This window comes from Panthera onca, chromosome D2 (assembly GCF_046562875.1).
Source record: "Panthera onca isolate mPanOnc1 chromosome D2, mPanOnc1 haplotype 2, whole genome shotgun sequence".
NCBI classification, from domain to species: Eukaryota; Metazoa; Chordata; class Mammalia; order Carnivora; family Felidae; genus Panthera; species Panthera onca.
In genome coordinates this window covers 82,311,732-82,455,910 of record NC_138349.1, presented here as the reverse complement: position 1 = coordinate 82,455,910, position 144,179 = coordinate 82,311,732, and the positions used below count along the sequence as shown (strand labels likewise).

Here is a 144,179-nt window from a genome sequence, read left to right as displayed (position 1 = left end):
ATTTTTTAATGTTTATTTTTGAGAGAGAGACAGACAGAGACAGAGCATGAGCAGGGGAGGGGCAGAGAGAGGGAGACACAGAATCCCAAGCAGGCTCCAGGCTCCGAGCTGTCAGCACAGAGCCCGATGCGGGGCTTGAACTTGCAAACTGTGAGATCATGACCTGAGCCGAAGCTGGATGCTTAACCGACTGAGACACCCAAGTACCCTACCATGTGCATTTCCTAAAAGCCAGGGTTTACCTATGTATGGAGATAATCAGTCATTTTCATGTTCTTCTTTATACCTGCCTGTATTTAAACAGGAAAACACCGTTGCTGAAACTATTCTTTTAGAAAATAAAAAATAAAGAAAAAACACCTACTAACAATTTTCTAGAACTTTTGCACAGTAGAGGAAACCATCAACAAAACAAAAAGCCAACCTACTGAATGAGGGAAGTTATTTGCAAATGATAAATTTGATACAAGGTTAATATCCAAAATATATAAAGAACCTCTACAACTCAACATCAAAAAAAAAAAAAAAACACAAATGCTCTGATTAAAAATGGGCTGAGGATCTGAATAAATATTTCTCCAAAGGAGACATCCAGATGGCTAACAGACACATGAAAAGATGCTCAACATCACTTATCATCAGGAAAACACAAATCAAAACCATGAGATACCACCTCACACCTGTCAGAATGGCCAGAATCAAAAAGATAAGAAGTAACAAGTGTTGGTGAGGATGTGGAGAAAAGCTTCATGCACTGTTGTTGGGAATGGAAACTGGTGCAGCCACTGTGGAAAACTGTGGAGGTTCCTCAGAAAATTAAAAGGAGAACCACAATGTGATCCAATAATTTCGCTATTGAGTATTTACCTCCCCAAAAACAAAAACACTAGTTCAAAAAGATAATGGGCACCCTTATGTTTATTGCAGAATTACTTACAACAGCCAAGATATGGGAGCAACCCAGGTGCCCATTGACAGATGAATGGATAAAGAAGATGTGGGATATGTGTATGCGCACACACACACACACACACACACTAGAGTATTACTTAGCCATAAAAAAAAAAAATGAGATCTTGCTATTTGTGATAACATGAATGGACCCAGAGAGTATTAAGTGAAATAAGTCAGGCAGAGAGGGGCAAATACCATAGGATTTCACTTATACGTGGAATCTAAAACACAAAATAAATGAATAAACTAACAAAAAGCAGCATCAAACCTATATATAAATACAGAGAACAAACCAGTGGTTGTCAGAGAGGAGGAGAATGGGGGGGGGGGGGATGGGCAAATTGGGTGAAGGGGAGTGAAGGCTTCCAGTTATGGAATGAATCAGTCACAGGAATAAACGATGCAGTCAATGATTGTAATGTCATCATTACATTGTGCACCTGAAACTAACGTAACATCGTGTGCCAAGTATATTCAAATAAAAAAATTTAAAGACAATTACTGTTTTTAAGGAATAAGCCATGACTCCTGTAAGTATCCATTTACGGAACATTACTGCATAGATGCTATGTGTCAGACCCATAGCAGGTGTTGCTGGAGATTCTTCCACGCTCCTGTGCCTCACCTTGGCTTTCTCCGCAGATGTGTTTGTTGGACACTTTCCTGCCCCCAAGTGCCTGACTCTGCTTCCCCGGGGCCTTCTCTGGCACCGCAGGAGCACATACTTCAGCAAAGGGGGTAGAGTGAAGCAAGGTGAACATCTCTGGGATAAACTCTCAACCAAAGCCCTTGGACAGAGGCCCCAGCCTCCCCATCCTGCAGGGAGGAAGTGCTGAGGCAGATAGAGCAGGCACGTTCTCAGAGAGTGCCCAGCGGGGCCGAGCTCCTGGTGCCCACAGCAAGGATCCAAGAATTCATGCCCGCCATTGGCTCTTCTTTTTCTGACTCGCTTACCCCACTTTGTCACTTGTGCTTCCTGGGATCGTCTCTCAAATAAACTCCGTGCCCGCAAGTCCTTGTCTCAGTATCTCGTGCGCAGAGACCCCAGAATGATAAGGCCACAGGATGGTGTTTTGCAGAGAGTGGATATCCCATAAGCATAATGAAATTGACTTTCTAAGCCCTGCTATGCACCGCCCCCACCAGCTAAGAAGGAAGTCGAACGTCAACTTGTATGACTCTAGGATTACTTATCCTGTCAAGTGCCTAATACCTTCCAGAAGCCAAGATGAGGAAACAATGCTGTCTTTGAGAGTCAAGGAAAACTACTCAAGGAGGGTGACATTTGAGATTTGTATGGAAAAACGAGGAGTTTCCCAAGGAAAATGAACATGAAAGGCATTCCCCACAGTGAGGGTAACAAAAGCAAAGGCATGGAAATAGGGCAAGCACATGATGATATTTTGGAAATGACAGTAAGCTCCCCAACGAAGACGGGACCCAAGATTTTAAAACCTCACAAATGAGATAAATCAAATTAAATGTGGTAATAGGTGGGAAACTGCCCAACACTGCGGCCTAAAATACATGCTCAACAAATGCTGGTTTATTTTACTTTATCTTGGAGACCAGGAGTGGGCACATTTTTCCTGCAAAGGGCCAGATAAAAATTGTAGGTTTTGCAGGCCACAAAGTTCCTCTTGCCCCTTGTCAACACTGCTGTTGTAGCATTAAAGCAGCCATACACAATAAGCAGCTGAATGGCGCTGTGTTCCAACAAAATTTTGCATGGGTGGTTCAGTGGTACAATTCTCACCTGCCAACAAAATTGTATTTACAGGCTATGTAGGGGCTGGGTCTGGCTGGCACACTGCTCTTGGCCGAGTCTTGCTGTCGGCCAGCGTTCCCCAATCTTTGCATCACAAAACCAACCACACAAGAAATCTTGACGTACATCACAATGATGCCCAAAAAGGAGCCATCCTTTAGTACTTATTGATGGAGAAAATACATAATACATAACTCACACGTTGACTCTGTCTGATAAACTTCTACATACATTTGAAAAATAGTAGGACTTGACATATATGTCTGAGATATATCATGTATTCAGCCCAGAGATCACTGGAGTGTGAGCTGTAGCGTTTGGCAACGATGTGCAGCCTGTCGTGGCTGTGATCAAACGGAAGAAGACACAGAACGCTCGATTTGTGCATTTAGAAGGGCAGTGCAGGAGAGACTGAAGGAAGAGCATGATCAATATAAAGTTTTGCTTTCAGAGCATTTCCTGAAGTTGTACAAGTGAATGCAGGAAACAGGCAAGAGACCTAATCCCTCAGCCGTCCTTATAGCTGTGGGGTCACGTAAAAGTAAATGATCTCTAGGTCTGTAGGCTGGAAAAGCTCACAGAAATTGAACTGACAACACTAAGAATAAAGGAGGAGGAGCCTTAAGATACTAAGCACAGGCTTCTGTGGCTTGAAGAAACGATGCATCTAGGGAATCGGAGACCAAGAGGCATCCATTTCTACATCCAGAGAAAGGAACAATCTTATCTTCCCCATTTGATAATAAAGTACCTGAAGCTGCCAGCACTTAGGTGAACCGGTCTAAGGTCATGAAGGTGGGAAAAGGATGAGGAATCTCTCAACACAGTACAGGGTTTATTCTTCGTGACATCTGAATAGAAAGAAACTGAGGCAAAATCAAATAGTTCTGGGGGTAAATATGCTGTTGCTAAAATGGAAAAAAAAGCCATAACTGTTTAATTGCCTTGGTCTAAAATAAACACTCTTCTCTTTTTCTTGTTTTTTGTTTTTTTTTTTTGACACCATTAGCTTTGGATTTAATGAGGACACTGATAGACCCAGAGAAGAAGCCACTTACAAGGTCGTGTGGTCAAGGTATGGTGGCAATGTCTGCCTCTGGGGCTTGTGGTATTATTACCCTAACAATCTCAGGAAGTGTCTGGGTTCCAAATAACTTTTGCAACTTTTTTTTTTTTTTTTTTGGTATTAGTCCTCACAGGTATCAGATTTTCAACCATGCTACTTGTGTTCTTTAAACATGCACCTGCTTTCGTAAATCGATTTCTAAATGAACAAGAGAAGAGAGCCATCTGAAACTCAGCAAGCACCATTCTGGCAAATCCAAAGACTGGAGAACCTGTAGAAGTATACACAGTTAGAAATAGTCTCAACCCCCAAAGGTCCCACTTCAACCAGGATCCACTTCATGTCCAGACTCTGCTTGGAAATGAACTGTCTCTCGTTTGGGGGAGGGGGAGCACTACAATGTTACAGTGGGGAGAACACAATAATGGTGAAAATACATCCAAGATGTCGGTCAGCTCTACATGTTTCTAACATAACTGGCCAAATTATCTCTGAAAATCTAGGCGCTGGTTGAATTCAAACTAGAGAAGATGGGGAGACTAATTGGGAAGTTTCTATTTAGACTCAAAATGGGTCTCTTTCCTGGTCCCGATTCCTTTGATCTTGAACCTGAACTCTCAACATCCACTCCGTGCTGTTCCCACGTGCATATGGCCCCACAGGGGACGACCAACCTTCCTAGTTACCTGGATATAGGACTTTGAATATTCAAACCAGGATGATCCCAGGCAAACCTGGACTGTTCGTCACACTGCCTATTGCTTATTGAAGGAAAGTCTGGTGGCAACATGGTCACAAAGGTCTCCTCCCCAGGGAGCCTCATCTACTGAGTTTGGTCCCATTGCTGAGAAGTGGGCCAACTTTCAGTGACAATCTGGGCTGAGAAAAGGAAAGTGCCTGGATTCCTGATGGTAATTGCAACTCTATCCTTTGGTTACACAAAATATGCTTGTAGAGCAAATTGCCAGGGGCTTATTTATTTATTATCTTGGTTTAAATTAGTGGAGGTAGTTTTCTGTTACTCAGAACCAAAATAACTTTGATTGTTATAATATCCATCACCGGCACTGTCCAAACAATTAAAAACTTTTTTTTAAAGCTCACGCTCCACAGATGCTGGGTCAGTAGGACCGTGTTTGGGAACCAAAGGGAGGATTATTAATAGCTTCTGGAGCAGGAGCAAGGCTTCAGAAAGAAAAGCACTAATGGAAAAGTGCCACCTCGTTTCCAATTTTCTCTGTTAATGAGCACATTCCATTCTCGGGCCAGCAATGACTGGTTCAGAGCCCCGGGGTGCCGGGAAAGCTCTAATCTAAGGGCTCTCTAGGTCTGTCTTGAAATCACAGTGCAGATAAAGGCTTAGATGTGCAGGCCTGCCAACAGATCTGGAAGTTACAACTATGCAAAATGTTTCAACAAGTGTCATCTCCCAAAATCTCGAGTCAAGTGCAGTGATATCTGATGCGGGATGAGAGGACGATGATTTATGAAAATATCAGGGTCTTCCTGGGCCCCGAGTTGCCTCAGGTCCACAAAGGGTGAGGCCAGTTCTCCTCCTGGCCCCGGTCCCTGCCTCCACCTGTCCCCCATGAAGACAGAGGAGTGTGAGTCCCCAAGAGACAAAGAGGAGGCCCAGAGTGGCCGAGCGAGATCTCCCCCTTCCTAGGAAACAATGCTGCGGAAAGCAGCACATGGGGAAGTGAGAATCCGTCAGGAATCTCACCACTTTCCATTTTCCTGATACCCGCCCAGTTCACACCATGATCACCCCCCAGGTTTGCGGCAATGACCTCCTGACTAGTTTCCCTGCTCCCATTTCCCTGGAGCCAATCCTCGGAGGACAGGCAGACTACGATCCTTCGAAACCAGACATCAGACTGTGCCTCTCAGCCTCAAACACTCCTGATTCCCCATCGCACTCAGAATAAGATTTGAACTCCTTACAATGGTTTATAAAAACCCTACGTACCATACCCCCGCCTGTCTTTCCCCGGCTGTGACTCCCACACTTTCCTCCTCGCTCACACTTCTTGGCCGCTCTAGCTTTGGCCGTGCTTTTGCACACACTGAGCTTGTTATTCTCGTAGGGGAATAATGGCACACTGGGCGCATCCTGCCTGGCATGGCCTTACCTCCAGTCTTTGCAGACAGCTTCAAGTGAGGTCTCAACTCAGCTGTGTCTTCCTCAGAGACAACTTTCCCGCCACCCCGTCTACACTATCACGTCCGCCTCAACCCAGCTCCTCTCTGTCCCCTTAGCGTGCATGTATTTTGCAGGTAGCACGTATTTCCTGCCAACTTAGACATACAGGTGTGTGTGCCATCGACGACCACACGTGTTCTCTGGGTGTGACAAAACAAGCGACGATTCTAGGTGGCATGGAAAAAGCAGTGTGAGGATTTCAGCTGGAGGTTGAGTTGCTGCTAATGTTGTCTGTCCCCCTCCCCTGAATAGAAAGGCCATGAGGGCAAAACCTTGTCCCCGCAAACACACACTGCTGTGTCTCCAGTTCCCGGCACAGAGTAGGTCTATGACCGAGGGAGGGAATGAATGAGGGGGTGAATGAACAAAGAAACAAAACAAACCTTGGTTCCATTTCCAGCTCTTTTGTGCTGAGGCTCTGTTACCTTTAGCAAGTTACCTAACTACCCTGGACCCTAATTTCCTTCACCTCAAAAATGAGCATAATTGCCGCCTCCTTCCAGAATTGTCACGAGGAGTAATGGAGATAATTCACATAAATCCTCTAGATAGCGGGCTAGAACTTAGTAGGTGCTCAACAAATTCCCCTTCCGCCCAGTCGTCACCCCACCTTTTCAGGGATACCGAGTCAACGTAGACCGATGCTTCATAGTCAGCAGAGGACCTACTGGGTTATGCATCACAAATTCATGAACCCACCCAAGTGTTGAAATTCGACCATTCATTCAATTAGATTTCCCTGTCCATGTACATAGAAATAGAAGTCAGAAGCAAGGATGTCAAAGAGCATCTTCCTAGGTGTCTAGAGAGTTTATTCAACCTACCATTGCAGCCAGAAATCAGAGTCACAGCTAAGTCATCAGAGATGGAATAACTGGTTCTTGAATAGGAACGACAACAGAGCTTTGTCTTAAAGACAGACACGCCTCAACGTTGGCAGGTTCGTTGCTACCTGACCAATGGGTACTCATGGTAGAAAATTCCCGAGTGGCCGAACCAGAAACAAACTTAATTCTCTTATTGGCTAGAGAAGTGATCGTGTTAAATTAAGCTAGTGATGCTGTCATTCCAAAAGACCTTAAGATTTCTCTATAATTTAGCTAAGATAGCCGCCGTCCTGCTATGGTTCAGCTTTATACTGATGCTTTCTGTTCCACTTTTACTCCTAGAGGAAGAAGGGGGAGGAACCGGCCACAGTCAGCTACTGTTTCTTTTCTTCCACTATCCCTTCCACCAGAATGCACTGAAACAAACTCATTTAGGCCACTCACACCACCACCAGAGCCACTAAAGTAGTCTGAACCTCTGATGTTTGTGGCCTCTCTCATCACCTCTTGTCATTGGCCCTGAAGTATCTCACCAACTCTGCGTCTTCTGGCCTTACAGAGTCAGTATCCTAAAAACACCTGGGCCCCTTGCATTACAGAGAATTTAGAATCCAGAAAATGTCCCCAGAAGCCTATTACCATGTGGGTAGGGTCTATCACATTGCGAGATTTTCAAAGACTTTCCTTTGACTCATTGAATCTTCTTCAATGACGTGCTTCCCTTGCCCGCCTCTATCTGCCACCCCCGACCCCATAAGCTTTTGAAGTTGAAAGCCCTTTGGAAAGCAAATAAAATTCTATCATTTTATAAAATGTATTCTGTTTGGGTTGCCAAGTTACATTTTTCAGTCTATCATATCCAAGTATGTGCGGTCATGGGTAGATTGTTACTCATCAACCTGGGTTGGCTGAGATGTCGTATTTTCTTTTGTTTCCTTATGCCATCCCCTGGTGCTGTTTTGAGCCCACATTCCTAAAATCAGTGGCTCTTGATTCAATCAACAGACATAAATAAGACTGGTCTTTGGATAAACATAAACTTTATTTTTGTAGAGAGTGGTGTTCACTTTTTACACACCGTACCTAAAGTCCAGCCCAAACTGTCTCCCCTCTTCCAGAAATCTGTGCTGCTGCTATCTCTTAGAGAAAGAAGTCTAAATCAGGGAGGGAGGAATGACCTAAAATCTCATCAGTGTCCTAAATTCCATGCTAGTAATTTTGGAGCCATAATTTTAGAACATGAGACTGCACTGAGGAGCTAATAATACTACAAAAACTTGTTGCTACCTTTCCCCAGCCTAGATCAAAAGTTTTATAAGCGGAGAACATTAAAGCTCTAAAAAAATTAATCGTTACTATGCCATTTGCAGGACATCCCAGATTACTCTTCTGTTTTGAAGGACCACCTTGTCCTCTCTCTGTACTAAAGGTAGGAAAAGCAGAGATGAACAGCAAAGCCTTGTTTAATATCAGCTTGCTTCAATGCTTAAAGAAAGTTTTCTCAAGTAGAAAGTTTCTGACCTGTGGCTTAATATTTCATTATGAAATCTTCCTTGCTTTACCTAAACTTTGCCAATGATGAAAAGGAGAAGAAAACATGAGACAGCCCCTGGGGTCATCGTTTATTTAAAGGTCGTCCAGCGAACTCTTATGATGTATCAATGACAACTATCCCTCTTCGGTCGTTTTCTCTATTTTCAATTAATCTTTTAAGCTGCTGTGCGTTTGCCAGAGGCCAAGCACTTTGCCAGGATCTGAGGGAAAAGCTGACATTATTCCTATTCTCCAGACAAGAGCTCAGTCTTAGAGCTTGTTTGTTGTGATCAGCACCCCCTTATTGAGAATGACGAAACCATCAATCCCTCTTCCCCGATAGACTGAAAGTTTCGCATTATGGAAGAAATACAGTAATATGTGAGGCTTACGTTTCCAGGGCAACACTTTTTAAAGAAGACCCCGAGAGAGGATAAAGTTTAGCTCAAGATGTGAAGCTTCCGGCAATGAAATTTCCAGCTATGGGGAATCTAGCTACTGTCTTTCATCTCTTCTGATTACAAGAAATAGAAATATACTAACATCAGTACAAAGTGGAATTAACGAGTGTAGGTAGTTCATGGACCAAAGGCAGAAAGTGAAAATTCAATGGCCGTTCGGTGGCGTTTTAGCCAAAAACTAGAGTGATCAAGGGCAGCTATGGTTCTCCATCCCTCTCTTTCTCTCTCAGGGGTGACAGCATTTCTAACTGCTGTTCACCTGAGTCTGGTCCACCTTCCGTTCTCAGCCAGCTTCTTCAATCCACCTTGCACATGGCTCCGTGGGGTCAGCAGGCCAAGTTCTATAAAGTTTCAGCCCTTCCGCCCATCACCAGCTATTATCAGTCTTAGTTCCTCAATCCAAATACGAAAGAGGAAAATAGGAAGAAAATAAATGAGTCAGAGTGTGACTGGTCCAACTCACCTCTCAAGCCACGCTATGAAGTTTGCTGACTAACCAGTTCATGGGCAGATATTGGATAAGGGGTTCACTTCTGACCCAATTATCTGGACCCAGAAAGTACCAAGATATCAAAGTATGTAGGGGTGTCTACATGGGATCCAGACCAGGTGAAATGTTCAAAATGTCTAGATGGGGGCAGGAAATGAAACATCTTCAGTGGACCTCGCATCTGTATTCCTACCACAAAGTATCTGTAGGTCATCATTATACAATATGATCGGCCCTTCCTCTCTTCCTCCTTTCCAATTATTACAGAGCTTTTGTTGTTGTTGAAATCCAGTTCACGTTCGTTTGCTTGCCTCCCACACCTCTTTTGTTCTCCTTTACTTTAGGCCCTCAACCTTCAGAACCTACTTAATATTGAAACAAAGCACTATCCACATGGATCGCCCAGCGACCATGATTATCCACTTCTGTAGCAATCATGATAGAGGACGCTCGGACAATCTACATGGGCTGTAGCACACTGTGGCCACAACATTGAGTACCATCAAGACAAGTGCACCAAGAGAACTGTATGTCCCTGACTGCCCTTCACAATGGACCCAGAGAGGAGGAAAGGGGCCTCTTGATTGCCCTCTTTTCAGCTCACAAGATTGGACTGACCCTGCCACAAAACAATATAATTCGTTTTCTTTTTTACACCTACATAATCTCTTTAAATCCCCCCCCCTTCTCCCTTTGTTTTTCTCTCCCTCCTCCCAGTATATCAGCTCTAATCTCAGCTGCTGGGGGAAAATGAAAAATTTTATTGCTGATGGAAAATTCTCCACTCACACACAATATGGTGGCCAGGAAAACTATGCCATGGAAGATAGACAATAAAATCTTCCCTGATATAAAACTCCATTATAAAATGTTCCACTATTCTACAAATTCAACTACCCTATGGTGACATCCAAACCTCATGTAATAGTGATGGATTTGATGACATGGAAAGCTCGCAAAGTAAACATTATTTTTCTTCCCTTCAGATAGGACATTTTGATGAATAGGAATCCCTGGAATATTGGAGGAATGCTAAACAGAGTAACGGGTACTCAACCAAGTTCCCTGGCTCTGTTATTGGGTCTGTTATTGACGAATCTTGTGACTTTGGAAAGACTGTTTGACTCATGCTGTGGCTCAGTTTCCTTGAAAGTCAAGTGCTGAATTGGGTGCTATATCAAACGGTGCTGGTTGCCAGGACTCTGGCCGGGGGAGCTCATCTCCCACAATAGAGGCTAAAAATCACCACCTGACTTCTCTAGCCTCCTATTAGCTAGGACATGAGCATCTGACCATTCTTGGCCAATGGAAACTGATCGCTCTGCCTGGGGTCTTCTGGGAAAGGTGTTCCTCACTACTGAAAATAAACTCCCCTTCTATATGCATTTGGAAGCTTTCATGCCCGGAGCTGTGGTAGCTGTCTTGCCACAATGATGAGGATGATAAGAGGTTTGTATAGAATCTGAGCCAGAGCTCTGTCACTTTTGAGCCACTGAATTACTGACCATAGAAGTTATTAAGCAACATATTTTCATGCTATTCTCAGAAAATGGAAATACCCATTTTCATTTGGGTATTCCATTACTGGCAGCCAAAATACATCTTTATTGAATAGATGCCTTTGTCTCTAAGACCCCTTCCAGCTTTAAGAACAAATGATCCGATAAGAGACAAGGAAAGTCCTCTTGATAGAGAAACTGCAAATGGGTTTTAAGGATCAATAGTGAAGAGACTTCAGAAAGCGATACCAGGCTTACAAACATTGAGAGCAGAGAGCTGATGATATGCTGTGGCTTGAAAAGCATAGGCTTGAACCATCTCAAACATCACCCACTGCCTTTACATCCTGTTTGCGGGACGGAGCCTCTGTGAGTGCACATCTGTAATATTTTAGCTGCCCATCATTTGAGCACCCTTCCTATTTTAGGAATCTGCCTCTGACTATGCAAGTCCAAGGGAGATTTATCCTCTTCCTATCCCTGGCTGCCAGAATAAGAGAAGATGGCTAAAGCCTAGCCAGTTGAATGCTCCTACTCAGAATTTTGAATCTTGGGAAGTGGGGGTGAGGGGTACGAAGGTACCACCAAAGTTACTGATATCAGAGTCCTTGTCCTTGACAGGACAGTGAACCTATTACCAGTGGTGACTCCCCAACCTGACTGTGTCTGTGGTGTGAACTTGACTAAGAACTCCCAATGCCCAGTCTCCCTTGGTCCTGCCTATGTTTTGAACCTGGACCTTCCAGAAGTTTCTGGGAGCTACCCCCCAAAATATGTCAAAAATACTGTTTTCTGGTTTTGGTTACCCAGAGCCTGCTTTTGTTTATCATACCCAAGAAATCCAACCGACACAGAGTCAAAGTCTTGAATGTGAAGAAAGGTGTCTTGAAAAGTCTAGACTTCATACAAACTTGTGAAAACAGAATTTGGAGCAACAGCTGGAGAGTTTGAAGGACATCTGGAAATTTATAATAATTCTGGCCCAACAGAGCAACTGAGGGAAGAAAGCCAGTCTTCCCTGAAGCAACTTTGAGCATCCCTGCTGCTACCTTCCCTAAGAACAGCCTCCCCAAAGACTTCAGAATGCATGCGTGGTCATTAACGACATCTGCAAACAAAGCCATTAATGATGTCAGCAAACAATCTCATTTCTCACTGTCTTCTTTCTGGGAGAATCATGACTATCCTTTAAAAGTGTTTCTGACATATGTTTAGTGAGATGTGTGTGTTTGGGAACCAATATTGAGTGGAATATGACTTTTTAAAAAAATTTTTTAAGTTCATTTATTTTGAGAAAGAGAAAGGACATGAGAAGGGCAGAGAGAGAGAGAGAGAGCAGTGGAGGAGGGAGGGAGGGAGGGAGGGAGGGAGAGAGAGAGAGAGAGAGATAATACCAAGCAGGCTATGCACTGTGCAGAGTCTGATGCGGGGCTTGAACTCATGAACCGAGAGATCATGACCTGAGCCGAAACCAAGAGTCAGATGCCTAACCCACTGAGCTACCCAGAAGCCCCGAATATGACTTTTATTAAAAGTGACACCTGAAGAATTTGCTGGAGACAAAAACCTACACATTCTCCATTCATGGTGGAGTGGAGTCCCTATCTCCCAAAGAGCAGACTTCCTGCTGCAATTATAAAAACAAGTTACACAATTAAATAAATATAAAGGAACATGTAAACAGGGGCTATATCAAAACAAAGATAGTAAGTTCATTGCAGCCTAACATTGTTGGTAAAAAATACAGTGAACAAAATAAGAGGAAAGTATTATTATTAAAAGGAAAACAGAAATCAGTACAGCTGAATTAGATTGAAAGAAAAATAAAAGATTTGAATTGATAAAAGATAAAGAGAAATCAAAAGATCAGATCAAAATGAACAATGAAGAGGAAAATAAAGTCACAAACAGAGGTCAAAAAGCTAACATGAACCCAAAAGGAAGCACTCTTTTTAAAAACTCTAATTCAAAAATAAGAAAGTACGCCAATGCATGCAAATCTCTAAGCTACGTGTGTGTGTTTTAAATAAAAGCAACTCTATTCTCAGTGAAGATAAGGAAACGGAACAACTCAAGTCACTGCCTTTATAAGGAAGGTTTGGTCTCTTGAGTGGCCCTTCACGTACAAAGACCAAGGGGACAGGCGGCAAAGTGAGGTCCATCTATAACCACCCGGGACAGAGATCTTTTCTGTTCTTACCAATTAAGCCAACGTTCTTTCTTAAACAGTGAAAAACAGCCCTGGAAGTCTTAACGTTTGCTTCGGCTGTCATCTTTCAGTGAGCCCCCACTGTAGATACGGGAATACAAAGCTAGTCACTCCACATAAGTCATGTTATTGAATTCCGTCAACAACCCTGGTGAGGTTCAGCGATTCTCAAGCCCTATCTACACACTCTGCATTCATTTCCTATTGCTGCTCTAAGAAATTACCACAAGCTCGGTGGCATTAAATAGTACCATTGTTTTTCTTACTGTTCTGGAGCCCAGACATCCAAAATGAGTCTTACAGCGCCAAACTCCAGGTGCTGGGGTAGCCTGGTTCTTTCTTCTTGCCTTTCCCAGCTTCAGAAGACGGTCCTCATTCCTGGTTTCATGACCCTACCTCAAAATGCCTGTTCTCCCTCTGTTCCCACGCATGCATTGTCTTCTTCTCTGATGTTGAATTTGAGTCTTTTGTCCTTTATGATTCTAAGGACCTTGTGATTGTATCAGGTCCGTCCAGGCAATCGAGGACAATCTCTTCATGCCTCAATCCCTGATTAGTACCTGTAGGTGTTCCACAATTCCACGTAAGGTGGCATCCACAGGTTCTGGGGCTTAGCACGTGGGCATCTTTGGGGCCATTATTCAAAGCCTACCACAAAGTGGTCGTGCGTGACTTCTTCGAGGGGTGGGTAGTTTAGTTAATAGTATTGTAGCAGCATCTATTTCCCCATTTTGATGATTATATTAAGACTATGTAGGGGTGCCTGGGTGGCTCAGTGGGTTAAGCATCCAACACTCGGTTTCAGCTCAGGTCATGATCTCATGGTTCGTGGGATGGAGCCCCGTGTCGGGCTCTGCACTGACAGCATGGAGCCTGCTTGGGATTCTGTCTCTCTCCCTCTCTCTCTCTCTCTCAAAATAAATAAACTTAAAAAAAAGATTATGTAAACTGTTAGCATCAGGAGAAGCTGGATGAGGGGTACACGGGAACTCTGGTTCGGGTAACATCTCTGTAAATCTAAAATTAGTGGGAAAACCGAAAAGTATCATGCAGGATATAAACAACAACGGCAACAACAAAGATTTTCCTATGAACAACAAAGATCCTCAGGTCCCTCCCATGGGGACGGAATCCCATCTCCAAAGGCAGAGCCTAAGAATCTGTGACTGAGACCATCATCTGATCCTGCTTCACAGCCAAGTCTGAGAAGTGCTTGTTTGAGACGCAGCCAGTAGGACTCCAAAGGCGGTTCACTGTCAGCTACATCACCTGCCATCTTTCAGGAGTGTAAATTCTCAGGCCAGCCCCAGACCGACCAGTCAGAACCTCTCCTGGGCACGGGGTCTGGGAATCTTGTGTTTCAACACAGGCCCCAGGTGATTCTTTCCCATGGTAGGCATGCTTTGATAGGCACCTGATTGCACACTCTTTTTTTAAATGTTTTAATGTTTATTTTTTGAGAGACAGAGAGACAGAGCAGGACCGGGGGAGGAGCAGAGAGAGAGACCCAGAATCCGAAACAGGCTCCAGGCTCTGAACTGTCAGCGCAGAGCCTGACGCGGGGCTCGAACCCACGATCCGTGAGAGATCATGAGCTGAGCCGAAGTCGGCCGCTCAACGGACTGAGCCATCCAGGCGGGGGCCCCCTGACTGCACACTTTGAAACGGCGGAACGAAACTGTTATTATTATTGCCAGTCACTTCTAGCCTGAGATAACTGAGGATCGGTTCAACAAAATACCGAATGTAAGAGAGCAAACTATGCCAAAACCGGAACAAAAGTTCCAGGCTCAACTGAAACCCTCATCAAATTGTCTTTTAAATCTGATAGTTCACCTTTAAGTTTAGAGCATTAAAGCCTTTCCCAAAATGAAAATATATTACTCTGCATGAATAAGTCATTAAGATGAGCCAGTTACGTTCATTAATTAAACATGAATGAGGTCACCTGTTGGAACCAGACTTGAAGAAATGAGACTCCGAATAGTAGGTCTGACAGCCAGAGGGAAATCGGATACCACAGGCAGGGGATATACTGACCCAACCAGGTATTTCTAAACTATCAATCCGAACACACCTTCCTTCAAGTATTTATTCTACTGTCTGTATAAGCATACGCACACTTCTCAGATATAACTTCCCAAGAATGAGATCCAGACAACACGATAATCCTACTTAGGGAGGAAGAGACAAGGAGCAGTTCATACGTGCACCGGAAGGAAGAGCCTATTCCCACTCCAAATCCTCTGCCGACTTCTGGGGCCCAACGCAACCAAAGAGCAAGAGACTAAAAGGGCATTGGTGGGGGCGCCTGGACGACTCGATGGGTTAAGCGTCCCACTCTTGATTTCCACTGGGGTCATGGTGGCACGGCTTGTGAGATCGAGCCCTGTGTCGGGCTCTGCACAGACAGCATGGAACCTGCTTGGGACTCTCTCTCCCGCTCTCTCTCTGCCCCTCCCCTGCTCACGGCCCTCTTTCTCCCTCAAAATAAATAAATCAATTAAAAAAATTTTTCTTTACAGGGCATTTGGTAATGCAACTGGAAGCAAAGAACACGCCACAAAAAAAGCGCTCCGAGAGGTTGACTCTGGCGGCAGGAGGCCGGGTCCAGTGGCCACGCCAGCGGGGCACCTGCGGGCTCTGAGCACCTCCCTCAGGACCGCCACCCACCTTGGTCCTCCCTGGGAGATATAGATGGATCAGCAAGATAGGCGGCCAACCCCAGAAGGAGGCAGGGCCCCAGGAAAGCAGACGCAGACACTTAAAAGCACCCCCAGGAAGACAGACTTTTCCGCCAGGTCCTGGGTCAGAGTCGTTACTGCGGAGTGGGGGGGATCGAGAGGCCCACGCCCGCCGGGAGTTGGAGGGCCAGCGCATGAGCCACTCACACCCGCCACCTGCCTGCAGACTCCACACGAGGTAAAATGTACCCGTGGAGCCTCAGTCATGTTTTCCCAGACCCGGCAGCGCGGGTCCAGCTGCCCAGGCTGTGCACTGATGAGCCGAACCCCCCTCCTCCCCCCACAGGCCAAGACAGAACTCCCAGCAATAAGGCAGGTGCAGGCGCTGGCGGGGAGCCCTGAGCCAGACTGGGTGGGGGAAGAAAATCACCTGTTCCGGAGCCTCCGGAGGCTCTGTGGGAGAGCCCAGAGCCTCCGTGCCAAGCCATCCTCTTTCTCCGGACCCCAGAACTTGGCTCTGTGTGTGCTGGCCGGCCGGCCGGCTCTCCACCCGGAGCACTTGCGAATACTAGGGATCTTTCAAAAGCTTGCTGACTTCAGATCCTCCTTTTTCCAGCGCCTAAAACCCCAGGCTCTAGAGAAAATCTATTGATTTTTGAAGGAACAAAGGTGAGGGAAATACATTCTAGAAATCGTTCTGGGGCCTGTCTGATGCCAGTTCAACAACTTCCATTACAACCAGCGACGGCCTGATCTGAATTAATTTGAAAGTGCTTTGTAAACCACGCAAGTGCTTAGCAACCCCGGCTGAGGCGTTGGGGCTAAAAGCCTACAGGCAGCAGGCTAGGAGAGAGGAACACGCTCTCTCTGCTATCTGAGCTGTCCTGCGTCCTGGCTGGCTGCCAGACTACCTGATGAAATCAGGACCTAAATTTGTCACTGACCTGTTTTCCCATCTCTGGGAAAGAGATGAGTGTGAGCCCAGGGCTCTGGAGTTATTTTGGGGTGAAACTCAGGTTTAACCTCTTCTGCTTTTCCTATCTGAATTTTGCACACAGTAGCCGGTACGGCTACGTATCGTGAGAAGTGGGGAGGGACCCCCAAAGGTGGGGGGGACACGAAAAGCCCAGGAGAGATCCAAGCAAAGAAGACAAGCTGTCCCTCCATGAATGAGCTCATCCACGTGCTATTTCCAGATCCCTGCTGAGGACACAAAAGGCTAAGGAGAAATCAGGAAATCGCTGAGCTGACCCGATTCCATTCAACGTTTTTGGAAGCCATAGCTCTTCACTGATGAAGAGCAGATCTCACCGCAGCACCGTCCCAGCCCCTGTGATCGAGAGCTCTTTGGTGAGGTGTTCAATGCCGAGAATTCTAGAACAGGGCATGGAAAAACAAAATACACAGCTCCTGCCCCCCAAGAATGCACCAGCCAGCAGAGGAAAGACAAGTACACATTTAAGAGGGAGCGCGGGAAGTCCCATGACAGAGGGGGCAGAGAAGAAGGGCAGACAACCCAGAACGACGGCCACTGGCTCAAGAGCTGACAGGAAGCTCAGGGACAGGACCCTCAGAGGGAGTGAAGAGAGAAAAGAGGAGGAATCCTGAAGCCATAAGTGATGGTTGCCAGGCTCTAGTGAGCAAAAGAATCACCAGAGAGTGCTTGTCAAAATGCAGATCCCCAGGCCTGACCTCCTTCTGGAGTATGTTGTTCACTGGTGCCTCAGTGGATCCCAGGAATCTGATTCCTCAGCGAATTCCTGGGTGATTCTCTCTCCCGTGGTCCTAGTCCCCGTTCTGAGTAACACTTTACCGAAGCCAACCCTGTAGAAGGATTCTCACACAGCGAGACGGGACACCAAGGCTTTTCTGTCCAGGAGGCAACTTTATTCATCATGCCGGCCCCGGATCAGTGGGTTCATACCCCAAAAACTAAGCCCCAAGTGCAGCGGGGGGATAGCCTTTGATGCAATTTCTACTTCTCTGTCTCCCCTCTGTGGTGACACACGGTCTCGTGGGACACAGTCCCAGTTACAGAAGCATGGAGACACGTTCCCCAGAAAGGACACCCTCGGCCTCCCAACGTGAGCGAGAGTCTTGAGTTACCACAACCGGGATGAATTCGCTTTTCATCCCGACCTCCAAAGAACAAAAACCCTGGTCTTTAACTAAAAGATTTGGGGCACCTGGGTGGGCATTGTTGGTTGAGCCTCTGACTCTTGATGTCGGCTCAGATCATGATCTCTGGGCTGTGGGATCACTCGACCCCCACGTTGGGCTCCGGGCTGAGCGTGGAGCCAAGTTGCTCTCTCTCCCTCTAAAAAGTTAAAAGAATTTGAAACCTCCTCAGGAAGGCAGGATCACTTGCTGAGGGGTGAGGGAAGTGTTCCTAGGGAGAAGATCCCGCCTTACAGGTGCCATTTATTCAACTTCTGGGAGGAGCTCCCCCAGAGCCCTGAGAGCGGCCTGCTCCCCACACCCCGTTCCCACCTCCATTCCTACCTCCCTGGGGTGCACAACGAACTTCACCTCCGTGTGGCCCAATGAGCCCTATGTTTCCCTTCCTATTTCCAGGAGCTAAGGTGTGAGAACCTCTGATGAGGCCCCAGGTTTCTCACCAGAGCCAGAGCTCCCGAGAAGACTTTTCCTTCCCCAGGGCATCGGGAGAAGAGGGAAGAAGTTGTGACGGGCTGATGGTGACAGGAGCCTCCCCACATGGGTAAAGCTTTAGTAAGAGAACTCACGCATACCGCCAACCCTCTGATGAAAACCTCTCAGAACGCACCCCTGGGCACTTCTCTTCCTTTCTATGCCGGCCTTATTTCCTCAGTCCCTTGGGGTCCTTTTCTGCATCATGCTTCCCTCCAGAGCTAATGCGCCCCCTGACTCACAGGAGTCCCTCTTTCCGTCTCTTCCACTCTGCCCTTTCTGCCTGTCCTCTTGCTCGCAAATCACTGCCAAGACGCTCGCCGTAGGCCTCCTGGGAGTCCACAGTGACCGCGGGCTCAGAACTGGCCTCCTGACTCCAATCCATCCCACCAGCACTGCCAGAGGAGTATCTGCAAAACACAGTTACTTTCGGGGGGTGGGGGGCGGTGTCCTCAGTGATGTGGCCCCCAGCGCCCCCGTGAAAGAGCTTCTTCAACAGCGGGACCCACCTTCACCCCCTACAAGGGCCAAACAGATCTTCATGCTGGTTCCTTTCAAGGCCTGACTAAAATGATGAGGTTTTTGGGGGGTGACAGTGGGGTCTGTGGGGTCCAGAGCCAAAGGCCAAGAAGAAATTCTCAAAGACGTCTTTGGTGCAAAAAGGTGATTTTACTGAAGCACGGGGACAGGACCCGTGGCCAGGAAGATCTACCCAGGGACCGTGAGGAGAGACTGGGGGAGGTAAAGTCCAGGGGAAGTTTCCAGTGAGATTTTCATATGCTAAAGAAGATTCCCAGGACAGTGGAGGCCACAAGCTAGGGTGGTTTTCTTTCCAGCAAAGCATTAGCATTGAGACAGCAGGGGTTTCCCGGAGAAATGTTTGCTCTACCGGCCTCAAGCGTTAGTCAGTGGGCTGCAGGGTATAAGGAAACTTAGTTCTATCTGCCATTTTCTCCTGCCCCTGTCCCCACATCACTACGGAGGGGTGATGGAGACTCAGGTCCTGCAGGACTGTGATCTCTATCAGTTAACCATCTGTTTTCCCCCTTTCCTTTGTTCTTGGGCAGCCAGGAGTGCCCGAGGAGTATCACACATGTCCCCACCCACTTGCGGGAGGGGGGCAGCGTGTTTGTGGCCTGTCGGCTTGCCTGATGCTCCCTCATCACAAATACTCTTTTTTCTCTTTAATGTTTATTTATCTTTGAGAGAGACAGAGCGTAAGTGGGGGAGGGGCAGAGAGAGGGGGACACAGAATCCGAAGCAGGTTCCAGGCTCCACGCTGTAGGTACAGAGCCTGAGGTGGGGCTCCAACTCCTGAACCATGAGATCACAACCGGAGCCAAAGTCGGACGCGTGACCGACTGAGCCACCAGGTGCCCCAGACTCAAATGCTCTTGTTTTAGTTGTTATAGCTGCTTTTAACTTTCATTTTCAAACATGTTACAAGTACCTGTGGTAAATGATGTGGAAAATGTTGGGGTTTGGAGCCACCAGCCAAGAGAGAATTTTTGAGATGTCTTCGGGGCAAAAAGGTGGTTTTATTAAAGCCCAGGGACAGGACCCATCCACAGAAAGAGCTGTCCAGGGGTTGTGAGGAGAGGTTGGTTATACACATGGGAGTTAGGGGAGGTGAAGAAAAAGGGAGGTTTCTTTCCAAGAGGACTTTCGTGTGCTAGAGAGGACTCCCCGGATCCTGGAGGCCTGACCATTGTCCCACTAAGGTTGTTTCTCCTTCTAGCCAAGTGTTAACATTAAAACAGTGGGAAGTTCCTAGAGGAATGTTCTGCTCTGCCTGCATAGAGTATCGGTCAATGGGCTGCAGGTTGTAAGGAAATTCAATTTTATCTGCCATTTCCTTCTGCCTTTGTTTCCCACATGAGTAAACCTTCAAACGATGCAAAAGGATGTGAGGGAAAAGTACCTCTCCTTGTGCCATCAACTCCCCTCCATGCAACCCTTCCCAGAGGCAACAACACTGCCAGTTCTGGAGCTATTCACTGTGTGTAGATCTATGTGTGTACATGTCCTCCCTTTTTAAAATAAATAACAGCAGATAGGGAGAGGAAAGATGGCGGCGTAGGAGGGCGAACTCACCTCGTTCTGCCGATCACTTAGATTCCACCCACAGCTGCCTAAATCACCCAGAAAATCGCCAGAAGACTAGCAGAATGGATTCTCCAGAGCCAAGCATAGAGGCCACGGAAGAGGGTAGGAAGGGCAGAGAGATGGTGGGTGCTCCACGGACTGGCGGGAGGGAGCCAGGGTGGAGGGGCAGCCCGCCCGGCAAAGCAGAGCCCCTGAGTCTGGCTTGCAAAAGTGGAGGGGCTGGACGGAGTTCTGAAAGCCAGTGGGACTTAACATCTGGAATGTTAAAAGTCAGCAGCTCTGCTTGGAGAGCGGGAGGGCGAGAGGATGCTGGGAGGGAAAGGTGTTGAGCCCCGGAAGACAGAGCTCAGCTTAGCAGGGAACAAAGGCGCTGGCCAGCACTGCCTCCCTCGCCCATCCCCCAGCCGGAACCCCAAAGGGAACCAGTCCCCATCACAGAACTTGCTTGCACCAGGCACACACCCAACGCTGCGCTTCTGTGGATCCATCCCTCTGATGGGTCTACCTCCCTCCCGGTGCCGCAGGGCCCCTCCCACAGGGGACCACCAAGGGCAAAGCAAGCCTAGCCTGCCCCTCCCGCCCCTGTGCACCTTGCGGATCCACCCCGTCTAATACGCCAGATCCCACAGAAGCAGCACCACAAGCCTGGCAGTGTGCAAGCAGCCCAGACAGGGGCCACACCACTCCACAGTGAGTCCTGCCCCTGGGAGAGGGGAAGATAAGGTACACACCAGCCTGACTGTGGCCCCAGCGGTGGGCTGAGGACAGACATTGGGTCTGAATATGGCCCCGCCCACCAATACAAGTTACTCCGGACAGCACAGGAAAAGTGCCCCACAGTTCTGCGCCACTCCAGGGACTAACCAAAATGACGAAACAGAAGAACTCTCCTCAAAAGAAACTCCAGGAAGTAGCGACAGCTAACGAATTGATCAAAAACGATTTAAACAATATACAGAACAAGAATTTAGAATAATAGTCATAAAATTAATCACTGGGCATAGAGGACAGCAGAGAATCTATTGCTACAGAGATCAATGGACTAAGAAATAGTCATAAGGAGCTAAAAAATGCTATAAATGAGCTGCAACGTAAAATGGAGGCGACCACAGCTGGGATTGAAGAGGCAGAGGAGAGAATGGGTGAATTAGAAGATAAAATTATGGAAAAAGAGGAAGCTGAGGAAAAGAGAGATAAAAAAAAAAATCCAGGAGTATGAGGGGAGAATTAGAGAACTAAGTGATGCAAACAGAACAATATCTGTATCATAGGAATTCCAGAAAAGGAAGAGAGAGAGAAAGGGGCTGAAGGTGCATTTGAACAAATCATAGCTGAGAACTTCCCTGATCTGGGGAAGGAAAAAGGCATTGAAATCCAAGAGGCACAGAGAACTCCCTTCAGATGTAACTTGAATCGATCTTCTGCACAACATATCATAGTGAAACTGGCAAAATACAGGGATAAAGAAAAAATTCCGAAAGCAGCTAGGGATAAACAGGCTCTAACTTACAAAGGGAGACCCATATGACTAGTGGCAGACCTATCTACTGAAACTTGGCAGGCCGGAAAGGAATGGCAGGAAATCTTCAATGTGATGAACAGAAAAAATATGCAGCCGAGAATCCTTTATCCAGCAAGTCTGCCATTCGGAATAGAAGGAGAAATAAAGGTCTTCCCAAACAAACAAAAACTGAAGGAATTCATCATCACTAAACCAGCCCTACAAGAGATCCTAAGGGGGACTCTGTGAGTGAAGTGTTGCAAGGACCACAAAGGACCAGAGACATCACTACAAGCATGAAACCTACAGACATCATAATGACTCTAAACCCATTTCTTTCAGTAATAACACTGAATGTAAATGGACTAAGTGCTCCAACCAAAAGACACAGGGTATCAGAATGGATTAAAAAAAAAAACAAGACCCATCTATTTGCTGTCTACAAGAGACTCATTTTAGACCTGAGGACACCTTCAGATTGAAAGTGAGGGGATGGAGATCTATCATGCTACTAGAAGTCAAAAGAAAGCTGGAGTAGCCATACTTATATCAGACAAACTAGACTTTAAATGAAAGACTGTAACAAGAGATGAAGAAGGGCATTATGTAATAATTATAGGGTCTATCCATCAGGGAGAGCTATCGATTATAAATGTCTATGCACCTAATACAGGAGCCCCCAAATATATACAACAATTACTCACAAACATAAGCAACCTTATTGACAAGAATGTGGTAATTGCAGGGAATTTTAATACACCACTTACAACAATGGATAGATCATCTAGACACAGGATCAATAAAAAAACAAGGGCCCCAAATGATACATTGGATCAGATGGACTTGACAGATATATTTAGAACTCTGCATCCCAAAGCAACAGAATATACTTTCTTCTTGAGTGCCCATGGAACATTCTCCAAGGTAGATCACATACTGGGTCACAAAACAGCTCTTCATAAGTATACAAGAATTGAGATCATACCATGCATACTTTCAGACCACAATGCTATGAAGCTTGAAAGCAACCACAGGAAAAAGTCTGGAAAATCTCCAAAAGTATGGAGGTTAAAGAACACCCTACTAAATAATGAATGGGTCAACCAAGCAATTAGAGAAGAAATTTAAAAATATATGAAAACAAATTAAAATGAAAATACAACAATCCAAACGCCTTGGGATGTATTTCCTGAGAGGAAAATACATTGCAATCCAGGCCTATCTCAAGGAACCAGAAAAATCCCAAATACAAAATCTAACAGCACACCTAAAGGAAATAGAGGCAGAACATAAAAGAAACCTCAAACCCAGCAGAAGAAGAGATATAATAAAGATCAGAGCAGAAATAAACAGTATAGAATCTCAAAAAATCTGTAGAGCAGATCAATGAAACCAAGAGTTGGTTTTTTGAAAAAATAAACAAAATTGATAAACCTCTAGCCAGGCTTCTCAAAAAGAAAAGGGAGATGACCCAAAAAGATAAAACCATGAATGAAAATGGAATTATTACAACCAATCCCTCAGAAATACAAACAATTATCAGGGAATACTATGAAAAATTATATGCCAAAAAACTAGACAACCTGGAAGAAATGGACAAATTCCTAAGCACCCACACACTCCCAAAACTCAAACAGGAAGAAAAAGAAACCTTGAACAGACCCATAATCAGCAGAGAAGTTGAATCATTTATCAAAAATCTCCCAACAAATAAGAGTCCAGGACCAGATGGCTTCTCTGGGGAATTCTACCAGACATTTAAAGCAGAGATAATACCTATCCTTCTCAAGCTGTTCCAAAAAATAGAAAGGGAAGGAAAACTTCCAGACTCATTCTATGAAGCCAGCATTACTTTGATTCCTAAACCAGACAGAGACCCAGCAAAGAAAGAGAACTACAGGCCAATATCCCTGATGAATATGGATGCAAAAATTCTCAATAAGATACTAGCAAATTGAATTCAACAGCTTATAAAAAGAATTATTCACCATGATCAAGTGGGATTCATTCCTGGGATGCAGGGCTGGTTCAACATTCGCAAATCAATCAACATGATACATCACATTAATAAAAGAAAAGAACCATATGATCCTGTCAATCGATGCAGAAAAAGCATTTGACAAAATTCAGCATCCTTTCTTAATAAAAATCCTCAAGAAAGTCGGGATAGAAGGAACATACTTAAAACATCATAAAAGCCATTTATGAAAAGCCCACAGCTAATATCATCCTCAATGGGGAAAAACTGAGAGCCTTCCCCCTGAGATCAAGAACATGACAGGGATGTCCATGCTCACCGCTGTTGTTTAACAGTGTTAGAAGTTCTAGCATCAGCTGGGGCGCCTGGGTGGCGCAGTCGGTTAAGCGTCCGACTTCAGCCAGGTCACGATCTCGCGGTCCGTGAGTTCGAGCCCCGCGTCAGGCTCTGGGCTGATGGCCCGGAGCCTGGAGCCTGTTTCCGATTCTGTGTCTCCCTCTCTCTCTGCCCCTCCCCCGTTCATGCTCTGTCTCTCTCTGTCCCAAAAAATAAATAAAAAACGTTGAAAAAAAAAATTAAAAAAAAAAAAAAAAAAGTTCTAGCATCAGCAATCAGACAACAAAAAGAAGTCAAAGGCATCAAAATTGGCAATGATGAAGTCAAGCTTTCACTTTTTGCAGATGACATGGTATTACACATGGAAAACCCGACAGACTCCACCAAAAGTCTGCTAGAACTGATCCATGAATTCAGCAAAGTCGCAGGATACAAAATTAATGTACAGAAATGAATTGCATTCTTATACACCAATAATGAAGCAACAGAGAGAGAAATAAAGAAACTGATCCCATTCACAATTGCACCAAAAAGCATAAAATACCTAGGAATAAACCTAACCAAAGATGCAAGAGATCTGTATGCTGAAAACTATAGAAAGCTTATGAAGGAAATTGAAGAAGATATAAAGAAATGGAAAACATTCCATGCTCATGGATTGGAAGAATAAATATTGTTAAAATGTCAATACTACCCAAAGCTATCTGTACATTCAGTGCAATCCCAATCAAAATTGCACCAGCATTCTTCTCAAAGCTAGAACAAGCAATCCTAAAATTCATATGGAACCACAAAAGGCCCCGAATTGCCAAAGTAATATTGAAGAAGAAGACCAAAGTGGGAGGCATCACAATCCCAGACTTTAGCCTCTACTACAAAGCTGTAATCATCAAGACAGCATGGTATTGGCACAAAAATAAACACATAGACCAATGGAATAGAATAGAGACTCCAGAATTGGACCCACAAATGTATGGCCAACTAATCTTTGACAAAGCAGGAAAGAATACCCAGTGGAAAAAAGACAGTCTCTTTAACAAATGGTGCTGGGAGAACTGGACTGCAACATGCAGAAGGATGAAACTAGACCACTTTCTTACACCATTCACAAAAATAAACTCAAAATGGATACAGGACCTGAATGTGAGACAGGAACCCATCAAAACCCTAGAGGGGAAAGCAGGAAAAGACCTCTCTGACCTCAGCTGCAACAATTTCTTACTTGACACATCCCCAAAGGCAAGGGAATTCAAAGCAAAAAGGAACTATTAGGACCTCATGAAGATAAAAAGCTTCTGCACTGCAAAGGAAACAATCAACAAAACTAAAAGGCAACCAACGGAATGGGAAAAGATATTTGCAAATGACATATTGGACAAGGGGCTATTATCCAAAATCTATAAAGAACTCACCAAACTCCACACCCGAAAAACAAATAATCCGGTGAAGTAATGGGCAGAAAACATGAATAGACACTTCTCTAAAGAAGACATCCTGGGGCACCTGGGTGGCTCAGTCGGTTAAGCGGCCCACTTCAGCTGAGGTCATGATCTCGCGGTCTGTAAGTTCGAGCCCCACGTCGGGCTCTGGGCTGACGGCTCGAAGCCTGGAGCCTGTTTCAGATTCTGTGTGTGTGTCTCTCTCTCTGCCCCTCCCCTGCTCACACTCTGTCTCTCTCTGTCTCTCAAAAGTAAATAAACATTAAACATTTAAAAAAAAAAAAAAAAGAAGACATCCAGATGGCCAACAGGCACATGAAAAGATGTCCAACGTCCCTCCTCATCAGGGAAATACAAATCAAAACCACACTGAGATACCACCTCATGCCAGTCAGAGTGGCCAAAATGAACAAATCAGGAGAGTATAGATGCTGGAGAGGATGTGGAGAAACGGGAACCCTCTTGCACTGTTGGTGGGAATGCATACTGGCGTAGCTGCTCTGGAAAACAGTGTGGAGGTTCCTCAAAAAAATTAAAAATACATCCGCCCTATGACCCAGCAGTAGCACTGCTAGGAATTTACCAAAGGGATAAAGGAATGCTGAAGCATAGGGGCACTTGCACCCCAATGTCTATAGCAGTGCTTTCAACAGTAGCTAAATTATGGAAAGAGCCTAAATGTCCATCAACTGATGAATGGATAAAGAAATTGTGGTTTATATACACAATGGACTACTACATGGCAATGAGAAAGAATGAAATATGGCCTTTTGTAGCAACGTGGATGGAACTGGAGAGTGTTACGCTAAGTGAAGTAGGTCAGTCAGAGAAAGACAGATACCATATGTTTTCACTCTTAATGTGGATCCTGAGAAACTTAACAGAAGACCAGGGGGGAGGGAAAGAGGGGGGGAAAAGTTACAGAGAGGGAAGGAGGCAAACCATAAGAGACTCTTAAATAGTGAGAACAAACTGAGGGTGGATGGGGGGTGGGGGAGAAGGGAAAGTGGGTGATGGGCATTGAGGAGGGCACCTCTTGGGATGAGCACTAGGTGTTGTATGGAAAACAATTTGACAATAAATTTCATATTAAAAAATAAATAAATAACAGCACACTATACACACCATTCTGCCCTTGGCTTTTCTCACCTAATAGTGTCTTAGAGATTGTGCTCTATCAATACATATAGACAGATCACCTTTGTCCTTCTCAGCAGCTGGAGAATATTACATTATAAAATTTATCGTCATTTCTTTAGCCAGCACTCCAATAAACAATTTGATTAGTGCAGTCTTTTGCTATGAACAGTTGTGCTAATGAACACACCCAGCTCTAAGCCGAGGCATGTTTACAATGAAGCTAATGAAACTCCAGTGTCCGTGTCCCTCCCCTGCCTGGGTCCTTCTGGTGTCGTTTTCTCCCCCCCCCATAAAGAGGGAACCACAAAATTACACATGCTTCAAGACCCACAAGGCCCGGAGCAGCACCCGGGTAGTACACACCGTCTAGGAGACGTGAGTCTAAGGGCATGTTTTACATTTTGCAGAGTGTTGCTGAATTCCACAATCAAGCCTGTAATTCATGTGCTCTCACCACCTCCCTACAAAGCCCCGGCTTCTGCTGACACTTTGGGTCGGATACAACCCTTTGTACCTTTCATCAGGTGCCTGGCTTTTCTTCTTCCTGGGACTACAAGCACTTGAAGTCAACCCTTAAGTCTTATGTCTCCTCTGCCCAGTGCCCAGCACCCACCAGAGTATCTTTACATGGCACTCAGGTATTTGTTCAATCTGCCAGAGCCCTTTCAGATGTGATGGATATACAATCAGTTGATAAAGTTCTTATTAGGTGAATAATATTATTCCACAGAACCTTAAGTGCAATGTGATTTTAGATTCTGTCCATGAGATACCAGCTCTGCTGACTTTAGAGATTTAATGACTGTGCTCTCCTTCTCATTATTAAAGTCGTGTAAAAATAGTATGTAGCCATGGCCCACGGCCAAAGACCTACAAAATATTAATTACATGTTCCTTTCTCCTCTTCAATATTAATAGTAAGCCATCGATATTGCAGTCTAAATAGAACCTTGCAAAGAAATTTAATTTGCAAATATGAAAAAGAAAAGCTCATTGAAGCTAAAGCACAAGCTGGTTATCTTGTTCTCATCATCTTCAATAAGGGCCCTATGACTTCGCCACGGATGCAAATTCCATTTGTTAAACAGAGTCTGTCCTTCACAAAACAGTGCCAGGTGTTAGAACACTCTCCCACTTGTTTGCAGAATTTGCCAATAAGTTCAGAGGCGTTCGGGTTAAGGTGACCGGAAATATGCAAGCATTAAATTGGATGGGATATACAGTTCCTCATTTTAAGCAATCCAAAGTTTAGCCAGGTTGGAATCTGCTGAAGACATCATTTTGTTCTCAGTCTAATAAGAACTTATATGAGAGGATCCCAGAATTCCAGTTAAGCATTATTGTATATTAATCTTGGCCTCTTTGACTTGAGTCCAACCCAGCTGGTCCCTCTGGACTTCCTAAAATCTCTATCTTTCCTCTTTCATTAATCCCAGCATATTCTATAACTTTGATATGCCTCATAAGCATCTGGGAGGCTTACTAAAAATACAGCCCCCTGATTCCATCCCTATAGTGTCTGACTGAATAATTTCTCTAGAGCTTGACACGCAGAGTCTAGTCCCTACAGCATAGCCTTGACATCACCAGGAAGTTTGTCAGAAATTCAGACTCTGAGGCCCCACCTCAGCCCCACTGAGTTAGCATCTGCCCTGTTGACAAGATTCCTACAACCCACACTTGTACGCACACTAAATTCACAAAAACACTGAGATACACCCCTCTTCCTTCCAGTCTTTTCCGTTTGTCTCCTTGAGTCCATCCCCTCTCGCCTATTCAGAACATTATACCTGGGCCACCTGCGGGCTCAGTCAGTTAAGTGTCCAGCTTCTGGTGAAGTCATGATCTCACAGTTCACAAGTTCGAGCCCCGCTTCGGGCTCTGTGCTGACAGCTCAGAGCCTGGAGCCTGCTTTGGATTCTGTGACTCCCTCTCCCTCTCTGCCCCTCCCCCACTAAAGCTCGCTCTCTCTCTCTCTCTCTCCAAAATAAATAAAACATCTAAAGGAAAATTTTAAAGAAGAAGTGAATTGAAACCCAAGTCTAACACCAGAGTCTACTGTCTTGAGGACTCTGTCAATATGTCTTCCTGGAAAACCAGGTGGGATTCATTCACATCCCCTTTTGGGTCACCAGTGAGATTTTGCTCTTATTTTCCTGGCATTTCTGATACCTCTTCTCCCAACTCTACAGTGGGGAACAAAAACGTCTAACCCATCACCCAGACCCCAGAAGGTCCAACTGTCCCTCCCAGGGATGAATAAGGAATGTCCACTAATTTAAGATTCTATCGTCTCGGGGGGGGGGGGGGGGGGGGAGGCAGGAAACCCTGCTTCTCTCTACCTACAAATCACCAACAGTGTCTCCTTGAATCATTTCCCAGAAGTAAAACAGATAATAAGTGAAAACACACACCTCAGGTATAGAAGAGATCCCATCTCTTTTCTCCAATCCAGAAAATGGCAACTCTTCTCTCTCCCAGGTTAGAAAAACACTTGTCTGAGACCAGTCAACTTTAAGCAAACACCTTCCTAAAGAAGTGTTTCATTTTCCCAGGTACTAAGCTAAAATATCCTCACCCAACTCTGATTCTCTGAAATGCTGGTATCATTCGTGACACTATGGGAACATTCACATACTGGAATATTTTAAGAAACAAATCACAAATACCCTACGTGTTTGCTCCAAGAAAGCATTTTACAACTTTGCCACTATTTAAACATGGTGACTACAAATAGACTTCATTGTGTACAGATACTTACCAGAACATTTGATGCTTGTTGAATCAGGTAATGGGAAGAGATTTTGGTTTCCACAATAATATTTAACTTTAAAAGTGCACCTTGACAAAAAAGTGTGTCAGTGCTGTTGGTTTAACACAACTTGCAAGAAAAGCCTTGCAGTGGACGCCATAGCTGGCTTTCTACATTTTTCCACCTTTCCCCCATTGTGAGTGGTCCCATGTGATTTTCAGATGGGACCCTGATTGCTCTTAATTGTGAGAATGTAATTCTCCTTTGCCAATAATTGGCTTATGAAGCCAGACTTAAGCCAAGCATGGCTTTTCCCTACAGACAACGGTTGACTGAAGAATAGAGCTATGAAGATCTTTCTCTTCCTCTGGATTTTGCTCTGTAGGGATGTGAGGCCTGAGTCAACCTTACAATAATGAGGCTGACGTAATATACCGGGAGTGTGGGCTGAAAATGGAGCCAGAAGTTCTAAAACAAACCAAAAGCCTATGCTACCTGAGGACATCCAGCTGCCATATTTTATCAAACCTAATACACCAGCCATTGTAAGATATGCCACTATTTTATGCACTGTTAAGAAAAACCTCTATCCCCATGATATAATGCTTTCTTACATTTGGATTTAAGTTTCTTTACTTGAGAGAGAGAGAGAGAGAGAGAGAGAGCGCATAGGCAGGGGAGTGGCAGAGAAAGAGAGGGAGAGAATGAGAATCTCAAACAGGCTCCACACTGTCAGTGCAGAGCCCAATGCGGGGCTCAATCTGATAACCCCAATGGTGAGATCATGACCTGAACTGAGATCAAGAGTCGGATGCTTAACCGACTGAGCAACTCAGGGGCCTCACGTTTAGATTTTTTTGAAACTCTGTTATTGAAATAGGTCTTTTAGACTTATTTGGGCATAGATTTTTATTAGATATCTTTTTTATACATAATAAAAGGGTGCAGGGAAGACAATTCAAGGTCATCTCAAAACTTCACCCTTAGTCTGGCTTTCCTTGGATCTAGTTTTTTCCATATATTATCTTCTACTGTACCATTAAGGCCACTGGTGATGGTGTTTTGTTTTGTTTTGTTTTAAAGGAATGGTCCACGACTACCTTCAGGACTTTCCTCCAGCCCCGTGACACCATTCTTCAAATACTGATACGCATGTACAGGCAATGACCACATCACCCTTACTGCCTGGCCAATAGTGATTGTTTAAGGCATGTTGAAGTATTAAAATGTAGAAAATAGGCGTCTTAGAATCGCTGCAATACAGTGTATGGGCCGACACATGTCCCTATTGTTACAGTGTACCGCCCCAGCCTCAACGTGTGAACATGACCGTGGGGAGGCCACCCTCCCTCCTGCTGTCACAGAATCATGTCAAACAACTGGAGCGGTAGGGCCAAGAACAGGATTCTGTAAGGCAACCGTGATTTACTGCTTGGATGATGGATCATTGGCGACACTTTACACGGTACCAGAAAGCAATTCTTGAAGGACACAGAAACTGGTGGCAACAGGCATTATAGTCACATTATAATTCCCTCTCCAACACACCCAACCTGACTGAAGAGCGTTTTCATTGTCTGCCACCATACAAAGAGGAGTTTGATATCACTGGTTTAAAATACCATGTTCTTCTTCCCCCCCCAAAAAACACTTATTTTCTTATATTTTTTTCCTTTCAAATTTTTATTTAAACTCTAGTTAGTTAACATACAGTGCCATATTGGTTTCAGGAGTTCAGTGGTTCACCACTAACACACAACGCCCAGTGCTCATCCCGACAGGTGTCCTCCTTAATACCGATCACCCATCTAGTCCATCCCCCATCACATCCTTCCATCAACCCTCCGTTTGTTCTCTGTCCCTTAGAAGGATTTTTATGGTTTTCTTCCCTCTTTTTCCCCCCTCCCTTGTGTTCATTCTGTTTTTTTTTTTCCTTGAATTCCTGGCTGGTTCAGTTGGTAGAGCATAAGACTCTTGATCTCAGGGTTGTGAGTTCAAGCCCCCCCCCCCACCTTGAGTATAGAATACAATGTTCTTAAGTAAGTGCAGTAAAGGATGGTCTATGTTCAGGGTCACTTAAAAAGGCATGGGATGTGTTTATCACATAGTGTGAGGGGTGCCAGTTGAACAGAGCCTAGAAGCAATCTTTATAATTCAGATTACAATTTGAGAATAAATATATTCAAGCTAACAATATATTTTCAAGAAAAATAGAGGCTTATCTTGAAATTACACATCCTCCAAAATCAGTTGTGTGCAGTTAATGAGTCCTCAGCTTGTCTCTCTATATTCCCTACCAGTCCTCCATTAAAATAAAACACTTAAAAAAAACCACCCAAATATACTCTGATCTCCTGAGAAGAAAGAGAACAATAATAATGACAAAAAAAAAAAAACAAAAAAACAAAAAAATAGTGATCATGTGCTGAGTTCCCTGTGACAGGCACTGTATTATGCCCTTAATACCCAATGCCCCACTTAATCTTCACTTATGAGGTGACTACTTTAAATATCATTGGTTTATGAAAGGGAAAACTAAGGCTTGCAAGTGTTAGGGAACTTACATGAGGTCTCTGGCGGGACGATGGCAGAGCCATGTGTCAAACCTGGTCTTTCCATCCCCTAAGCCTATTTACTTTCCGTGATACCTCACTGCCCACTGTCACTAACTTACAAAGTGATAAAATAAAGCCCAGGGTCCCAACTGAGCCTTTCCGTGAAGGTCAGAAGGGTGCTTTATTCAACTCTCACCAGTATATCAGAGTCACTGGCATTGATTTACATATGTCACTTAGTCAAAATTTGGAATTTCTCATGCAGACTGGGATATGTGAGAAATGGTTGGAGGATGCATCGTTTACACACTGAAGCAAGGATTGAAAAAATTTAAATACTTTCTTGAGATTTATACCAATTCTTTGGGTTCCATTGACAACAACAGACAGTACCTGGTTGTATATAAATATAAAGGAAGAGAAAGAGACAAGGAAAGAAATAATGATAATGATAACAGACACATGAATATAACCTTGTAATTTGACTTTTTGGAGAGCCTTGACATTTTTCTCAGCAGCAATATTCAGGGCTGCCTATGTAAATAAGATGAGGCAATCTTGGGTTCAAGCTCTTGCTTATGCGACCTTGGGCGTACTTATAAAATAGGGAGTAATGCCTTCTCTTCAGAATTACTTTGAAGTTTAGGAATGGTGCATGTGATGTGCCTTGCACAGTGTCTGACACATTCTTTGACCCATTCATCGTTGTATCTCTCCACTCCATATCCATTGAGCACACACTATATTTCAGAAACATAGTATTCCTCTAAGTCCTAGGTATATAGCGATAAACAATCAAAATTAGACACATACCCTGCCCTCATCAAGTTTCTAGTTTTGTGCGGAAAACTACATTAGATTAAAGAATTAACTGTGAAAACTATACTTCGAAAGAGCAACTGACTCTTTGGAAAGGGTTTCCAACAGCCAAACCTGGAACAATTATGAGCAAGAAAATAATATCAGATGATAACCCAAAGTTTAAATAAATATTCACGAGTCCATACGGATATAAATGAATGAATGAGTAAGTGAAAAGGGGAACAGAGACAAATCTCCTATGCAGGATTCCAAACAAAGTAACCCTGAAGTAGAGGGAACATAATTCCTGATCCTTGAGTGTGGACTGTGTGTGGAGACCCTTCCGGAGGGTGCAATTTACAAAGGAGAAAATAAAGAGTAATTTACAGGGACCCCTGGGGGGCTCAGTCAGTAAGCGTCTGAACTCTTGATTTCCACTCAGTCATGATCTCCTGGTTCATGAGTTTGAGCCCCTCATTAGGTTCTGAGCTGACCTCAGGAGCCTGCTTGGGATTCTCTCTCTCTCTGCCCCTCGCCCTGCTCATGCTATCTGTCTGTCTGTCTCTCTTAAAATAAATTAAAACAAAAAGAGTAACTTTACAGTACAGAAAACCTGTTGAACACACTTCAGCCAGGGAACCAACGTTAACACCTACAGTCGGAAATCATGCCAACAACATGTATTCCTGAAACAATGCAATTCAAACAGCACGGTACCTCTGAGATCTTCCCCAAATCCATCACCCCGGTCTAATCATGAGAAAAACTTGAGATAAATTTTAACGAAAAGACATTCTACAAAATTCTTGATCCATACGCCTCAAGACTACCAAGGTCATCAAAAAACAAGGGAAGTCTGAGAAAACGTCCTAGCCAAGCACTGTAGGAGACATAATGAGTAAACGCAATATAGTATCCCCTGATGGGCCCCTGGGACGGACAGAACATTGGGTAAAATTTAAGGTCCGAATGAAGTACTGATTTTCGTTAGAAACAACCTATCAATACTGGTTCATTAATTGTAATACATGTGCTAGATGAATAGATGTTAATAATAAGAAAACTGGGTGCCGGATATCTAGGAACATACTGTCTTCACAACCTTTCTGTACCTTTAAAACTGTTCTAAAAATAAAGTTTAAGGACACGTTTGTAAAAAAAAAAAATCTGGAATGCACCCATTCTAAACTTTAATAAGTGTTCTTTTAAAAGCGTTTTGATTTTCTTTTTTAAATTTTTTTTTAACGTTTATTTACTTTTGAGACAGAGAGAGCGTGAACAGGGGAGGGTCAGAGAGAGGGAAACACAGAATCTGAAACAGGCTCCAGGCTCTGAGCTGTCAGCACAGAGCCCGACGCAGGGCTCGAACTCACGGACCATGAGATCATGACCTGAGCTGAAGTTGGCCGCTTAACCGACTGAGCCACCCAGGTGCCCCTCTTTTTTTTTTTTTTTTTAAAGGATCTCCTTCCTTAGCGAAAAATCTGTACCACTCATTACTGGAGCCACTCATCTGAGTCAGGCTTGCCAAGGGCCATTGCCTGGGGGAGGGAATCATGTCCCACCCTGAGCATGACTGCTTCCTCCAAAATGCCACCCTTAGCCCATCAGCCTATGAAAGAAACTCACATGCATTAAATGCTAGTGTGTGCAGTGTGGCGGTAAGGTCCTCAGACAAAATCCTTACCCCTTATAGCACTTCTGAAGGTAAGTACGCAAACTCCCACTTTACATATGAAGAAACTAAGGTTCAAAGATTCTGTAGCACACCTGCCAGAGCTGGCTCCCTGCTTTTTCTATCTAACCTAGAATCATTGTTTATTTTCTATGACACAGGATATTTCCTAACGGGTTGGAATCATTTTTAAAGGCCTCTACCAACACCTGCCTAAATAACCCAGAAAACCACCAGAAGACTAGCAGAACAGAGTCTCCAGAGCCAAGCGCAGACGAGAGGCCCACGGAAGAGGGGAGGAAGGGCAGCGAGGTGGTGCGCGCTCCACCGACTGGCGGGAGGGAGCCGGGACAGAGGGGCAGTCCACCAGCCAAGCAGAGCCCCCGAGTCTGGCTGGCAAAAGTGGAGGGGCCGGACGGAGTGTGTTCCAACAGCAAGCGCAACTTAGCATCTGGGAGGTCGTAAGTGAACAGCTCTGCTAGGCAAGCGGGAAGGCTGGAGGACAAAAAGGGAGGGAGAGTCGTTGAGCCTGGACGACAGAGCTCAGCTTGGCGGGGAACAAAGGCGCTCGCCAGTGCCATCTCCCTCGCCCATCCCCCAGCCAAAATCCCAAAGGGAACCGGTTCCTGCCAGGGAACTTGCTTGCACTGTGCAAACACCCAACGCTGTGCTTCTGCGGAGCCATCTCTCCAGAGGGTCTGACTCCCTCCTGGTGCCACCGGGCCCCTCCCGAAGTGGATCTCCGAAGGAGAAGCGAGCTAAGCCTGCCCCTCCTGCCCCCATGCACCTTGCCTACCCACCCCAGCTAATACGCCAGATCCCCAGCACCACAAGCCTGGCAGTGTGCAGGTAGCCCAGACGGGCCACGCCACCCCCCAGTGAATCCCGCCCCTAGGAGAGGGGAAGAGAAGGCACACACCAGTCTGACTGTGGCCCCAGCGGTGGGCTGGGGGCAGACGTCAGGTCTGACTGCGGCCCCACCCACCAACTCCAGTTATACACCACAGCACAGGGGAAGTGCCCTGCAGTCCCGCACCACTCCAGGGACTATCCAAAATGATGAAATGGAAGAATTCCCCTCAAAAGAACCTCCAGGAAATAACAACAGCTAATGAACTGATCAAAAAGGATTTAAACAATATAACAGAAAGTGAATTTAGAATAATAGTCATAAAATTAATCGCTGGGCTTGAAAACAGTATAAAGGACAGCAGAGAATCTATTGCTACAGAGATCAAGGGACTAAGGAACAGCCAGGAGGAGCTTAAAAAAATGCTATTAATGAGCTGCAAAATAAAATGGAGACGACGACGGCTCGGATTGAAGAGGCAGAGGAGAGAATACGTGAACCAGAAGATAAAATTATGGAAAAAGAAGAAGCTGAGAAAAAGAGAGATAAAAAAATCCAGGAGTATGAGGGGGAAATTAGAGAACTAAGTGATGCACTAAAGAGAAATAATCTACGCATAATTGGTATTCCAGAGGAGGAAGAGAGAGGGAAAGGTGCTGAAGGTGTACTTGAAGAAATAATAGCTAAGAACTTCCCTGATCTGGGGAAGGAAACAGGCATTGAAATCCAAGAGGCACAGAGAACTCCCTTCAGACATAACTTGAATCAATCTTCTGCATGACATATCATAGTGAAACTGGCAAAATACAAGGATAAAGAGAAAATTCTGAAAGCAGTCAGAGATAAACGTGCTCTAACATATAAAGGGAGACCGATAAGACTCGTGATGGATCTCTCTACTGAAACTTGACAGGCCAGAAAGGAATGGCAGGAAATCTTCAATGTGATGAATAGAAAAAATATGCAGCCGAGAATCCTCTATCCAGCAAATCTGTCATTTAGAATAGAAGGAGAGATAAAAGTCTTCCCACACAAAAACTGAAAGAATTCACCACCACTAAACCAGCCCTACAAGAGATCCTAAGGGGGATCCTGTGAGACAAAGTACCAGAGACATCGCTACAAGCATGAAACCTACAGACATCACAATGACTCTAAACCCATATCTTTCTATAATAACACTGAATGGAAATGGACTAAATGCACCAACCAAAAGACATAGGGTATCAGAATGGATAAAAAAACAAGACCCATCTATTTGCTATCTACAAGAGACTCATTTTAGACCTGAGGACACTTTCAGACTGAAAGTGAGGGGATGGAGAAGTACCTATCATGCTACTGGAAGTCAAAAGAAATCTGGAATAGCCATACTTATATCAGACACACTAGACTTTAAATTAAAGGCTGTAACAAGAGATAAAGAAGGGCATTATATAATAATTACAGGGTCTATCCATCAAGAAGAACTAACAATTATAAATGTCTAGGCGCCGAATACAGGAGCCCCCAAATATATAAATCAATTCATCACAAACATAAGCAACCTTATTGACAAGAATGTGGTAATTGCAGGGGACTTGAATACCCCACTTACAACAATGGATAGGTCATCTAGACACACGGTCAATAAAGAAACAAGGTCCCTGAATGATACATTGGATCAGATGGATTTGACAGATATATTTAGAACTCTGCATCCCAAAGCAACAGAATATACTTTTTTCTCGAGTGCACATGGAACATTCTCCAAGATAGATAGCATACTGGGTCACAAAACAGCCCTTCATAAGTATACAAGAATTGAGATCATACCATGCATACTTTCAGACCACAACGCTATGAAGCTTGAAATCAACCACAGGAAAAAGTCTGGAAAACCTCCAAAAGCACAGAGGGAATACCCTACTGAAGAATGAATGGGTCAACCAGGCAATCAGAGAAGAAATTAAAAAATATATGGAAACAAATGAAAATGAAAATACAATAATCCAAATGCTTTGGGATGCGTGAAGGCATTCCTGAGAGGAAAATACATTGCAATCCAGGCCTATCTCAAGAAACCAGAAAAATCCCAAATACAAAATCTAACAGCACACCTAAAGGAAATAGAGGCAGAACAGAAAAGAGACCCTAAACCCAGGAGAAGAAGAGAAATAATAAAGATCAGAGTGGAAAGAAACAATATAGAATCTAAAAAAACTGTAGAGCAGATCAATGAAACCAAGAGTTGGTTTTTGAAAAATAAACAAAATTGATAAACCTGTCGCCAGGCTTCTCAAATAGAAAAGGGAGATGACCCAAAAAGATAAAACCATGAATGAAAATGGAATTATTACAACCAATCCCTCAGAAATACAAACAATTATCAGGGAATACTATAAAAATTATATGCCAAAAAACTGGACAACCTGGAAGAAATGGACAAATTCCTAAGCATCCACACACTTCCAAAACTCAAACAGGAGGAAATAGAAAGCTTGAACAGACCCATAACCAGCGAAGAAATTGAATCAGTTATCAAAAAATCTCCCAACAAATAAGAGTCCAGGACCAGATGGCTTCCCAGGGGAATTCTACCAGATATTTAAAGCAGAGATAATACCTATCCTTCTCAAGCTATTCCAAAAAATAGAAAGGGAAGGAAAACTTCCAGACTCATTCTATGAAGCCAGCATTACTTTGATTCCTAAACCAGACAGAGACCCAGCAAAGAAAGAGAACTACAGGCCAATATCCCTGATGAATGTGGATGCAAAAATTCTCAATAAGATACTAGCAAATTGAATTCAACAGCTTATAAAAAGAATTATTCACCATGATCAAGTGGGATTCATTCCTGGGATGCAGGGCTGGTTCAACATTCGCAGATCAATCAACGTGATACATCACATTAATACAAGAAAAGATAAGAACCATATGATCCTGTCAATCGATGCAGAAAAAGCATTTGACAAAATTCAGCATCCTTTCTTAATAAAAACCCTCGAGAAAGTCGGGATAGAAGGAAGATACTTAAACATCATAAAAGCCATTTATGAAAAGCCCACAGCTAATATCATCCTCAATGGGGAAAAACTGAGATCTTTCTCCCTGAGATCAGGAACACGACAGAGATGTCCACTCTCACCACTGTTGTTTAACATAGTGTGGGAAGTGCTAGCATCAGCAATCAGACAACAAAAGGAAATCAAAGGCATCAAAATTGGCAATGATGAAGTCAAGCTTTCACTTTTTGCAGATGACATGATATTATACATGGAAAACCCGACAGACTCCACCAAAAGTCTGCTAGAACTGATCCATGAATTCAGCAAAGTCGCAGGATACAAAATCAGTGTACAGAAATCAGTTGCATTTTTATACACTAATAATGAAGCAACAGAAAGAAAAATAAAGAAACTGATCCCATTCACAATTGCACCAAGAATCATAAAATACCTAGGAATAAACCTAACCAAAGATGTAAGAGATCTGTATGCTGAAAACTATAGAAAGCTTATGAAGGAAATTGAAGAAGATACAAAGAAATGGAAAAACATTCCATGCTCATGGGTTGGAAGAATAAATATTGTTAAAATGTCAATACTACCCAAAGCTATCTGCACATTCAATGCAATCCCAATCAAAAGTGCACCAGCATTCTTCTCGAAGCTAGAATAAGCAATCCTAAAATTCATATGGAACCACAAAAGGCCCCGAATAGCCAAAGTAATATTGAAGAAGACCAAAGTGGGAGGCATCACAATCCCAGACTTTAGCCTCTACTACAAAGCCGTAATCATCAAGACAGCATGGTATTGGCACAAAAACAGACACATAGACCAATGGAATAGAATAGAAACCCCAGAACTAGACCCACAAACGTATGGCCAACTCATCTTTGACAAAGCAGGAAAGAACATCCAATGGAAAAAAGACAGTCTCTTTAACAAATGGTGCTGGGAGAACTGGACAGCAACATGCAGAAGGTTGAAACTAGACCACTTTCTCACACCATTCACAAAAATAAACTCAAAATGGATAAAGGACCTGAATGTGAGACAGGAAACCATCAAAACCTTAGAGGAGAAAGCAGGAAAAGACCTCTCTGACCTCAGCCGTAGCAATCTCTTACTCGGCACATCCCCAAAGGCAAGGGAATTAAAAGCAAAAGTGAATTACTGGGACCTTATGAAGATAAAAAGCTTCTGCACAGCAAAGGAAACAACCAACAAAACTAAAAGGCAACCAACGGAATGGGAAAAGATATTTGCAAATGACACATCGGAAAAAGGGCTAGTATCCAAAATCTATAAAGAGCTCATCAAACTCCACACCCGAAAAACAAATAACCCAGTGAAGAAATGGGCAGAAAACATGAATAGACACTTCTCTAAAGAAGACATCCGGATGGCCAACAGGCACATGAAAAGATGTTCAACGTCGCTCCTTATCAGGGAAATACAAATCAAAACCACACTCAGATACCACCTCACGCCAGTCAGAGTGGCCAAAATGAAGAAATCAGGAGACTATAGATGCTGGAGAGGATGTGGAGAAACAGGAACCCTCTTGCACTGTTGGTGGGAATGCAAATTGGTGCAGCCGCTCTGGAAAGCAGTGTGGAGGTTCCTCAGAAAATTAAAAATAGACCTACCCTATGACCCAGCAATAGCACTGCTAGGAATTTATCCAAGGGATACAGGAGTACTGATGCATAGGGGCACCTGTACCCCAATGTTTATAGCGGCACTCTCAACAATAGCCAAATTATGGAAAGAGCCTAAATGTCCATCAACTGATGAATGGATAAAGAAATTGTGGTTTATATACACAATGGAATACTACGTGGCAATGAGAAAAAATGAAATATGGCCTTTTGTAGCAACATGGATGGAACTGGAGAGTGTGATGCTAAGTGAAATAAGCCATACAGAGAAAGACAGATACCATATGGTTTCACTCTTATGTGGATCCTGAGAAACATAACAGAAACCCATGGGGGAGGGGAAGGAAAAAAAAAAAAAAAAAAAGAGGTTAGAGTGGGAGAGAGCCAAAGCATAAGAGACTGTTAAAAACTGAGAACAAACTGAGGGTTGATGGGGGGTGGGAGGGAGGGCAGGGTGGGTGATGGGTATTGAGGAGGGCACCTTTTGGGATGAGCACTGGGTGTTGTATGGAAACCAATTTGACAGTAAATTTCATATATTAAAAAATAAAATAAAATAAAAAAAAAAAAAAAAAAACCTCAAAGACAGGGAAAAAAAAAATCAAAATAAATAAATAAACTAATTAATTAATTAATTAAATTTAAAACAAAACAAGGAGTTTGGCCATAAATCTTGAAAAATAAATAACTATTTGTAATTCCTGTAAGATGATACTATTCAATAAAACCAAAGAAAGCGAAAAAAAAAAAAAAAAAAAAAAAGAAATTATGGTTTATATACACAATGGAGTACTACATGGCCATGAGAAAGAATGAAATATGGCCCTTTGTAGCAACGTGGATGGAACTGGAGAGTGTGATGCTAAGTGAAATAAGCCATACAGAGAAAGACAGATGCCATATGTTTTCACTCTTATGTGGATCCTGAGAAACTTAACAGAAATCCCTGGGGGAGGGGAAGGAAAAAATAAAAGAGGTTAGAGTGGGAGAGAGAGCCAAAGCATAAGAGACTCTTAAAAACTGAGAACAAACTGAGGGTTGACAGGGGGTGGGAGGGAGGGGAGGGTAGGCGATGGGCATTGAAGAGGGCATCTTTTGGGATGAGCACTGGGTGTTGTATGGAAACTAATTTCACAATAAATTTCATATATTAAAAAAAAGTCTTAATAAAGGCCTGTACTAGCCAGTTATAGGAGAATGTAAAAAGTTCACAGGATGGTAAAAATGTCAATCTACTTTCCTTCTAAAAATTAAGAAAGAAAGAAAAAAAGAAAGAAGGAAGGAAGGAGAAAGGAAGGAGAAAGAAAAGAAAGGAAAAGAAAGGAAAGGATGAGGAAAGAAAGAAAGAAAGAAAGAAAGAAAGAAAGAAAGAAAGGAGGGAAGTAGGGTGGGAAAGAAGGAAGGAAGGAAAGGAAAGGAAAGGAAAGGAAAGGAAGAAAAAATTAAAACAACTCTCAGGCGCAGTTAGCAGTCAGATGTTTGAACTCAAAGGAACTCAGCAAAGTAGGTCTTGCCAAATTAAATGTGCCTTTAACTGGTGTTTTGGTTGAATGTCTCTTTTGCAGCAAACAAATCCAAAGTAACTGCCATTAACATGGAGCTCGTTTTCCAACTGAGTGAACAGTATTGGGGGAGGTTGTAAAATTTGGTCGTTCTATTTTCAGTGGTGCTCCGATGTGTGAAGTTAATGGGTTAGAAGTAATTTGTGTGGACAGGCCAAAATTTTTCCAGCAACAAAATCCCAAAATATTCTCGCTGGCCAAAGCAAACACAACCTGTTCTGCATTTTATACCACAAGGCGCCTTCTCTCACGCCAGGGCTCAGGCATAATAGCACCTTCCTGAACACCAGGCACACTCTGTGTTTTGACACAAACTGTATACACCATGAGCCCTGACAGTGTCTCTTTTATATTTCTGTCAAACAACAGTATAAAGGAACCCTTCCCTTCCCGCTTCACTAGTAAACCTTTCTGGAGGGTGAATTAAATCAATGGAGCTCACGTTTTACTTCAATGATCTAAAGCTAACATCCACTGAATACTTCAGAGTATGCCCGACGACGGTTAAACACTTTATATAATTTTTCTCAAAATGCCCCATTTCAGAGAGAAGGAAATTAAGCATCAAGAACTTATGTAATTTCACCAAGATTTCACAGCTAGTGAGTGAGAGAGCTAGATTTTATGGAGGCAGGACGTCTGGCTCAGGAACTAGACCACCCTACCAGACATCAACAGTCTGCCATGTCATTCCCATAAGTCCCACCCAGACCCCCCAGCTGAAACCCAGAACCCGCTAGGTTCCGAAATAGGAATTCAAGTGTGGGAGTCGTTTTTCCTTCTACCAGCCTCCCCAGTCGCCTCTTTCTCAATTTCCTCAGTTGTAAAAGGAGAGGTTCAGATTAAAGACTCTCCAGATTTCATGGCCTCTTTCATCTTCCCGTGGATGGGGGCTTCTGACTCTGAGCTCCACCTGGAAGCCTACTCAGAGCTCCCCACTTGCCATGGCTTCAGCCCCACCTGCACGCTTGGCCTTCAGGAACTCAGATTATGGAAGAATCACAGAGTTCTGCTGCTGGAAGGGAAGTTACCACTTTAATGGTATGATGACCACCCAGGTGGTAAAGGGGAATACCCTTCTTCCAGGCTCAGTAGAGACACTGCCATTCCTGGGACCGGAACAAAATTTAAAGTAAGCACGACTGGGTGGTTCAGTAGGTCAAGTGTCTGACTCTTGATTTGGGCCCAGATCATGATCCCAGAGTCATGGGATGGAGCCTTCCTCAGGCTCTGTACAGAGCGTGGAGTCTCCTTAGGATTCCCTCTCTCCCTCTCCCTCTGCCCCTCCCCTACTCATATTCTCTCTCTCTCACCCTCTCTCTCTCTCTCTTCCCTCCCCCCGCTCTCTTTCTCTCTCTCTCTCAAAAATAAATACATAAAGTAAGCACTCCTGTCCTTCTCTTTTCTTGACCCAATTCCATTCCAACACAACAAGTTCACTTTTAGTATTTCTTCAGCAATCTATTTAGTGAACACTTTACCCAGAGCAGTATGTAGATTTTGCTTTAAAACTAATTACTATTATAAGTAATGCCTAAATACATTCTTATTATCAGAATGCAAGCAGTACTGAAATATTTCTAGCTGCCCATCATTTCTTTTTTTCATGGGAACCTATTTTCTCTGGTGAGTGCTAATTTCTATCAAGTACGTCTGAGGGTAATAATTCTTGGAAATTCTATATTCAAAATGTGGCTGCTTCAGCACGGAGTTGTCGCTTTTCAGATGCTTTTGGACCTCAGTTGTTTAATTTTTAACTTTATCGTCTCTGTTTTATTATGATCAAATTTCTAAGGTAAGTTTTATATTAGCCTGCCTCTGGTGTGTGTGTGTATGTGCATGAGTGTGGACATGTGAGCGTGTGGGTGTGCATGCACACAAGTGGGGGCGTTGTGTGAGGACAGGCTGGTGGTGCTTACCTAGCTTGTCCCCTGGATGCTGGGTTTCCTCACTCTCCAGTAATAAGGTGCCTGGCCCAGTTCCCTACTTTTCCAGTGCCTGCTCACACTTGGTGAGGCTTCAGAGACCAGTGTGCATAGCTTTATCACTTCACCTTCTCTACCTCCGTACAACAGGATCTAGACCTCCTCTCACCTTGTGTATTCCATGATCTATAAAACTGTATCAGTCATGGTTCTGTTTCAGAGCCAATAAGATTGTGTGTGTGTGTGTGTGTGTGTGTGTGTGTGTGTGTGTGTGTAAACATAATTAGAATTACATGTATATAATATACGTGTATACATGTATGTGTGTGTGCCCAAATATACATATACACAGAGAGAGAGATTTTAAGGAATTGGCTCATGTGATCTTGGAGCCATGGCAAGTCCATAGTCTGCAGGGGAAACCAGCAGACAGGAGCCCCAGGGAGGAGCCTGAGGGAGGAGCCCCAGTGGGAGCCCACAAGCAGGCTGCATTATGGAGAGTGATCTGCTTTCCTCAAAGTCTACTGATTCAAATGCTCCTCTCACCTAAAAATATCCTCACAGTGACATCTAGAATAACGTTTGACCAAATACCTGGGGACCATAGCCTAGCCAAGTTGACATACGAAATTAACCATCACAACAGTCCCTAGGTGGATGCAGAGAAGAAAACGGAGACTCAGAGACATGAAACGTCTCCCTAGAGATGAAGTTATTATGTGTATGACAATATATCCCTTGGGATTAAAGTCCCACGAGAGCGGAGACCACGCCCGCCAGCTCCAATGACCCCAGTATCAAGTGTGATATAAGTATTCAATGAAAATCGTTCCTAGAGCCACAATCCTGTAGGCTAGACATCTTGAGAAACTTCTCATTATGGAAAAGACTGGTTGTCCACCTCGACTCGGTCCTCGTCGTAAAAGAACCTTGTCTTACTTGGGGCAGCCTCGGAAGAAGAGTCCCCCCACATACAATCTGGGAGACCAGAAGACCAAATTTTGACCAGTGGGACGTGGCCAGAATTGTCGAGTGGGACTTTGAGGAGAGTCTCCCTTAAGAGAGGGACACGACCTCTAACCCCTCTCTTGACCCTACCCTCTGGATTTCATCTGTCCTGATGAGCTCAAGCAGGACCCCAGTGTATGAAAATGAGGGTCACATTGCAGCTGAGGACAGGAAGGAGTCCCTGATAAAATCCCATAGGCCCCCTGCTACCTCTCATTGCCTCCTTTCACTTATTTTACATAATGGGGCACCTGGGTGTCTCAGTTTGTTAAGCTTCTGACTCCTGATTTTGGCCCAGATCATGATCTCATGAGTTCGAGTCCAGCACTGGGCTCTGTGCTGATGGTATAGAGCCTGCTTGAGATTCTCTGTCTCCCTCTCTCTCTGCCTCTCCCCCATTCTCTCTCTCTCTCTCTCAAAATAAACATTTTTTTAAAATATATGTATATAGGGGCACCTAGGTGGCTCAGTCAGTTAAGTGTCTGACTTTGGCTCAGGTCATGATCTCACAGCTCAGGAGATCGAGCCCCATGTCAGCTCTGTGCTGACAGCTCGGAGCCTGGAACCTGCTTCAGATTCTGTGTCTCCCTCTCTCTCTGCTCCTCCCCTACCTGCACTCTGTCTCTCCATCTCAAAAATAAACAAACATTTTTAAAAAGAAATAAAAATTTATCCTGTTTATATCATTGCTATTTGGGGCTTCCTATTATAAGAATCAAAACTTAATTCAAATTAATTAATATATTCAAATTAATATAATTTCCACTAAAAGATGTGGAGATGCGGATAGAAAATAGAATGTTCATGTAAATGCCTAGCTGAACTCACAGGAAGGAATGTAAATTTAAGGAGCGTTAAAAAAAAAAAAAAAAAAAAAAGTAAGGGAGCCAGGACTCTTAAATGAGCTGTACCACCCAAAATGAAATGTAAACTGGAAAATGTTTGCCCCCTGGCGAAGGGAAATGAAAATGGAATTTGTCTGTCTCAATCTTCCCTCTGAATGAGATCAAATTTCTCCTGTTTTTCACCACTGCCCTTTCCTTATGCCCATCTTAAGATAGCTATAAGGTGTATCTACATCTCTTTATAAAATATATATACTTACACACGAACACACACACACATCCACATGTCTCATCTATACCCTGCAGTCTCAGAAATCCCGAGGTAAGAAAGTCAAGACAGCAATGTGTCCCAGAGAAAGCCCACGTAGAGCCTCTCTGGAGTGACGCTCCCTCACCACCCAGCTGGCAAACTCAGATCCAGGATTCCCACATATAAAAAGCTTCTATTGCACATAACCCCACGACCTAAAGTGGCAAACTATGTGGACATGTGGCATCTTCAGAGAGGGTCCACAGAAACAACAAAGAGAAGAATTCGACTGCTAATCGCTTCCTAGACTGTAATGATCACATACGGGCTATAAAAGAAATATGATCATCATGTTTATGAAATAAAAAATGGAACTTAAGACGAAGAAAAGTAACAAAACGGAAACAAAACGGAACTTCTATGGAGCGTCTGGGTGGCTCAGTCAGTTGAGCATTCGACTTCGGCTCAGGTCATGATCTCACAGCTCGTGGGTTCAAGCCCCGCGTTGGGCTCTGTGCTGACAGCTCAGAGCCTGGAACCTGCTTCAGATTCTGTGTCTCCCTCTCTCTCTGCCTCTCCCCTGCTCACTCGTGTGTGAGCCAATCACCAATGATTGGTGTTTTCTGATATTAATAAAGAAAATCACCAGATTGGTGATCAAATTGTTTCTAAAATTGTTCTTTTACAAAAATTAATATTTGCTTTTGCTTTGGGGATGAACTCAACATTGCTTTAAAAAAAACCACAATGAGACATTTGGAAACTCTAATTTCAAGATCGTTCATGAAACCTAAGACTGACTATGAGAAGAAACAGGGACTGACATGAGGAGGATACTCATGTTTATTTATTTTTTTAATGTTTATTTATTTATTTGGGGGGGGAGGGGCTGAGAGAGAGAAAGAGAGAGAGAGATGGAGAGAGAAAAACCCAAGCAGTCTCTGCACTGTCAGCACAGAGCGCAACACAGGGCTCAAACCCACGAACCGTGAGATCATGACCTAAACTGAAATCAAGAGCCATCGCTTACCTGACTGGGCTGCCCAGGCGCCCCTCCACTCACGTGGAAAAGACAAAGTATGGAGTATCCCACTTGCTTCCATGATTTTTAGAGGGAACCTAGACTTCAGATACTTTCTCGAGTCATTTCATCCTACAACTAGGGCACAGTGAAAATACCGTTCAAAGGTGTCAGGAGAACCAAAAGCCATTTCCTAGAGCCCAAAACAAAGGAGTGTGAGTGTGTGTGTGTGTGTGTGTGTGTGTGTGTGTGTGCGCACGCGCACCTCCATTCATGTGTGTGTATGTCCGCGAGCATGTGCATGTTTTAATCAATCAACACTAGATGGCTGTAGTTACAAAACCAATACGTTTCACAAGGTCTAAAATCCTGAGATGGGACGCTAGAGAACAGACGGATTCTAACCTTGTGAATTCAGTGCCGCCCTCTTCCCGTCTTGCAGGCAGTAAGAATAAGCACCGAGCTTTTAGGTTCAAAGTGCCGTGCATCTCTGAAGGAGCAGGCTTACATTCTAGAAGTCCTTATTTCACAGATGAAGACGTTCCCCTGACACAGCCTTGAGGATGCAGGTTTAATTTGCTCCATAATGATTCCACTCTGCTCTGACGGCACCCTGTTATTTTCAAATCAGTTTCACGCATGCCAACTCATCTGACCCTCTCCATAATCCTGAGGCAGATGCTGTCCTCATCAAAGGCGAGGACACGGAGACCCACACAAGGGGCAGAAGCTTGCTCAAGGTGACAGAGCTCCCGAGGGATGACGTTAGCACTGGTTTCCCCAAGTACCAGCTCCTTGCTCAGAGCTCTTACCACACATTGGACCAGGAAAGAGAATAAGACGCTTGCCCTGTGTAGTGTGTCTGGCATGGCCCTTTCATTTTCTAGAACACTCCATTCCAGTTCATTAAATACCCCCTTCCAAAATGTACTTGGAGTTCCTAGAAAGTTGACAACAGTAAAGAAATCTTTCACTGAGGTAGGAGAGGGAGGGGTTGTGGCCAGAAGGGAAACTTCTAGGTCTTGGTAATCTTTGGCTTTGAAGTTTTTGACAATTTTATGTTTTACCTACACCATCAATAAACAATCAGTGATTTTTACCTAAATATGCCAGCTCTGCTGGGTGGCCAAGACAGTTGGATATTACAGGCAAGATCAGTTAGAATCCACAAGCCAAGAAATTCACATGCAAATGATAACTACCGTTTAATGAGCACCTACTACGGACCGATCACAGACAGCTATGCACGTCTCTTCCTTCCTCTGTCCATTCTTGCTCTATTGCCCGCACCCTGATCAACCCCCATCACCTGCCACCTTCTCTCCAAATGGTCTGTCAAATGCTTCTCCTGCCTCGAATCCAAATCTCTCTTATTTGTATATATGAGTATTTATATTTATAATGTATATAATTTATACAAATATATATATGTATGAATAATTCTAAGACAAACATATTTTGACTTAAAAAAAGGAGAGAGGCAGGCACTGTTGTCCCCCAACAATTTGCTCTCAACTCTACACCCCAAATACACAAATCGATCACATGGTTCACTTTCTTAAAACCCTTCTAGGGACTCCCCCTTGCCCGGGGGTAGCACTGAAGGTCCCCGGTGCCACTTACTGGGCTCCAGCCTCTTTCTCCCCCTCACACCTGGCCTCTATCAGTTATTTGTGCCAAAGTTATTCAAACTCATGGCATCCACTGTGTTGCTTCCACCTGCTCTAATGCCCACCTTCGTGCCCTCCCCCTTCTGGTCTCAGACATTCTGGAAGACTTTCCTCAGTCCCCCCTCCCCAGTTCCACCTGTGTCTAATGCTGCGTTTAGCATCCTGTACTCCTCCTTTGTAATACTTGTTCCAAGTATCCTTTAGTGGAATGTTGTGGGGAGTATTTGCTTAATGAGTATACTCTAGGGGCGCCTGGGTGGCTCAGTCGGTTGAGCGGCCGACTTCGGCTCAGGTCATGATCTCTCGGTCCGTGAGTTCGAGCCCCGCGTCGGGCTCTGTGCTGACAGCTCAGAGCCTGGAGCCTGTTTCAGATTCTGTGTCTCCCTCTCTCTCTGACCCTCCCCCATTCATGCTCTGTCTCTCCCTGTCTCAAAAATAAATAAAACGTTAAAAAAAACATTTTAATGAGTATACTCTACATCTGGTTGGTCAACCACTGAACCCCTGAAAACTAACATATTATTTTGAAGCTCTGAAAATTGTGCCTTAGTGTAAATTTTTCATCACAAGCAATACACACATGCCCATAAACACACGCACCTGAAACCAAAGTTTCATGAACGTACCCCTTCCGCGCACAATTCACCTGACAGTTTCTCTTCTGCTTTAATGTTGGCCACAGCCCAGGTTGATGATTTGACAGCCTGCTAAGGGACTCAACCTGCATTTTAAATAACCACCCATGTAACACGATGCTTAGTAGGTCCTGGGTGACTGTAGAAGAGACAGATGACCAACTATTCACCAGCCACTACTGAAACCTATTTGCTTTTTGCTAACACCGTGTAACGGTTTATTTGCTTATGGCTTTGTCCCTCCTAGGAGAACGAGGGCCTAGAAGGGCTAACCCCCGCCATTCCGGGTACAGTTATTTCCCTTGGTTGTGCTGATGGGATCAGGGTCACAAGTGTGGCTTCCCTTGGTCCCAGGGCCACAGACTGTCCCCTTAAGTACCCTCCAGAAAGAGATTTTCTATGATTTCCCTCTTTGCTACAGACCGCGATATCCCTATCACAGCAAGGAGATAGGATTTAGGAAATACAAAAGGAAAAACTTTCCAGCAACATCCTAATGCCACCCAATTCATTACTGCCTTTGGTCTTCTGGCTAATATGTCAATTGGCCAATCTAATTATCAGATTTTAGGGCTCTTTTAACTGATTTTTCAAACCCTTTGGTCTCACATGAGCACAGCCCTGTCCTGTTGAATGCCAGGACCCCTCACATGAGAAGCCAATTTTTTTTTATAACTAGTTAATCAATGCCATCTTTTACCTGCTGTGTTTTTCTGTTTCCACGAGATACCTGAAACCCCAGGGCTCTTCCCTCCACGTCTCCATTTTTCACCTACCTCAGGCACCTGCCACACAAAACAGTGAAGGAAACTGTCCCTGGACTGACATCTCCCCCACAGTTCTCCGCAAACACATGGTAAGGATCCCCCACTCGCTCAGGAACCGTGCAAACCCGGACTGAGCTTTCCCCGGGAAACCCCAGGGACACGGCTCGGAGGGGGTCCACCCCTAGGGTTGTCCAGGGATGTGTCCCTCGTGCAGCTGTGTGGCTTCCTGGAGCATGAGTGCTTCCCCCAGAGCCCAGTCCCAGGGCACAACTCCAGGGCAAAACTTGTGCTGTCACCCCAGAAAATTAGACTCCTCTTACTTGAACTGAAGCCAAGCGAGGGTAGCCTCTAAATCTGGTTTGGAGGTCTGTGGCTTATAAGCCAAATTTTACTCAAAATTCAGAGGGCTTTGGTTTTGTGGTGTTTTTGATTTTAATTGTTTTTTAAGTTTATTTATTTTGAGAGAGAGAAAAAGAGGGGGAGGGGCAGAGAGAGGGAGAGAGGGAGAGAGAGAGAGAGAGAGAGAGAGAGAATCCCAAGCAGGCTCTGCTCTGTCAGCGCAGAGTCTGATATGGGGCTCGAACTCCTGAACCGTGAGACCATGACCTGAGCCAAAATCAAGAGTTAGATGCTTGGGGCACCCGGGTGGCTCAGTTGATTAAGCATCTGACTTCGGCTCAGGTCACGATGCCACGGTTCATCGGTTCGAGCCCCACATCCGCCTTCACGCTGGCAGCTGGGAGCCTGGAGCCTGCTTTGGATTCTGTGTCTCCCTCTCTCTCTCTCTGCCCCTCCCCGCTCATGCTTTGACCTTCTCTCAAAGAGAAAGAAACATTAAACAACTTTTTTTAATAAAAAAATTTCTTCAGAAAAGAAATGCAGTTACCACTGAGATTTCAAGCCATGAATAACAGCTTCAGATCCCATAGGACCCAGTACACGGCTCATCGCTGTGCGTCCGCAGTACCGTGCCCTCCTAAGGTGGAGATGAGCAGCTATTGTAAAAAGAAGCGTGTTTCCCCAACCCATCAGACCCTACTTGCTTGGTTATACAAACGCTTTGTGTAGATTCTCCTTGTAAGCCAACATGTATCTACATGCTTGACCCGAAACACCATACTTTACTCCGTGTACCACAGTGGTATAAAAAGTGTAAAAAAAAAAAAAAAAGTTTCTCCCAAATGTACCTTAGACTTAATGTCATTTTGATGCAACAGAAAGCAAGGGAGCTCATGTAAATAAAAGCCCCGTTACACACACTGCAGAGATTTCCACTCTTTTCAATACGCAACTCACGAAAACGGCCTCAAAATCATATTCACGCCACTGGTGTTTCGCGCAAAACGTATCTTGATGCTGTGAACAAATGCTCACGGTCATGTTGTCGACTCTGCTGGGCTGCGGTGACCCAATTATCTGGTCAAAGGGCTGCATGGATGCGAGGGACAGGGCGGGTTAAAGTTTAACTCCCAGCAATTGTAAACCAAACCTAAAGCCACTGAACCTTTGGAGTTTGATACGATGATTAGGGCATAACCAGAGTGACACGTTGAACTCGCCATAATCAAGGAAACCTTTTCCGGGTGGGGATCTCTGAAATCGCTCAGGTACGGTGCATGTGTTTTGCTTTTTCTGCTTCGGCTCTGGGAAACTGTGCAGGGTGGCTCCGTGGGAATGCAGTGAGGACAGCTTCTGCCCTCTTCGACCCTAGAGCCTAATTCAGGGTGCTTTCTGGCTGTTTTCATATGAATGGAGCAACCCGAAAACCAAAGAACAGATTGGGACCATCATATGATCTCAGAATGAAATGGCAGCCATCTTCCACTACTTGGTTTAATCAAATTCTGAAGCTGCAAAGTAGATTTACCACTTTAGGTTCAAGTGCAGGGCTGATGTGTCGGAGAAGTATATTTAGCAGTAGCCAGACAGCTGGGAGAACTGTGGTTGGCTGTCCTGATCCTAGGACCCCCGGAAACATTAAAAAAAAAATGTAATTACAGGAGAAATGGCATTAATATCACCAGCAGATTCTGAGTTCTCTGTGTAGGTCACAATCCCTACTATACTTGAGATTTTGTATGTTCAAGTCTCTCCTTCCCTCTCTCTTATCCTTCACAACCACCGAAAACCAAAATCTAAAACGCGAAACTCCACAGAAAAGAAACCCACACAAAATCACCTTGGTCAATTCTCGCCGTGTCCTTTGCCAGGATCCTACCTCTCACCAAAGGAACAGCCTAAGCTATTTGCTTTTCATTCTAGCAAAACAGAAAAAACAAAAAACAAAACAAAAACAGTCATGGAAAATGATTGGCTTTGAGTGTGTTAAACCTCAGCCTTGGGGATAGCCGATTATTAGAGCTTTTCCTTTGAGGAAGGTTTAGGCAAGTGCCACAGCAGATATATTTTCACATGATCATTCTGTTCACCCCAAAAAGATGATTCACAACCAAAATATGATGCAATTTTCTCTAAAGAAAGATGGCAGTCAGAGCACTTACCAGGAATATCCATTCCTACCAGAAATCTCTTAAACTCTGATGGAATTACTCTTGTGCCATGATGGTTAAAATAAATGCGAAGGAGAAATGGGGCTCCAAGTTAAACAGATGTATTTGCAGTAGGACTTGTCAGATGTGCATTGGGTATCTCCCAGGAGGTGAGGAACAGAACATTTTTCTGCATGGTGCCCGATGAGTGTTTCGCAAAACACACATTGACGGACTCAGCTTTCGTTATGATTTCGAAGCTCCAAAGATGTGTTGGTCTGGTCTGAAGCATCCTTGGTAATATGTGCTGAGGTATAAACAGTAGGAATGTAGATCTGGAGATAACGAGAGGGCTTACTTGTTGGGGAGCTGAGGCCTTCCCCTGCCAAATACAGGCTAATAGACATGAGTGACTAGATGATTTTCAGGGCCATCTTTTCCAGAATCATGTTAATACTGCCCATTGGAGACCATTCTCATGTTTTACTGTTCCAACTTACTATTTATCAGGTGTAAGGGAAGGGGGAAGAGAATTGTCAAAAAGAAAGGAAAAGAAAGAAAAACAGTGGGCAAATATGAACTGACATGATGGATAGGGAAACACTGAATAGTTGTTGTTGTTGTTTGTTGTTATTATTGAATATTTAGTTACTATTTTTCAGTGGGCAAATCCCAAGTTGACTCTGTGTTGTCTCAAATACAACATGTCCTACGCTGTATTCAGTGGATGTTAATAAATGTGCCCTCCCCCAGAAGTAGCCCCAATGTCAAGTTGAGGAAAGGTGGTTAGGTTAAAGCAGGTGAATGTTATCACATGAATGTTTGCAGTAATAATAATCGCAGACGTTTCTTAAGCACCGTATCACCCAGTCCACTGTTTATCTACATTATTTTCAGAACAGCCATGGAAGGTAAGACACTATTATAACATTTTACTAATGAGAAAATTGAGCACAGATTAGTTACCTACCAGGCTTGACATCACCCAGTTAGTAAACCATTGTAATTGTACTTGCCGGGGGGCTAGGCATTTACTGCGCGTGCCAACGTATCCGTTTCTGGTGAGCATCTAGGGGTGGGTGGTATTTTGCTTCCTGAGCTTCATCTATAACAGAACATCACTCGGGAACATCTACTCACATATCTCAGCAATGGTATTCTTGAGAACACAGATTGAGAAAGAACAAACATTTTTGCAGCCCCTAAACCCAGAACCAGCTGAAACCATCCGAGGGACCTGAGAGCCTAGCAATATCCCAACAAACAAGACCATGCCTCTCTTCGAGATTTTCCAAATTCATTACAGAAAGAACACCAGACTCTTCCTCTGACAGAGCTCGCTCGGAAGGCCTGTTCCCAAGCTCCCCTCGCTGTGTGGCCTCGGGCCCACTACTTAACTTCCCTGGGCTCAGATTCCTCAAGTGTGCAAGGAGAGTAGGACCCACCCCAGAGAATTTAGCGAGGGTTTAACAAGATGACATAGCAAAACGGTTCAGGCGCCATCCGGGGCACCCGGTAGGAATTCAGCAAAACGCGGTCCTCTTCCCGTGTCTCTGTTTGTAACAACCTCCAGCAAAATTTCCTGAAACTCGCCCCACTTACTGCTCTTTGTTTAGACTGTACTGATACGCTTTCGATCGAAAACTGTGCACAAACAATAAAGTTCTGATCAGCCACCAATGGTAACCATATTCTATCTATTCAGACAAAAAGACAAAAACAAAAAAACAAACAAACAAAAAAAAACTTCTGGCTTTCTTTTATTCTACACAGACAGCAGCAACGGCAACAGAGCAGAGTATCCTTTTGTTTTAGAGAAGGTTGCTCAAGGAAACGCTCAGCTAAAAGCCCAGGGCCCTTGGCAGAGCAACCCACAGGGCATCCAGTCCCAAGCGGGTGTTCGTTTCACCACACAGCCAGTCGATGTGACACGTCGGTTTCGGGAACCGGCTCTTAAAATACTGTCATCCCTCGGCAAGCGGGGTAGGACGCTGGGTACCATTGCGCAATCGTTTTCATTACCTTATGTATCTCTAAGTGACTCAATCCGTTCAAACAAGACGGTATTGATCGACGGAGGGTAAACACCATTTGATCTTACTCATGGAAACAGTAACCAGGCTCCTCTAAAGTGCAGTTCTAACAGTCCCCACCCCCCCTGGAAAGCATCCGGAGAAGGAGAAGCGTCACTGTAGGGTCCAGGCAGCTGTAAAATGTCCTGCTGATGGGATCAGGAGAGCTCATTTAATCAGTTTAGCCCATCCACCCCAGTCCAACGAGGACCTCAGCTTTAAGAACTATGTAGAAGTCTTAATTTAACAAATTAAGGTTTTATGTGGAGTATTTTTGATTCACCCAAACCGAAAATTTAGAGATCTCCTTTTATAAAAATGGCTGCCTTGACAAAAACATGCTGGTATCTTGAGTTTGTTAATTTGATGTTTTTTTTAAGTTTATCTATCTATTTTGGGGGAAGGGGGCAGGCCAGAGAGGGATTGAGAGAGAGAGAGAGAGAGAGAGAGAGAGAGAAAATCTCAACAAGCCTCCCCACCACCAGTGCAGAGCCCGACATGGGGCTTGAACTCACGAACCATGAGATCATGACCTGCGTGAAAATCAAGAGTCGTATGCTCAACCGACTGAGCCACCCTGGCACCCCTTCAATTTGATTTTTTTTAAGATATATAAACTTACCTTTTTTTTTTTCCTTACACAGATAGGTACCTGGAATTTTATATGTGTAGGTATTAACAATCATATGGAAAGTATTTTCCAGGTTTGTTTATTCCAGTAGGGTTCCATCCCTGGTAATATTAAGAGGAAGGCAAGAATAAGGACTAACTTAACCCCCTCCAGTTTGCAAGGTTAGGTATAGGGCTGCACCCCCGGCAATAACATGGCTAAGAGAATTAGCACACGACAATTTGGCTGCATGGAACAACAGAGTGGCCAAACTGGTTTGCCATTCAGTAAAAGCCCCGCCTTCAGTGATACAGTGATTCCTCCTCTTCCAGCAGTTAAAAAATGATCATTGTTTTGGGGTACCCAAATGATTCAAAGAACACTTACATGGCAGAATTACCTAGTGTAATACCTTATTTCTATAGAATATTCTAGTTTACAAAACACTTTATAGAGAAGCATTTGGACTTTTTCTAGTGCCACATCTCTTCACCGTCAATTCAGCATGCCTGCTTTCTTCCAGGTCACCGAGTCATTGCTCATTTTTCCAGTTGTACAGAGCGAGGAGGCTGCAACATGGCCACTAGAGTTTAGCAGCCGAGCTGGGCTCCCGCAGCAGAGGGCAGATTACGTATGGAGGCTTCACCTCCGTACTGGACGTAACTGACCCGGTGCTGAGTTAACTAAGAGCCTAGATGAAACTAGGCAGAAAAGATAAGAATCCCCATGGAAAGGTGGCACCTGGGTGGCTCAGTCAGTTAGGCATCCGACTTCAACTCAGGTCCTATCTCATGGTTGTGGGTTCGAGCCCCATGTCGGGCTCTGTGCTGACAGCTCAGTTCTGGAGCCTGCTTCGGATTCTGTGTCTCCCTCTCTCTCTCTCTGCCCCTCCTCTGCTTGTGCTCTTCCTCTCTCTCAAAAACAAATAAATAGGGTGCCTGGGTGGCTCAGTCAGTTACGCATCTGACTTCGGCTTAGGTCACAATCTCGCAGTTCGTGGGTTTGAACCCCGCGTCGGGTTCAGTGCCAACAGCTCCGTTCTGGAGACTGCTGCGGATTCTGTGTCTCCCTCTCTCTCTGCCCCTCCCCCATTCGTGCTCTGGTTCTGTCTCAAAGATAAATAAACATAAAAAAAAGTAAAGAGAATCCCCGTGGAAGGTGAGAGGAATAACGGACATTGGCAGGACACTGGCAGGACATCATGCGTCAAGGTGACCGGTTCTCATTCCCCTCAACTCATCTTCAGCACTCTTCCATCCAGCTTTGATGCTGGGACTGAGCTGACTGCTCATCTTTCTAGCTGGGACCTTCTGCATGAAGCAGATTGGCTTCTTGGATTTATTTAAACCTAATAGTTTTGATTACTTGCCGTGGAAGTCAGAGAACAGACCCTGATACCATGGAGGGGGGACGTCGGCCCATCGAAGTGACTGTGTCGGGAACCCTCTTTCCTGAAGATCCCCAGCAGTGCCTCCCAAGGCGGGCATTTATGGCCAACCAGTCAGGACCGGCACCCTATCATGATGGTAACAATGATATGAATAATAGCTCTTAGCTCCTGCCATGTGGGCTCCTGCCATGTGCCGGGCACATACACTAACTCATTCGACCCTGTGGAATTCTGTGCAATAGGTGCTATTGCTATGCGGTTCGTCCAATAAAGAAGCCAAGGCTTAGGAACGTGGAGAAACATACCCAAGGCTGCACAAGGCTAAAAAGCGGTGGAGGGGCACCTGGGGGGCTCAGTCGGTTGAGTGTCTGACTTCGGTTCAGGTCATGATCTCACGGTTCGTGGGTTCCAGCCCCAGGTCGGGCTCCACGCTGACAGCTCAGAGCCTGGAGCCTGCTTCAGATTCTGTGTCTCCTTCTCTCTCTGTCCCAACCCTGCTTGCTCGCTCTCTCTCTCTCTCTCTAAAACAAAATAAAAACATTAAAAAAATAAGTAAAATAAAATAAAATAAAACAAAAAGCGGTGGAAACAGGCGTAAGCTCCAACCGGCCGGCACGGAGCGCTCTGAAAACAGAGCATGAAGGGAGCACTGAGAAGCGCTGAATCTTGGAACTACAACTAAATTTTGGAGGTCCATTATTGGACAGAGAAAAGCTAAAGGAGTTTCCCAAGGGTAAAAGACATTTTTCTGTTAGGGTAAGAACACAAGTGCAGACCCCCAACCCTCAGGCAGGCCCTGCGCCTTATAGGAGCCCTCGCTGCACCGCCCCTGTATTCAGCCTGAGTCTCTCCACGAATCCTGGGAGGCAGACTAACAGGCCCCCGTGGTTGGAAAGAAAATGGTCTTCTCTCTGAGTCCCACCCTCCTCTCGAGGCCCAGACTCCCAGACGGACGCAGCCAGAGACTCAGTTGAAGGAGACCCCTTTTGTGACCTAGTGAGAGGGCCAGGCCCAGACCGCAGAAGAAATGCGCAGGCACAGGCACCAGGAGCGCAGCGAGGGGTTTGCGTTACTGCAGGGTAATTGTCCTAATGACATGCCTGCCCGAGGCCCACATTCTGCTTGTGTCTCAAGGCGGGCGCCTCCCAGCTGGGGGACACACTCTTCTCCCCAGGGACAGAATAACTGGGCTGCTAGGTCTGTAAATGCTAAGGGAGTCCCATATTTAAACTGACCTAGTTTGGAGCTTTAAATTGAGACCAAATGTTCCCAAATAGCAGGCCCACCAGCCTCAATAGAATTATTCATTTAGGATAATAAGAGTATGTTTCCATAGTAGAATACAAATTACTCGGGATACAGGGTATGAATGATAGGGACACTTGGAGGTGTTCACATTCAGGAACACGTTAGCCTAAAATCACTTAGCAAATTAGCCCGGTAAAGCCTTGCAGGAACGGCATTTAGGACAAGTAGGTTGTGACGGTAGGAAAGGAGACATGTAGGTGAGAAATGGCCAAGAATGGAAGTCTCCTAGGGAACCAGAGGAGAACGTAAGTATTTGTAGGGCAGCTATTTGATCTTTGAGGAAGCATTTGTTTATTAATGTTGAATTATTATTACAGACATTTGAGCATCACGCTTACCAGATAGGAATTTCCCCCACGTCTCTCCCTCACTACAGAACAGATACGTAATACAGGGGCATTGACTAGAATTGGAATCTTCCAAGAATTGCTATTATGTGGCCCTTTAGGGTATTTTAAGGTAGGAGAAAAACCTATCCTGTCTAGAAACTCTTATTTTCACTTGCCTTTCAAAACAAGCTGCAAAGCCAACTACTTCCTGTAATGATAATTTAGAACGTCAGTATTTCAAAGGATTCCACGAAGCACGGTGGTCTAATGGACAGATTCGTGCACAGCATAGAGCAAAGAGAAGACAGTGGCACTGCTAAAGCCAGAGGCTGGAGACCCAGAGTGGCTAGGCTTGAATACTGGCCCCACCATTTCCCAGCAACGTGACCTGCAGCAAATGATTTAACTTCCCTGTGCCTGTTTCCTCTTCCTGTAAAATCACGGTTACCTTCGGGATGAGATCAGAAATTACACACACAAGTGCTTAGTACGATAGCAAACAGGTGCGCACAAACCTGGGCTGTGTCATCTATAATAATCATCTCATTCCTGGGTTGATGACGCAGCGCTTTCCTAGAACAAAATGACTAGAGAGAGAGAGAGAGAGAGAGATGGGCCCTGGGGTCAACCTGTAGAGAGTTATTTAGACCAGAGGTCAGGCGGCTCAGAAATAACTCTCCTCGCCACTGGCCTATGGAGCAAATTAGGGACAATTTCTCCCTGACACTGTTGCTGCTTCTCCAAGGCAGAGATGTTCTCCATCACGGGCAGGGGCTCCTAATTAAGTCAGTATAAAATGATTTGAAGGAACCTGGCTAATTATCAAGGAAGCAGAATAGAAATGTGGACTTCACACCAGAGTGCGAGCCTCTCAGCCTGTTTTATTTGCATCCTTACAACCAAGAACCCATCAGTGCTCAAAGCCACTCATGACGATGCAGATTGAAGAATAGCGTGGTTATTAATGTGACAAAAATGAAGGCCTGAAAGAAGACAACCTGTTCCCAAATCAGTCACCCCACCCACTGGCATAGGCAGGGCAACAGAGAAAATTATGGGGGCAGGGGCCAAATGGAGCATCGGGACTGGTAAGGAGGGGGTTAGGGATTAGCATCTACCTTAAGAGGAATGGTGGGTTGGGGTGCGTGGGTGGTTCAGTCAGTTGAGCGTCCGACTTCAGCTCAGGTCATGATCTCACAGTTCACGAGTTCGATCCCCGCGTCAGGCTCTGTGCTGACAGCACAGAGCCTAGAGCCCGCTTCGAGTTCTGTGTCTCTCCCTCCTCTCTGCCCCTCCCCTGCCCCTGCTCACACACACACACTCTTTCTCTCTCTCTCCCAAAAATAAATAAACATTAAAAAAATTAAAAATAAGTAAAAAATAAAGAGGAATGGTAGGTAGAGGGTCAGGAAGAGGTAATCCCTTGGGATTACTGTGTTACTCTGTCCACTGGGGCTGACTGGTTGACCCCTTGCTTGAGCTCAGCATTCTTCTAGATGCTGTGCTGGACACAAAGAAGTACTATTGTCCCTATCACTTCAAGGGACCCATGAAGGGTTTCCCTAGAGCTCCCATCCCAGTCCCCAGATTATTAATCTCTCCCTTCCCCACAGTCTCTCACTTTGCTGGAAAAATGAATACTATTTACTAGGGGGTCCTGAAAGGCAAGAAAGGTATCCTATTTATTTTTCAATTTGCAGACCAAACACATTGCTATGCACATAACAGATTCATAATATTGCCTGTGGAATAAAAGAGGCACCTGACTGGGGAGAGCAAGACAGTAGAAGAGGTAAAGAAAAACATCATGGACCGCCATGTACCAAAGTCTGTGCCGTGTACTTGTCCTAGCTTTTTGCCTCACTATAGCTACACGATGAGGTAGGCATCATGATCCCCAATTTCAAAATGAAGAAACTGGGACCTGGTTAAACAACTTGACCAAAGTTTACAAAGCTCTTAAGGGTAGAGCTCCCAACATTGGAAACTGAGTTGGTCCAAACCCATGATCCCTTGGTTTGCCGACTATGCCACCCTCCAACCTGGGAATCGATAATAAACAACAAAGGGCAAAATACTGTGTATTTTGTCATCATGTGGTGAAACTAGAAAGTTAGGACAGAGAGAACAAAGTCTGGAGTAGTCGGAGAGGCTATAGGAAGTTTCCGTTCAGCTCAGCAGATACGTGTGATGAAGTGTCTACTAAGTGTCAGGCTCGGTGCTCGGGCCTGGAGCTGAAAGATGCGTGTCCGTCCCTGGGAAGGCTCTGGTTCTCCATCTCTTCATCCTCACTGCCGGCCATAGCTGGACACTTCTTTTTTCCCCCCAGGTCCCCAGACTACTCTTTCTGCCTCTAATACATTGTCCGCAACACTGGCTGAATCATCTTCCTAAAGTACACAGGGACCTGTTGGAATTCTTCCATGCAGAATTCATGAGAAGCCCAGAAAACTCCATCATGCCAGTATTGGTTTCATTCTTGCCTGCCTCACTGGCCATACCTGTTGTCACTACCAAACCTGATCCCCTCCACACCACTTGCATTCAACGTTCCAACTACACTCAACTTTCAACATTCCAGCTACACTCAACTTTCAACATTCCAGCTACACTCAACTTTCAACATTCCAACTACACTCAACTTTCAACATTCCAGCTACACTCAACTTTCAACATTCCAGCTACACTCAACTTCTCCACCATCCGTGCTGTTTTCATGTATACCTCTGTCCCCTAGAGTCCCTGCCTCCATTCTTCTCCTGACTCCTAAGCTTCTGGGCTGGTCTGAGTAGAGAGAAGCTATACACTGGAAATATGAATTTGGGTGCATTTGACAGGTGATGACATAGGTTGATAGAGTTGTAGAATAGGGACCATGGAAAGTGTTTTAGTAGGAAAATGTCATAACAAAATGGTTGAGAACATTAACGAGTGCTATGCAGAGGATGTTAGAGTTAGAAAAAAGGCCAGAGGTCATGGTAAGACAAAATCCAGGTATGAAATGGTGGTTGCATACATGCTAATTAATAGCCATGGGAATTAATCAATTAATTAATTAAGAGACAGAAAAATGTCAGACCTCAGTGGTTGAATAGAAATAAGGACAAAGAACTTAGTACAGACAATTTATACCATGGCATGTAAGTTGCATAAAATCACAACTTCCATAATCTAATTTTTTGAAAGGAAACATAAGGCTATCTTTCATTACAAGCATCAGATTGCCTCAGGGTTACTGCCATATAGAGCTTTAGATAGTTGGATTTTTGTAAGCTTCACTCAAGGACCAAACATATTTTATTAATCAGTGCTTGGCAGTCATGGTGAGAATTAAGTGTTCGACCTAATTGTTCCAAATTGGTCCGAGGAAACCAGATGCAGCAATTAAGTTCAAAAGGACAATCTCAACTGGAAAGAAGAGACATCATAACACGAGTCCAAGAATGAATGAAATATAGTGTTCACAGCTTGTCAGGCCCATATAATCTGCCGCACAAATAACTGGTCCCAGAGCTATTGAATAAACATCCGCTTTTAGGCTGAAAAACATCTACATCGCATGCTGTGATTACCACTTTCCCAATGTGGACATCAACTTAGAAATTAAACATATGGGCAAAGAAATTCTATTCTTCTAAGGCCACTCTAGAATTTCTAAAGTCTGCCTGTTGTCTTTCCTGGGGATCTTTAAGAGGGTCAGGCATGGTGGGAAGAGTTGGGTATCATTACTGAGTGAAGAGGACACAACAGCCATCTGCAGCCTAATCTTACGGTTACTAGAAACGTGACAGCACTGAAACCATACGTGTATGTGCGTTAGCCAGTGTTCTCTGGAGAAACAGAGCTGTCATTCCGATTGGAATCTCAGTGCATATACAAAAATGGTTTTGTTCTTGTCATTATTCTGGTACCTTAAGATCGTAGTACTAGTTACTAGCACCTCTAAGATATATCTATCTTCCACTTACTTGTAAGTGGTTGACTCGCATGATTATGGAGGCGAAGAAGCCCCAAGCCCTGAAGTTGGCAAGCTGGAGACCCAGGACAGATGATGTGTACTTCCAGTCTGAAAGCTGGCAGGCATGAGACACAAGAGCCAGGGTTTCAGCTCAAGTCTGAAGTCCAGAAAAGACTGATGTGCCGGGAAGGTGGGGTTCCCTCCCACTTAAGCTTTCTGTTCAATTCTGGTCTTCAACTGATTGGATGAGACCCACCACCAAATGGGGAGGGGCTTTACTCAGTCTACCATTTAAACTTAATCTCAACCAGAAAGACCTTTACAGACACACCCGGAATAATATTTGGCCAAATGTCAGGGCGCCCTATGGCCCCGTCCTGTTGGCGCGTAAAATCAGCCAATACAGTAGAAACTTAATGGCGTCAAGAGTTCCTATGTTGTCTGATTGCAAAGCTCTCCATTTCTTCCCCCATCACCCCCTCCCTCCTCTTGCACATGCAATTCCCACCTACTATTCAAGTTTTCTCAGATCATTTTTGGATTGAAAGACTTGTTCATCTCTCAGTCTTCAGCATTACCAACCAGAGGTCATGTTGGAAGCTCTCTCTCAGAGTTTCTGATATTCTCATCCAAGCTGAGCCAAGACTGAAGGATCTCTAAAGAAGTGGTGGGCCCATGGGGTACCTGGGGGGGCTCAGTCAGTTACGCATCCATCTTCGGCTCAGGTCATGATCTCGTGGTCCGTGGGTTCGAGCCCGGCATCAGGCTCTGTGCTGACAGCTCAGAGCCTGGAACTGCTTCGGATTCTGTGTCTCCCTCTCTCTCTCTGCCCCTCCCCCACTTGTTCTCTCTCTCCCTCTCTGTCTCTCTGTCTCTCTCTCTAAAATAAATAAAAAACAATAAAACAAAATGATGGGGTCAGAGTCAGTTACAAAAGGAAAGGGGCGTACGGAGAAGTCTCCTGTGCAATGCCACACTACCAACACTGGCAGCCAGGAGTTGAGTCACACTTGTGTGTATGTACACACCCATGTCTACACACACACATTTGTGCATTCATACACATATACCCATATAACGGCACGCACTCAGAGGGAGCTTGGGTTTGTCTCGGCCAGGAAGACTGTGAAAGGAAGTGGGGAACTAGGCGCAAGGCAAATGGCAAAGAGGAACAAAGAACCTAAGAAGCAACTGGCGTGTGTGGGAGAAGCACAGAATAGATACTCTGGACTTGCCCTGGAACACAACCAGGAAAGTAGACTTAGGGCCAAGTTATAGCAGGCACAGAAGTCAGGCTGGGGGAATGGATTCTCCCTCTGTAGTCCGCGATGAGGCCAATGAGGGCTTTTGAGCAGGAGAATATTGCAAGGGATCTTTCAAGAAGACTGAGGCAGCCAGAAAGAGGCGGGGCCTCGTGCATTGTACATCGTGAGCTCAGGTTGAGTCCAGTAACAGAACAAGGGGTGGGAGATGAGGGGAGGAGTACAAGATGAGCAACAGGTGAGAATATACATGTACTCAAGGCAGGAAAAAAGCCAAGATCAGATTTCCTGTTCCAGAGAAAGAGGCTTTCAGGGTATCAGCAGGAGTGATTCTGGACCCGCGGAGGGGATTCTGCTGTTACCCTGGCTCAGCGCCTCCCTCCTCTGGTCTCCTCCCAGCCTCTTTCCTCATTGCCTACTCTCCATCCGTTTGGTCTCACTTCTGCTTCCTCTCCACATGTGAGCCACAGTGGGAATATAAGTACCTCATTGGCCAGTCCTCATGGAAACAGTTGAAAGCAAACCACTTGAGCCAGAATCTAGTAAGAACATAGTTTGGGGGAGGGGGGCATTTCAAAGGTTTTATTTCTAAATACTAGCTTAGGAAAAGATTTATTCATCAGAAAGGATGCAAATGTCAATAATTATTAGAGAAAATTTGGAACCATCCCCCTTTTTTCTCCTATGATCTACTCTCTACCTTTCTTTTATAGGCTTTTTCTTCTCTTTAATACAATTGTCTTGATGTGACGTCTATCCCGTCTATTTGCCAGGTGGGATAAATTCCATTGCTGCCCATGTTTTTGTTTTGACATTTAACATGGATGGACTAGAGCTTAATGCAACAGTTTCAAACTCAGAGGCCAATCAGTGTCACTTTGGAGGCTTACATCATCCCATTTCCGGGGCCCCGCTCCAGACCGGGTGAATCTGGTCCCTCCAGGGTGAGGAGGATGCATCCCAGGTACACGTGATTATAACGTCAAGCCAGAGGCAGGGAGTCCGTCTGTCCCTCCCCCAGCATGCCTTCTCTGTTGTCAGCTCAACCTGGCTAGAGCAATTCTCAAATGACTTTCTCTGGGCCAGTTTGGAGTATGTTGTATCACGGTACAATATTTTAAGTCTGGGGCCCTCCTTCTCCAGTCACGATGAAGGAATTCATTCAAACCAGACACTTCCTCTGAGAAGATTACAGAGAAGCTGTTTCTCAGAGCATGATAAAAAATTGAGGAGGGCAAGATTTAAGGGAGCAAATAGGACTCGCTAAAATTCAGGAAAGTTGCAGTTCAATCTCAAAGTCCTATTTTGACAAAACATGCATAGGTTAATGCTTCCTCACCTGCATTTCCTTGTGTAATTTACAGTTTCAGGCTAAAGCCCGGGGATTTGATGGCTTCTTGTTGGTACTTGAAGGGCATCGTAAGCAAAGAAATGGGTAATGTGTTTTCAAGCAGATCAAATGTACCTCTATTATATCTCCTTAAGAATATGCTTTAAAAAAAAAAAACAAAACAAAACAGGAGGTGTTTCCATTGGAGCACAAATTATGCAATTTCAAATGTACTTTTTAAGTGAAAATATATTGTCTATGTGCAATTACTTTTCCCTCAAACAAAACAAAAAAGAATATCTAGATGTCAGGACCGGTTTGGCAAGAATGATCAGCTGTGGACCAGATGGACGCGCTTAACTTTCCCAAGAGTTTAGGGAACTTGTTCTTCTCAACTGAGATTGTGTCTGATTCCTGGTTTCGAATTAGTGCTTAAAAAAATAAAAAGAAGTGAGGCACCTGGGTGGCCCAGTCGGTTACGCATCTGACTCTTGGTTTTGGCTCCGCTCGTGGTCTCGTGGTTACTGAGTTTGAGACCCTCATCAGGTTCCATACTGACGGTGTGGAGCCTGCTTAGGATTCTCTCTCTTGCTCTCTCTCTCTGCCCCTCCCCTGTTCTCTCTCTCTCTCAAAAATAAAAAACTTTTTAAAAAAATTGAAAAAAAAACATACCTTCTCACCCCATGCATATTTATAATGCTGAAATTCAGTCCAGGTGTGTATGTGTATAGATACATATCTATATACATATCTGTATAGACAAGGAACACACATAAATCACAATATAATCATTTGACTATTGTACATCTCCTTATTGATTTTCTCTGATAATTTTAAATCACTCGTTCCAATTGAACTTTTTCTAGTATCGTTTCATTTTCCCCATAAATATTTTTATGACAGTACAATTTCCCCCCGTATCTTAGGTTTTGCTGCTTTAAGTTACTCTATCTAGTATTTCAAATGACTCCAAATAAGATGATGGATAGATTTAAACATCAACAAACAATCATCAAAGTATCAGTTGGCCCGAAGCATCTTTGCAAAAATAACCGTCTCTTGACAAAGTAGCCTCCACCAGCACTGCCTCTCTACAGCTGTTAACACCTTGTCTTAAAAGCAGGATGTACCTGGGGTGCCTGGGGGGCTCAGTCAGTTGAGCATCTGACTCTTGATTTCGGCTCAGGTCTTTATCTCACAGTTTGTGGGATCACAAACCCATGCCGGGTCTGTGCTGACAGTGTGAGCCTGCTTGGGATCCTCTGTCTCTGCCCTTCCCCTGCTTACTTTCCATCCCTCTCTCTCTCAAAATAAATAAATAAAAACATTTTTTTTAAAAAGTAGGATGTACCTTCCAGGTGGAATCAGCAGTTTCTTTGGCCAGGGTTGTCACCAAAGAAGGAGAGAGAACAAAATAAAGGGATTAAAGAGAGAGTAAGGGATAGGAAAAGGAAAAGAGGACCCAGGTGGACATTTGAAGATGGAGACAGAGGGACAGAGAGGAGACCCTGCTCCCAAAATAGTTGTACTTGTGTCTGTTATCTATCGCCGGGCTACGTCAGACATGTGGCTTATAGCCGACTGCCTCTGGCGGTCTACAACCCAGAAGAGTAAAGGTCAATGGGAAGAAGGAACCCACACTTTAAGAAGGGAAATTAACATGGAATTCACGTCACATCCTGCCAAGTGATACATCACCTGGTCATCTATGAAGGCTCCACGTTCTGCCCAGAAGCGTGAGGGATGAGGTTTCGGGGCAGGTATGTGTGACCAAGTGCATAGCAGAGAGCTGGCAATGACCATGTATCCATTTTGGACCATGTCCAAAGGAGATCGGATCCTGCATGTATCTAAGTGAATCATCACACAGTCTACCCACAGCACTACTTAGATGATAAAAGCTCCTTTTCTTTTCAGCAAACAGGCCAAGTTACCCTGGTGCTTTAGGTGACCAAAACCATCTGTCCCTGTGGAAGCGGAAGAAGACATAACCCCACAGTATCTGCCTCATCAGGTGCATTGTGGTGTCACCAGGTTTCTTACAAAGACTCTTAAGGAGAAGCTGGAGAGGTTTTATAATCTCCCTCCTCCTTCTGCACCATTCCCCTATTTTTTTTAAGGTGAATATAGTGATAAAGAGCCCAGACTCTGGCCCCAGAATATTCAAATGATGGGTCTGTCCCTTGTCACCTGGGTGACCCCGGATACATTAACTGATCTCTCTAACTTGGTTTATTACCCGTCATAGGAATGATACTACCTACCCCACTGAGTTTTTATGAGGAGTAAATGAATTAAGTTTAAAGTTTTTGAAACTTAGAAGTGCTCGATACATGTTAGCTCTATTCATTATTTAAAATCTTTTCAAATTTTGCTACATAATAGGCAAAAAAAGGTATCTTGTGTTTTTGTTTTATTTTATCGGCTCTGATGAGTATTTAAATAAGTTTACAAACGATTTTTCTTTTTTCTGTGAATTAACTGCTCCTGCCCTTTGCTCATTTGCCCACTGATGCGGGACTCTCTTTATTATTGAACTAAAAGTACTCTTTGTGTATTAAAGATACTGATTCTCGGTCTATTGTATAAAAATAGCAATCATTTTCTTCCTGTCTATGGCTTTTTAGCTTTCTCGTACTGTTACAGATATTTGTAATTTTTACATAGCCAAATCTGTTAGTCTTTTCATTTATGGCTGTTGATATGCCTGATTCAGAAGCCCTTCTGCATCACAAGAGTATAAAAATGTTCCATCTTGTCGTCTAGTAGTTATACAGTGCTTTTAAAAGTTTTTTCATTAATCCACTTAAAATTTGGCTATATGCTGTTAGATGGTAAGCCAACTAACTTCACTTTTTTCTCCAAGTGTCTACGATCTCTAGCCTTTGAAATAACATCTAGTGGCAAATTCAAATATAAAAAAAACCAAAGGTCTAGACTTTTTCTGCCACTCCATTCATCCATTTGTCTATTCCTGTGTCCGCTTTAATTTTAACTGTTAATTAAGGCTGGTTCCCAGGAATACTACACATTTAGTACATGTTGTGGTACTTCCTGAATGGTTTTCCTGCCCGATCAATGTTAGACTCAATGTGGCATATTTAAAAATAATTTTATTGGGTCTTAAATTGGTATCGCACTACACTAATAATTTGGGGAGAATGGATATCTTTCGAGAATAACACTTTCGTGTGTCCAGGCGTTAGATCCTTCAATGTAATTTTGTCATTTTCTTCATAACGATTGTGGATAGTCCACATTATATTTTTACAAATTTTGTTTATATGGTTCAGATTCTCTCATTTCACTTGCCATCTCTGCTTCATTGAGGAACTCGTTTTTGTAACTGTTCTTGTAGTATGCCTTTGTTCTAACCGCCCTGCATAGTCAATTCACTTACTTTTGATGAGGGTGAATGATTGCGGGGTTTCTCATGCTCTCATGCTCTCCATCAATTTAAGTATGTTTTATTTTACAGCTAACTTGAAGAGTTGGGTCATTTTTCTAAACCAATAGTGGGTGTTGAATTTAAGGGAGTGCTAGTTTTACATTTACTGGGATGATCATGTTTTTTTCTTCATCACTGATGTGGATCAAACTAATAGAATCCGTGAAGTTGAACAGTCTTTGTGTTTTTGTAAGAAATCCATTGTGTCTATGGTATATTAGTATTTTGATGCTCTGCTGTTTGTAGTCCGTGTTTAGATTTATACGTGATGTTGGGGTCTAGAGCTTTCTATTTTGTGATATTTCTGTCTGGCTTTGTATCAGAGATATGAAATTATTGATGGATTTAGTATCAGTTTTGCATTATTTTCTGTTTTATAAGGCTTTATATAGTCAAAGAATTACTTGTTTCTTAAATGAGTTCTAAAACTTGCCCAAGAAAACCATCTGGATCTTGTGTTATTTAGGAGGAAGACAGTGAATTTTTTCATTACAGCGTGTGGTTATCAGCCTATTCAAATTTTTATTTTACCCTTGAGTTTACTAGGTAATCGGCTACTTTACCATATTTGTCAGTGTATTGATAAAAACATTTTCTTCTTTAAAAGTCTCTCTGCCTGTGATTCTATCCATTTTTCCCTGCTGTTTTTAAAATATGGTTCTCCCTTTCACTTCATCAAGGTTGGCCAGAGGTGCTAATTTACTAACCTTTTTGATCAGCTCTTACATTTATCAAGTCTACAGATTTTTCTGTCTCACTGATTTCCTTTTACTTGGATTCCTTCTGATTTCATAAAGTCTACTTCGTTCTTTCTCTGGTCTGTTTAGTTGGACGCTTGTAGTAATTTCCAGTATTTTTTTTTTCTAAATAATGATCACCAGTTTCCTCAGAATAGAATCTTGACTGCATCTTTATTTTTGATGATTTGTTTCCATTGACCTTCATTTATTAGTGTCATTTATTTTTTAATTATTAGAGTAAGAGCTATATATTGTAGAAAGTTAAAAATAGTCAAATGAGAACGCTAAACCAATCTGTTAACCTACCACCCAAGCATAACCAGTTAGCCTTTTATAATTCCTTATGAATATGAAAGTTAGCACAAATGAAATCAGACTACACCTGCTGTTTTGTAGACTACTCAATTCTATTTCACAAATATCTGTCTAAAGTAAATATTGTACTAGAACATCAGTTTTATTAGCTGCACTGCACTATTTATTCAAATATTTCTTAATCACTGATATTTAAGTTGTGTCAAATTTTCATTATAACACTAACAAGCTGTATGACCACACACACACACACACACACACTGAATACCTTAAGGATTTTTCCTACTGAGAAGTGACAATAAACACATGAAATAAGTAGATCAATTATTGGGACACCTGGGTGGCTCATCAGTTAAGCATCCGACTTCAGCTCAGGTCATGATCTTGTGGTCCATGAGTTCAAGCCCCACGTCGGGCTCCGTGCTGACAGCTCAGAGCCTGGAGCTTGTTTCGGATTCTGTGTCTCCCTCTCTCTGTGCCCCTCCACAACTTGTGCGCTCGCTCTCTCTCTCTCTCTCTCTCTCTGTCTCAAGTAAACATTAAAAAAAAAAGATCAACTACGAAAGCAACATGAAAGAGGTCAAGATAACACATTCAATACTGCATTCTCTTTACCTTGGACAATTTCTAGAGGGAGACTAGCCATGCAGAGGACCACAGATGATGCTGAGATAAGTCACCCAGAGCAGCAGAGAAGGAACGAGAAGGAAATATTCAGTGAGCATTTCCTGTATCCCCAGCACTCTACTAGGTGCCCCATATCCGATCTCTGAGATGTTTAAGCCTTTGCTAAAAGACAACTTTTAACTTCAAGTTAGGTATCCGTGCTCCTGCTCTTAGAACAGGAACCAGGGCCTTAGAAAAGTTAAAATCATTGGTGGCAGGACAGCAATTGCCATGCAAGCTTGTCTTTCTCTGAAGACGTGTAACCTAATACATGAGGAGGACTTTTTCGATAATTCTAAGCTAATGTATCTATTATGAACAACTTTTATTTTTCTCTACTTTAAGCCTTGCCTCGGCCCAAATTGGCCAGGCCCAAATTAATGCATGATTCATTACTAATGCCTTAATAACCTAGAAGGGGTTCTGGTTTAATTTTTTAGCTGGTTTTTATTTTTATTGATTATTAAAAATAAGACGCCACATCTTGGGACTTGGCGGGATGTTTTTGTGGCTACATTTTGGAATTTGACATTTGCGCATTCTCTATTAATTTTGCTCTGGTTTGGGATGCGTGGCCGACTAACGAGCTCTCACCTGAATCCACTTCCCAGTAAACCTAAGACCGATTGTAAATATTTCCAAGGAGAATATGAGAACTAGTTTCTGTTTCGTTATCAAGTAATGCACGGTAACCTTAATGTAGCGTCATTAAGCAAATACATCAACTTTGGTCATCCCTCCGGCACAAACCATTTCGATACAGTCTGGGACTCCTTCTGTGTAAAATTCCCAGGAGATACTGAATGGCTGAAACTCACGATAAAACCACGTGTCCAACTTGCATGCTGCGTAAGGGTCACGTCCAGCCTATGTCATGCGACCCGGGTGCGCAACCAAACGCTGGGGAGGCCTGGCGTGGGTCTGGAGAGGTCCCAGGGGAACCCACTGGCAGGAAATGCACACGGGGCACGTTGCTCGCACAGGTCCCAAGGAACACCTCTGACTCTGCTTACCAGGTCAGAAAGCGTCTGTCCTTCCACACAGTGTCCTTCTTCCTCCTCTTTGGAAAAAGTCCATGACATGCGTCCAGAAACTAGACCATTACCCAAACTACTCCATTTCCTGAGTAAACCGTCTAGCGTAGTGCCTGGCGTGAAGCGGATATGACGTTCATACCTGTTGCCCTTTTGGTTGAAATGGAGGATAATGACTTCGTTTAGTTTGCAAACCAAGAAACCCCCTCACTTTAACCCCTGTCTTTATCCTTCCTCTCCATTTTGTTCTTCTCGGCCTCTAACTACTCTACCATGGCTGCTTTTGCCTTTCCAAGCTACTCTTCCTGCACGCTCAGTGCTCTCCACCATGCACTTCTTACCTTTGTCTTGCCTAACTTACTATTTCAAAAAACAAACTTGTTTTCCCCCTTTCTCTGTTGCCATAGCTGCCAACTCATGTTCCAAGAGGGTGCTTACCTCCAACACTGCGGGACCTTTGGGCGAATCGGACAACTGTCACCTCAAATCCCTTCGTGCTTTTTCCTTCCACAATTTGGTTCTCCATGTGAGCCGGATTGACATGTTCAATCTTTACAGAGGCTTTTCTTCTTGAGAGGTGAGGGTTATATAGAAAGGGCAGCCTGCTGCGTATGCCCCTCACAGCTGTAGATGCAGAAAAGTCAGATTTTGCTTCCCAACCTGCTTCTCTCATGCCTCTTTCTCATCTTTGTCTCCTTGCCACCTTCCCTGAGCCAGGACCCACTGGCACCTGAGGCCACCAGGGTCAAGAGCCAGGGACAGCAAGCTCTGACCTTGCCCAACGGTGCACTCTGGAAATTTCTATTGAAAAATCTCAACCAAGTGAAGAGGGGAGGTGTTCATTCCAATCAACCTGTGACTTTCGGGAAGGCAGAAATCTTGAACCCTCAATAACTTCTAGGCCCTTCTTGTCTGGATCAAATCGTCACCAATGTTGCAATTATAAAACCAGAAAGGCATTGAAAAGAAGAAAAGTGAATTGAAATGTCAACTGTTTTTCAATCCCTTTGTACTCTTCTTCAGTTTTACTCTTCTGGTCTCTCTCCCAAAGATGATAACGTGTTCATAAATGCAGTGAAAACACTGGCATCAATTTCTCACAAAAAGCAAATTTAGCCCAGGGTAGAGCTTTCTGGAAGTGATGGGAACCAGAAGAATAATAAGTGGTAGGAGATTTGAGGCAGATTCATTTTACTTCAGATCAAGTGTAGGTCATTGCCATTTACAAAATGCTCACCCAAGGTCTTCCGTTGGTTCTACAAGTTATTTATTGAGCACTTAGCAAAGTGCCAGGCTGAGCCTTCTGGGCACAGAAAGGTGAATACAGCACAGTCTTTATGCTCAGGGCACTCACAATGTGGTGAGCAAGACAGCCATGTAAGTAGATAATTGCCGGATTATGTGCAACAGTACAGGGATATAGAGACTTTCTTGAGAGCATTAAGGGGGTGGTACTGAATGTTACCCAAAAGAGGGTATCAAAGGAAGGATCACATCAGACATTTCAATCCAGTCTGGAAGGATAACAGGGCCAATGCAGTGAAGCTTAGATGTGGGAAGGCAAGGGAAAGGAATGGCATTCCAAGCAGGGAGCCAGCAAATGTGAGAAAACATGGCAGCCCCGGTGGCAGGTACATTAGGATGCCAGAAGGGAATCTAGTCCTGGAGGGACCATTAATCATGCTGAAGACCCAGGACTATATCTTCCCAGAAAGCGATTTTGAAATGCTACCCTGTAGAATTAGAGATAAATGATAATAACAATTAAAATAACATAATAGATAACTTATTGGGTGCTCTGCTGCTCTCCTCCAGCAGGAGTCATGGGTGGTAATTGCAAGTCGTGTCGGAGCACTTGCCCCAGGCCAGGTGTAAACCAAGCCCTGGGCTGGCGTGTTCTCCCCTCGTGCTCCCTACCACACTGAGGCAGTGATGGGGACCCCCCCCCCATTCTTGCCTGTAATGGTGATGGTGACCTCTCTCCATCTGACTTCCATCCATTGCCCCGTTCTTCTCTCAGCTGTTAACATCTAGATAACAATGCTTTTCCAAGAAACTGTGGAATGTCTTACTGCAGATCCTGAGAAGTTGAAGTGCCTGGTGACTATGCCATCTCTCCCTTTCTCATTTTTTAAAATCATAGATATCTGTGCCTGACGCTAATCTCATTCTCACTATGTGCCAGGAACGCTTCCAAAGCTCTTTCAACTTAATTACTCATGTAATACAACAACCCTGAGAGAAATACTATTGCTTTCTGAGTTGAGAACACATGGACATCAAGAGGTTAAAGAATTTTCCAGTTCTTTTCTTCCTCTCATAGTGAGAGGCAGAATGAGGATTTGACTCCAGATGTCTAGCTCCAGGGTCTACATCCCTATTTGGGCTTCACCCTACTTGACTTGGTAGGACGCAGACACCTCGTCACTCATCTGTTCTCAAAATCCTTTCTTTTTTTGGCTTTCCATCCACCTCCTTCATCTGGCTCCCCTTCTGCCATTCTCTGTTCCAGGTCATTCTCCTTTGCAGGTTACTCCTGGTCTTCCTGACTTCCAAAAGTTGGAGTGCTCTAGAGATCAGTCCTTGGACCTACTTTCTACACTTAGCTTGTACATGATCTCACTCAACTTCACAGCTTCAGTATCACCTCTAGGGAGACAGCTTCCCAGCTGACGTCTCCTGCCGGGAACTCTCCCAGAAAATTCCGGCTCATGTATCTGACTGTCCACTCAGCCTCTCTTTGGGGCTGTCTAACGGGCATCTCCAGATGGGCATGCCTATGATGGAGCTCCTGCCCTTCCGCAGATCTGTTCTTCCCCATCTGAGCTGAGAACAGTTCTATTCTTCCGGTTGCCCAAGCCAGAACACTGGATGGCATCCTTGACTCATCTTGTTTTTCTCCCATGATGCATCCAATGCACCTGTAAAATATATCCAAGACCTGGCCCCTCCTCACCACTCTTGGCTGAAGCCACGACTCCCTCTTGCCCTGAAGGTACAATGGTTTCTGACTGGTCTCCCTCCTCCTCCCCATGAGCCTTCTGCTGACAAGCGCGAGGTGATTCAGGCACTACCTCACATGCAACGTCAGAAAAACTCACGTGTCAGACCAAGTGATGTTTTAATGCAAGATCTTTTAAAATCAGAATCCGTGCCAAAAGCATCCCAATGAACAAAACCACAAACACATTCATAAAAACAGGACTAACATGTTTGCATTACCCAGCTCAGTCCCAGCCCTGCCCGACTCCCTTCCATGTTGGAACGACCCTGTTAAACATCTTGTTGATCCTCTGGCTTCACATCTTAGAGCAAAAGCCAAAGTCCTCCCTGTGACCTACAAAATCCTTTGTGGTCTGGGCCACCATCGTCTCTCTCATAACTCCCATTTCTGCTCTCATTCACTCAGCCCCAGCCTCTCCTCTTCTCCGCCAACAAGCTCCCACCTCAGGGTCCTTATGCTCACAGGCCTTCCGCCTGGAATGGTCTCCCCCAAACACATCCCTCACGTCACCAGGTCTCTCCCCAAATTCCCCCTGTCAGGATCACGCTAACATTTCACCTTCTCCACCAACACACACACACTTTGTATCCCTTTTCCCTTTTTTTTCTCCTCAGAAATTAGCACCAGCACACTGCGTGTGTTACTTGTTTATGACCTCTCTCACCCTCTAGAAAACTCTGTGAAGTTTTGAGGGGAGATGGGTTTGTTTTGTTCTCTGCTATTTTCCTAGTGTCTCGAAAAATTCTTGCATGATAGTAGGTACTCAGTGAACATTTTAATAAATAAGCAATTCTTACTTATTGAGAAGTATAGTCATATACTTAGTACTCATGAGTGCTCTCCTTTGCTGCAATGTTCCTCATGCCTGCCATGTATAGGTTTTAATCCTCTCGCATCCATAAATTACTTGGGGAACTACTCTTTCAAAATTCAGAGGTCTCAGATCGGAACAGTTACAAGATGTTAATTAGAAAATGCACTGTGCCATCTCTCTTCCAAATTGACCAGATTTAACAGAAGTTTGACTTGCTTAAAGAAATATTTATCTGGGCTCCAAGTTCAGCCTTCAGGTTAGGTCAGTGTTGGGAAAGGGGATTGTTTTTGGGAAATAAACATGGAAGACTGGATGTCTCTTGTAGCAAATTCTGAATTCTATTTCTGCGCCCTGACCTGACTTCCAAAGTTTGACACTATATTGCGATGTTCTACAGATTTTCTCAATCATGTCAGAGTGAGTTCACGTGACCAAAAGACCTTTGTGACAGAAAAGTGTCTTCAATTATCTTGACTAATAATTAACCAAACTAAAGGTAGGCTTTGCAAATAAAACTTGTCATTTCACCACAAACTGTTATTTTTGGCTGGAAAACATGAAGGTCGGCAAAGAACAAATCTACAAATCCACAAGACTGTAGGCTTGGCCTTCAGACATCCGTAAGATATGATGACAAATGTGGCTGACATCACCGGACCCCAGTCCACCCGTGGGCCTCTCTGCTTTTGTGGGTTCAATCCAGCACAGGGGGGGCAGTTGTGGGGGGGGTGGTTGTTGAGAGTATCCTGAAGAAAAGACAGTTAACATAACTGTAGTCAGCATTCAGGTAGAATTATAAAGCAAATACCGGTCTCCTTTTATCCCCACCGTGTAGCATCCCTAGAACGGTTATATGATAAAAGTGTCAGGAAAGCTACATGTCCCAAATCAGCACTATTAGAAAACTAGTTTTTAATTTGTCTTTGCCATGATACAAAGTTAGGACTGCAGGGGTCGGCGGGGGGAGGGGGGAACACTGCCTTTCACGAAGGATCGCGACGGAAGCTGGTACGTTAACTTAACGCACTTCACTAACACAAGGGCCCTTAAAGCTGGGCAGGGGGTGAAGCTGGTGTGCAGACAGAACTGACTAAATACTGCTTGAGAGAATGAAAAAGTAAAATGGGGTTAACCCGGGTTAGACACAAGCAAGAATTACTAGAAGAGTCCAGGGCAGCAATGGCCATGCTTTTATGTGAAGCATGAAATTGCTTTGTCCCTGTAATAGCTGATGAATAGTCACTCTGGGATCTCATTTTTCCTTTGGCTTTCTACATTTTCTTGCAAGTATTGCTTTCTAGAAGCTGCTAGATGATGCTTGTCTATTAGTTATTACCTTAAGAGAATTCTGTGAATCTGTAGTTTATCAACATGATGCCTGCAGCTTCCCTTTTCACCCAATTTTGTACTCGTTCCATATGTTATCAACGGCGCCTTCATTCTGAACCCTTAAATGACGACCCAAAGTAGTGTAGGCAATCTCAGTGCATAGCACAGAAAAGTTTTTGAAGGGCCCATAGCGAAATGTGTTCAGTCTGCATGTGATTCAAATCACTGTAAAGCACACTTCTTCTGTCCCCGTTGGCAAAGCCCAGTAAGCAGAGGGAAAGCCCAGTGCGGAACCTTCACTGAGCCCTCACGCCAAGCCAGCAGATCAGCATATGGCCCTCAGCACACGGGAGCCTCCAGGGCCTCCTGCTACCACAGCCTGGACCATTCGAGATGGCCACACCCTTACCCTGTGAACCTCTAACGATGAGCAATTATCACATTTGGAATGGAGTTCAAACTTGGTTCCCAAATAAAAAGTATAGACAATAAAAGTCTGAAATTCCACCTTCACACCTACATAAGCATGCACATACGTAGGCTTTCATAATCTCTTAGATTTTTCGCAAAGGGCTTCATGTCCTCTCCCGGGTGGTCTAAGCGATAGATGATCTGCAAGGACCATTCTGCATATTTAATTTTTTAAATTTATTCATTCTTAAGAGACAAAGAGAGAGAGAGAGAGAGAGAGAGAGAGAGAGAGAGAGAGCATGAGGGGGGAAGGGGCAGAGAAAGAGGAGGAGACACAGAATCCAAAGCAGGCTCCAGGCTCCGAGCTGTCAGCACAGAGCCCAACGCGGGGCTTGAACCCACGAACTGTGAGATCATTACCTGAGCCAAAGTCGGACGTTTAACCCACTGAGTCACCCAGTCACCCAGGCACCCCCATTCTGCGTATTTTTAATTGACATAATAATTTGTTTTTGAGCATATGGTGACATTCTAAAATAATTGCATTGAGATCTACCAATCTGTGTTCTCGTTGGAGACGGGGTATTACTCGTTTGAGACTTCTAAATTCCAACTAAAATTGAATATTTAAAAAAAAACAAAACTCTTTAAGGAGGACATCTAACCAGCCGTGTTCGTGTGTGGCTGTTTGTGGCTCTAACCTTAATGGCTTATTTATAGAGAATGTTTCCTGAAGATGTCCTTTATGAGAAGGACAAGTTTGGACTTGGTAACAGTAATTTACTTAATTTATCTTAAATTTGGTTTCAGTGAGCAACCCTAATTAACCTGATTTTTTGCCGATAATCACTCTCAATGGAATCAAATCACAAATCCGGGGATGGATTGAGCGGAACCCAGAAGGAAGCAGCCCTTCGCGCATTGGTCCAGCGCACAGGATATAGCTTGGTCCAGGTAGGAGCTTCTCGTGATATCTGCTGAGACCTACAACTGAATCCACTGAATGGTGGGAATATCCGTGGTCCTAAGGTGCAAAATGTGAACGGTCAGTCATGTAACTGCTGACGGATATTCCTTCCTGCGGGGGAAGAAGCCACGTCATTTCAGGGTTGTAGGTGACCCTGGATGGTGATGGTCTTTTCTACTCTGGGTTATCAGCTTAACCTTCACCGGTCATTTGAAGGCAGAATCCGGGTTCACAGTCAGAGAGACTATCGCAGCTTTGAAAGATCGCTTTGGTCTCTGAAAAGGCCATTGGTGTCTACCACCCAATGCTTTCTGTGAAGCAGACCCACAACAGTGATTCAAGAATCAGCAGAGAGCAAACTCTCCCAGGACTAGCCTGTTTCCAGAGAAGCTCCCTACTGGGGATGCGGGAAGATGTAGATGTGGGGTCCCAGGACTGACCGTTGGGTCATCCTAGCTGTTCCATGATGTTTTCTCATAACAGCTACCCAACCAAGTTCACGGTATGTAATAATTTCTCCCCATCTCCAGCAGAAGGAAAAACAAAAAAGTCCTAGAACTGTTTGTTTACAGACAGTGATCATTAAGAATTATCTAGGGGCGCCTGGGTGGCGCAGTCGGTTAAGCATCCGACTTCAGCCAGGTCACGATCTCGCGGTCCGTGAGTTCGAGCCCCGCGTCAGGCTCTGGGCTGATGGCTCGGAGCCTGGAGCCTGTTTCCGATTCTGTGTCTCCCTCTCTCTCTGCCCCTCCCCCGTTCATGCTCTGTCTCTCTCTGTCCCAAAAATAAATAAAAAAAAAAAAGAGATAACATCTTTGAAAAAAAAAAAAAAAAAAAAAGAATTATCTATAGATCATGGTTTCTATGAAAGCCTCCTTCAGAGAGGTTATGACAGATTGAAAACTACTGTTAGGGATATTAATTATTTGAAGAAAAAACGTTGCCATTTTTACCATCAGACAACGCATTTTCATTCCCAGCTGTACTCTATCACCCACATGCTTTTCTAACTTAACCAAACCCACGTGCTTTCACAGAATACAAATTTCATATGGATAACAATTAAATATGCTGCGTCCTTTTATTACATATTCCTTTGTCAGATTGTTGCCAAGTGTACTACGTGTAGTTATGTTGAAATGTTACCAAAAATATTTAAGTTTTTCTTTTTACTTTCTTTGTATCTGGAATACTCATGCAAAGAGAGTGGTGGTACCCTTTTGAAAGCAAGTTCTTTTTTTGTAATGTTTATTTTTATTTTTGAGAGAGAGAGAGAGAGAGACAGTGTGAGCAGGGGAGGGGCAGAGAGAGAGAGAGGGAGACACAGAATCCGAAGCAGGCGCCAGGCTCTGAGTTGTCAGCACAGAGCCCGACGTGGGGCTCAAACTCATAAACCTCAGAATCATGACCCGAGCCAAAGTCTGACGCTTAACCAACTGAGCCCCCCAAGCACCCCAATTTCTTAATATTTATGTATAAGGATGTTCCTCTTCTGGAAGTGGATCTGTACAGGTCCAAATATAATGCTACGAATGTCTATAAACCTGTCGAGGGTGGCATTATTTACAACACCTCAACATCGTAAACCTAAATGCGTTGAAGAAAATTATTAAATAAAACGATGAATATATAATCATTACATTCAACAAGCAGAACTTGATGAGAACTGATCACAAAACAATGTACATCGTCTGTTCAATGTTATTCTAAGCCCTGGTCCGTCCTTTTCCCCCACGTGAAATTCAGGGCAAGCCTCATGACTTCTCTGGTAACTTGCAGGTAATAAAAAAAGTTCCACTCAATAATAATAGGTCTGGTGCAGTATGAGAGAAACTTCCAAGTTATAGCTACTTCCCTTCGCAAGCATGTCAGGGTACAGGGTGCTTCCCGCTTTCTTCCTCTGTGCATTCCGAAGCCTAACTTCCCATGCCAGTCTGCGAACTACACCTGCTGACTCCTAGCTGGAGCAGGAGGAAGGGATCGAAGCGGAGGGGAGGGGGCAGGTGGGTGCTTACAACGACACTGTGATCATCTCCAGTGTCCAGATAAGGAAAACAAGGCACGATTGATTCTGTAGCTTGCCCACGATTTACAGGCTATAATTCTATGGCTATTAGCCAGAATTTCTGGCAAGATTATACAGAACTAAGAGCTGTTATAATATTATCTTTATGATTGAGATTTTAGTGATTAGCATGCCAAGGCATGCAAACAATATTTGGTTGAGCCTAAACTTGGTAACATGATTCACTCTAGGTAATGCTATTTCTGTGTTAGCAGAATGACTCTTGGGTCAGAAATTCTTCCGTAATGTAAAACCTAGAATTGCCAAGTCGAGCTCTCCCAATCAAAAGCCCCTGATCAGGGTCTAAATACGTACATGACAACTGTGTTGAGTGAATTGGAAGAGCTCTCCTGATTTTGGCTGCAAAGTGCAGGAAGCCACTCAAGACCTCAAGTTGGAAACCTATGGTTTAACCTATTCTTGGCCACATAGCAGGTATACGATCTTCCACACGTCCCTTAATTACTCTTGGCCTTAATTTCCAGAATACTGGCTAGGTCTTACCCCAAAGCTGCTGGTCACGATGCTGCAATCCTGGTATCTGTTCAATCCAGTCGCTGGTAAGCAGACTGGAGTAAGTGACTGGAAGAGGAGAACAGCACGTTGGAGGCACAGCCTCGGCGCTTTGGGACTTAGGCGAGACCCTCCAACCTTCTCCATACTTCCGCCTTCAAAAACAGAGGGCAACATCAGGTTTCTTTTTTTATTTTTTTAAGATGAAATTTATTGTCAAACTGGTTTCCATACAACGCCCAGTGTTCATCCCAACAGGTGCCCTCCTCAATGCCCGTCACCCACCCATCTCTCCCTCCCACCCCCCATCAACCCTCAGTTTATTCTGTTTTTCAGAGTCTCTTATGGTTTGGCTCCCTCCCTATTTTTTTCCCTTCCCCTCCCCCATCGTCTTCTGTTAAGTTTCTCAGGATCCACACAAGAGTGAACAGGTTTCCTTTTTTAAGTCTCTGCACGGGGTGCCGTCTCTGGGTGGCTCAGTTGGTTAAGCATCTGACTTCGGCTCAGGCCATGATCTTGCAGTTTGCGGGTTTGAGCCCCCACGTCAGCCTCTTTGCTGTTAGCGTGGAGCCTGCTTTGGATCCTCTGCCCCCCTCTCTCACTCTGCCCCTCCTCCACTTACACTCTCTCACACACTCTCTCTCTCAAAAATAAATGTTTTAGAAAATAATAAAAAATGGCAATAAAAATCCCTGCACAAGAACTTAAGATAAAGAAACATCTGACTACAATTCAGGGAGCATACCCACAAAAGGGCCATTTAAAATTTTATGGTGCCTGCCAGTTAGATTTTTGGAGGATTTCTTTTTGTTGGATCTTTGCAGCCTATGGGATGGAACGTTGAATACTTGCAAAACAAGAACTCAAAAGCCAGGGGGTGACTAATTGGTGCTCTCTTATCACTGGCAGGACAAATACAGCTGTCAAAAATAGAATTTTGCAGGTTACTTAATAACACGAGCCAGTCTTTTCTATCCCAACTGATACAACACCTTGCGCCTTTGAGGGTTTGAAAATACCCACTTGTTTAAAACAAAAAAAGAGGGGCGCCTGGGTGGCGCAGTCGGTTAAGCGTCCGACTTCAGCCAGGTCACGATCTCGCGGTCCATGAGTTCGAGCCCCGCGTCGGGCTTTGGGCTGATGGCTCGGAGCCTGGACCCTGTTTCCGATTCTGTGTCTCCCTCTCTCTCTGCCCCTCCCCCGTTCATGCTCTGTCTCTCTCTGTCCCAAAAATAAATAAAAAAACGTTGAAAAAAAAAATTTTAAACAAAAAAAGATATCGTAAAGCACATCTTTGGATATCAATAGCTGAAAATTTTATCAAAGTATCTCAGAGAATACAAGGAAGTTCACGCGGTCCCCTGCATTTAGTAGACGTTCAATAACTGTGGCTAAAGTCTGTGTGATGGTGACGAGTTAAACTCTCAACTTCATACTTGCGTTAGGGCTGAGTGGAAATATTTTGAAGAAAGTATGCTGGCTGTTTCCTTGCAGGCACCCCGTGTCTCCAGACAATGGAATTACATGGGGTGCTTTCTACCCCCCTACTTTTTCATTCTTAACTGAACTTGCCAAATTTCCCAAAACAAATATGTTTTTGAGAGTCAAAGAAAAGAAATCAGATTATGATGACCCTTTCTTCAAGAATGCATTAATAATGTGGGTCATAAACTCTGGCATGTGATGGTCCTCCCACCTGGAATTTTCTCTATAACACCAGAAAGATATTGTGTTTTCATAGATGAGTGTTTGCAGAAAACTTCCTGCCCAAGTTGCAATCAGTTTACATCAATTTTAATTCTATTAAAACTAAAATAGATTTAATAAAGATTGCCCTCGAGTAGTCTGAATATTTTTTAATTTTTTTAAGTGTTTATTATTTTTGAGAGAAAGAGAGAGACAGAGTGTGAGCGGGGGAGGGCAGAGAGAGAGGGGGTACACAGACTCCAAAGCAGGCTCCAGGCTCCGAGCCATCAGCACAGAGCCCCACGCAGGGCTCGAATTCACAAACCACACAATCATGACCTGAGCTAAAGCCTGACGCTTAACCCACTGAGACACCCAGGCACCCCTGAATATTTTTTAAAGTAGGATACTTGATATGATATTACTTATAAATACTTACATTTATCATGTATTCCCATACTTTTATATTATTTTTAAATAGTTCAAAATATGGTGTGGATTAGCACTGTTTGTTCAACTACCCTATTGATAATCTATTTTCTTTTTTTAATGTTTACTTATATTTGAGACAGAGAGTGCGCAGGAGGGGCAGAGAGAGAAAGAGACAGAGAGAGAGAGAGAGAGAGAGAGAGAGGAAGAGAGAGAATCTCAAGCAGGCTCCGCACCAGCAGTGCTGAACCCAACATGGGGCTTGAACCCCCAAACTGTGAGGTCATGACCTGAGTTGAAACCACAAATTGGATGCCTCACTGAGCCACTGGGCGTCCCCCATCACATTCCTAATCTAATGGTTGTTTTTAGCACACATAAAGCATTTTATTTGTTGTTAGTTTTTGTTTCCTTAGTCCCTACTATTGAATACAATGTGCAAGTGGAAGGCCTTGGGGTTACAGAAGTATAAGATGTAGTGTCTGACCTAAAATGCGTAGAATGTTGTTGCAATGAAAGTTTATCCAAAATTAAAAATGCATTGAGTGAGGAATACAGCTGTGGGCATTACTTTTCTGTACAGAGCGATAAAACAGACCATCCCCTGACCTAATGAGTGAGGAACAATATTTACACATAGGGATGTTCCTCATAGTGAAATTTATAATGTTGAAAGTTAGATATATCCTAAATGTCCAATAAAATATTACCACTCACAGAAAATATGATCACCCTTCCATTTACCAGTTATATAGTCATGTAAAACTATGCTTTCAAAGAAAGTCTTGGAGAAATGTCCAAACATGAATGTTTACCTAAAAATCAGAACGCAAAACTGTATACAGCTTCCAAATAATATTCTGAGAGATTATTTACACATGGTAAAAACCCTGAAAAGTAATAAAATGTAATCTCTGATTAGGGTAAATTTTTCTTGCCTGATGTTCTTCCCCCCCACCCCCCAAACTTTCTATAGTGGGTATGGACTATTTTTATTATAAGGGGAAAAAATCTCATGAAGTGGGGAAATGTTCTAAGCAGCATTCCGTTAGCAGTAGAAAAATTGGGGAAATTTCATGGAGAAAACCTCATTATTAAAGGTGCAGGATAGTAGTACCTGGGTTCATCAGGCTGGTCTTTCAAATCTTTGTATGTTTGAAATTGGCTTAATATTGATATAGTCCAACCCTTTCATTTTGCAGTCAGAAAACAAGCCCCAGGGTTATACAATTCAGTAGAGACATGACCCAGAGGTCAGCAAACTGGACCCATGACTCAAATTTGGCTCCTGCCTGTTTTTGCCATAATCTCAGCCTACAAATGATTTTTCACATTTTTAAAGAGTTGTCTTTTAAAAAGCCAAAAATATCAACTATCTGGCCCTTGACAGAAAAAGTTTGCTGCCCCCGACTCTAATGCTTACTCTAGTACTTTGTTTTAGAGGCAAATCCGCTGTTTTTAAAGAAAATTCCCCGTAACACGGATGAGTGTCTAAACGTCCTGAAAGGAAGCAGGTGGCCCCTATTTCTCCTACCCAACCCCGCCAGCTCCAGCTTGAGCCCTCATTCGCTCATTGACTCCACAAAGAGGGACATGGGTCCTGCCTTCATAAAGGTTATTCTCAAGGGACAGGCAGAAAATAACTGAGAAACCAAATAATCACAGATCACGTTAAGAGCCACAGGTATCATAAACCGGTCGTGTGCCAGAGAATGGCAGGTGACCCTCTTCAAGCAAGAGGACACTGATGCCGGGACTTGGAAGACGTGTGCCAACAAAAACAAACCTTGCAAGGAACCAGAGAAAATAGCATCCTTGGCAGAGGGGACCACTTGGGCAGGACGACTGAACCAAAACATTTATAAAACGCACAGCACTTTTGAACAGCCAAGACATCAGTGCATCTTACTTTTGAAGACCCAGTAAGATTACACCAGATAAATTAGAGAAATGAGTGGACTCCATCCTTCCCTTCTGTTAATCAGCCATGAGCCTGGGTTCCTGGGAACAGGTCCCTCAGACTAGGGACAAAATACAGCTTAATTCCCACCCCTCGAACTTTGCTCGTGGTGCATATTCTCTTACATGAACTTTCAATACAGCCGTATATCTTAATTATAATTTGTTCACCTCCTCAACAAAACTCACGTAAAGGTACAAGTCCTAACTTGGAAAGGATAGTGTTAGATCAAATATAAATAGGATTGGGATACCATCCCTCTCTAAGGGTGCCCCCAAAATAACTCCCTTCATCTCTCTGGTTTTGTATGATGTACTTTAGTCTTTTACTTGGGTAGTTCTTAAGTTGCAATTTTTTTCTTATGAATAATGCAATGGAAATAAGCAACTCAGGATCCCAGTGTTTACAATTGGCTTCATCCAGATTAGCACCGAGAGGGGCAGCTGGGAAAACACAGTGGCATTGGCATTCCTTCCCAGCCATCACACAAAGTCCTGGGGACAGGAATAGGAATTTGACTTCATGGTAAAATATAGCTCCCAGGTCCTACTTTTTCCTTCCAGTGCCTGTGACCACCTGCTCATGTCCCGGCTATCCAAGGACATAAGTCATTCACCAAGTGTGTTAATACTAATTCTTGAAATAGGGAGACTAAGCCTGAGAACAGGATGGGGCCAGTTTATCATCACAGACACACATTTCCCTAAGCTTCTCACCCCAGCCACCCACAGACCAACTTTGAAACTCCTAAGAAGCTTTGCTTCTACGAGCCACAAGTGCCAGAGCATGGTATGGCAGACTCCAAATGACACAATAGTCCCATGAATCTTTCTGAGGAAAACGTATGCCTGACAGGTGACGGGAACCTCAGGATTCTGAGAAATAGAAATGCATTCCCGAAGCTGTTGGCAGACATCAATGAAATTCTCCTCAAATAGCTTCAAAGAGGATTGGTTATTTATGAGCTCTTCAATATAAGGTTCAAAATCTTTGGAAACTACGTCTGATGGTGTTTTTCCTTAAACTACAAGCACATGGGGTTTTCCATGTAAAAATAGGTGCGAACTTCATGACTCAAATATATAGAAGCATGGACAGCTCTTTGGGACTATGGACTTCGCTTATAGGCAACTTCAGGACTTCTCAAATTATTGTTTCTTTAATACTGATCAAAACAAGTATTAAGGGTTATCAAAATAAATATTTTAAAATTATTTTTAATGTTTATTTATTTTTGAGAGAGAGAAAGAGACAGAGTGCAAGTAGGGAAGGGTAGAGAGAGAGGGAAACACAGAATCTGAAGTAAGCTCCAGGCTCCGAGGCATCAGCACAGAGCCTGATGCAGGGCTTGATCTCACACACCGTGAGATCGTGACCTGAGCCAAAGTCAGACAATTTGCCAACTGATCCACCCAGGTGCTCCTCAAAATAAGTATGTTTAATAGTGAACCAAAAATAAGTGACTCTTCACTTAAAGAAACTGAGAGTTTGTCATGAGATTCAAAGATAGCTTTCCAACATAGGCAACGACTAAAAAAGGCAGCTCACACAACATGCAGTCATGAATCTGTGTAGGATTTCATACTTGCGATTCTTTTTCAACATTGTTTCAGAGGTGCAGGGGAGAGAGCAGAGATGATGTTAAATGGAGCCTTGACACAGCATTACGTGACTGAATATCAGAGTAGGAATTATTCTACAGCTGATGCTTGAACAGTGTGGGGGTTGAGTGCTGACCCCCGACACACAGTCAAAACTCTGTCTATAACTTTTAACTCCCCCAAATTTAATCACTAACAGCCTACTGCTGACCATAAAAGGTCAATTAAACCAATTAATATGATATACTATATATATACACAGTACTCTTACAATAAAGCTAGACAGAAGATGTTAAGAAAATCATAAGGAAGAGAACATATATTTACAGAACCATAAAAAATCTGCACCTAAGTGGACCGGCGCAGTTCAAACCCCCAGTGGTCCAAGGTCAACTGTAGTTTCCGTCCTCCTTCAGGCTTTCTGATAGGAAGAGTTAGTTGTTGGAGGTACGTCTTAAACCCCTCCCCAGCCCCTGCTGATCTTTTCTTAAACACCGAGGACAGGACTCGGGCTCAGAGGTTTTAGACAACAAGCCGAGCGACAATGTGATCATGATTTCCCTCGTGTACGGTTGTTTTCATAATTACCTTCCAGTTGTGCGAAAGGATCTTGCTATTTCACTTATAAGAATGATTTAGGTTTTCTTTTTTGCCTAAGCTTCTTTAAGAAAAAGAAACCGATGCAAAGAAAGTCTTTAAGTAATAGAATAGGTATGAAGCAGACATGCAATCAGAAAGACTTTGGTTCTTTTTTTTTTTTTAATTTTTTTTTAACGTTTATTTATTTTTGAGACAGAGAGAGACAGAGCATGAAGGGGGGAGGAGCAGAGAGAGAAGGAGACACAGAATCGGAAACAGGCTCCAGGCTCCGAGCCATCAGCCCAGAGCCCGACGCGGGGCTCGAACTCAAAGACCGCGAGATCGTGACCTGAGCTGAAGTCGGACACTTAACCGACCGCACCACCCAGGCGCCCCAAGACATTGGTTCTTTAAATTTCCACAGCATTCCCTTTAAGGGTCCTTTTGACTAACTCACAAAACATCCTCTGGACATTGTCCCACATTGAACTGTGGAGTCAGGGTAGCCTCCTTTCAGGAGCATTCTATCACCCTCACAAGACTTTTGCCATCACCCAGTCAGCCCTGTTCTTTTATAAACAAAGACTTTAAAGTCAGGAAAGGCTACGTGTCTTCTCAAATCCCTCAGCTTGCCAGAAATTAAAATTCGTGGGGAATTTGGTAAGGAGAATAATTACTGTATAAAATTCCTCTCGTGCCAAAAAACAAATGCATTAGGTGACATTCTTGGCATACGTTGAACCAGGTAGGACAGGATAAGAGGTCGGTCACTCAAACCAACGTTCTTCACCTGCATGTGGACCAATGTCTTTATCTGTAATGTGGACAGCTTTGTATAATGTAACCAGATCTCCATCTACTGGAATATTACTCAATTCAAAAAGGCGAACTGAATCTATAATTGGGCCTATTGAATAAATCACACATTCTGAAAGGTAAAAGCCCAAAAAGGATAAAGGAATCACCAAAGCTGTCACCCAGTTATTTCTTGGATGGGATCAAGAGGTTCTTATAGATTTCAGCCGTGTGTCCACGCACGTGCCTGGAGCCAGATGAAGGCATGAGCACAGTGAATCTGGTGTCACATAAATAAATGCTGTGGGATCCATCATTAGGTGGATTTTGTTGCAAAATGTGAACGCAGGGTCTTAGAAGTGAGTTGGCATTTTACTTTTCCTCTTAGTAAAGGCAGACACACTCCAAAAAGTTTTTCTGATTTCGAAATTTTCATAAGGATGTTCTTGAATTGACTATTCCCATGAAATTGGCCAGAAACGTGTATTATAAAAAGCTTTACAAGATACAAGGTATGTTTAAAGGGCTGTTGGCTTTTGAATGCTTCAAATAGCGAGTTGCTGAATTCCAAAAGAATGGTTTGCCACACGTAATCCTTCAAGGGAAAAGGAAATCATTACAGGTTGTTAAATGCAGCACTTGATAATGTCAATTAGTTCTGCCTCCGTAAGACGACAAGTAACCTGAGATGACATTAGGAGTGTTTTGCTAGGCAACAGGCCTTCAAAAGTCAGCTTTCCAAAGTGAAACAAGAACGTGATTCCTAATTTGCTAAAAAAGTCATTTTCATGGGAGAACTGTAGCATATATTTTTTTTTTGTACGATCAAACATAAGGACTCTGTGGAGAGTGAAGTAAGTTTGCAAGAGCCAAAATCGATTTGTGATTCTTTTTGTGATCTTTGCCATGAATGCACGCCACCAAGAATATTATTCAGAATTTATTGAATCAGCCATTTCTATTCAAGTTTAGAAGTAAACTTTCTCTCACTTACGTAAACAGAAAAGCCACAAGTTTCATATAATTACATGTTTTCTCACATACAATAAAGTGCCTCCTGAGATAAAACATCGGCCTGTAAACTACGTAATATCCCACACACCACGTTTTCAGAAACACAAAGCTGTATGAGGAGAAAGTTCAGTTTGTACTTGCTTATTATATCCCTGCTTTAGCTTTTCCTCTCGGTTTCCAGATGTGGTTTCGCTTTCTGTCAATTGCCACATCCCATTTATTCAGCCCTTACATCACAATTATTATTGCTCTATTTGTAGAAAAGTAATACCTGACATTCATATTGAGCATGCCTTTATTTTTTTTTTTTTTTTAATTTATTTATTTTTTTAATATATGAAATTTACTGTCAAATTGGTTTCCATACAACACCCAGTGCTCATCCCAAAAGGTGCCCTCCTCAATACCCATCACCCACCCTGCCCTCCCTCCCACCCCCCATCAACCCTCAGTTTGTTCTCAGTTTTTAACAGTCTCTTATGCTTTGGTTGAGCATGCCTTTAAAGGGCTGTAAAAAATATAGCTAATAATTGGTGGGGGGCGGGGGGACACCTGGATAGCTCAGTCGGTGAAGCATCAACTCTTGATTTCTGCTCAGGTCATGACCTCACGGTCATGAGATAGAGCCCCAAATCGGGCTCTGTGCTAACAGCATGGAGCCTGCTTGGGATTCTCTCTCCCACTCTCTGCCCCTCCCCCATTCACACTCTTTCTCTCAAAAAAAAAAGTATTAAAAAATTAAGAACCAATATGTAACTAATAAGGGTCATGTCAAATTCAACAGTATATAAATTTAAAAAACTCTGCTCCCTAAAATTTCTCAGCCTAAAATAGATTTTACCAACCTGAAGTCACTTATGTTAAGTTGTGAGAGTGAATAATTAAAACACAAACAGATGATTATCTTTATATAGAATCAACAAAATGAGTGCTCCCCACATCACCATCTGCTGTCCTCAGACAACAGAAAGGTCATAAGCAGACCAAAAGTGAAATCACATCTAAGAGGATCCTTGGGATGCATCTCATTTAAGTACTCTTACATTTGCCTTGAACCCTATGACATAAGAGATATATAGGTGGTATATAGGTGGGAATAGAAATAATGCCTAATAACTTTATTCAATCTTACAAATAACTCGGAACACACGGTATTAAGTCATAAACTTCAAAAGACGCAGTCCTGAAAGATGTTCTTGATACACTGACATTGACTGTTGAGAACAGTCTACAAGAGTCTGGCCTCTGAACCAGTGCTCTGGCCGTGGCCCTGGTGACTGGCATGCTTGCAAAGGCTACAAATGCCACCAAGCCTGAGTGGACCATCCAGCACCTGAGCTAACAGGAACAGAAATAAATATAAACATCAGCAATTGGAAAATGGGCAAGAGAACATCTGAAAATAGTTTAGTAAGGGAACATACACAATTTCTTCCCCTTGGCAAGAAAAAACAAAGGACTAAAGGCAACCACGATGAGGATTACAGATCATTTCCAAAGAATCATTCAAGGAATTAAAATTACTGTTCAGGAAATTAAAAAGAAGAAGAAGAAGGCTGTAAGAGGGTTTATTAATTAATCTCCCTCCAGTTTATAAATGGGCTCACTAAGAGGAGACAACAAACCATCTGGTCTCTAGGTCTGGTGAAGCTGAATGAAAAAAGTAGGCACAGTGCAACATGAAGAATTATGAGAAAAAGGCTTTCGTGACTGTTAACAGTATATGTCCCATGAAATTCACCAGATTGAGAATTATTGGACCCTCAGACTAGTGTTTTCTGCAAGAAATTAAACCAGTGTGACTTTAGGTGAGCCCTGTAATATCTCTGGTCTCAATTTCCTCATCTGTAAAATGAGCATATTGGGTTAATATAAAAACCAAAGAAAAATATCATCACAGGCATAGGGCTTAGGATTCAAATTTTGTCTTTGTAACTTACAGCTTGAGTGACTTGGGACACAGTCTGTGCCTTGGATTTTTCATCTCTAAGATGAATGCTATCATCCTGTTGGGTTTGTTGAGATTAAGCGAGTTAATACATGGAAAGCCCATACTTAGCACAGTAACTCAATTAGGGTTAAGTGTTGTGGGATTTTTTTTTTCCTGCTACTATTGTGTGTAAATAACAGAAGTCAACTCCTGCTGATTATGCAGGAAAGAAGTTTACTAAAAGAGTGTTTGTTTATAAATTTGGAGAACTAGATTTAAGAGTAAGCTTTCAGGGGGGGGTTTAAGGTTTTTAGGAAGTATGGTTTTAGGAAACCACAACACAAATCTGGAATAATAAGAAAATATATCATGGGTGCTCGACATTATAAGTTTGCACCAGTATGATTCCTACACCAGAATTCAAGTTCACTTTATTGTAACCATGACTGTCCCAGCTGCAAAAGAATTTGGAATGACAAGTATCTGGCCTTTCTTAACTCTTGTAGGAAAATGCAATTTTGCTCAGATTCCCCAGATGTACGAAAAGAGCAGATGCCAGGTGGTCAAAATGAACTCAGCCCATTTGACCTCATGCTAAGATTCATTGCCTACAATCATTTATGAAAGTGTGAGTGGTTTCACTCAAGATAGTATACATCATTTCTTAAAGACTCTATGGTTCCATAATGAAAGATTTAAAATCTGTGACAGAGGAACTTTCAAATACTCTTGATATATAAACTGAATGACTAGGTAGGCTCAGCATCCAATATGTGAATTCAACCCCCTGGATTTATAGTTAGAATTAGGTCTTCAATTTGTCATTTACCTAGTTGAAGGTTTCTATGTATGTATGCGTTATAACAGACAGTAAGTGGTTTCCAGATCTTCCATTAGAAACGTACAGGTTCCCAGAGTTTAATGAACATCCTCTCAAGAAAAACAAAAACCTATATTCTCTCTCTCGGAACTATTAATACTTTTGTGCTGAGGGAATGTGTCCCCTGAGAAGGACATCAGCCAGTCGGGGAAAGAGCCATTATAAGCGGGCTTTATCTATTTTAAACTCCTTAACTATAAAAACAGTGCCAAAAATACCGACAATACAGCTCCCAACTGTCCTTTCTGAGTAATGGACAGCTATTCTAATACCATGACTAACGCCCAGCGTGGTCTTAAATTGGTCTAGACTTCCAGCCTGGTGTAGTCCAAGTCCAGTGGGTGGTGGGTAGAACAGATCTCCCCCAGGCATGAACTTTGAGGTGTCTCTGAACCAGCCAGACTCTGTGATCCCCAAAAATATCCTTGGGGAATTTTTTTCAAGTGGTCATAGAAACCATAGAAAGACAATAAGCTCTCCTGTGCAGTCATCTTGGCTCATAAGCAGATGAAGCCTCCCATGCACGTGATGTCCACAAAATAGTTCAGTGATGTTTTTAGCAATTATAGCAAGAAAGAAAGTTGAAGGGAAAATTTTAAAGGTCAATCTGTTGGTTGCCTATTTATTTTCCAACTGTCAGACAAAGCCTGCCAGATCAGAAATTCTGGAATCGCTACTTTAGTATTATGGGATAAAAGTTGGGTTTCTTCAACCTGAAAAATAAAAATACTACCAAATTCATGCTGTGTATTCCAATAATCCATCGACTAGACCTCTAGGCATTTAACATACACAGAAATCGCCCCCAAGGGATCATCATCAACCAAATGGTGAGGGCAAACCAAGAAGGTGGATTTTACTTTGGTGAAAGAAATATGCCTCCTTATAGGCAACAGATATTAGATATGTCCTTCCAAAATTTGTGTAATAAAATGATTGGAAATTGGAAAGGATTTTAAATGCAGCAGAGAGCTTGCAATTTAACAGCATGCTGATTTTTTTTTCTTAAATGAGTGTTTAAAGGTATGGATCTCTTACAAATGATTAAGCTTCCATATAACAAGGCAAAATGTGGGGATAAGGCTGATGGTCTCTGAAACCAGACTGCCTGGGTTCGAATCCCAGCTTTGCCTCTTCCCAACCATGTGACCTCAGCAAATTACTTAATCTGCCTAGGCTTCAGTGTTTTGGGTAAAACGAGGAGAGCCATGGTCCTGAACCTGTGACGTTCTTTAAGGGTTACTACAGTGTCTGGTATATAGCAAGTGCCGTATAGGTTTCTGTTAGACAAGAAATAAATAGAAGTTTTTAATATATCTCTGAAAATATCAACTTCATATTTTTCAATAAATTCTTGGTTAAGATACAGCTCACTGAATTCTTAAGGAGTTTTTTCCCCCTATAAGTATAAAACATTTCATTTCTCAGTGATGTAAATGTTTTGCTGCTAGATGATTCTGCAAAAATATAGGGGAAGGAAAAAAGGATAAGAACTCTTGAGGCAAATGTTTAAATACTTAGTAAAAGAAACACCCAGTTGTCGGAAGCATAAAATAATCAAGGCAAAGGTAGAACACCCATCCGACGCCCCTTTTTTTAATTGAAAACAACATGATATAAATTAGGAATAAAAAAAGTGATCACAACCAGAGACGTAATTTACGTTGTGATCCAAAAGCCTTTGTGCTAATACTTATAAAATAGTTGAGGAAGTCTCAAGTTGGGATACAGAAAGATTTAACGGTGAAACTAGCAGCCACTTTACTTTTGATTTTAAACAATCCTGTAAAACAAGGTCTTTAAACAACTAACATCTGACTTTTAAGAATCTACGTGGAAAAATATTTGGACACACAAAAAACTTAACACTAACTGCCTCTATAGATGGGTAGGGTGATGCACTGGGAAATGTTTCTTTTCACCTTATATATTTACCGTGTTTTTCCTCTTCTACGTTACTGTTTTCTCCAACAACGTATGTCATTTTATAGTTTAAAACTTCTTATAGTTTAAAACTTCTTAAAGTATCACTTGTAGAAGTTAGCAATGAATACTGTCATTCCGTCCCCTATATTCACCTTTCTCCAAAAATCATAATAAGGTGTAAAGACAAAGATCTCTGGCTTTGCCTGAGTGGGAATAAGAAGACCCTCCCCAGCAAATACACTATCCCAGGTCAGCAGTGGTGGACCAGGCCCACACTTCACATGGGACCCCTGAAGTTGCTTTCCAGTCTTTAACTTCTGGAAAAATAAAGACAGTAACGCTATCTTTAATATCTAATGTCTAGTAAAGAAAAGAACCAGAACTACTCCTTCCCAAAGAAGGCCAAGGGTTGGTTGGTTTCACCAAGGGTTAGTTAAGACAAAGCCAAAAGAAGGAGGAAGAGGAGGAGGAGGAGGAGGAGGAGGAGGAGGAGGAGGGAGAGGAGGAGGGAGAGGAGGAGGAAGAGGAGGAGGAAGAGGAGGGAGGAGGGGGAGTAGGAAATTCTATTTGGACTGAGAACAGCACTGTTCCCCACAAAGAGATCCAACATTAGTAAACCCCTCTCACCATCCTGTCAGCTTTGAAAACAGATTTAAGTTTCTCACTAGCTACCCCCAAAATTAGCCAATCCACACCTTCAAACATTAATCCACAATGTTTCTATGTAGGGGCTCCCATGGCCTCCCTCCCTTGGCCCACGAGAGGGCCTAAATTCAGGGAGACGAGAAGAGAATTCATCACTATTGGCTATGAGATGCCGAGAACGGTGCCACGCATATTTGATGTATTATCTCCCTTAATCAAAAAGCCAATATTATCCCCACTTTGTATATGAGAAAACTGAGGTTCCAAGAAGTTAAGCCATTTGCCCAAAGCCCTATAGCTAGTGAGTCATAGAGCCAGGCAGCCCAACTCCAGAACCCTTACCGCCACCCTACAGACTCCAGGTTACAGCAGAGCCTCAGATTGAAATTATTGTCCAATCCTTCGATGGTCAGGCATTGGTGAGTGTGAACAGCAATAATAATATCTGTCCAGAGCTTGACACATTTTCATGATGCTTATTGCAAGCAAGTTGCTGAAGCACAGAGCATGGTATTAAAATCCACGTAAAGGACCTTGATTTTATCCTCTGACCAGCTATTACTTGTCAATGATAAATCTGTTCCTTATCATGACTTTGAAAATAACTGAGGCACTCAAACTAAAGGTCTTACTGTTTTCTTCTCTCCCTCGTATAATCCACCCTGGATTTGCAGGAAAACGGGCAAAGAAAATATGGTGGACCTCCACCTGGCTGGGATGCTGCACCCCCAGAAAGGGGCTGTGAGATTTTTATTGGGAAACTTCCACGAGACCTTTTTGAGGATGAACTTATACCATTATGTGAAAAAGTGAGTCCAAACTTAATTTTTTTTTTTTATCTTTCAAAGGGAAAATACTCCACACTTTGTTTCACACTTGTTCTTGGTCAGTGATGGTGTCTCTTCCAACTGCTGTTCCTCAACATGGACAAAGTTAAAACCTTCCTGTGAGTGGTTGTCCCCTTATTGCCACTGACTTGATGTAGCTCTTCCTTGACTGACAGCTTGAACTGCTGCTGATAACTTTCAAATTCTGATCTTTGATCTGAAATGGCACAGACATATGGAGTTCACAGCAAGATAGCTATCAGTCTATAATAATACTACAACAACCTTCCAGAATAAGATACTTCTCCAACTTGACATTTTAATCCGGTTTTAAAAAGTATACCCTTTGCATTTAAAGAATGCGTGCACTTGTCGTGGCTCAAAGGTGTATCCATACATAGGGATTCAGAACGAAATTTCCTTCTACAGGTTTGAATTTGTCTGCCCTAAGGCATCAACAAGATTAATAATGTAGTTTCTCAAAGTCATTATATAGTTAAGGAATACATTTCCTCAGTTTTAATTCCAAGCGATATGCTGTTACTAACCCCAAACTTACAGGGAGGACACAAAATTAAATTTTATTTTTATTATTTTACCAAGTGGTGTTTCAACAGCCCCATTCCTAGAAAAGTTAAAATTTTTTTAATGTTTGTTTATTTTTGAGAGGGAGAAGACAAAGTGCAAGTTGAGGAGGGGCAGAGAGAGGGGGAGACACAGAATCCGAAGCAGGCTCCAGGCTCTGAGCCGTCAGCACAGAGCCCGGCGTGGGGCTCAAACTCATGCTGTGAGATCATGACCCGAGCCAAAGTCGGACACTTAACTGACTGAGCCACCCAGGTGCCCCATAGAAAATTTAGAAAAAAATTTCTTTCTCTAAATACCAAAATTGCTTGGATGTATAAGTCAGCTTCAGTTTCAGAACCATTCCTAATTTTGTACAAAAAATCTCATTTGGCATGTGCACAAACTATGGGGATTTAATCCGGTAAGAATCTTAGATACTGAACCTGAAAATGGGGAGGAGGCAGTTCCAAGGGGTAACCAACCACCAGGGTATTCGCACACATTTAATGACACCTCTTCTCCCTGTATATGCCTGACCTGTTAGGGTCACTCATCGTACAGCGGCCAGCAATAATAAATTACTGAGCCTGGCTTGCCGGAGAAGATTTGTGGTAGCAAGAAGGAATAGTTTATAGGCAAAGCAAAAGATCTGAGACCAGAGGGATACGGTGAGTGTCCTCCTACTGTGGAGGTCCTGACGTTGGACCAGTCACATAAGACTAGCACCGACCTTCAGCCTACAGATGAAAAAAACAACAGGAATCCCCAGATCGTCCTCTAAATCACATCTTCCCTGTACATCTTGAGATCATGGTGGCAGAAAGACAGCTAAGAAATCAGCTCAGCAAGGTTTCAAATGAGCATCCGGGTTTTTGTTTTAAACATCAGTGGTGGAGTATTACAAAAGAAAGACAAAACTATAGAAACTTCAGAGGCAATGTAGAGGGCAAGGACAAATCTGTCAAGACATTGTCCTTCTGAGGACAAACGCGTTTTCAGGTCCCTGGGATGGGGGATAGATCCACAGATAACTGAATGATGAAAGGCCATTTACTCCGTTGAAAACATACTCTGTTAAGTCAGGTTGAAATGCCATGTGTACACGTTTTCTTTATGTAACTTGACTTTGCCCGTGAGTCAGATAGCAGATCCGAACCCAGAATGAAACTATGCAAAGCGTTCCACACGGGATGCAAATGTCAAACATAGCAGAGGTAAGACTTCGGAAAACGTTGTGTGGGTGTGTTTTCACTTGGAAGGACAAATAGACAAACTGGACTCTCTCTCTCTTTTCCCTGCAGATGGGTAAAATTTATGAAATGCGGATGATGATGGATTTTAATGGCAACAATCGAGGGTATGCATTTGTAACTTTCTCAAATAGACAAGAAGCCAAGGACGCCATCAAACAACTTAACAACTACGAAATTAGGTAAGACCCGCCTCTCCTGATGGAAAATGAAACAGACAACGGATCTGCATAAATATGTGCTGGGCACTGCTCAACACATCGGAAATATCAGGATACCTTTCCCTGTAAGCAAATGGATACAGATTGTTTAAGAGTAGGACCGTCCTAAGTGGACTCTAAGAAAGCAAACGCAACAAACAAAAAGCAGAACCAGACCTACCAACACAGAGAGCAAAGTGATGGTTGCCGGGGTTGGGGGAGCTGAACAAAATGGGTGATAGGCGGGGGGAGACACAGGCTTCCAGTCACGGAGTGAATAAGTCACAGGGATGAAGGTCACAGCATAGGGTACGATGGTACTGTAACGGCGTCTTACGGTGACAGACGGTAGCTATGCCTGTGGTGAGCACGGCACTCTGGGCTTTCATAGCACTTGAATGCCATGTCACATTGTGTGTCAACTACACTTGAAAGATAAATTAAGAATGAAAAAATAAAGCCACCTGCGAGGAAATGGCTACTCTAACTTGGTGTCCTTAAGAACCTGCCCTCCGGGAAAAGTAAAACTGTACACGCAACTTGAATGCAAAAAGTCAGCCGTCACAGCCAGACTTGGAGGAAGATGATTCCAGAGAATAAGAACACCAAGGGCAACGTTTCCCAAGTGGGAACAAGCTCAGTGTGTTAGAGAACAGCACCGAGGAGGTGGAAACAGACGGGAGAGTTGAAGCTGATGCAGTTGGAGAGCCTTATACACCGCGATTCAAAATTTAGCTTTTATTCTAATAAAAAGGGGAAAACATTTCACTAGGTCCGTGCTTCTTAAACCAGAACTCTGGCTGTTGGGTGAAGTAACAGGTAGGCAAAGATGGAAAGGGGTAAGCTGCAGCGGGAGACTCATTTAGGTCTGGACGACAGATGATGGCAGGTGTACAGGGGCTGGCGGTGCAGGTGCTCAGAGAGGCCGAATCTGGGATACCTTCTGGAGGTTGCACAGACAAGACGGGCTCCATATTGGATTGAGAGTGCAAGCGATGTTCGAATTCAGGGAAGAAAGCTAAGATGTGGGTCCCAGTATCTGTGGATGAGATAGAGTCACTGAGATGGGAAAGAATGAGAGAATAGCCTGCTGGACACATGAAGAGCTGAGTTGGGGTGGATTTACATTCGAGATTCACGTGAGACGTCTCGGGGGAGCGGTTGAAGAGGTGATCGTCTGCATGATATCAGAGTCAGGACAGAGGTCACAGAGCCAGCCAAACATAGGTGATGTTGCAAATCATGGGACCAGTGGAAGGTTCCAGGGCACAATCGGCCCTGTGCAATCAATAATTGGCTTTTATCGGCTGGAAATATGACTAGCGTCACGAAACGGAGTTCTAACACCTTCACATAGAGAGGGAACTGTCCTGAATCCTCTCATAAAGGAAGTCCTGGGCCACCTGGAAGAAAGATTAGTGGAACCGTTGAAAAGTGATAGCTTTGGGGTCAGACGGGCTTCGCCTGAGTGCCGGCAAGTGACATAACCTCTCCGAGCCTCAATGTCCTCCTCCCTAAAGTGGTGATATGAGGCCTCATTTCACAGGTGTTATTGTGGGGATGCTCTAAAGATTTTTCAATGTTTACCCCAGTGTGTGGAACTTGGTAATAGGTCAATAAATGACAGAACTCTTACATATTAGCACATTCATCAATTCCAAGATGCAGTTTTCATTGATTTCCTCTCTGCCTCTGAAAATTATTGTCATCCTAGATGTGAATAGAGAGTAGATTTCCTACAATTATCTTTTCCCTCACTTCCTTCCTCTACACCCCAAATAAGTCACGTATTATCCTCATAATTCTGTAAAATCAATCAATTACTGGGTCATTTTTCTTAAAACCCTCCAGCCATCGAGACATTGACTGGATTGGCAACTGTAACAGCCCAGCCACCCCATCCCAAGGTCAGAGCCTGGAACCGGGGTTTGGAGGAAGGTATCCAGGAAGTTCCGCACATGCCTCCACGGATCCCAAAGAGTTCTGTCTGGAATGTGGAGGGTTGTCTGGCATGGGAACCAGGCGATCAGAACACAGGTGCCTTCGGAGAAATCCTGGAACCTCGTGCAGTGACAGTTTTACCATCGGCACATAATTACTCACGTGTTCTCGGCATCTGTCGCGGAAAATAATGCACCCCTGAACTGTTTTGGACAGGACCACAGCAAGCTCTATTTTAATGTAACTTTTAAATATTCCAGCCACAGGGATCTGGGGATCGGAAGAGTCCCCACTCCTTGGTCCTTCATGGAGCCTAGACACCTTAAGAGCAAGAGTTATCCCCAAAATAGCTTTGAAGTTGAGGCAGATGTCGACTCAGCTACGTAGGGAATCAGCACGGGTCTCAACACGTTGTTACACCCTGGGGCCTGTCCGTGCTTTGGGAAGAGAGAGAGGCTATGAATAATGAACACAATCGATCCATTACAGTCCCTGACCCATAACAGAATTCTCTGTGACTTTCAGGGCCTTCAACTATAAAAGAGGTAAAACGATACTTACCCCGTGGGGGCATCGTGAAACATAAATAGACCATGCAGCGATGCTCAGTGCCTGGCACAGATCACATGCTCTATGAGTGTTTGCTGATGATTACAGCAGACAGGAGGAGGAGGGAGAGGAGAGGGAGGAGGAGGGGGTGGAGGAGGGGGTGGAGGAGGGGGAGGAGGAAGAGGAATATTATAAAGCATCGGGAAAGAGAAAGCTGGTGAAAGTCAAAGTTCAGGTTGGATTCCAGAAGCAAGGGGAAGGCACAGAGGTACTTAAAAATCACGGTGTGGGATAAATAGAATATGAAGCCGAAGAATAGATACCCTAGAGTCGTCCTCACCTGCTCCCACTCTGCCTTGGATCAGTCCTGCCAGAGAGAGAACCTTTCTTTCAGAGAAGGATAAACTTCAACTGGCTCTTAGCCACCCTTTCTCAGGGGATCGATAAGGTTCTTTATGCGGAAAAGACCCACAATTGTCGTATCATCCTCCTCCTCAGCAAATATTCACGGAGATTTGTCTCATGCCTGGCTTCTAGAGACATGAAAGCCGTGCCCTCAGCTTGTGAGAGGTGGCTTTTCATCTCCAAGCAGCGCTGGGAAAGTGCAGGACAAACCACACAGATTTAAAACTAGGACACGGAGGCTCCAGGCTCCACCTGCTGGCCACTGACACCTGACTGGCCCTCCCTCAAAAAGAAGAGACTTTCTAAAGAAATAGTATCTTGGAATAGAGGGGGGTTGAAGGTAAGCAAGCAAAACAAAAACAAAAGTCCCAAAGATTACTTTATCTACCCTTCCCTCCCCCCCCCCCCACCCCTGGGAAAAACCACATTCCTGGGGCAATGTCCACCAGACTGTAATGGACCTGTCACACCTCTGATACTGGGTCCCCAGCTCTTCAGCAAAGCATGGAGGACAGCGGGGCAGGGCCCCCGTCCCGGTGACAGCACCTGCACAGGACTCGACACCACCAGCTCCCAGAGAGCAGAGCAACCCCCCTGCTCACCCAGCTGAGCACCTCTGCTCATGACGCACAAGTCATTTCTGTTAAAGGAACTTTACCCATTTTTAATAACTTCCTGTTATTAGAAAAGTCACACAGCCTGATATACAACAAATAGCAAAAGCCAAAATAAAAAAAAAAAACATTAACGTGCAAACCATTCCTCCATAACCCCGTTGCCCCGAGATAATCACTATGTTGGCTCTTTATTGCCTTCCTAGGTTTTCAGCACCGTGTCCATCAAAATGGTCTCCTCATACATGTATTTTGCCATCTATTTTGAAGCCAGCAGCATATTGTGAGCCGTTTTTTTAACCAATAAATACCCTTCTACATTACTACCCATAATGACTTTCGAGCATCCTACGGTATAAATGCCCGTCTCTTGTTCACCAGTGATTCTCAGCCAGGAGCAGAAGCATTCACCCAAAGGGACATTTAGAAAGATGAAGAGGCATTTTTAGACAGCCTAACGGTGGTCATTAGGATTTAGTGAGGAAGAACCCAGGGTGACAAGCCTGTTATGGTGCACAAGGAGGAAACGTCCAACCTCAGATTCGATATCGTCTCAGCCAAGAGGCCTTACACCGGTCCTGGATGCTGGGATATTTTGATTATTTCTAATCTGGGGACTATTTTAAGTAATAGCAGTGAATATCCTTACACAAAAATGTTGGTGTTCAACTCTTCCCTAAAGACACTCCCAGAAGGAGCACTATGTGCCCCCAAATCATATACAAAAGATTTCTGACACATTTCCCCAAATGTCCCCCCAGAAAAGCTTAATCTGCACTCTGCCGGTGGAGATGAACATTAACTTGCTAATCAGCAACACCATAGAGAAGAAACAGGAACTGAACGGAGAGTCCGGAGGCCAATTTCCTCCCTTAAGATCTCTACCATCTTAAGCAAACCACTTAATTTCTTGGAGCCTCGAGTTTTTCATCTGGAAAATGGAAACAGCACCTGTTCTGCCCATATCACAGGTTTAGCGTAGGCCAAGTAAGATGCTATGTGAAAATTTCTAAAGCATGTCAGAATAGCTTCCCTGTTGGGCTGGCGAGGACAGGGAGCAGCCAGGTTTGCAATTTCATGACCGTCCCCACCCAGGCAGGCAGTGTGAGCAACGTGGGCCAAGGTGCAGCAGCCCCAGTATCGGGAATTATCCTGGGTGGTGAGAAAACACTATGAAGACCAAACATGTCACATCTGCAGGACTTATCAGGTCCACAGTCACGTGTCTTCAACTTCTTTTTTTTTTTTTTGGAAAAAATTTGAATGATTATTTATTTTTGAGAGAGGGAGAGAGAGAGCGAGCACAAATGGGGGAGGGGAAGAGAGAGAGGGAGACACAGAATCGGAAGCAGTCTCCAGGCCCCGAGCCGTCAGCACAGAGCCCGACGCGGGGCTCCAACTCACAGACTGGGAGATCATGACCTGAGCTGAAGTTGGACGCTCAACCGACTAAGCCACCCAGGCACCCCAAGGTGGACTTAGCTTTTAAAGAGCTATTTATATTTAAAAAAATTTTTTTTAACATTTATTTGTTTTTGAGAGACAGAGCATGAGCAGGAGAAGGGCAGAGAGAGAGAGAGAATGGGAGACACAGAATCCGACACAGGCTCCAGGCTCTGAGCTGTCAGCACAGAGCCCAACATGGGGCTTAAACCCACAAGTCGTGAGATCATGACCTGAGCCGAAGTCGGATGCTTAACCGACTGAGCCACCCAGGGGCCCCTCGTGTCTTCAACTTCTTAAACCTCAATCACACAGGATTCTTGCCAAGCAGAATGCCATTCATTCATTCATTGTTTTTGCAGAAACGGGCGTCTCTTAGGGGTGTGCGCCAGTGTGGACAACTGCCGGTTGTTTGTCGGGGGGATCCCCAAGACCAAAAAGCGAGAAGAGATCTTAGCGGAGATGAAAAAGGTCACCGAGGGAGTCGTAGATGTCATTGTCTACCCGAGCGCCGCAGATAAAACCAGAAACCGGGGCTTTGCCTTTGTGGAGTACGAGAGTCATCGGACAGCTGCCATGGCCCGAAGGAAGCTGCTGCCAGGTTGGCATCCCCTCCCCAAAGAGAAGGTTCCTCCGCTCTGCCTCAGGCTGCTGCAGAGGAGGAGGTACCTGCTGGGTGTGGTTGGCTTGCTCTGGAGCTTTGCTTCTGCGCTATCCTAACTCCCTTCCCCTTCTTATCTATGTTACCGTAGACTAAGCTCCCTGAAGTTTTCACAGAATGGGTTCTGGAAAACATGCCCTTAGTCTAATGTACTTGCCCTGGGGACCTCCAGACCTAGGAGCTGCAGCAGCCCTGTAACAAGGTGTTAAAGTGAGGAATCTTCTCAAAAGTGAATATATACATTATTTTTCTATACAGATGCTGTTGTCAGGCTTACTAGAAATGGAGGAGGTTGTCCATTACAATGTAGAATAAGCCTGCAAGCGACACATTAGCCTGATGGCAATTAAGTGACATGAAGTCATACCGTGACTCCTCAGTATCTAATGTGGGGCTGGGGGGCGGGGTAGAAATAACAGCCCTCCACAGAAAGGTAGCTAGTAGGTGCTACAACCACAGGGTGGGTCCTGTTTGGGCAACAGCCACCAATTCCAGAGATTAAAAGACTCCAACAAGGCCCTCCCTCAGTCAGATCAGCTTAGGGTAAATTGTTGAAAGTCCTCTGCTCATTCTAAAATAGTCACCAAAATTTACACAAAGTAAGGTATTAAGAGGAATCGATACTAAAATGAGAGGATTTCAAGAATGCCAGAGTGGACACATTGGAATCAACTCTTCTCTTGAACACCATGGAAAAGCCATGAGAATTAAAGACAAAACAACCACCACCTAGATTTACATTGTCCACATACACATCCTTACAAAAAAGCCATGATGAAGTCACAGGGATGGAAGGTACAGAGTCGGAATGTAGTCAATGGTACTGTAACGACGTTGTAGTCAACGGTATTGTATGGGGCCGTGATAGCGACACTTGTGGTGAGCGCAACGTCAACATGTAGAGTTGTCCGGTCACTATGTTTTGCCCCTGGCACTAGGGTAACATGTGTATCAACTATACTTCAGAACATAAACAAGTGTTAACACAATGAGAGCATTCACCCTCTAGAAGTTTGCAAAATTGGAAGACGGCTTCTGATCTTGGGGAAGACTTTTTATCCATATTTTCATGGAGGCAGCTTATAAGGGAAAAGATAGGAAACAGCCCCCAAATTTGCTGAGTCCTTTAGAGAGCTGGGCATTTTTAATGTCGATGCTTCCTTTCACTACTCCGTCACCACCCGATGGTCAGACCTGGGCCACCCAGGCACAGAGAATCACGGGCCCTCCTCATGAGGCACCCTTAGCCTTTTGGTGACATGAACTTCATCTCTGGTGTCTTCTTCAACTCTTCTCTGTTCAACAGTTCTGCCACGAAAAAGTTCCTTGTATCCCTACTGACCTCAGACTACCCATAGAGTCTCAAAACGTTTATTCCCAAACATAGACTGTTTTAAAACACTCGCGATTATTCTTCCCACTCTGTTCTTCTCTGGACGTACCCCACCATCTGCCTACTCCATCCTGAACATTACCCTCAGGTCACTGTTGCCAAATATCAGATCATCTTTTCTACAATTCTTGTCAACAGTAGGAATTTGATCTCTATGTGTGGAGAGACTGAATGGTGCCACTCTGTCCCAAGGGGGTTGGGGAGCACAGCAGTGAAAGATGGTCCAAAATGGGAGAAAGATAGTTTTCAGGGGCCAGTGTTCCTAAAGAACTAGAATATCCCCTCAACTTCCTGTCTTCAAAGAAAAGAGCATATCGACCCATGAAAGTGCTTCTCTCTACCTGCGCAATCTACTGCCCCTTTGGACACTCTACCTATTACCTCACCATACAGTCAACAACAGAGGATTTCAGTCACTGACCGTCCTCTGTAGGGCCTACTCTGAAAGAAGGAGATCTTTACTAAACGTGATAAGCAAGGACCGCAAGAAGCTTTTCCTTCTTCGTTGATCCAGACTTGGAGACAGACAGAAAATTGTTGTCGAACACAATGTATTGCCTCCCAGCCACCTACCTTCCCAGGTGACAGCAGCAGCCCTCTCTGGACGTTGCATGTTTGCGGAGGCGTGTGTCGAACAAAGTCATTGCATCCAACTGAGAGGCCAACAGAACATTCAAAGGATACTCTGAAGAAAGCCCTAGTGTCAGCCTGCACGGGGACCACCTGGAGGGTTTGTCAAAGTGCAGCTAGCCAGGCCCCACCTCCAGGGTTCCGGAGTCAGAAGGTCAGGTATGGCGTCTGCCAATTTGCCTTCGTAACAAGTTCCCAAGATGCTATGCTTCTGAGACCATGAGTCTGAGAACCTGCAATCTAAGTCAATGACCGTCTCTCACCGGCCGCAGATCTGAATAACCTGAGGACACTTTTAAACATACCAGAAACCAAATCAATCTCTCCTCAGCTGAATCTGCTTCTCTGGGACACTGGTGTTTTCAGTTTTCCAGATGATCTTGTAGTGGAGCTAGTTTTGCGATCCACTGCTAAATCCTCCAACTAAGGGTTCTGGCCATCACCTGCATGGGAGGTCAACAAGTACACGTGGGGACCACTCAGCATGGGAGCATTTACTAAAACTCTACAATGTGCTTTGCTCTCTTCCAAAGGAAATTCTTTAAAAAAAAAAAAATCAAGCCTAACTATTGCACTCAAAGAGTGCACACTCGGAGAAAACTAGACACACAAGAAAAGAGACCAAATAAAAAAGTCCCTTAGGTGTATCATCTTTTATTTTTGCAGCAGCACTGGGTAGTGACTTTTATTATCCCAATTTTATCAATGAGGAGATTGGTGGTTAGGAAGGTGGTGTCCTAGCCAGGATGGCGATCTGATATTCAAACTTGTCTGGCTTCAGAGGCCATGTTTCCAAATCCCCCTGCAACACTGACTTTCAGGGGGATGTTTGAGATCACTGCTTACCATAATTCCTCTCATTTCTGTCCACTTCAGCCTTCTGCAGATTTTCAGGCCGGCTGAAGGCAGACTGTGGTTCCAGGCCAGGAAGGCTAGAGCAGTGTTCTCAACTTTGGCTGAATTAACTGAGATGATTTTAAGAATCCTGAAACCCGGACCACTCATATCAAATTTGGGAAGGAGAGTCCTGGGGTCAGTGATGAGCTAGTCAATCTTTTTTTTTTAACTTAAGTTTATTTATTTTGAGAGAGAGAGAAAGAGTGCAAGCAGAGGAGGGGCAGAGAGAGAGAGAGAGAGAGAGAGAGAGGGAGGGAGAGAGTCCCAAGCTAATAGCACTAACAGGGTGGAAGCCAATGTGGGGCTTGATCTCACGAATCATGAGATCATGACCCAAGCTGAAATCAAGAGTCAGATGCTCAACCAACTGAGCCACCCAGGCGCCCCTGAGCTGGTCAATCTTTAACAGGCAACTCCCAGAGAAAATCCAAAGTCCTGCCTTGTAGTATGTGCAGATTCCCATGGTATTGACAGTCCCGCTGTGGCTGATTTCAAACTACCAAGGTGGCATCCACTGGCTCACACAATTCTGAAAACTTAACAGTCCAGTGTTGCAAGTGGAAAGGAATTGGGTCCAGCTCAACAATGAGTGGGACTCAGGTTGGGTATTTCTCAAAGCTCTTACAGTCTGAGGCCAATGCTGAGAAGCCCTCAGCTACAGAAACCAGAGACATCTTGGGGATCTTGGGCTAGGACAGTCAGCAAGGACTATGTAAAGCACAGAAAAGAAAGGGAAGGAAAACAAAGCAAAAGAAGTGAAAGGAAAAGGAAGTGGAAGGAATAGAAGGGAGCAGGGGGAAGAAAAGGGAAGAGAGGGATGAAGAAAACTATCCCCTGGGATGCGGGGCAGGTAGCTAGCCACTGGGGTCCCACAAGAACCAGCCCCTCTGGGATTAGCTAACTCATGTAAACGTGCCTCTTTTTTGTTCGGGTTTCAGGGAGTCAGTGCAACAGATGGTTTCACTAACTGCTTTCCAAAGAATAAAAAGATGCCTTTTGATTGAAAATGATTGCCTCCCATGTGGAATAATACTTGAACAACTGAACCCTTACCAACACTGAGAATTTCTGATTGTGTTCTCTCAAGCTTTTTATTGCTTCCAGGCTGTAGCTTGTTCCAAAACAACTAATAAAAAACACACAAGACTTCCAATCAAATTTAGAAGTTGAGTTGACCCCCCATCACTTCAGCTGGGCTCTGCCCTGTGTAGGGGTCCAGGGCTGGGTAGTCCCAAAACACAAAGGAGCCATGAAGAAGTGAAGTGGGTCTGGGCAAGTTACTCATCCCTCTAAAGCTCATTTCCTCTTCCGTAAAATCGAGACAGTCACTCCCCTCCCCCAGAGAGTTACTGTGAGTGGGAACCAAGGTAGCATATGGAAAACACAGTATATAGTGCAAGACACTCAATAAATTGCAACTGTAGAAATACAAAAATATACGTAGTCATGGGGAACAACTACCCCTTTAAAAAGAGTTCAGTTTCTCATCATAGACCCTTCCATTACTCTTTGTCTTCTCAATCGGGATCAAGAATGTTTCTGCCAATTCCCAAGTTGCCCATGTGCAGCCAGAGAACTAGGCATGAACACAGCTGATTGGAGCCCTGACCAAGCATAAGGGACAGAGAACAAACCAGGGTTGCCTGAACCCTGCTCACTCCTGCCCACACACCACGGGTTTTTAGACTGCTCGGTGGTGGCACCTGGTCACGCAGATTCTAGAAGCAGCAGACATACTCCCTAATGACCTTAATGCTTCATGAAGTCAGACTCTATGTCCAAGCCCTAAATCCATTGTTTCCCTTCTCTCCTTCTGCCATCTCATTTTCAAAGACTTACTTTCCCTGTGAGAGCTGTTCAAAGACCCAAACCTGTCCATCGTGGCCTCATTTCTGCCCCATTTCAAACCACATCCCGGTTCCCTTTGTATGCAATTATCACTGTAAACCATCTGTCACACAGAAGTCCCTTCTAGTCAGCTCTTCCATTTATTTGGAATGTTTCTTGAAATCAGTATCCACCTCTTTTAATATTTGTCTTCGTGCTCAGTCAAGACCATAAGCATCCGCTGAAGTTAAAAGGCCATCTCAGTGAACCGAGATGGCATTGTCCTGGCTTCTATATAACTAATCATACCTGTGATCCTTTTGAACAGGAAGAATTCAGTTATGGGGACATCCTATCGCAGTAGACTGGGCAGAACCAGAAGTAGAAGTTGACGAAGACACAATGTCTTCGGTGAAAATCCTGTATGTGAGAAACCTGATGCTGTCTACTTCTGAAGAGATGATTGAGAAAGAATTCAACAATATTAAACCAGGTGGGACATACCATACAAGACGACTGTTTTTGAAATGTGCTCTGAAAACACTTAGGCTTGAGATGACTTCCCATAACTTTAAACAGGGCAGGCTTCGTGTGGCACTCTCATAACTGCATGAGGACTACAAACACCATATTTCAACCTTGGATCAGAAAATAGGGACATGTGGTCCATAACATTGATCAACATTATAATTTTACAATTATCTGTGTGATTCCTTAATTAACACACATTGCCTTCACTAAACTATAAATTCCAAGAGAGTTTTTTAGCTTCTATTGTATCCTCAGCCCTTATCTCTGTGCCAGGTCATAGTAGACACTCACTAAATATTGACTGTGTTGATGAATGCATGGCCATAACTCTGGATCTGAGGCAGGGCTTCTTGGCCTCAGTACTCTTGATGGTTTAGGCCATATAATTCTTGGTCATGGGACTCTGTCCTGCACACTATAGGAATTTTAACAGCATCCCACACCTCTATCCACTAGATGCCAGTCACAAGATGTAATAATCAAAAATGTCTCCAGACATGTACCCTGGAGGGAAAAATTGCCCCCAGTGGAGGACCACTGGTCTAATGCAACATGATTGTGACTTTAGGTACATAAGGAGGGAGGTAAGAATTAATTCTAGGAGACGCATTTGGGTGAAGAGGAGGAGGAAGGAACTGAACCATGAGATTCAGTCCTTATCACTTTTTTCTCATATGGGAACTATAACAGTGAGACAGTAAAACATCTCACCAAACAATGTCCAAATAATCATTTCCCAAAGCCAGCTCTGTGGAACATTAATTCTATGGACTGTTAGTAGATGCTACTGATAAAAGAGACCCATGGTCAAATAAATTTGTAAACAACAACTTCACCAACATAAAACAGATTTTTTTTTCATTGTGGGACTTATCAGAGTCCTTAACCTTCTAATATGCTTTGAAAGTATCCAAAAGAAGAGATATAGGATGCCTCATTTCCCAAATTTTTGGAGTACAGATCTCATTTTTTTGGCTAATCATCTTGTGGAATTAGCATGTTTTGGGACATGCTCTGGCTAAGTTTATCACTGTGGGAACACCTTTCCATAAATTAAAATGTTTCTGTCTCCAGGTAGTAATTCTCTACTTTGTTGATAAGCATGAGCCATGGTGCCATCATGTTAAGTCGGCTGGGGAATGTTCCCCTCGTGTGTTCCTATTGCCAACTTTGGGTGCCATGTCAGGTGTAATAGAATAAGCTGATGATTTGTTCTGAAGATAATTAGTAAGGATGCCACTTCTCGCTTTTGAAATATTCACCAGATTCTTTGTTTGCCAGCCTTCGGGAATTCTGCCAACTTCCTACCAATCTAGTATAATGGTGTGGCCCCATACCACCAGCTGTGAGTCCATTACTAACATAGAGACTGCAAGTGGTTGGCTACTGACTGCTCACTTATGCTCCAGGCATTGCCACGGGCACTTTCCCAGCACGTGTCATTTATTTGGCACCATGACTCCAGGATATAGTGACTCTGTCACTCCCATCGTAAAAATGAGAAAACCAGAACCCAGAGCTGTTAAGTAGCATGCTCAGGGTCATACAACTAGCAAGGGGCCAATCCCAGATTAGAGTCCAGGTCTGGCCAAGACCATGTTCTTCGCAACTCTGTGACCTCCATGCCCCATCCTTACTGCATTCATTCACTCATTCATTCAACTGTCATTACTTCAGTAGCTCCTATGTGCCAGGCACTGTGGGAGGAGTGAACAGGTGTGAGGTGTGTGTGGGAGGAGTTCAAGATACTCCAGAAGAATAACAGCAATGACAGCCCGCCCTTGTGGCACAGAGAGATTCGTGTTTAAGAGGAGTAAAGCGTGAGCTGAGATACGAAAGTTGACGCATTTGTGGGCAGAGGAATGAGACGTGCGTGTGTAGATGCTGCTCCCGCTTTGTGTTGACTTCCAACCTTCTTTTTATTCAATACTTTTTTTCCCAATCTTTTCAATAAATTGTATTGAGAGAATGGCACGTCCACATGCAAATAACACAGTTGAACTGGATTGATATGAGGTATAAAGTTAAATCAAAAGGGATCAGAGACTGATCAAAACAAAGCTAGTATAAAAACACTAGAGGAACATACAGAGCAAAGCTTCATGGACATTGGATTTGGCAATAAATTCTTGGATGGTATTAAAAGTAGAGGCGACAAAGAAAAATAGATTAAATGAACTATATACAAATTAAAAAGTACATCAAGGGACACTTTCAACACTGCAAAAGCAACCCACAGAATAAGAGAAGACATCTGCAAACAATATAGCCGATAAAGGATCGACATCCCAAGTATATCAAGTGCGCCAGTAAGTCAACAGCTAAAAATTAAGACAAGTAAAACTTCAACTATATATTTGTCCACAAAACGCTATTGTCCAATTACCACATACACATAGCCCATAAGCCCATTAAAAGATGCTCAACATCCCTCGCTATGCACCGGGAAAATGTAATCCAAAGCCATTTTCTGCCTCCCAAGATAGCAAGAGTAGCAGTAGTAATCGAACAACAAGAAGAAGACACAGAAACGTCGGGGAGTTTGTGGGGCAATTAGAACCATGTGCCCTGTAGCTGGAAATACAAAACTGGTGCTGCCTCTGTGGAAAACTACACGCTGGGTACTAACGAACATACGATTACCAGCAGCGGAACAACACTCAGACCTAAACCGTACGGGAGTGTTGAAACGCGCAACTTGAATGAACCTCGGAGACCTTATCCCAGTGAAACAAGACAGTCAAAAGGACGTACGCCGTCTGATGCCAGTTATATGAGGTACCTAAAGTCGTCACATTCGTAGAGACAGAGTGCAGAATGGTGGTTACCCAGGGACAGGGGACAAAGGATTCAGAAATAACTATTTCATAGACACAGTGTTTCAGTCGGGGTTCATAAGACGGTTCTAGAAATGGACAGTGATGATAGCTGTACATGGTATTTTTTTATCTAATTAAAACACGACCTTTTTTTGTTTGCTTTTTTGTCCTACTAGTTATAATGAAGATAATAAATGCTAGCGCTCTCTCCCTCTCCACCTCTCTCCCTCTGATGGCACAACTCAGGGCTCTATAATGATGTGTGGCGGCTTCTTGGCACTCCATAAGAGAATATGAATTATACGGGATGGATAACTAGCAGACATCTGCTGTATTAGAAATAAAAAGTCAGAGCTGAACTGGTTTATTTTCCAGTGGAAAGGGTGTGTTTATACTTCTCTCGGAAAATGTATGGGGAGAAACAGGAAAATAACGCTTTAAAAAAAATGCTATTTAAAGTTTGGGTCCCTCGGACAAGCTCGAATATTCCTGGCAAATATTCGACCGTCTTGTTTTAACCCTGATTAGCCTGGAAATATTGTACTGCCACTCAGAGAGATCAATGACAATCAGAACAGGAACTGGGGCTAAAAATGTATGTTCTTCCCCAGTGTAGCCTAAGGGTATGCACGGAAATTCCAATTATAGTCATTCTACAAAATCTGATTTCTCTAAAACAGTTTAGTGTCAGAATCCACAGGAGGGACTTGTGAAAACAGACTGCTGGCCACCTCACCCCATCCCCACTCCTCCGCCCCATGGTTCTGAGTTATGGGTCCAGGGTGGACCCAGGCTGATACTTGCTGGTCAGAAGACCACACTTGGAGAACCACACCCCTCTGATAATCTTCCTTGGGATCCCAGGTGTGTTTCTCTTCAGGTACTCAATGTGCTGCTCTTCAGAGTACTATTTTTCTAATTCCCCGTATTAGGACTTCAGAGTCTTTTCACCAGTGCTGACGATGACCACGGGCATTTTGTTTTCCTCCACCCTCTGCCAGATGATGATCAATCAGTAAACAAACTCCTCTACACTAAAGAAGGGGCATACGATAATAAGCCAGGTGGTCAATACCATTGTAGAGAAAACCAAGCTCACAGGCTCAAATTTGTTTCATGGGGCTACATTTTCATACAGTAACATTTCCAAAATCAGGTGTAACTGAACAGTATTGCTCAAAAATGCCAGTCTGTTTCCTTGTCTACGAACAGAATTTGAGGACATTTAGATCCATTGCCATCTGAAATGCCACCTAACTAATATGAACGATGGAAGTTGGAGTGCAAATTGACTGGTAATATTCATTCGTCCCATGTCTATTTATAGAGCAGCCTCTGTACACGAGGGAGGAGGTAGGACCTAGGTGAAGACAGTACCGAGATGGCCCCAAAGGAGATCTTGTTCTCGGGGGGCTACGAGTCTAGTGGAGCCCAGATGAAGGACAGCACTGGAGAACGCACAGAGCAAAGACTGGAAAGACACAAGTCCTTATCGTCCCACCTTTGACTTCTCAGTCACCAGGACAAGCCATGGGGTTACATCATGAAAATTACCCTCCCTGACCCTGGAGGAATGAAGACAGTGTGCTGGAAATTCAGGGAATTACGTGTCCCATGCTTCGTGGTCTCAACTGCCTTTATGTACGTACTCCACCGAGCCGGACAATTCTGCTCTCTACACCCTTTGCCAGAAGAAGTCAAGTGCTGGATGCAGAGGGAAGAGAGAGGGCCACGATGGTTTTACATCATCCTGACAATACAGCCCTACCATTGTTCCAAAAGAAGATAACGTATAGCCGTTGAACCACATGGCAGAGTAAAACGTCTAACTGTCTTTGTGACCTTGAATCTGATAGGATAGATGACTGAGCTTTGATAGGGAGGCGACAAAAGGAGAGCCCTCGTGTCCTCTTCTGGACCCCCCTGGGAAAGTGTCCCATCCTTTGTGATGTCTGGGAACTTAGGGAGAGGAGAAGAAACCGCATCTCTCAAGACACACCCACGTGAGTGTCACTGAAAGAGGACAGTCGTCACGCTAAACTACTAACAAGTTAATGTCAAAGAAGTTTCCATTTTACCTTCACTCTAGGTGAAACTTCTATTTAAAATTTTTTTTAATGTTTATTTGTTTTTGAGAGACAGAGTGCAAGTGGGGAAGGGGCAGAGAGAGGGAGACACAGACTCTGAAGCGGGCTCCAGACTCCAAGCTGTCAGCATGGAGCCCGACACGGGGCTCAAACTCACGAACCGCAAGATCATGGCCTGAGCCGAAGTCACACGCTTAACTGACTGAGCCACCCAGGCGCCCCGAAACTTCTATTTTTTTGCCATTAGCATCTGCAGCAGTCTCTCTATATTAAAATAGGTCAGGTCGATTTGTTATTTTTTTATTATACAAACAATAGAAATAAACATTGCACATGTTTGTAAAATACCAAAGAATATAAATTAACGTGTGAAAGTCCCCTTTATTCTCTGCAAATTTTCTCCCCATTCCTTACATAACCTGTATTAACAGTTTGGTCTCTATGTTTCCAGCTCTCTTTCTGTGTGTGTGTGTGTGTGTGTGTGTGTATCCATATTTCTCTGTACATATATATGGGTTGGGATTTTGAAAACAAATGTTACAAAATTATACTCACTATTTTACAAATTTTTGAATTTCACAATAGGTCTTAAATCTTTCTGTGTAAGCATACATAGGTCTATCTTTTCTCTTTGAAGACTCATTTCTTTTTTTTTTTTTTTATTTGTTTGAGAGAGAAGGTTGGGGGAGGGGCAGAGAGAAAGGGAGAGACAGAGAATCCCAAGCAGCCTCCACACCGTCAGCACAGACAGTGGGATGCGGGCTCCGTCCTGCAAACTGTGGGATCACGACCTGAGCCGAAACCAAGAGCTGGACGCTTAACCAACTGAGCCGCCCAGGCGCCCCTAAAGACTTATTTCATTTGATATGAATGTACCAGATTTAATCACTCTCAGGAGAATGGACTTTAAGTTGTTTTATTTTTGCTACCACAACAGTGAGAGCTAACGTCCTCATATATGATCCTTTTGCATATAGGAGTGCTTCTGTAAAAGATGTTCCTCAAGGGAGAATTCTTGGATATCTACATTGTTTCCAACATGTAGATATTATGAACAGCAGGGAAAGAACTATCTTGGTTTTCAAATGTTCTTTCAGAAACTACCTTTTTTTTAATCAAAAGACTATCAGAGAAGCAGTTAAGAGATCTGAGTTCCAGTTCCTAGCTGTGAGAACCCTTACAAGCTCACCTTCCTTGTTAGAACCTTAGTTTCCTAATCTTTAAGTTAAAAATAAATTAAGGTCAAGTGAATTTTTATTTTTTTTAATTTTTTTAAGTTTATTTATTTTGAGAGACAGAGAGCAAGGGGGGAAGGGAAGAGAGAGACAGAGAGAGAGAATCCCAAGCAGGCTCAACACTGTCAGCACAAAGCCTGATGCGGGGCTTGAACCCACAAACTGCAAGATCGTGATCTGAGCCGAAACCAAGAGTTGGACACTTAACCGACTGAGCCACCCAGGCACCCAAGGTCAAGTGAATCTCTAAAAGCTTAAAGTAAAGCATTGCTAAAGTCTCTCCTAATTCTAAAGTTGTACTACATAAATCAAAAGAAATAAAATATTTGTCTGGGGGAAAAGCCATAAAATTTTATAAGGTAATCGCCTAAATATATATTTATAGGATGACCAATACTTCAATACAATTGAAAAAATATTTTACCAAGTATAAGTTACTATTGTTTACATTATATAGAGACAAAATAAGATAATGCTTCTACTCTTAAAGGTCTTATAATCTAGGAAGTGGAAAACACAAATCTATAATAATATGGAAGAATATAGGGGATATAAAAAAATTACAAACAAAAGCTTCTACTGAATGTGTACAATTGCAAACCTGGACATAGCAAACATTCTCAAGGAGAACTTAACCTAAATAGTAAGTCTGAAAAAAAAATCAAATACTCTCGGAAGCCAAATGCTAAAATGTGCCATTCTCGGTGTTGTCTCAAGGTTGCTAATGGGGCTACTTTCTCTCTGTTTACAGGTGCTGTGGAGAGGGTAAAGAAAATCCGCGACTATGCTTTTGTGCATTTCAGCAGTCGAGAGGATGCAGTTGAGGCAATGAAAGCTTTAAATGGAAAGGTAATATAGGACAATGCGCGTACACACACACACACACACACACACACACACAAGTTCCACCCAAGTTTGGCGTGGAAATTTTATTCAAAAGAACGATCCCGCAAGTCTGTGTCACTCAGGCTTTCTCTACCTCTAACATGACTGTCTCGATCCATTGAAGATGAACAGAAGAGTCAGCGACAGAAAACACCATGGAGATGTGGCTCCTGTGTCCGGCCCTGTCTCTAATTTGGGCTGATTTGAACAAGTCACTGCCCCTCAACTTCCTTCCCAAGTGGGGGATTGGAGTATTGGCGTAGGTTATTTCAAGGTGTTTTTCTCAGGTGCAACTTTCTGTCATTACTTTGAGAGATTATCACCTCAGTAGTGCTGATGACCAGAAAAGATGTCAAGGTCACTGCTGTCAGTCCACCCTCAGAGTTTTGATCTCCCTACTCTGGAAGGCTTTGGGTCTCTTCACCTGGCCAAGAATAAGGTCCAGGAAAAAGCTAGTTTCTAAGTCCTTTCTCCTGACTTGTAAATAGAAACCAATATAATATTTACTTATCAATGCAAAAAACATTAAAACCCTTTGGGGCACCTGGGTGGCTCAGCCAGTTGAGCGTCCGACTCCAGCTCAGGTCATGATCTCGCAGTTGGTGAGTTCAAGCCCCACGTCGGGCTCTGTGCTGACAGCTCAGTGCCTGGAGCCTGCTTTGGATTCTGTGTCTCCCCTTCTCTCTTTCCCTCCCCTGCTCACACTCTCTCTCTCTCTCTCAAAAATAAATAAAATTTTAAAAATATTTAAAAAAAACACTAAAACGTTTCTATAGACCACTTATCTTGCTAAATAATGTCTAGGATACAAAAAAAACCCAAAGATACTTGTCAGCAAGCTAAAAGTCTACCAGAGGAATAAGTACACACACATCTTTCATAGTTCAGCCAAATAAGTTTCATATATATATTATATATGTGTATATATGTGTATATGTGTATATATGTATGTGTATGTGTATATGTATATGTGTATATATATGTATATGTGTATATGTATATGTGTATACATATATATGTATATATGTATACACATGCATGTATACACATGTATGTGTATATATATGTATATGTATATGTATATAAGATAAGTACACACACATCTTTCATAGTTCAGCCAAATAAGTTTCATATATATAGTATATATATATGTGTATATATGTGTATATATATGTATATGTGTATATATATGTATATGTGTATATATGTATATGTGTATATATATGTATATGTATATATATGTATACACATATATGTATACACATGTATGTGTATGCATATGTATATAAGTACACACACATCCTTCATAGTTCAGCCAAATAAGTTTCATATATATATTATATATGTGTGTATATGTATATGTGTATATATATGTATATGTGTGTATGTATATGTATATGTGTATATGTGTATATATGTATATGTGTATATATGTATACACATATATGTATACACATGTATGTGTATGTATATGTATATAAGATAAGTACACACACATCTTTCATAGTTCAGCCAAATAAGTTTCATATATATATTATATATATGTGTATATATGCGTATATACATGTATATGTGTATATATGTGTATATATGTATGTGTATATGTGTATATATATATGTGTGTATATATATGTATGTGTATATATGTATATATACGTATACACACACACACACACACACACACACACACACACATATATATACACATAAAAAGTGGTGAGTATATCCAAAGGAAGGAGGAATGAGCCATTCAGAATCAGAAAATCTTCGTGGAGATGAGAAGATGGTAACTATAAGAAGCCATAAAAATTGGGCAGATTTCCCAAATCAAAACACATGGAAATGGAGAGGCGGTTTCCTAGGCACAGAATTTGGAAAGCGCAAGAAGTGACTAAGGAAGGTGAAAGCAGAGCGATTCAGTTAGAACATGATGCACGCAGGGCTGTGTAGCCTGTCGGGCTTTGCACCAGTCAGTCCTCACAGCAGCCAGCTGGCAAAGGGGCTAAGTACAGAAGTGTGAGTGCAGGGAAGGGGAAGCAAAAGAGTGGAGGAGCTGAGGGTCACCGCACCCCTGGGGTCAAGGCAACAAGGGGCGGGAGACATCACAGGAAACCTCAGAGAGAGAGGACTGGACAGAGCAGTTCTCCTTGGGAGAAAGAAGCAGGGGTGTTTGGCCGAAGGACATGGCCAGCAGCTAAGGGAGTACCTCCCAGAGCAGGTTCATCAGTCACAGGGGGCTGGGCTTAGGGGACGATCTGGGGTCCACAGACATGCTTGAGTCCTGGAGGAGAGAAAGTACTGACTCCGAAATGCAAAAACTGCAAAGCAGAAATTCGTGCAGATTTAAATACACGTCCATGAAGCAAATCACCACTTCATCTTTATCGACGATCACATTTAGTGCCATAAAGCTGTTATTACTCTGAAAACAATTCACAGGTCAGTTTCTCCATTTGAGAACATTCCTGAGGATACATGATGAATGCTGAGAAGAGACGGTCATAAATTAAACGCTAATAATTACATTGAAATAATTACGATGGAAAAATGCTCAAATTGTTCCCAAATTTTACAGCTAGGTAAGCTAGGTATATTTTTTAAAGATGTTATGTTTGGGGCCCCTGGGTGGCTCAATCAGTTGAGCATCCAACTCTTGATTTCAGCTCAGGTCATGATCCCGGGGTCATGGGATCAAGTCCCACATTGGGCTCCACGCTGACAATGGAGCCTGCTGAAGGTTCTCTCTCTCTCTCTCTCTCTCTCTCCTTTCGCTGCCCTTCCCTCTCTCATTCTCTCTCTCTCATTTTGAATAAGGGCTTGAAGGAGGGCGGGAAAGGAAAGTAGTAGAAATCTCTATGTAGGGCTATGGGGCACGAATTGAAAACATCCAGGAACTGACTGGATGTCGGAGTGAGCAGGAGCCATTGGCTGGTTTTCAATATGGGGGATCAGGATGATACTGTGGGGGAAGCCAGGAAAGGAAACCTATTTAGAGAGAAAGGGGATGAACTGAGCTTTGCATGTGGTTCTCTATTCTAGAAATACTTGTGGGTGTCTGTGATGTGTAAGGAATTTTTCGGGGCTTGGGAATATACCAATGAATAATATATCACCCTAGCTCTTGAAACGTCTAGAGCAAATCACTAAAAGACAGTACTGAGTTTAAAACACTCAAGGGGCGCCTGGGTGGCTCAGTCGGTTAAGTGTCTCCCTTTGGCTCAGGCCATGATCTCACAGTGCAGGAGTTCAAGCCCCACATCAGGCTCTGTGCTGACAGCTCAGAGCCTGGAGCCTGCTTCAGATAATCTGTCCTCCTCTCTCTGTTCCCCTCCCCCACTCATGCTCTCTCTCTTTCTCTCTCAAAAATAAATAAGTGTTAAAAAAATTTTTTAAAACGACTCCTACGGGGACAATGAAGCACAAATTCTATTACAGTATGGAACCTGACTTTGCAGTAAAGAATCATTCCATTAAAAATGTCTCTTGAGGGGCGCCTGGGTGGCTCAGTCGGTTGAGCGTCCAACTTCAGCTCAGGTCACGATCTCACAGTCCGTGAGTTCGAGCCCCGCGTCGGGCTCTGTGCTGACAGCTCGGAGCCTGGAGCCTGCTTCCGATTCTGTGTCTCCCTCTCTCTCTGCCCCTCCCCCATTCATGCTCTGTCTCTCTCTGTCTCAAAAATAAATAAACATTAAAAAAAAAATTAAAAATGTCTCTTGATAGGAAGGTCTGTAAGCAGAGACCTATTTGGGTCTCTCTCACCTTCCTCAAGACAGGACTGAAGATAAAGAATCTTATTACCAAGACCACCCCCTTCCTTTGATACTCTGATCTGTTGCTTCTCATTACATCGACACCATTGTAAAGATAGGTGAATATCATCAGGATTCTCTCTCAGTATATTCCAACTAACATACTCGAGACTGGCTCTTGCTGCTAAAAAGTAGGGCAGATATCGGAAACTAAGAACAAGTTGCCCCAAGGCTGACTAAAATGGTCACAACAACCATGAAGCACAACTTTGTCCAGCCAACCTCAATGACCCCAGAATGGACTGAGGCTCTCACCAAATGGCGAGCTGCTATGACAGAGAATCCTTGCAGGAACACTTCGTATCATTCCTTTCCTGTATAAAAAATAGAGGCTCACAACATTCTTATTCGGAGGAAGCTACAAATGCTTCCTCGCAACACCTTGTCCCATTGATAAGAAATACGTCAATCCGTCAAGCATTTGTTGAGAGCCATCTTTGTCTCGTGTTGGCAAGCAAGAGAGAAAAGCGAGTGGCACACATAGATCTACACACATCCATTATCTTCCACGTCGGGATCTGTTTGCAAAATGTTAGAAACTTGCGGCAGAAGCAAACGCCACTCCAATAATTCTTGAGGACACATTTTAAGAAGTGCGTGACTTGAGAAATCACGGGGCTTCCCCTGGCTTCTCTGCCAGTTCCCAGCTGTGCAACAGATCAAAAGGTTGCTTCACGGGTACCTGGGGGGAAAGTACAGTGGCCTCCTTGATCCCTCTTCCCTGAGTAAGGCCCCATTTTTAAGTCTCTTTTCTTTTCTAGTAAAAACTTACCTATTGTGTAGCCGCTCTACGAAGTAAGCCATTTAGGGGCACCTGGGTGGCTCAGTCATTTGAGCGTCCGACTTCAGCTCAGGTCATGATCTCACGTTTCGTGAGTTCAAGCCCCACGTCAGGCTCACTATGATCAGCGTGTCAGCGCAGAGCCCGCTTTGGATCCTCTGTCCCCCTTTCTCTGCCCCTCCCCAGGTCAGGCTCTCACTGTCTCTCTCTCTCTCAAAAATAAACAAAACGTTAAAAAAATAAGAAGTAAGCTATTTAACTGGCTGGCAGCTGGAACGACCTGACTAGGCTACCCATGCCAACGTGCTAACAAGCGATAAGATTTCTTTATTGGTGTCCTTTCACCTTCTTTGTGCTGTGCTAAGTAGTAAAGATTACGTTCCACCCATTATTAACCTAAAATGTCTTAGAATTACATAACGTGTAATTTAAAACATATATATCTCGTGCTCGCTTCGGCAGCACATATACTAAAATTGGAACGATACAGAGAAGATTAGCATGGCCCCTGCGCAAGGATGACACGCAAATTCGTGAAGCGTTCCATATAAAAAATTTAAAAAAAAATAAAACAAAAAAATAAAACGTATATATCTCATAAAAATATCACATAACTCTCTGTTGCAATGACTGTATTCGCATAATTTATAACCCGTATGTCAGCAGACAGTAGTCAGTTTGTCACTGTGAAACCTGGTGCATATTATGGGCAATGTACCAACAAAATGACTCAGGAAAACTCAACTGACCCACAAACGTGAACCGATAAAGAGACAAGATATGTGTAAGCGAAACAGCGAACAGAGCAGCAAATTGACTAACGCTCAGGAGACTAGGGCTCAGCCACACTGGGTTGCCTTCATATCTTCTGATGTTGTTTCTTCTTTGCTCTCTACAACAGGTGCTAGATGGTTCCCCCATTGAAGTGACCCTAGCCAAACCAGTGGACAAGGACAGTTACGTTAGGTACACCCGAGGCACGGGCGGAAGGGGCGCCATGCTGCAAGGAGATTACACCTACTCTTTGGGCCATGTTTACGATCCCACCACAACCTACCTTGGAGCTCCTGTCTTCTATGCCCCTCAGGCCTATACAGCAATTCCCAGCCTTCATTTCCCAGCCACTAAAGGACATCTTGGCAACAGGGCCATTATCCGAGCCCCTTCTGTTAGAGGTAATGCTCGTCAGCTCTTGCCCTGGAATAACTCTACAATTTCAAATGATTTGTATTTCAATAGCCTTAGACAAATTGGATGGGTCCACCGGGAGAAAAGGACTGGAAAATTGTTCATGAAAAATCAAATATTATTATATCAATAGTTGTCCTTTCATAAAAATCTTTTTTCACATTACAACTGGTTATTGGAAAAACTTGGTCAGGACATAGCACAAAGGAGTCTAATGCATACATTTGGTCTTCGCATGGGTGCATAAAGTTTGTACAGACTAAATAGTTAGCTTCTCCCTTATCATTGGACCACCACCATATTGCAGTCATTTGTGACTCATTAGAAAATTTACAAATGAAAGCAAGGATGGGCCAATGAAAACCAGTTATGTCAAATAGCAAAAACACGTCAAGGCACATGTGCCTTTGAGGGCGACTCAGGGGCCTATTCGTATATAAATCAAATTATCATAAACATGTTCTAAGAGACACATGACATGCTTTCATTTGACCTCCTCCCAGGATTATGCGCTATGCCTTGTAAAAAGCCACACTAGTGAGGAAATAAATTTATTTCTCCAGGATATGGGGAACTAAATAGTAAAGTCCAAATAGAAAAAAGACTAACTACTAAATGATAAATCTTTCCTATGTAATCCTATAAGAGTTCCAAATGTTCAAGCAGTGTTCTGGGCTCCGTTCAAGCAAGATAGATGAAAAGGAAAGCATTTTTTTTTTAATTTCTAGTAAACTAGTTTGTCTCTGCCTAATGGGATCCTTCAGAATGGTCCTGCTAGGATGTAGTTAATGCCAAAAGAATCCCAGTTCTGTCTTCCAAATATAAAACCATTCTGGGCAACTTGACAACAAACTGTGTATTTAAATCCCATCCTTGGGTTTTAGTTAGAAGCAAAGGGGCATGTCAGATTACTGTGGAAACTATCCTCTTACTGTGTTTTACTATTTTTCAGGAAAACTGAGTTGGCCATCCTAAGATCTCTAGTCTTCAACAGCCTTAAAATTTCCATAATCATCATAAAACCACTCTACCCAAGATTCTAATGCTAAAGAAATCATCAGGTTTTCCTCTGGTATAATCTATCTATGTGGTGGCAAATTATGTCATTAAAATATTACACATTTGTAATCTGAAATCATATTATTAAATAATGCATACGTTAAATATAAATTGGCAACCAGTTGTAATGTAGGAAAAAAACAAACTCCACTCCAAGGGGAAAAAAATACCTTATAACAAGAAAGGAAATCAATGAATGAGATTCATGGATGAAGGGTAATCAATTTAATTTTTTTATCAACTTTATGCCATCAGTAGGAAATCAAAGTGGCAACACAGCAAAGCAAAAAATCAAAAGGAATCTATTAATGAAACTCAATGGGAATTTAAGCCTCACATTGACAGGCCATGAAACAGAAAATAGTGAACTTAAAAACCTGTATTCTCAATGTTCCATTTCCCGACTGATCACTGGGGACGGAACTATTGGGGAAGCTAGAATTCATTTCTGATTTCCTGATCGAAGATAAAAATGCAACTCTTATTTTAATGCATGTGGTCATAACACGCTGGGATCTTGAAATAAATGCCTTCCCAACATTTATTAGCCTATAGAAAAATATCAACAAAAGGTTAACTGCAGACAGAAGTTGCAAAATTTTTCTCTGTACCAAAGTTTTAAAGTTGCTCGTGTACTTAGTGATGATGGCTTTGATAGGATTGCTTTCTTCCCCAGTCAAAAAGAAAACACACAAAAACACACCTGTGGCGACCCCTACCTTTTGTTGAGTTTCATTACATCAGAATCCTAGAGTTTTCTGTGCATCGTCAGGGCGGTAATCAATGGGACTTGGGCTAACTTTTCCATTTCAGTAAGATTCAGGGTGATTTTCTGGTGGTTTGATTCAGTTTAATGCCTTCTTACATTCCTAGAAATTTACATGAATGTACCTGTAGGGGCTGCGGGAGTAAGAAGACTAGGTGGCCGTGGCTATTTGACCTACACAGGCCTGGGTCGTGGATACCAGGTCAAGGGAGACAAGAGAGAAGACAAACTCTACGACCTTTTACCTGGGATGGAGCTCACCCCAATGAATCCTGTCACTTTAAAACCCCAGGGAATTAAACTTGCTCCCCAGGTAGGTAATGTTATTCCGGAGATAGTTTCCTTAAGTTAGGCCAAAGACCTTGGTACACCTTTCGTCAAATGATTTGACTTGATCCCTACTCGGGCCACTGCTCGTTTTGTTTTGTTTACATAGATAAAGTGGCCAATCGACACAATGAGAGAATGCCCCACCATTGAGTGTCACTGTCCCATTTCACTCTTCTTCTTAAAAATGAAGTTTGACACCCTAAATAATCTGAACTGGAAAACGAAGATCCTACTAAGAATTATTAACCAATACCTTAAATGCAAATAAAGTGCAGCAAAGACCCTGACTCAAAATAAATGCCTACCGTGTGGGAGTAGGCTAATGGAGAGTATTCATGACAGGGAATGAATAGACCACTCTTATGTGCCAATAAAGGACATCCTTTATTGGAAACACTGTGGGGTTCTTTAATGTTTATTTATTTTTGAGACAGAGAGAGAGAGAGAGAGGTGAGTGGGAGAGGGGCAGGGAGAAAAGGAGACACAGAATCCAAAGCAGGCTCCAAGCTCTGAGCTGTCAGCACAGAGCCCGATGCGGGCTTGAACCCACAAACCGTGAGATCGTGACCTGAGCCAAAGTTGGACACTTAACCTACTGAGCCACCCAGACACCCCAGAAACACTATGTTTAAGAGATAAAAACCATGCTACCGATGGTGATATCATTACCCATATTAACTATGAGATGCCATCACTCTTATCCAATTAAGTCTTCTACAATAATTATAGTTGGGCAGTGATGATGGGGAATTTTTAATGCTCTCATTCCACAGCTCCATGTTTCTGCTTGAGGCTGTGGTTTTTATTATTGGAAAATTAAAAGTTATAAAAGCTGTTCCAGTATGGAAAATGAATTAACAGGGGTAAAAATAAAACAAAACAGGATGCGTTAACCCTTAGCCTGTGGGTGTGCAGTACCTCTGATGGCCTCCCTGTAGAGACACTGGCTAAAGAACCAGTAACCGGTCGTTCAGAGGTACAGTCTGTGGACCCTAAAGGAAACATTCCTACTCCAGGCCCAAAGGTATAAGCCCCCAGGTTTATGGAAGTAGGCCTTATGATTGCAAGCAAATAGAAAACTTGGTTTTCTAACAGCTCATCCTGAGTACTATTTTTGCAGGATTGATGGTTGTCTTACACATACACATTAGTTCATCTAAGGTTGCTGCTATCCTTACCCAGGCAATTAAAAATAAAGATGCCTATCAGAGTGGTAAACAGCAAACATTTGTTTATTCAAAAACCATTTATTGGCCATGTATCACACACCACGTATTGCGTTAGGTGCTGGGGATGGAAAAGAGAATATAATACGGTCTTTGCCATCAAAACTCATATGGCGGGGCGCCTGGGTGGCTCAGTCGGTTAAGCGGCCGACTTCGGCTCAGGTCATGATCTCGCGGTCCGTGAGTTCGAGCCCCGCGTCAGGCTCTGTGCTGACAGCTCAGAGCCTGGAGCCTGTTTCAGATTCTGTGTCTCCCTCTCTCTGACCCTCCCCCATTCATGCTCTGTCTCTCTCTGTCTCAAAAATAAATAAACGTTAAAAAAAAAAAAATTAAAAAAAAAAAAAAAAAAAAAAAAAACTCATATGGCAATCCAGTAAGAGACAGCTGACACATAAGCCAATTAATTGTAATAAAATTAATTGTAATAAAATCATGATGAAGCCTTGCTCAGAAAGCACTAAAGCTTGTCATCCAATCTATCTTGGGTTAAAATTTAAAATAAGGCACCTTATTAAAGAACTAAGATACTTGGAAATCTTTTAAGAAAATAAAAAATAGTAATTGTTATAAATTCCATGTCATAGTTCTATGAGCTGCCATAGCGTGAGGGACAATCTCTCCTTCTTGTATTCAACCCAGATCAGAAGTTGGTCATGGTTTATAGTAATATGTAAGGAACCATCTCTAGCAACTATTGAAAGTTCTTTAATTTGTCTCTGAATCTCTACAACTACAGCTTAGACACTGAAGGCTGTGCCAACCCAAACCAACAGAGTTGGAGCCTTAACAGTTCCGCGGTGGAGTCACAAATGCCCACCAGGAGCAGAGAGACAAGGACTGTCCCGTACAGTCAGCAGTTGTAACCCCAGTAACTAGTAACCCATTAAACTTTTTACCTTGATTTTTATGAAAATGTAAAGTTAAAACCCTATGACAAACGACATGAAGTAGGACTATATTCTTAGGTTATTTTCTCTAAACCACTGTAGACAGAAGGATTGAGGGTAATGAGGAAATCCAGCCACACAGTGCTGAAATGTCAGTTTTTCTTTAATGGAATAAATACATCCAACAAATCATAGAATTAAGCTATGGGTAAAAAAAAAAAAGAAGAAGAAAAAGTTACGGCTAATGGACTGAACTAAAAACATATGAGAATAAATGGCGTGAAAACGATTTTTGTGAATTAATAGATGTAACATTTTATTTTTTTTTTTTTTTTTTTTTTTTTTTTTTATTTTTGGGACAGAGAGAGACAGAGCATGAACGGGGGAGGGGCAGAGAGAGAGGGAGACACAGAATCGGAAAGAGGCTCCAGGCTCCGAGCTGTCAGCCCAGAGCCTGACGCGGGGCTCGAACTCACGGACCGTGAGATCGTGACCTGGCTGAAGTCGGACGCTTAACCGACTGCGCCACCCAGGCGCCCCAATAGATGTAACATTTTAAATGGAGTTCAAGTTGAGTTCGTCTTAAAATTGTATGAGTCATTAAACCATGTGGCGTTTTATATTTTCTTACATTAGCTTCAACACTGAAGATTAGAGTTTAAAACCCTGAAAGCTGATGAAATAGTGCAAATACGACAATTGGAAGGAAAATCACTTTTTTTTTTTGTTTTAACTCTCATAGATATTAGAAGAAATTTGTCAGAAAAATAACTGGGGACAACCGGTATATCAGCTGCACTCGGCCATTGGACAAGATCAACGGCAACTATTCTTATACAAAATAACCATTCCTGCCCTGGCCAGCCAGAATCCTGCCATGTGCGTAACATCTCCAAATTCCTAATTTTCTAAGATTTTTAGAGTAAGAGTCTCCAGTAAATTGAGTGTATTTTGTCACTATCTTTTTTTGAAAATGTTTATTTTGAGAGAGACAGAAGGTGTGCGTGAGCAGGAGAGGGGCAGAAAGAGAGGGAGAAAGAGAGAGAGAGAGAGAGAGAGAGAGAGAGAGAGAGAGAATCCCAAGCAGGCTCCATCCGGTCAGCGCAGAGCCTGACACGGGGCTTGATCCCATGAACTGTGAGATCATGACCTGAGCCAATGTCAAGATTTGGACGCTGAACCCACTAGGCAACTCAGGTGCCCGTACGTTGTCACTATCTATATAAGCTAAATGTTTCAGTCTACTGCCTACTCAATTTTCATTAAACGCAAACGTCCAGTCGTGTAGCGGGATAGAGGTGCCAGCCTCTCAAAGGCCCCATGTTTCAAACAGACGATGAAGACTGCATAGCATCATCCACCAATGAAGAACTTCAGATGTAAAATGTAACGGAAATGAAAACTGTCGCCCGTCTTTTACCTGTGCAGCATTCAGGCTGAACCACAGGAAATCACCACGTTGTACAGCATGACACCGTGCGCGGTCACTTAAATTTTGGATCAAAGATCCTCTCTGGGAGTGGGTATCCCCGCCTCAAGCCCGCGTCTCTGCACGTTTTAGGAACTTTCCTGGTTCACGTGGGCAGTAGAACAGCCATGTGGTGCGTTAGGCATGTGCCCCAGGAATGTCGTATCCACCGCTGAGGTCCTGGGTCAGGTCACAAATCTCCCTGCACACACACACACACACACACACACACGTACAAGTCTTAAATGCAAAGAGAATGAAAACCACGCACACAAAACCCCACTACCCGCTCATCTGCAAACACTAACAGCGACGGAACTTTGCTCCCATCTCAGCCCTCAGCACCCAAATTTAAATGCCTGCCCCGACTGGATATGTCTTGCAGCCACCCCTTCACGCCTCCGAAGCTAAGTGCCTACGTGGACGAAGCCAAGACCTACGCGGCAGAGCACACCCTCCACACCCTGGGCATCCCCACCGACGGGGCCGAGGCCCCCACCGCCCCCGCAGCCGCCGCTGCTTTCCCAGGTACGGAAAATTGTGCCGGACACGGCAGCCCACCCAGCGTGTTTGGGAAACCCTCCCTTGGGACCATGGACCCTTAGAGCTCTTTATGACCCCCACCCACAAGAAATCTGACTTACACCATCTGTGACCAAAGACGCTCTCCAGGTGAGTGGACCATCCAGGTAGGACAGAGAGGAGTGAGGGGGGAGGGTGGGAGGAGCGGGGGGGGGTCAGGCTCGGCTCAGCTTGAGTAGCAGCGTGATCTCGAAAGAGCCAGCCTCTGCATCTGGTCGGCTTGGGTTTTCACTTTTAATGAGAGAGGTTGGAACTGCCTGTTAAGAGTTGATGTTCACTCGAACGCTCAGGGCACGCCAGGTGCTCGCCTAAATGCTCCGCATGCTTTATGCTACATCAGTGACGCTCAGGACCCCGCAAGAGGTAGGTTGTGGCATACTGCCCATTGTGAGCTGAAGGAACCAAGGACAGGGATGATGAAGTAATTTGGCCAAGGTCAACTGGCTTTTAAGGAGCCCTTGGAGTATCTGCACTTTTCTCATCTTCAACTCAACTTGACTTTCATTGCTTTGCTTTCTGGAAGAATCGTGTAGACCACGCATTTCTTAAGTTATTTTAAGTCAAAAACTCTGTGTGCAAGAGAGAGTCAGAGACAGATCGAGATCCTTTCAATATGTGGATAATCAGCCCTCATTTTATCTGCTCTATAATTTTGGTCTGGAGCACACTGTTTGCTCAGAATAAAGCCTGTCCGTAGATCGACACGCCTCCAGGGTCACATTTAAAAGACTTTTCCCCATTTATTATGTACCTACAACCAATGCTAACAATTAAAAAGTGAACCCTCTAGAGATTCAAAGAAACCAGATGACAAATTTGTTCTGGAAATGTTTCCTTAACAGTTAGGTTAAGTAACTCCGTTCAGTTTTAGCAAATAAAAGTTCATTTCTTTTGAAGAAATTGGTCATGAGTCACTGCATTGGCATACCTCCCTTAAGACAAATTAAGAGATCTGACTGGACCCAGAAATAGGGCATTTCTGTCAACCCATGCATTCATTCGTATATTGGGCACATACAGGCGTGAGAACTGTCTGTTGCTCACGAACATAACACCTGGGCCCATTCTGATTTTCTTTTGTTTCTCAAAAGTTGCGAATGTGTTTTCCATTCTGGCAAGCAAGGTTGCAACCGGTGAATGTGACCTCAATGCCAGCTTTGTTCTGTAGAACGTGGAGAGGATGTGTGGCGTGCCCCCATGAGGTTGCCAAGACCACAGCTGCCAATGCACAGGGCAGGTCCCCTGGGCTGTGCTGGGGCCATCACAGTGAGCTGTGTGCGAGCTGTGTGCTCGCTTCCCACACAACAGGGTGTTGACATGTCAGTCTCCTGGGGGTCCTGTGCCATGGCTTCTCGGTTCTGGGAGAAGTTTCAGCCCCTGTCTTGTGGACAGCTGCACCCCAAAGCCACTTAAATAATGTACCGTAAAAACAAATGAGCCACTGTCAGAATTTTCCAGTTGCACATTGCAAAGGATTTGCTTTTACCTAAGAACGTTTGCTCTTGTCCTCACTTCTGTTTGCTCCCACAAGAAGTAAAAAATATTTAGGGCATGAGAGTTGTCTTGGGGATGCCTGAGAATCTGAGAGCCTCTCTTATAACTTTGCTGTGGAGTCAAGCAAAGAATAATGGGTCACAAGGGAAGAATCTGTTTAAATTCCAAATACTCTTGCACTTGGGAAATTAGCCAAGTTGAAGAAGAAAATTCAAAATCCCTAAAATAGAAATACACCACACACACACATGCACACGCTCTCTTCACACATGTGTATTTCTTATTCACTTATTTAGAAATACTATTTCCAAAGTCAGGGAAGTAATCGGTAACACATTTCTCATCTCGTTGGAAAACAGACTGAACTTCAGTCGTGCCTTAGTCAGCATTACTGGCCAAAGTGTTCAAGCCAAGGAGTGGATTTAATTTTTAAAAAAACGGTCCAGCCAGTTTCCTGCCACCACTTCCTGAGAAGCCACCAGAAAGAAATCAATGTGTCTGGGGTTGGGATGATGGCCACGGCACATAAACAAAATGGGCTTTTTCTTTTCTTTTTTTTTTTTTTTCAGGTCCCTGTTTGTTGCTTAAGTATATTTTTCCTTTTTTCTTGTCACCTGCACACTTTTTGGGTCGTCTCAGAAACGGTTTAATTTTGATCTAAAACGTTAACAGAGAAACATTGCTTTTAGGTAATAGCTGTTTTCTCTAAACGTGGATGTCAATCAGCCAGACGTGATATTAATGTGACTGCCCATGATGGCCTCCTCACCACTCAAACCCCTTAGTTGTCTGAGGGTGAGGACAAGCATCGTGGCCTCCAGACAGCTTGCTGGTGAGGCAAGATGATCTTTGCCCTTCACGGTCGGGTCTAAATGTAAACAGCCCACATATTTGCTTTCACGGTGCTACGTAGAAATACACGAAAACGCTCAGTATTTTTTCTACCGGTCTACCTACTCCCTATACGTCCTTCTTGGACAAAAGCAATGAGTTTTTAACATTTCACTCAGATGGGGGTGGGGGCACAAAATCAGACCCACAGAGCCCCCACTCCTCCAGCCCTGCCAACCTCTCAATCACCTCTCCTCCTTTGTAAATTTTGCGACCCTCTGATAAAGACCCAAGTCTCAAGTGTAATTAACTCAGCATCCTGTTAAGTTTCTGTTTCTCAGACTCGATCTCTGGTGTTTCTGATTCTGCAAGCATGAAGTGGATAGGGCACACATAGTTGACCTCGCTTTGAGGAACACTGTCCCCTAAGTCACTGAGTCTAGATATTATGTCTCCTGAGTTCCCTTTTTAATTTCTTTTTATGTGGATTTGTGAGAGAGAGAGAGAGAGTGGGGGAGGGGCAGAGGGAAGGGGGACAGAGGATCCAAAGCAGGCTCTGGGCTGACAGCAGACAGCCTGGCGCGGGACTTGAGCTCACACACCGCGAGGTCAAGACAGGAGCCCAAGTCGGACGCGTAACCGACTGAGCCACCCGGGTGCCCCAGGAGTTCACTTTTTTAGAGGGACGTATTAAACTTTTGGCTTTAAGCGACATCAAACTTTCATATCCCAAAAAGAAGACAGTTAACCAAAAGGGAGGACACCCGGATGCCTTTGCTGAAGCTCTCTCTGCCTCCTTCTCCAGGATACGCTGTCCCTAACGCAAGTGCACCTGTGTCCGCGGCCCAGCTCAAGCAAGCGGTGACCCTTGGACAAGACTTAGCAGCATATACGACGTATGAGGTCTACCCCACTTTTGCAGTGACTGCCCGAGGGGATGGATATGGAGCCTTCTGAAGATATCTTTCTTTTAATTTAAGAATAAGACACACACAACTCTATCCGGAAGAAATAAACCTCTCACTCAGTTTCCTTACGATCACAAGTAATACTTTTCCTAAAGCGATGCCTTGCCCGAGACTGGTTAGTGTATACTAATTGTAGAATCATGATAGGAGGCTGTATTCCCAGTGAAATCAAATGTCGAGCAGGCTTTTGTCTAACAGAAAGCTAAAGAACCATTGCCCCAACAGTCGTTTCTCCCAGGCTCCTGAGGGACCTGGTGACGGGTTTCTGAACCCTGACAGTGTAAAGAGAGACCTGTTAACCAGCAAGCGTTCAGGGGTCAGCAGACCTGGGCCAGAAACAACAAAGAGAGCCATGTGAATTCCAGAGTCTTAACCTGGGCTCACAGCTGCTTCTGTGACACAGAGAGTCACAAACAGGCAGGGTGGGGGCCGGGGAGGACGCTCTATGAAAGGCGTTCGCATTGCCCGCCGCATGGGGTATGTCCTCAGGCTGGGGTCCGTGAAAGACTGCCCAAGGTCTGATGGGGTCAGCATCACTTCCATCCAAAAAATGCCCCAGGTCAGTCTGTCCTAGGTCAGCATCTTTGTGGCCCCCGTGACCCCTGGGGACCTCCTGGAAGTCAGCGTGATGTGCTGCAGGTAACGATAAAATGAACCCGGGCCCACTGTTTACTAAACTCATCGGCCCGCACCTCTCCTTCCCTGGAACCCCCATCCTTGCCAATGGTCCCCCAACACAGTAATCACCCCGGCGTAAAAGGACTTCTCCTTGTAAACTTTTCGCTTGTTCACATTGATTTGTTTTCATATCTGTCTCACGTGGCTCGTGCCTAATACCATAAAAAGGCGCATCAGATCTACCGATCATCACTTGTGACGCTTTTTCCTACTCAGCAAAGGGGCTGTGAAGTCTTTTCAAACAGAGGAGTGAAGATCCACTCTCATTTCTTTGGACTTTTTGCAGCATCCGGTCCACCGTCCGGCATTCAGAGACTGTTATATTGACGTGGGGTCAGCCTTGGACTGTCTCACCCACTCGCATGAAATCTGCCCACAAATCCTCCACCTTTCCTCCCTTCTGTTTTCAACGAGTATCGGACAGCTTTACCATGTCTGAGCCCTTTGGTCTTGAACTGAGCACAGAAACCTTACACCCACCACTGCCGATTGATCAGAAGCTGATTCTTAGACACCCAGCCAGGGTGCTGTTTACCAAAATCCTCGAGGGCTTCAGGCCTCTCTCCAGGAACATCTTCTAGGGATACGGGTGCTACAAAAAAACAGGATGGAGGGAGCAGAAAGCTCTACTTTCTTGCCATACATGTAAATGACTACGTCTGTATCAAAATAGAAATAACCCAGGTCTGAACTCCAAACACCTATCACTACTGTTTCAGTCTCATTAGTGGTTTAAGACCTACAGTACCAGAATTTCCATTTAAAAAAATCCTTTGGCCCTGGTAAAAATTCTACAGGACTCAAAGGAAGACATACACATGAAAACATAGAACCATTGGTCAACTCTTGAATGGGATCCTGGGATCCAAAATCAGCCCAGATTCCAATCAAAATCAGCTAAATTCCAATAAGAGTTAAAAGTCCTTGTAACCTTTCAGTTCTGTTAATTCTAATCAGGTATCAAAGGCCTCAAGGCTAAGCTCACTCTGAAAGACCCGGTGCTTTCAGCTTTACATTTTGATCCTCATATTCCCTAGGATAGTGGCTCCCAAACTTAACTGCACATCAGAAACACCCGGAAGGCTTTTCAGAATGCCTTTACCAAGATGGCGCCTCATATGGATTACATTAGAATACCACGGGGTGATATTCTCGGTACTTTTTAAAAATCTCAGGTGATTTCAATGTGCAACTAACTTTGGGAATGGCCATAATCTTTCCATTTCAACCCTGTCTTCAACCCTTAATGTCTTCCTTTTTTATTTCTTTCTCATTAAATAGAAAAATGCAAGAAAAATTTCTCTAAATAGCCAAATCATATTTTTACACATATTCATCTCATAAAAAGTACAAATTTGAATATAATTCATACTGGCTTCAAACTAACTTTTGGACCAAACTAGTTTTAAAAATGAGGAAGTGAAAAATTCCTCCATAAGCAATTTTGAGGTCCAAATCTACATTCCTGGACAGACCTGCTTTTATACTCAAAAAGAGTAATTACATTGAGGCAGGCAAATTCCCACTGAGTCCAAAAAAGCATTCCAAACTCCAAGAGCAAAAGCTTTAATGTTCTTTAAAATCTCTGGAAATAGAAAAGATTCCTTCTACATGTCTCGTCAATGCAAAATAGAAGGTTTCATCCAGAGGAGTTTTAAATTTAATCAAAATGAACAGTTAGTTAACCACAGGAATCTTTTTATGAGAAAAATCATTATTCTGGGTGAAATCATAATGAGTTTTTTAAAGGCTAAGAAGAGAAGCCTAAACATACAAAAATAGCAAAGTATCGAGAATTGCCACTTCAACACCAAGGAAACACAGGTATTTGTACATTTACCTCGTAAGGATGGACTGTATTCAAGCAAGTAACTATGGTTTTACTTTTTGCTGAAATTTTACTTCATTCTAGTAAAATCGAGAGAATACTTTGAATTCCATTAGAACCTATTCGTAGAAAGTATCAATGTGTCTGTAGTGCCATATGTATTGACTTTGCCCAAATTGAGTCATGTAGAACAGCTCCAGCTATAATGAGTTTGGAACTTTAAAAAAATGAGATGTTTAAAAATCAAGTGTGGGACCACAGGTTTACTTCACATGATGTTGATGTTTTTGGACGTCAGAAACTAGCACCTGTTTAATACCTATCGTACCTTATGCATCAAATCTATTTTTTGTTACTTCTTGCTTTCTTATTTCCTAGAAAAGACTCTTCACAGAAGAAACTAACATGAGTAAACCAACCAAATGATAACAGAGTGCCAAACCAATCATTTAGGAGCATCTAGTAAATTAGAATTGAGTTTCTAAGTTTTGGTACTTAATAGCTTAGTGAAAATTAAAATTAACCACTGTTACTCACGAGAAATGGTACAGTAGTGAGATTAGATATCTATTCTCTTACCCGTAAGAGTGCTGCTTATTCTCCAATTGCTATATTTCTCTCCCACCCCATTTACTGTAACAAGAAGACCATCTTCACCTGTAGTAAGATACAGTTTTCCTACAGAGCCAGTTCTTGCCTCCCACCTGTGCCCAAACCTGGTATCATGCCAGACCACACTGTGTTGGCGTAAAAGCACCCAAAATGCTGCTAGAAAGCTACCTCATGTTAAAAAAAAACATTGACTTCAAAAAATATCTAACAAACCACAGGTCCTGGACTTTTTAATGGTGAATGGAGATCAAATTATAGCTATGTATTAATAGCTATGTAATTTAATAGCTATTATGGCTATGTAATCCTTATGCAGGAAATTAGGTTTAGTTTTACTTAAAAGTTTTTGTAAACACAACCTCCCATTCACATTGATTAGCTTTTCATAAATATTGCCTCAATGTAATTTTTGATTTATGTCCATTTTCACGATATGTTTTAAATGACTGTTTTCTAGTTCTGCCTTGGACAACTGGGTCACAGTTTGAATCCATGGGGACAGGGAGATTCTCCAGGGTGGCTTTTCAAGAAGAAGAGTCAGTAAAGACAGTATTTGGAGTAAATTGTTTTTGTATCCAAAGCTACAGAGTTTGATAAAATATAGTAATGTTGCGTAGCTCCAGGACAAGCCAAGATTTCCCCCAAATAACTTACAACTCACAGTGAGCAGTGTGCCCCAGGGTTCACACAAGGCCATGGTCATTCATCGCCTCCTTGACTTCATTCGTACAGAAATACCCAGGAGACGAAACAACTTATATCTTTTTACATCTTGGGGATACATTTTTACCTATATATAAATACCTCTGTCCAAGACAAAACCAAGCTTCAAGTATAACACTTACAGTAAACTTTGTGGTAAATACTTTTACAAGAAAACATTAACGGCAAAATTTGGGAATTTCAATGTACTTCTTGGAAGACAGAGAAACTAGGGACCCAATATTCCTACCTGACATGGAATAGTTACCTACTGCTTTTTGTTGAACTGATCACCAAATATGATGTTGAAATTCTACTTCATTCTAGTGATGTCTTGAAAATGCTTCAAGCTTTACAAGAACATAGTCATAGAAAATGTCATGTATCCACCAGGATCGATGTTTGCCTTTGCCAATGTTAGGACTAAGCCAAGCATGTCCTGCTCTAATGAGTAAAAAACCATCAGAGAAATGAGACTTTCTGACCTCCATGCCAGATCACTTTGCTTATGGACTAGAACATACAAAAACTTTTTTCAACAGAAAATTCATACAGAATATTCTACCGAATTCTACAGAAAATTCTACAGAGAATGTCCATTTTACAAGCCAGGTTTTTCTTACAATATTTCTACAGGAAATAGAATGTGTGAGTTTAATAGGGAGAACAGTGCATATCTTGAACACATACACTCACTGATGGGAGAATGTGAACTTTAGGCATTCCCAGGTCACCTCAGTTTTGTAGAAAAGAGAAAAAGAAAGCCTTATACTTCAGCTAATAGTGAAAAGAAACTGGTAAACAATCTGGAAGTGAAAAATAATTCACTCATTTGCCTAGAAACCAGAAGCCCCCATTCATTCGAACATGCCTGGAATGAGATCTAGAACCCTTCTACACCTCCCTCCTCCCACTGTTCTCCCGTTTGGGGAGAGAAATCAGGAAGAATATTCCTTGCATTTTCCTTACTTTGTCTAATGGAAGGGGAGGTGCCAAGAAACAGCACTTTAAAGAAAATAAGCTGCCTTCAGAGACTTCTTGGAGACTGAAGAACATCAACCCCACTCGGGGTTAACTATGTCCCTCTGGGATGACAGTATGTTCTGTTTGCCGGGACAGCCCTGTTTATCAATATTGACAATAACCCTTCAGACTCACAAATGTGTCCCAGTTAGACAACAAATTATACAGTGACCTCATCTTGTTGGCTCCTTTTCTTTTCTTGTCGTTCCTTTTTTTTTTTTTTTAATCTTATAGAATTGGCTTTATCCTCTCCAGAACAGGTGCACGTTAAAGGAAAATGCCCAACTGACTTCTTTCTGACGGAGATAGGAGCAGAGAGAAACCAAGAGAAATGTGTCGTCCTCTCATTTATGATTACCCTCAATCTCCTCCCCACCCAGTGACCCCACCACCAACCCCTTTCTGGTCCTGGTCGTCCTCCCCAAGCCCCTGGGCTCCGGGTCCTGAGCTCTGCCACTGGGGCCAGATGGGACAGGGAACAAGATGAAAGGTAGGGCATTGGGAGGGTTTTGGAGGATTTGGCGGTTCCTTTCTTCCTTAAACCAAGCTCCTTATGCTGCAAACCAGGAAGGACTTCGAACATCAGCCTTCCTCGTAAAAGGGACGCTGCTTTTTCCCTTCCGTGTTTTACAGATTTGCTCAAATATCTGCCTCTCACGTCGACATTACTGTTGCTCATGAACTATCCTCATATAATCTCATATAAAGTGTTGAGTATTTCTTAATGGAGAAGAATATTGACAGATACTTTCCTTTTTATAGAACTTCCTTTTACTCTCTCATTATTTTCTTCGCTGATAGTAAGAATTAAACAAATTATAATCTCTATTGCTATAAACCAGAGGCCTCTATTTCATAGAATGGATGATTCGTCTGTATTTATTATGCACCTTCTCCTCTGCCGGAAACTATGAACGGGTGTGTGTGTATTTCCACAGCACAGTACACGGTCCTGTGACGCATCCTCTGCATTTTTGCAAACTGAGTGCAATTGCACTGAAGTTCACCAGTTCGTAGCTTTTTTCACTTAGTCAGAATCCCCCAAATTAAATCAACCCTGTTCTCAATTTTAAGTTTCAGCCATTACTGTCAAATACAAGGTGGGTGCTGTAAGCCTTGGCAAAGATGACTTTCACCCTTGACCTGTTATTATTGCGATTTAAGTAAAATGAGTTTTCAAAGCTCTTTCCCAGGAGAAATAGCAAAGATAGTGCAAAAAACAAGAGGAAACAATCTTCGTTAGCAGTGCAGATTTAAAACAGACGTCAGCAAGGGCACCTGGCTATCTTAGTCAGTGAAACACATGATTCTTGATCTCGGGGTTGTGAGTTCAAGCCCCACTTTGGGTGTAGAAATTACTTAAAAATAGAAACTTAAAAAAAAAAAAAAAAAAAAAAGAGTTCTAGTTGCTGTACATCCTCACCAGCACATGACACAGGCAGTTTTATAAAACACAAAACAAAACAAAAACACATGCTTTGAAACGTGGAATTGCCAAGTTCACCCACTGATTTATGATGTTAAAGAACAGGTAGCCAGACTTTGTTATTCACTTGAAAACAGTTTGTTATTAAGTATTTCTGGATTCTAAACATACTCGTGTTTAGACAATTCAAAAACCTTTTGAACAAGCCTGAGCTACACCTGTATGGTTTGCAAGAAATGATTTGCAATGCAGGATACATGCTCTTTTCAAATGGCAATTTTATTTTGAAATTTGGCACTTTTTCCTGTAATTCCTAAGAGATTTGGGGGATCTTGGGACAAGAGCCGCAGATGAGTCTCTTTACATCAATCCATCATTATCACTGGTTTAAATATTTAGTGTAATTGTTGGTATTTTTGTTTCTATTCCTTCCCGAGTTCTTGCTTTCTCATTTCTCTGACTGCATTACAGCCAGATATCGTTACCTCCTCCCAACAAAGAGAATGCCATCAGCAAACTGTGTTTCTAGCTTCCAGGTGTTACACAATCTCTTGCTTCTTTTCCTTTTTGGTACTATCGACCTGATTTATGTGACGTTAGTTAGCTGAGGCACCAAAGAAAAGGAGAAACAGAAACAGTATTAAAGAATGTGCATAGAGCGCTTGTTTTTGTACTTTGAGTACCATATCCTATAGGACCTGGGTCTATCTGAATATACTAAGTAAAATGACAACATCCATTCATCAGGACAGTGATCATTGGCTTCGAAGATGTAAATGCAATGGAGCCGGTGCCTTACAATCATGAACGACAGGAACTAAGAAGTAATGCAGTATTGTGATGACTAGTGTACCTTCAAGATGACAAGATGATTTCGATTGAATTTTCATGTAACCTCATAAAGTTTTAATAAGTACCAGCCTGAGTCGCCGATTTATTTTCTCTTTCCTGAAAACTACAGCTTTACTCTTTTTGAGTCAATACCTAAACAGTAATGACCTATAAAAGCAGGTATCCTTTTGGTGATTTCCTTACATTTGCATCTCTGATAAAAGTTCCCTCTGCTGCATCTTCTGAGGGTAAAGGGAACTTTCAACAATTAAGTGCATTATTTTCCGATCAATAAAGAAAACAAGAGAAATACCCAGAAACTACAAATGATAAGAAAACGTGACTCCAGAAAGGTCAGTGGGCTCTGAGGTCAACATTTGCCCTGGGGGCAGGTGCTGATCCCTAATGGAAAAGAACAGAGGTCACAAACTATCCTTCAAAGGCCAGATCCAGCTACCTGGTTTTTTTTTGTTGTTGTTGGTCCTTGAGCTAAGAACGGTTGTTATCTTTTTAAAGGACTGAGCCAAGACATTTTTTACACTTTAAAAGGTTGCTTAAATATAAAGGGAAAATCTGTGACAAGACCCTAGGTGGCCCACTGAGCCTAAAATAGTTACCATCTGTCCCTTTATGACAAGTTTGCCAACCCTGCCCTAAGCCAACACCGCGTATTTTGACTTTTGTTACAGGTAGCACCCCGCTTCTAAGTACGAAATTCCAAATTAGCTGGGACTGGGTTTGGCTGCCAGTGACAGTATCCAAAATGGCAGCGATTTAAATAAGGCAACAACTTGTTGTCACTGGCCCCAAAAGTCCCAAAAGTAGTACAAAGCTGGCAGAAGTCTTCACAGGGTTATGAACAGAAAGTCTTTCTTCTTGTCTCCTTACTTGTAGGATCTCCATCTCATGGTCTAAGATGATGGCACATACATCCCGGTAGAAGGAAAGAAGAAGATAGAAACAAGGAGAGGAAAGGACAGCTAAGCAGCTTTCCCTTAAGGAGATGCACTGGAAGTTGCCACGCTTCACGCTGGCTTACATCCCATTGGGCAGAGCTTAGGCACATGAGAGGATGTGAAATGTAGTCCTTATCTGGGCCACCATAAAGAGGTATTTTGCTATGAAAGAATGGAATGATGAACGCTGAGGAGAACCAACAGAGCTTGCCACAAGTATTTACAACACAGGAAAGGTGTGAGGGTGAAACGAAGTATGGCACATGAGATCATCTGGCACTGGGCTTGGAACCCCTCCCTTCCCAAATGAAAGCGGAACTGTTCGTTTAGCTCAGAATTTCTCAAAGTCTCATAACCCATTGAAGGTACATCTGTGGTGGGGATGGTTCCATGGGTCCCATCTTCACACCATTGTATAATCTTCTTCTGTAAAGACAGGCCGGAGCTGGCCGTGACTGCCTCTAATGACTAGAATGCGGGACATCTCTTCTAAGATCAGGTTGTAACAGATGATGCTCCCCATCTCACTGGCCTCTCTCTGGGTCTCGCTCACTCACTCTGGTCAAGCCAGCTGCCACACCAGGAGCCGTGCTATGGAAAGGGCCATGGGGCAGGGAACTGGAGGCAGCCTGCAGCCGACAGGCTGTGAACCAAGGGCTGCCCACAACTGCATGACTGGGCTTTGGAAGCAGGTATTTTAAATTTGCTAAGCTTCAGGATAATCTGCTGTGAACAGCAGATAATGGCTACAACAGCAAAAAAGCTATAAAGTTACAGCAAATGCCAATGTGTTTATCAGCAGAGTCACCGAGGCTCTTATGCAAAGTCAGAGGAACCAACCCAATTTTTTTAAGTTTTTATTTTAATTCCAGTTAGTTAAGATACAGTGTTAGACTAGTTTCAGGTGTATAATAGAGTCGTCCAACGTTGGCATGCATCACCCTGCGAAACCAACCCAATTTTTGAGCTTATGAATAACTTGCTGTTGTCAGTATGCAGGAGCATATGCTCGATGCTGAGGAGAATAAAAGCTAAGGAAGTTGTACATACCTCTCAGGAGGTGCTCACAAATGCTGATGGGGTGGGAAGAAGAAAGGAAGGGAGGGAGGGATGAAGCGAGAGAGTGAAGGACCCAGGGAAGCAGAAGAGGAGGGAGGGATGGGAAGAGGGAGAAAAGGGAGGGAGAGAAGGGAGGGAGGGAAGGAGGGAGAGAGGAAATGAAGAAGGGGAAGGGAAGGCATGGAAAGAGAAAGAAAGATATCAACTTACTTCTATTCTCACTGTATTTTCCTCTTTCCTCAGCAAGCCCATCTATCACTGCTTCAATGAAAGTATCTGGCCAAACATCAAACAGAGTCCACACAAGCCTTTCTGGCTCTGGTCTTCCAAATGCCTTAGCAATTCAAAGAATTTACAGGGTTTGGGGAGGAAGCGAAAGACTGGGAGAAAGTGATTTATGGTAGAGACAGAGTACCGTGGAAAAGCGAGGGGAAGAAGGCATGCCCTCATCCCCCAAATAGAATGCGGACAGGGAGAGAGAGAAGAAGGAGATCTGAAAAACTAAGAACGCAGGGAATCTCGATTCATCCCCACCAGTCTGTAGGACACCAATGATTGTTGCACAATCTCAACAATGGAAGGACGAATGTGGGCGAGTTTTTGCTTGGACCTGCCCCCCCGGAGATGGGAGCTCAGGAAAAAATCAAGTTAGGTTACAGAAAAATATTTTTTTTTCTTTCATGCTTGCATTTGTGTACTGAGACCTGCTGCTCTGCCGTTCAGAGTCCAGCTTCACATAGTTCCAATCGTTCTTTTTAATCCCATGCAAACTTGCAGAATGGCTAAGAGCACAGGCTTTGGAGCCAGTCAAAATGGAGTCTGCTCTGCCAACTACCAACTGTTGGGAACATGGGAAAAACTTAATCTACTTGATTCTCTTTCCTCATCCATTAAAGAGAAGCTACAATATCTCTTTCATAGGGTTAGGATACGAATTTTTTGAGATAATGTACATTAGGATACTCATCACAGTGTTTGACATGGTAAGAACCAAATAAATAGAAGTCATTATCATTACAAAACTCTACACATAGGACATAGGATTCTGATGGAAATGTCTGGGTTCCCTTCTCTAAGGAACAAGTAAAAATCAGGCTCACAGACTTCTGGTGCTGTACAAAGAAGCAATCCAACTGCAGTTGATTTCTCCCACTGATGACAACAGAAAATTCTAGCAGGCAGCTTGAGGTGAAAAGTCAAAACTTGAAGATCAATCCATAATGATAGTGAGCTTTCCTGGTGGGTTTTTTTTTTCTCCTTTATCTCTTAGGATTTAACCTCAGGGTAATGAAATTTTACAAGTATGAACACTAAAACGTGTAAGAGAAATCTCCTTTTCTGGCCAGAGGCCCAGGAAAGGAAGAACCCAGCAGGGCGGGGGAGGGTGGAGGACTGTCTTTATTTTTTCCTTTTTTAGCCTCCTTTTCTCTCTCCCTGTCTTGCCCACCCCTGACCTCCTTACAAGGGGGCAGCGGCAGTGGCAACAGCAGCACAGAGAACCCCAGAGAAGATTCTAGTATCCAGGCAGAAGAGGAAGAGTGTGGAAAGAATCCTCATTTTCACTCTTTTCCCTTGCCACTTCACCCAGAGAGCAGACCCAGCCATGCAGAGCTGCATGAGAACACAGGAAGACAGAACTCTGAGAGAAACACATCCTGTTAGCCAAAGAGACCAGGCAAAGGAGTCCCAGGAGACAGAACATAAGAGAAATCTCAGAAAGTAGAGCGGGGAAGGGAAATTGCTAAATGTGTGTATTAATGGACATAAATTCCACTTTCACCCCAGGCTGCACGTACTCAGAAAACAACAACAACAACAACAACAACAACAATAAAACTCAAAAAGACATGTTAAAGATCATGGCCAGGAATAAAGAAGTCTATTTCCTAATGATAAAGGAGCTAATTTGAAGAAGACAGAACAATCTTAAACGTTTGTACACTTAATAATAGAACTTCAAAACACATGAAGCAAAAACTGAGGGAATTAAAAGGAGAATAAAAAAAATGCCTGATTATGGCTGGAGATTGGAATACTATTCTCAATAATTTATGAAGCAAATATTCCTTTCAAATGTACCAAGATAGACCTTATTTGGGGCCGTAAAAGAAATCTCAGAGAATTTAAAAGAATCCTAGCCATACAGAGTATATTCTGATCACAATAGAATCAAACTGAAAACCAGTAACAGAAAGACTATCTGGAAAAGGGTGCCTGGTTGGCTCAGTCAAGGAAAAAATTTAGAACATATGTTGAACTGAACGTAAAGGAAAACTCAGTATATCAAAATATCCAGGATACCACAAAGGAGTACTTATAGCACTAAATATATATATTAGAAAGAAAGTCTCAAATCTTTTTTTAATATAGAAAAAGAGGGCAAATGAAAACATGCAGAAGAAAAGAAATAATAAAGATAAGCATGAAAATCAATGAAATAAAACCCAGGAAAACAACAAAGAAAATCAATGAAACCAAAAGTTATTTCTTTGATAAATCAAAGATTAGTAAGATTAGTAAGCCTCGAGCCAAACTGATCAGAAAAAGAGGAGAAAAGACAACAAGTTACTAATACACCACACATTATATAGATATTAAAAAGATAACAAAGGAAAATTATGAACAAATATATTAAAAGAAATTGAGCAGTTTACAAAATGGGTAAGTTCCTTGAAAGACACAAATTGTCAAAGTCTAATCAAGAAGAAATAGATAGCATCAATAGTCCAATGGCTTTTAAACAAATTAAGCTTGTAGATAAAAACATCCCCACAAAGAAAACATCATGTCTCAATGGCTATACTGATGAATTCTACAAGATATTTAAGGAAGAAATATCAATTCTATATAAACTCGTCTAGAAAATTGAAAAGGAAGGAATATTTTTAGACAAAAACTTTAAAACCTTATGCTCATGGGGCACGTGGGTGGCTCAGTTAGCGAAACGTCCAACTTTGACTCAGGTCACGATCTCGCACTCTGCGAGTTCAAGCCCTACATCAGGCTCTGTGCTGACAGCTCAGACCCTGGAGCCTGCTTCAAGTTCTGTGTCTCCCTCTCTCTCAGCTCTTCCCCTGCTTGTGCTCTGGCTCTGTCTCAAAAATAAGTAGACAGTAAAAAATAAAAATATTTCTGGCAATAAATAAATTAATAAGGGAAAAATTTTGTGACCCTAGGATAAGCAAATATTTCTTAGATACAATACCAAAAGCATAGTCCATAAAAGAACAAATTGATAAACTGAATCTCAAAATCAAAAACTTCTAGTCTACAAGAGAAGGTGAAATAAGCCACAGACGAGGAGAAAATCTTTGCAAAGCAGGTATCTTACAAAGGACATGTGTCCCAGAATATGTAAAGAATTCTCAAAACTTAACACAAAGAAAACAATCCGATAAAAAATAAGCAAAAGACGTTAATGGACACTTGACCAAAGCATGTACAGATGGCAAATAAACACATTTAAAAATACTCAATATCATTATCGATACTCAATATCATTTCCCCATCAGGGAAATGCAAAGACCATGAGAGAGAGCTCCGTACACGTAGGAGAATAGCTGAGATTAAGGACAGACCATCCCGGGGTGCCTGGGTGGCTCAGTCGGTTAATCGTCCGACTTCAGCTCAGGTCATGATCTCACGGTCCGTGAGTTCGAGCCCCGCGTTGGGCTCTGTGCTGCCAGCTCAGAGCCTGGAGCCTGCTTTGGATTCTGTGTCTCCCTCTTTCTCTGCCCCTCCCCTGCTCATGCTCTGTCTCTGTCTCAAAGATAAATAAAAACATTAAAAAAAATTAAAAAAAAAAAGACAGACCATACCAAGTGTGGAAAGCATGTGCACAAGTTGCAACACACTCACCAAATGACCCGCCAGAGAGAAATGAAAGCTTCTTTCCATACAAAAACTTGTACATGACTGTTCCTACCGGCTTTCTCTGTCACAGCCAAAAACCCACCCATTTAATGAAATGCGACTTATCAAGAAAAAGGAATGATGGGGCACCCAGGTGGCTCAGTCTGTTAAGCCACCCGACTCTGGATTTTGGCTCAGGCTATGGTCTCACGGTTTGTAAGCCCCGCATCGGGTTCTGTCCTGACAAGGCGGAGGCTGCGTGGGATTCTCTCTCCCTCCCTCTCTATCCCTCCCCTGCTCACTCTCTCGCTCTCTCAAAATAATTTTTTTTAAAAAAAGGAATGAACTATTTATTTGCTACAACATGGATGAATTTAAAAATAATTATATTGGATGAAAGATGCCAAACACAGAATAGCACACACTATATTACTCCATTCTCTAAAATTCTAGAAAATACAAACTACTCTCTTTTGACAGAAAACAGGTCAGAGGTTGCCTGGGTTTGAGGTTGGGAAGGGAAGGAGGATTACAAAGGAGCACCAGGAAATGTTTCTGAGTGATCAATACATTTACTATCTTAAATGTGGTGATGCTTTCACAGGTACATAAATACGCTGAAACTTATCGAACTTTGTCATTTAAATATGCCCAGTGTACTATATATCCAATATAACTCCATAAAGCTGTTTTTTTTTTAAGTTAAATACATGCCTATCATATGATCTAGCTATTCTATACCTAGGTATTTCTTTAACGTTTATTTGTTTATTGTGAGAGAGAAAGAGAGCACAAGCAGGGGAGGGGCAGAGAGAAAGGGAGAGAGAGAATCCCAAGCAGGCTCCACGCTGTCAGCACAGTGCCCGACATGGGGTTCAAACTCAAACTGTGAGATCATGACCTGAGCAGAAATCAGGAGTTGGGACACTTAACGGACTGAGCCACCCAGGCTCCCCTCTCTCCCCCAGTATTGACCCAAGAGAAACAAAAGCCTATACCCATAGGAAGACCTAAACGTGAATGTTCATAGCAGCTTTATTTGTAGTAGCTGATAACTGGAAAAAGCCCATTTATTAACAAGGTGAATAAACGGATAAAGAAATTATGGCTCATTTATACAAGGAATGTTGCCCAGCAGTAAGTAGGATGAATTATTGATAACTGTTAAGACAGAGGCATCTCGAAGGAAGTATGCCATGTGAAGGAAGCCAAACGAAAAGAGAGTACACACTGTGTGCTTCCATTTATGTAAGGTTCCAGAATATGGAGACCCTTGTACAGTGAGAGAAAGCAGATCCGTGGCTGCCTGGGGGAGAGAAGACGGATGGATGGCCAGACAGCAGCAGAAAACGTTGAAGGGGGATGGCTGTGTTCATCACCTTGGCTGCAGTGGTTGGCTTTGTGAGTATGATCTGTGATCTGAAGTGATTGGACGTGACGCTCTTTAATATTTGTTCCCCTTCTAAAGGCTACACTATGCTCTTTACTCCTTGACATCGAGATTCTGCAAACCAGACTTTAAAGAGACTGCCAGCGTGCTTTCTTGTGAACCTTCAAAATTCCCACCAACTGAAGACACAGGCATGGCCCACCGTCCGTATTTCTGGTCCCCACGGAAGGGACCATAACCTCCCCACACTTAGCAGAATCGAGGGACAGGTGCCCTGGGCGGTGAAACATTTTCAGGGCAAGCCTGATTTACTCTTATGTCAATAGTCCTGCAGGCTTGCAGTTCTGCTGAGATAATCCCAGA

The 144,179-nt window shown here is 43.3% G+C and overlaps 1 protein-coding gene and 1 non-coding gene across 4 annotated transcripts; both read left to right on the top strand.

Moving 5' to 3' along the window:
• Nucleotides 1-51,330: 51,330 nt before the first annotated feature.
• A1CF (APOBEC1 complementation factor) lies at nucleotides 51,331-136,636 on the top strand. 3 transcript variants are annotated; one of them, XM_060643019.3, is made up of 12 exons: nucleotides 51,331-51,417; nucleotides 77,130-77,273; nucleotides 93,984-94,118; nucleotides 96,005-96,135; nucleotides 101,468-101,706; nucleotides 106,842-107,006; nucleotides 113,937-114,034; nucleotides 119,562-119,835; nucleotides 121,781-121,986; nucleotides 124,859-124,995; nucleotides 125,970-126,112; nucleotides 129,297-136,634. In XM_060643019.3, exons 2-12 carry the CDS (start codon nucleotides 77,175-77,177, stop codon nucleotides 129,446-129,448), a joined length of 1,779 nt encoding a protein of 592 aa, XP_060499002.1. In that variant the 5' UTR covers nucleotides 51,331-51,417; nucleotides 77,130-77,174; the 3' UTR covers nucleotides 129,449-136,634. The 3 variants fall into 3 exon arrangements, with proteins under 3 accessions (XP_060499002.1, XP_060499003.1, XP_060499004.1); XM_060643020.3 differs by having other exon boundaries at nucleotides 121,805-121,986; nucleotides 129,297-136,633; XM_060643021.3 differs by lacking the exon at nucleotides 77,130-77,273 and having other exon boundaries at nucleotides 51,332-51,417; nucleotides 129,297-136,636.
• Nucleotides 119,107-119,213, top strand: LOC132685710 (U6 spliceosomal RNA). The gene has a single exon (XR_009613279.1). It is a non-coding gene; the product is annotated as a U6 spliceosomal RNA (small nuclear RNA).
• Nucleotides 136,637-144,179: the final 7,543 nt, after the last annotated feature.

Coding starts and splice junctions, on each gene's coding strand:
- A1CF (XM_060643019.3), top strand. CDS start 77,175: ATGGAATCAAATCACAAATCCGGGGATGGATTGAGCGGAACCCAGAAG. Junction 94,119..96,004: donor TTATACCATTATGTGAAAAA/GTGAGTCCAAAC, acceptor TTTTCCCTGCAG/ATGGGTAAAATTTATGAAAT. Junction 114,035..119,561: donor TGAAAGCTTTAAATGGAAAG/GTAATATAGGAC, acceptor TCTCTACAACAG/GTGCTAGATGGTTCCCCCAT.